The sequence below is a fragment of the Trematomus bernacchii genome, unplaced genomic scaffold (genome assembly GCF_902827165.1).
Source record: "Trematomus bernacchii unplaced genomic scaffold, fTreBer1.1, whole genome shotgun sequence".
NCBI lineage: Eukaryota > Metazoa > Chordata > Actinopteri > Perciformes > Nototheniidae > Trematomus > Trematomus bernacchii.
The window spans coordinates 2,378,599-2,521,552 of record NW_022987689.1 but is presented as its reverse complement, the minus strand read 5'-3'; the positions used below and the strand labels follow the sequence as shown (position 1 = coordinate 2,521,552).

The 142,954-nt window shown below is 40.1% G+C and overlaps 9 protein-coding genes across 11 annotated transcripts; 3 read left to right on the top strand and 6 right to left on the bottom strand.

Moving 5' to 3' along the window:
- Positions 1-68,927: 68,927 nt before the first annotated feature.
- On the bottom strand, positions 68,928-88,548 carry mylk4a (myosin light chain kinase family, member 4a). Of its 2 annotated transcripts, XM_034137167.1 has the most exons (15): positions 88,471-88,548; positions 75,754-75,891; positions 75,194-75,290; positions 74,519-74,879; positions 73,983-74,287; positions 73,201-73,306; positions 72,631-72,724; positions 72,171-72,280; positions 71,771-71,912; positions 71,613-71,683; positions 71,394-71,522; positions 71,158-71,310; positions 70,973-71,051; positions 70,535-70,589; positions 68,928-70,198 (listed from the first exon to the last, which is right to left on the bottom strand). In XM_034137167.1, the coding sequence occupies exons 1-14, from the start codon at positions 88,486-88,488 to the stop codon at positions 70,536-70,538; spliced, it is 1,857 nt and encodes a 618-aa protein (XP_033993058.1). In that variant the 5' UTR covers positions 88,489-88,548; the 3' UTR covers positions 68,928-70,198; position 70,535. The 2 variants fall into 2 exon arrangements, with proteins under 2 accessions (XP_033993058.1, XP_033993057.1); XM_034137166.1 differs by lacking the exons at positions 75,754-75,891; positions 88,471-88,548 and adding an exon at positions 79,682-80,412.
- A 998-nt stretch (positions 88,549-89,546) lies between these two features.
- Positions 89,547-97,058, top strand: wrnip1 (WRN helicase interacting protein 1). Its single transcript, XM_034138272.1, has 7 exons — positions 89,547-90,313; positions 91,505-91,699; positions 92,183-92,415; positions 93,291-93,511; positions 94,626-94,781; positions 95,414-95,493; positions 96,252-97,058. The coding sequence occupies exons 1-7, from the start codon at positions 89,681-89,683 to the stop codon at positions 96,531-96,533; spliced, it is 1,800 nt and encodes a 599-aa protein (XP_033994163.1). The 5' UTR covers positions 89,547-89,680; the 3' UTR covers positions 96,534-97,058.
- Positions 97,059-97,070: 12 nt separating this feature from the next.
- On the bottom strand, positions 97,071-98,881 carry LOC117489037 (chymotrypsin-like elastase family member 3B). Its single transcript, XM_034138271.1, has 7 exons — positions 98,825-98,881; positions 98,562-98,733; positions 98,264-98,389; positions 97,868-98,004; positions 97,465-97,607; positions 97,230-97,382; positions 97,071-97,134 (listed from the first exon to the last, which is right to left on the bottom strand). The coding sequence occupies exons 1-7, from the start codon at positions 98,862-98,864 to the stop codon at positions 97,117-97,119; spliced, it is 789 nt and encodes a 262-aa protein (XP_033994162.1). The 5' UTR covers positions 98,865-98,881; the 3' UTR covers positions 97,071-97,116.
- Positions 98,882-99,903: 1,022 nt separating this feature from the next.
- On the top strand, positions 99,904-108,921 carry dhx30 (DEAH (Asp-Glu-Ala-His) box helicase 30). Its single transcript, XM_034137120.1, has 19 exons — positions 99,904-100,085; positions 100,291-100,427; positions 100,537-100,647; positions 100,748-101,008; positions 101,110-101,259; positions 101,346-101,498; positions 102,648-103,115; positions 103,890-104,273; positions 104,365-104,443; positions 104,546-104,650; positions 104,738-104,913; positions 105,018-105,224; positions 105,331-105,412; positions 105,863-106,056; positions 106,163-106,322; positions 106,412-106,569; positions 107,229-107,332; positions 107,421-107,560; positions 108,213-108,921. The coding sequence occupies exons 1-19, from the start codon at positions 99,929-99,931 to the stop codon at positions 108,470-108,472; spliced, it is 3,486 nt and encodes a 1,161-aa protein (XP_033993011.1). The 5' UTR covers positions 99,904-99,928; the 3' UTR covers positions 108,473-108,921.
- On the bottom strand, positions 108,864-113,364 carry LOC117488297 (alanine aminotransferase 2-like). Its single transcript, XM_034137122.1, has 11 exons — positions 113,185-113,364; positions 112,883-112,972; positions 112,659-112,767; positions 111,852-111,985; positions 111,501-111,744; positions 111,325-111,404; positions 111,096-111,232; positions 110,427-110,601; positions 110,147-110,302; positions 109,924-110,036; positions 108,864-109,034 (listed from the first exon to the last, which is right to left on the bottom strand). The coding sequence occupies exons 1-11, from the start codon at positions 113,248-113,250 to the stop codon at positions 108,944-108,946; spliced, it is 1,395 nt and encodes a 464-aa protein (XP_033993013.1). The 5' UTR covers positions 113,251-113,364; the 3' UTR covers positions 108,864-108,943.
- Positions 113,365-114,654: 1,290 nt separating this feature from the next.
- Positions 114,655-120,601, top strand: LOC117488298 (ranBP-type and C3HC4-type zinc finger-containing protein 1-like). Of its 2 annotated transcripts, none has more exons than XM_034137124.1 (9): positions 114,655-115,113; positions 117,566-117,740; positions 117,959-118,051; positions 118,149-118,290; positions 118,383-118,473; positions 118,554-118,839; positions 119,261-119,355; positions 119,643-119,741; positions 119,839-120,601. In XM_034137124.1, exons 1-9 carry the CDS (start codon positions 114,844-114,846, stop codon positions 119,887-119,889), a joined length of 1,302 nt encoding a protein of 433 aa, XP_033993015.1. In that variant the 5' UTR covers positions 114,655-114,843; the 3' UTR covers positions 119,890-120,601. The 2 variants fall into 2 exon arrangements, with proteins under 2 accessions (XP_033993015.1, XP_033993014.1); XM_034137123.1 differs by having other exon boundaries at positions 119,640-119,741.
- A 213-nt stretch (positions 120,602-120,814) lies between these two features.
- gpaa1 (glycosylphosphatidylinositol anchor attachment 1) lies at positions 120,815-126,638 on the bottom strand. The gene is made up of 13 exons (XM_034137121.1): positions 126,553-126,638; positions 126,090-126,204; positions 125,581-125,760; positions 124,981-125,092; positions 124,726-124,873; positions 124,542-124,643; positions 123,924-124,120; positions 123,621-123,817; positions 123,352-123,505; positions 122,897-122,968; positions 122,611-122,807; positions 121,740-121,910; positions 120,815-121,654 (listed from the first exon to the last, which is right to left on the bottom strand). The coding sequence occupies exons 2-13, from the start codon at positions 126,161-126,163 to the stop codon at positions 121,411-121,413; spliced, it is 1,848 nt and encodes a 615-aa protein (XP_033993012.1). The 5' UTR covers positions 126,164-126,204; positions 126,553-126,638; the 3' UTR covers positions 120,815-121,410.
- A 509-nt stretch (positions 126,639-127,147) lies between these two features.
- exosc4 (exosome component 4) lies at positions 127,148-129,098 on the bottom strand. Its single transcript, XM_034137125.1, has 3 exons — positions 128,842-129,098; positions 127,777-127,983; positions 127,148-127,691 (listed from the first exon to the last, which is right to left on the bottom strand). Exons 1-3 carry the CDS (start codon positions 129,070-129,072, stop codon positions 127,332-127,334), a joined length of 798 nt encoding a protein of 265 aa, XP_033993016.1. The 5' UTR covers positions 129,073-129,098; the 3' UTR covers positions 127,148-127,331.
- Positions 129,099-129,629: 531 nt separating this feature from the next.
- prkacbb (protein kinase, cAMP-dependent, catalytic, beta b) lies at positions 129,630-140,783 on the bottom strand. Its single transcript, XM_034137718.1, has 10 exons — positions 140,410-140,783; positions 136,442-136,503; positions 136,229-136,357; positions 135,918-136,016; positions 135,744-135,826; positions 135,446-135,572; positions 135,256-135,351; positions 135,011-135,133; positions 134,231-134,395; positions 129,630-131,124 (listed from the first exon to the last, which is right to left on the bottom strand). Exons 1-10 carry the CDS (start codon positions 140,453-140,455, stop codon positions 130,999-131,001), a joined length of 1,056 nt encoding a protein of 351 aa, XP_033993609.1. The 5' UTR covers positions 140,456-140,783; the 3' UTR covers positions 129,630-130,998.
- Positions 140,784-142,954: the final 2,171 nt, after the last annotated feature.

Below are 142,954 nucleotides of genomic sequence, written 5' to 3'. Positions count from 1 at the left end.
GTGATGTTTTGTTTTAAAGGCAGGCTTTGCACATCGCTAGAGGCTCATTTTACTGTTAGTAAGCAGTCAAGCAGTCAAGGAAGAGAGAGCAGCGGATGATGAATGTGTTTGAGGAAGAGGGAGAGATTATGAAAGTTGAAAAAGCTCTCTCCATCAGGTGGGTTATGTTCCCTCCCAGGCATGAGCTGTCAGTCAGAGTGACTCCTCTCGCCTTATCTTCCCACACAGGGGGACCGTAAATCCTCTGCTGCTCATTTGACTTAATCATGACAGTCATCTGAACTCAGAAAAACACAGGAAAGCATAACCCTTCCCCCTTCTCACCGCCCACGGGTCTCTTCACAGGATTGCAGGAGTATGTAAAGAAGGATGTTCTTTTTATTATCTAACACATGCATCAAGTATATAGCCCCAACTGACCCACAGTGGTGTGGAATGTGATAGCGGTGTGTGTCTCAGTGTTTTTGTGCATGAGATTATATTGCTGACTTGGTAATACTTGTCGCATCCTCGTGTGTTGAGGAAAATATGCCAAGTGTGGCTGACTTTTTATGAGCCTCGGTCGCCGTGTGCCCTCAACATGCTTCCCTCTGATAAGAACTTTTACGACAGTCAACTTTTATGGCAATAAAAAGCTTCTTGCCAAAAAAGTATATGAGAAAGACTTACCAAAGCAAACTTATATTTACTAATGTGCACAAAATACTCTCATCTTTGCTAAAGCATCACTTCAGAGGAAGGTTTATATTTTTATATTATATTCCAACAATCATTGAGGTGTAAAAGCCATTACATTTAACTTCCCATTGAACCTATTCATCATTATTATTAACACAGGTGTGGAGATGGGTTAAGTGGCTTTCATGTATGTTTGCCAATAAAATGTCGATAGTTATGTGGCACCACGTTTTTTTAAGTGGGATATTGAATGTTCTTTGTAGTGCTTACTTCTTGAAATCCTCCATTTAGTGTCCTCATCATTGGCATTAGTGCATCTCTTCCTTTGAATGGTTACTGGCTCTGAATACAGCAGTCTGCTGTGATTAATGGGCCTTTTTAGCACTATCGTCTAGACGTCAAATCCCAAAATACCTTGGGGCGAAAGGACACAACATTGTTATTACAGGGCTGCCACTACACCCCTCCCCTTCCTTATTTCAGCATTTGTGGTTGCTTTTCTCAATTTAAAAAACAAAGGTGACCTGAGTGGACTCATAAACCGTATTTAATATTGAACAGCCTATCAACTTATCATGAGAAGCTGAAAAAGATGAAAATCATGCATTATCGTTAAACTTAATGATGACAACTCTATAATCGATTAGAACTTCGTGACACAAAAAACAATACATGTCCTCACACCTGACACGAGAATATTCCAATTCAAATTTTCATATTTTATTGCGAAAGGTACGTTTTTTAAAGATAAAATTATGTTTATGTAAACAACCGAAACTTCCGGTTAAACAAGAATTTTCAAGATGTTTTCATGCATAAAAGCCTCTCGAGGGTTTGAATCAGCATGCTAAAGGCTGATTGTAAAGCGAACCAAGGATTCATGGGAAACAGGAAATACCATCACTGGAGAGAGCAGACATGTTACTGCCAACATCTTTCAGTTACTGCTGCAGCTACAATCAAATCTTTCTGTCTGGTTAAGGATGTAGCTATCAGATTAAGAATATGAGAAGGTCACAAATGAAAGGAGAAACTATGACCCAGTGGCCACAACCTGAATTGCTGCATTAGAAATGTGTTCTAGAAGCCAGCAAAGGTCATGTTGTCCCGTATCTTCCCGCCAGCTCTTCACGGTTGCCAGAGGGGAAACAGAGCAACAGAGTTAAAGCTTTTGCCAAGAGTGCAATGAGCCTGGGCTGTTTGTGAGGTCGAGGCTGGGGCTTTTGAGTACTGCAGACTCATATCTCCCTCCCTATCCCATTCCCTCATATTGGCCAGAGACGGCCACTTTCAGTGCACCCATGGGAAATGGGGAATTCAGCCTGCCACCCCCAAAGAACATATTTTTAAGCAAGACTCTTTTCATAGATATTTTATCGCTAATATCGTAAGGAATGTGCTTTTATAAATAGAAAATGACTAAAATGAGAGAGAGTTTTTTTTTTGTTTGCTCATATATCCTTGTTTAGATTGTCGGGGTTTGTGGCATTAATCATAGCAGCAAACTGAGACTTAAATGACCCTTAAGGGGAATTTTAGGGATTCATTTTATAGACATTTAATAAAATGTATCATGACACCCTAGCAGTGTTGGAGCAAATATTGTTAGACTGCTTGGACTCACAAACTTATATTCATTAGTCCAGTCATGAAATTGGCCGTTTGCTAAACCCCTCCCCCTAACCAGATATTGTCCAATTATAGCTAAACTTTTAGGCAGGCATGTTACGCTTTGGATTTATCTGCATATATCAGTGGTGTGTGGGCTATTGGGCAAGAGCAATGCTCCAAATATGTAGAGTTGGTGGGTGGTTTATTTTTTTCAAGGAAAAGAGAGAAAAGGTTGGAAACAGTGTAAGAATTTAATTTTTAAAATATCTGCCAAGATAAGCATTTCTGATCAAGTAACTTACTCGAAATTAACATAGCCCAGCGTAACTTCCCCAATCATGAATGTTTATAAGACAGTTCTGAAAACCATTTGAGTTTATGCTAATGTTAGCAGGCTCTGTACTGCCCTTTATTGGATTTGGAGAAGTTACACCCTAGCAACCCTAGCTAATAAAAACAAGTAAGCGTTATGTTTACCAAATACACTGGTTAATGTAAGGTTTATTTGTTGTACTAAGCATCCAATTAGAATTATTATAAATGTGTTACATTTTTACTCAGAAAACAGTACTATAAGACTGGAGTTAGTTAGCTCTTGCATTAAATAAACAAGGCTCTTTTATCCAGGCTAAATGGACCATAAGACTCTTTTGGCCTTAGACACTTTAGCAACAGTCTTATAAAATAGTATCCTGTATCCTATGTAGCTATCAAGTGCATTTGTCTAAAGGGTTCTCCCCATCAAACAACAACATAAACAATATCTTCTAAATCTTACTCAGCTGATCAATTCTGCTATCACAGATTTTAATTTGCTTCAATTGCCTTAAATGTATTGCTCAACAACATTGTTTAGAAAATGACTGGATTTTGAGTAGCATATCGGCCATTGTGATTGTAAATTGCATACAGCATGAACAGTCAATAAGAGATCATCTTTTTATTTTACTTTTATTTGTAAAATATTATTCAGATGATTAGTTTTTGTTATCATTGTCATGACTTTAGCCACAATAATCTGGATTTTAATTTTCGTCCTCATCATGATTATGATTATCTGCTATCATCACTTTCGCAAACTCATAGTTTCTGGTGTTCACTCAGAACAGGCTACACAAATAGTTGGTCTGTTCCCCTCAAAATGACCAAGATCGGATTTCTGTTTAGGTCAATTTTACATGCTTGAGGAATCGTGTAAATCACATTTAAAAAGCATATACAAGTCATTATACCACTGAAACTCTAATTCAGCAGAGTGCACTGAGAATATTCAGACCTCATTTGTGGTGTAAACATGTCTTTACTTATCCAGATTAACGCCGCAGATCAGATTACCCTTTCTTCCCCGATGTCCCTCAACAGCGCATTTAAGGAAACCAACCCCAGTAACCCAAAGCAACTGGTGGCCCTACAATATTTTCTCTTAATTAGATGTGTTTTAAGTCATTACAATCTATTTCATTCCGTGCTCATGTTACAGCAGTTAAGCGTTTCTTGTGTATGTTGCAGTGAAGTGCGCTCGGCCTACTTGCTGGGATTCTAGTGAAGCTGAAGGCCACAAGCAGCGAGACCCGTCCATCAGTGGCAGTTATTAGGGGAGACCACCGGTGAACCAGGGCCATTTGGTGGGCCTAATAACAACGTCAATGGGAGAGCTGAGGGACAGGAAGCGCTGCCAGACAGGCCGGTGCTGAGAGAGGCACTTTTCAGTGAGGGAGGCCTCCTTGGAAAAAAACAATGACAAGGTCTATTTCAGCCTGAAACACTCCCATAGCTTACTTCCAGATGACAACCTAATGCTATCACCTGATGCTTTCGCTCAGGGATTGAAACCGTCTAAACAATAATGGTTGAAAAAGCTTGGAAAATAATAATCGCAAATCCTTTTATGATGATAAACAGAAGCAATCATGAAACAATTCCGAATATATTGTTATCTTTCCTCCACCCCTGCAATCCTAGTGCTGTGTTAGAACCAAAGCCAGTTTGACAGTAAAGATGTGGGACCCCACGTGTTTTAACTGCCCATCAACATGGGAGGCTTTCACTTTACAGCCTGGGGTTTATTGCGCGACAGCTTAAACGTAGCTCAGGTTTCCCGTAGGACTGTTTCACTGTTCAACTTCTCTTCTCCCCTCTGCTGTCTGGAGGTTAAATGGGAAAAGAGGCATTTTGGCTCAAGGAACCATTATGAGTGAAAAGACAGAAATAACCAAGAGTTTAACTGATAAATGACATAAAAACTACAATAAACTGTGATGAGCCAAATGATTATCAGATACGACAATCAAGAAGCCAAGAGATGGCAACATGGCAACTCTGATGAAAATAAAAAGAAGGCTGGTTTTTTTCAGTTTTTACTGTTTCAAAACCTGACCTACTGCATCATACATACATTAAAACATCCTAAGTTAAATGTAAATACTATGAAGGGATCAATTCCAGGAAAAAGTTGTTTCCATATTCAAAGATATATGATCTGGGTCATTTCGCACCTTGCGCAAAATTGAGGGTCACATGTGTCCAAACTATACAAATACTATATTTTCGCCATATACCAACCTATAAATATCAATACTTTTCCGGCTCATTTAACAGTTTGTTTCCTGTGATACATATGTCTATGTAAAAACATTGAAACCCAGCAAAGTCATTAGAGGCTCTGACATCAGACTTATGTGAGGCCTGGAATAACTCCTTATCTGGTTAAATGGACCAATGGCGGAGACAGATTTACTGTTCAGCATAGAGGCAGCCCTGAAACAGGAGACATTACACCAGTGTTTTTCAATCATTTTGAGCAATGTAATTACACAGAAGGGAACAAGCGGCGAAACGATACTCTAAACTACTGAGGGACTCACAGTTTAGGAATTCCCAAGCTGTCTTTACCGAACAAAGGTGCATTCATCTCTTGTATATGTGACACAGGAGCATACTGTGCATTTAATGATTATAAATATCAAATATTGGTTGTGGAATTTCCATTACAGAAATAAGAATGTGTTTTTATACTTCACGTCACTAAGAAACAGTTCTAGTTTGTAGGTATTGCGCTGGCTACTTGTTATATCTGGGGAGCTCATTGGGCTGATGTCAAGTCTGCAATGAGAGACGCAGGAAAGATGAAATGAAATGATGCTTGGCCAGATGAAGATTCCAACCGGCATTTACAGTATAATGTTGACCACTACGACCATCCACCATAAAAACAGACATTGGTTTTTATTGACCATGTAACCTATGAGACAGAGACGCTTAAACCAAATGGGGATTTTTGCCGAGACTTTCAGTGGATTTTTTTATTTTAGTTTTCAACATTTTTTGTTCCCACTGTTGACTGAAAAAGCATAGGTCTTATGATTTAAGATTCGGAGCAATCTGAGCCAGCAGTAGATGGCTTTACACTCTTTCATATAGCTTACTGACCTGTTTATATCTCAGATTTGAGTCTAAAACTGTTGTTCTTTAAATGTTCTTTAAAAGTTAGGGCTGATAGTGTTCTGTATTTTTGGTTATTGTCATCAAATGGCATAATTTGGAATTCTTTTCCCAAGACTTTCGGATTTCCTCAGCCTTTTTTTGGCACTCAGCACCAAGCATTTGTTCCTACCGAGTACGTAAACCTTTCAAAACTCACATAAATATGTACTATGATTTTCAACAAAGGCTTAATAACTTCCCAAAGCAGCTGGGATCTGTAGAAAACATCATTCAGAATCATTTATTGAGAGTTTTAACAACAGCATGACTGTACATTTTCGATCAACTCGATCAATCAGTGCCTATGTTCATTGGGATAAAGTTATTTGTCACCCTACGCGACATTGTGGCTAATTTAAGTGTTCTGAATAGTTTCTGGGCAACAATGTAGGTCTTTGGCTACCAGAACAATACTCGTTAGGATCCATTAAAAGTTGTTTTACCATTATAATAACAATACAGAACAGGCACCCAAACGAATTATGTAAGACAAATACATTTGAAAGAAAATGAGAAATATATTTGTAAGAACACCAACCATTGACCTCCTAAAGATAACAGTTTTATCATGTGGAAAACTCTGTGATGTAAACCTAATGACTGTATGATCAGTTCTTGTTTCCTGTGCAGCATTACTATCTGGAACAAAAGTGGGTGTTTTTGGCCCTGCTGAATTCTGGGAATTTTAGAGTTGTTGTCTGAGGGTCTCAGCAGTTCTGCACTCCCTCCTGGCAGAACTTCATAGAAGGACTCATGCAGTTCAAACATTTCGGCTTCAAATGATCTAAGAAAAACACATTTCAACTGGGAGGTTAAAAGTGGGTGTGTTCTATAGGTTCACTTGTGAAGGATGGGTGTAAGTGTGTATGTGTGTGCGTGTGTGTTTCTGTGTGGTTCGGTTGGTGTCATGTGTATGTTTATGAGCTGTTCTGTGTAAGACTTTATTTTCTTTAATTTGTAAATGTAATAAGATTGCTTTCTGATCCTGCCGATTTCAGATACTCTTCCAAACGACTGATCTGTTCTGTGATTATTTTCTTGATTAAATGAACCCAAACATTCTCTTTTGCTGCAGACGAAAATTAAAATATTTCAGAAGGAATGAAATCATAGACACGATTAAAAAAAAGAAACATCACAGCCGAAAATCAACTATTCCCGGGAACTATCGTGAGAGAAAGTCCAGAGGCCTCATCATGAAAAGGCAAAGCTACGCATTTTCACTGCCATGATCCTCATCCAACCACATAACACATTTGTGTAAGGTCAGTATCAGCCGTTGGGCTCGTGGCCAAAGAAAATCTGATGGAATTTAAGTTTATCAACAGAAAACGTACAAAGTATCACAAATGGCTTTGTGAGGCGGGTGTAGGGTAGTGAGTAAATCAGAGGCTATATTGCTTTATGCCTGAAGACCACCCTGGCTCTCAAGCTCCTAAAGTCTACCCACAGGCCAGAAAACAACCACGCCGCCCCACCACTGAACTCCCCTATTTCTTACAAGAACAAAAATCTAAAAGTCCACCGAGCCAGAAAAACAAGCAGTCTGATCTGCAGACTCAGGCCGCTAAAACCAACAGAAACTGTTTTCTACAAAAAACAAATGCATAGGAAGACTAAGTGTCCCGTGAGGAATAATTGTGCCAGATTTTATCGATTGAGCAATACTAGATTTAAGGTATTGCTGTTTTTATTGAATCCATTTTAATTATTTTATCATATTTTGTAAGGAAAAAGATGGTCACTATTTTTTATTTTTTTACATCTAAAGCTTTGATGCTTTAAATGATTGTCTTATTTGTTGAACATCACACATACTACTTAACCCCATATCAGCTGTGATAATACATAGCTACCAGTTACAGCTATTACTTTTGTATTGTTGTATACTATACATAATGATTATTTTAAACATGTATTTACCTGTCATGTTACCTTTTTCTTCTATAGTCCTTATTCAGAACGATTGAAAATATACATTACAAAATCAATATTTGAGATATTTGTATTTCAGTGTAATTCTAAGAATTTCACATTTTTCTGGACCATGCGAAAATACTGAGATGTTATGGTTAGTGACTTGAACTGTAGATATCACAAGACATTAGAAAAAAGACCTGTATCATTTACTGATCTTATTCCTAAGCCAACAGTACTGAACTCCAGGTAATCACTCAGTAAAAGCAAACAACAAACAAAAGATGTTAGTGTGTTAAGTTACAAATAAAATTAGCTTAAATGTGTTTTAATAACCAACATACAGAAAAGTATGTGTATAAGATCACTGTTAAAAATATATAAATGTAAGTCATATCTAGAACCTGTTTGTGCAGAACATTGCCTTAATGTACAGTCCATTCACAGTTCCTAGCAACCAGGTGTTGTTAAGAAAATACAGGTGTAGAGACCTGGGAGAGCTCACAAAATTCCTTAGAGGTGTCGTTTACTCATGTTAAATGTCATGAATGTGCCAGCCCCATGCTGACCACCTCCCATGGGTAAAAGTGGTAAACAGGCTCTGTGCGAAAACTGAGAGGATGAAGTAATTTCCTACTCATGTGGGCCATGAAGTCTGGCAACCGTGTGGCACCGTACCTCCCCAGCATTTCTGGAGACAATGATGTCATAGCTGTTACCTCAGCCTTACAGCCTAAGTGCTGTAAAGTACCAATGAGGCCACAGGCAGGTGACTCTTAGCATCACTAGTGGCCCCAGTTGGGCTGTAATAATATCCTGACTTTTCATAAAATACCCTCCCTCCAGACTTGTATTTCTGAGATTGAGACAATTATGTGCTTAAACGTAGAGTTGTGCTGTACTGAGTCACTTAATCTTCATACCGTGACACATTATGTTTGTGACCGCTAATCACAGCTCGTAGTAAATGTTACTGAATGTTAAATATACTAATTCATACGTTTGAAATCAATATTAACATTCGAAAATGTTTTAAAAACCTACATTTGCATGTTCAACACTTGAGATTAAAATATGCTCTTCCTCGTTTTGGTTAATGGCAGATTACAAACTTTTTGGTTTATATGAAGTGCAAAGGATGGGAAGACTGACGAACTTTCAGCGCATTGTGTCTCAGTAGTAGCCAGCTGTAACACTGACACTGAGGGACACATACAGTACTGTACTGTATGTTGGACCTCTTGGGAAAATACACTTTTCGCCTTGAGCATCAGAAAACAATGAAAGTAGAGCTTATTACTCAGTATTACTTAGTGAATATTTGAGGGTTGTTTTATCATTTTATTTTGTGAAGCTTGTTTTTATTTTTGGTCAACAACAAGTCAGAAGAGGCAATAAACACAAGACTGAGACAATTCAAACTAATTTGGAGGAGAAAACAGAGACAATCTGTCAAATGATTGAACTCACTTAGAGTAGTTTCTGTGTGAACATATTTTTCATCCAACTATAATATGGTTAAACCTTTTATCTTGTCAATTAATATGTTGTTGTAGCAATGTTTCCATTGTCATTAACAATTAGCATGAATAATTACAAAACTATGACATTAAGGCCAAAATATCTCCCTCGAATTACCAATGTATTCCATATTCCTTTTAAAGCTATATTTGGTGCCAGAGAATGTAATGTTTGGGTCATCTGAGAGTTTCATTAATTTTGCCAAATTCCATATCTAAGTACTGAGGTTAGAAATAATCAACTCTGCAACGCATGCAAAGACGTGACTCCTCTGCAAACCCCAAAACGAGCTTAGTTATCAGGCCGGTCTGATCGGGGCTAGTCTGCTATTGCCATTATTTACAGTGGCTCCACTTTGCTTGAAGGGTGCAAAGTGCTTCTAATAAACGGTTTAGGGTTTCCAAAAGACTATCAGAGTACTGACAGTTAACGGGCGGAGCTGGGCCCTTCGTGAAGCAATAGCTGTGTGGAAGTGGGGAGGCGAGTGGGTAACAGATGCATATACGTAAAGAGAGAGAGACAGTAGTATAAATAACAGGCAAGCCATGGCATCCACGAGTGAAACAAGAGAACTATTAGGCCATGTCAAAAGAGCACTTGTGTGGACACGAGCCAGGCGATAATATTTCACAGGTAAAAAGGTGTCCACATGATGATAGCACTCACTAGCAGAGAGGATGAGTGGGGGATGAGTGAGAGGTTCCAGGCCCTCGGTGGACGCCCCCTCTCACTCACGGCTGAGAGGACATACCACAGGAGCAGGGAGGCTGTTATTCTCCCGGCTATCCTGGTTCATCAGCAGATTGTTATCATGCATACGGACTAAATCCTAACTCCGGCCAATGGTAGTCTTCCACAAGAATTCCCAAAAATGCATAAATGGTGACCATTATCACACTAGGTCATCTTGAATTAATGAGGTTGCTGTAGGATGAAGTAAGGGAAGGTGGAGTATGATCGTTACTGACGGAAGAGAGGAAACTTTATATCCTGCAGGCTCTTCACTGTACTCTGATGCGTCTCATATCACAGTCGTCATGCACTGCCGTCGTGGTACATTTAGCCAACAAAGAATATGAAACTGAATCGCCTCCATGGTTTTATCTCCTTAAAGCATTGGTTGGCTATGGAATTAGATTAATATTAGATAGCGCTGGTCTCATCTCCATTCATGTGAACTGCACTCCTATATCTTCACAGACCATGTCCAGCATTATTAACAATGTATACCTTCCCATGCCATCACCGTTCATTTAAAAATAACACGCTCACCTTTAATGGACTAATTCTCTGCCCAGCTATATGCTTTTCTCGGGGGGAGGCCATGGAGGGCAATATTAAGTCTGGGCCAAACTTGAACCCCCCCAATTGTGGAGAATATGTTCTTACATTTTTGTAAAAAATAGCTTCATAATGATTGAGTTTACTTGCATTTATCTTCATATGAGTAATGTTATCTTATGAACAACCAAACCAATGGGGCAGGATGTGTGTGAACAATTGTGCCTGATATATTTAGGTTTGCTAAAATCAAATATGGCTCCCAGACTGGCCCCCTAATTAAATTGATTGTGAACTGCCACTGTTGCAAGTAGCTCGTTTTTAGTATGTACCTAATTATTTAAAGATTTTCTTACTGTGTGGCTTGAAAAAGAAAAGTTAGGACTTTGTAGCTTATGAACACCATATAAGACACAAAATCGAATTGCAAGTGTTACTTTAATAGGCCTGTAAGTCAAAAGAAAAAAGCAATACATGTTTTATTCTTTGGAAATGAACACTGTACAGTTTTAGTTTGGTGATTAAGTGTTGTGTTTAGTGCGAGATGGGGAGATAATGTGTGGGCCGGGGGTTCAGTTTAATTGAGTGAGACAGGATGAGATGTGCAGCCATCCTCCCTGCTGCCCTCAGAGAAATGGAGAGGGACAGAGCCGCCTATCTGGCTCTGTATTAATCAGCTGCATCTCGCTGGTCAGTGAACTGTAGTTCATTAGTCTGCTGGGAGAAAGAATGAGTGAGCTGACACGGAGAGAGGGAGACGAGCAGAGGATGCAAAATAATATTTTTCTTAATGTTCCCTCTGATTTCCAGCTGATAGTTTTAATACCAGGGGGAAGTTGAAAAGGTAAAATGCAGACTAATAACTAAAAATGTAAATTCATTTTCCAGTTCATTTTATTGCGACCGCTCTGAAAAGGGACCACAATAGATAACAGCCATCTGCTGCTGTATGAAGGTTACTGCCCATGTCCTTTCAGCCAAAGCAGACATAAAAGTTACTAAACAACTTTAAAATAGAGAAAACTGATAATTACCGGAAAGCACATGATTTAAGACATGATTTAACAACTCTCTTTCATCTGCATGAAAATATCTGAACTATGAAATGTATGAAAAGCAGCAGTATTGTCACCTCAAAGTATCAATACAGTCAAGAAATATCGAACCTTTGTTTGGCTTTTTTTTTATATTTCAGAAAAAAACATATTCCAACATAGTCAATTTATTTATGAAGCACTTTTTGTTTTTTAAAACAACAAAATTAGATGAGATCAGATCAGAAAACACAAAAATGATTGACATTAGTCAGTAAATACGAGGGTTAGAATAAAATAAAAATGGATGGAAGGATACAAATGTTATATGGACTGAAATAATTTAACATTTTAACAAATGTTTGTGCAAAACAGAACATTTAAGAAAATGAAAGAGATAAACTGTATCCATTAATCCTAAAAGCTTGATTTCAGAAAAAGTTTAAAAATATAACCCAGAAGAAAAAAACTAAATCCACTCTTGAGCCAACTCTTTCACCTAGTTCATCCGTCCATCCTGCACCCCTCCGTGCTCGCAGGAATGTGTAGATATGAGCGATAAAGGAGGCGGCGAGCTGAGCGAGGAGAGGAGGGAGAGCTTAAGCTGCTCCTTGTAATAAACAGAGCCATAAAACTGTGTCAGGAAAATGTTGCTCCCTCGTTCTTCTTCTCTCCTCTCCCTTTATTCTTTATGGGTCTGTAACCGCATTTGTTACTCGTTTGATGGGCTGGGGGAGCCGTCCGGGCCCTGGAGTACAAGATATTATTCTTCACTCGCCCCCTCGCCCCCCCCAGCCCTCCCAAAATAACAGCCTCCAGCCTACTGTTTAAAGTCTCTCACCAGAGGGCTGAAAGATGTCTCCATAGCTCTCCTCTGAGGACATCAAAGTGGACTATTCCTCCAGCCCTGTGGCACCATAATGGTTTGGTGGAGTCAGAGTGAGAGCCCTCGCTGCTCAAGACGTTGTAACACGGATGATTAGTGACAGTGTAATACTTTGAACATTCTGTGTACAAAGGGAGAACCCAGCTGAGCGAGAGGCTTTAAACTTTTTTTTGGGGGGGGAGGAGAAGACTGGTTGAGTACGGGGGATCCTCAGCCACCAGAGAGCTTTAAGGATTCAGATGTAAAAAGATATCACATTCATTTTCCCCCTTTTTATACGCCTCGCGGGAATAAAGGACAACAAATACTGTAGTGTGGGAGGCAGCGCGCATGCCTGTCATTCTTTCCCTTATTAGAAAAGGGAAGTATGGGACATGTTTTTCAAAGACACATTTGGACAGGGAAGCGGGGAATTTTGATCCGCATTCTTTTTTTACGCACATTTAAATCTTGATTAGACTGTTATTACATTTTCTACTAATACTAATACTAACAATAAGAGGCATGGGGGCTAATAGGTAGCAAAACAGTATTAAGGTGCAACTACAAATATGGATGTTTAAATAATAAAAGACAAACAGGTCAAATTAATTAAATTAGGTTGTAAAAAAAGTCAGTAAATGATGTGTTCTTGGTTAATAAAGAAACATTGATGACACCGTTTTTTAACAGTAAAAAAAGGTAAAGTTAAGTTACATGTTCTTAACTTTTTGTAGAAATAAGAAGTATTCAGAAGAAGATATAATATAACTTGTGTAAAACAAAGGCAGTTTATTGCTCATGGTGTATCTGTAATAAAGTAAGGGTATGGACTTTTCTACAAAAAAATACTTTGTTAAGAGTTAGGGTAAAAAGTACAGAGTTCCTTCAGTGTTCATGTAACCCCACCTCTGTGGGACTGTTGATCATTATAGGGGTTTCTAAATATGTAATAAATTGGATATAAAGGGAGATATAAAAGCAAACTGAGAATAACAGTATGAAGGAGAGTCTCTGATTGCTCAATCCGCCCACGTGTCAGTCCAACTGGTGCCTGCCCTGTGACTTTGTGCAGAGTCTTGTCAAAATCTTTAAATTCCCAGGTTGTGACTAAAGCAGAATGCTCTCTCAATGATTACTCGCTGAGAGCCTTATATAGCGAAAACAACACACACTGCTTCTGCTTTTTACGAAGCCACTGCAGGACTGGTTGTAGTGTACAGTGCTGGACAACATTCCTTGTGATTGTAAAGACAAACTACTGTAGTTCAGTGGTGTTGGAATAGTTTTATTTCATTCTACTGGAGAAGTTTAAAGTTAGTGGCTGGATTATAAATCATTTGAATATATTTTATGTGTTGATTGAGCACCATTTATTCCATCAGTTTGGATGTTTAAGTGATTGTTAGCCTTTTTTCCCTGTGTACTGTCTGAACATGTTTCACAAAATGTCTTATTTCAACACTTTTATCACCTTCAGTGCGGTATCAGGGGATCGCAGCTAACTGACAGGATAAATCGAACGGTACTTAGAGAAGCCGAAGCATTCCTCACAAATACGTCAGCCGTACTTGTGGCAGTGAAAATTATTATTCTGGACAAAGAGTTTGAAGAGGTCACTCAGGCTCCCCCAAAACAAACTTCATTAGTTCCTTTTCTCTCCTCATACCCAGGTGCTGAAATCTCCCTCAAGTTCGATCTATTTATGCAATCATGTAATAACATGTGTATTAAAGCTACTGTTGCCCATATTTTATTACTAACAATAGATCAAATTACTATTTGTATTTGACAGGTGTCCTTATAGGATGAACCCAGATGTATCATCACCAAACTCCAAAGGTTTCTTCAGCTCTACGGATTGTTTTAATGACACCTTTTAACGTTTTGGTTCTCTCTCACTGCTGTCTTGAGCATTGTTTTTAGCTGCAATAAGGAACGAGTAAAAGCACTACAACCCCCCAGTACATGTTCTGCTTAGCAATAGACAGACATACAAAGTTAGTGACAATAGCTGGTGAACATAGTGGAATATTTAGACACCAAAAAGCCAGACATTTCACTCAGGAGTTAAAAGAGTCAAAAACAGGGCTTAAAGAAAAGGGTATAATGTAGTTGTATTTGTCAAGTGAACAGCAATGTGACTCCATATTCATTCTGAGGAATTTTGCTCTGTATCTGCTGAATGTGTTGATAGGCAACTGTGTGTTAACAACTTGGTTAACAACTTGGTGAGATGCCCAAAAGTTGCAACAACAAAAAAGTGTTTTATTATAAAAATCTGTAAAAACTGCACAATTCTCTTCGCTTGCGACAATACTTACAACTATTAAGTATTAGTAATCGTTTTAAGATTATGCATTATATTCTTACAGAAGTCACTGTGACCAATTCAAGAGAATAATGAGGACAGCAATACTAGCAACCATCCATGTTTTGTTGGACATGATGATCTTCACTGCTTTGCCATAATAAGTACAAAAACATGCCCAGCGTGTCTGTGGTGTAGACCGATACGGTCACTGCAAGGCTTAAAATACCGGCTATGTAATCCACTTATCTAAAGTGGGCTACCCCGCCTCACCTGCCTGGCTCTTAAGAAGAACAGGAAAGGGTGAGGGAAGGAAGCGTTCACCTGGCCTCCGGCAGCCATGACAGAATGAACCACTGCACTCTGCTCCACGGCACATGAAGGGCACACGTTATCACATGTTGGATCACTTCACAGGTGGAGGTGTTTTGGTCGTTGCTTTATGGTTGCAAAGTCTAAAGCCGGATGTTGTGATATCGTCTATTACGTGACAGCAGACAGTTGTAATGTGTGTTTAAAACATCTGCGCCAACTCGAGCAAATTCCCCCTTTTCAAACCCCGGACACTTTTCATTTAGTCTAAAAATATTCTAAATATTCCTCTCAGAAATAAACAAGTTTAAAATAAGACAAGAAATGAGCCTTTTATGGCTCAGAATAGACTTGTCTCTTTCTGCGTGGCTTTCATGTTAGAGGAAGTGCAAAACAATCATATTGTTACATTGTTACATTTCCTTCTCTCGCTGTGAAAGCCTCACATTGATCTTTATGAGGTCACAGACAGTCCTCTGGGCTCCCTGTAGATTCTGTTAACACCGTATTTTAAAAATAACTATACCTTGTGTGCTATATGGGTCTTTATACAGTACTGTAAATGAGATATACAATTAGAAACAACCCCTCTATTCTTCTCAAATTAAATTCAAAGACTAATTGAGAATGATAGACTGCTACAGGATAAATGCAATCAAATAATTTCAATGCATATTTGATAAATAGACTCAAATCCCTTACAGTATGAAAAGGCGGCATTCAAAATTCATTTTTAGCAGATGTTTTTTTTATAGATATTTCCCATTAAAATGGGTTTTATTGACACAGTTTAAAGAATAACCACAAACATACCATTGGTATTTCTTTACTGCAACTTATATCAGCAAATATGCCATTCTTTAATACTGATATAAGTCAGTTTCAGCCAGCCGGTGTAAAACGTTTAAAGGAACAACTTTTTAAAGATACACAATTAAATATCTCCAAATCAACAGAATACAGAAAAACAGACAATGTACACAAAGGGAAAGTTGATAACCCCAACAAAATGCTGTCATTCTTCTGTCAGCAATGCACTGTAGTTGTGAAGTCCAGTCACTAAAGACACACATGGGAAACCACATATAAACCTGTTTTCCCTTTTTATTGACTTGTTAAAATCACTGGCTGCTAAACGGCTGTCCTGCAGGACGGTGTAAAACCATATCTAAAAAGCAGAGTGGAGTAAATCCAATGAGACGGAGACAAAAGATGAGAGTGAGACACAGGGAGAGATTCATAATTCAAAGATGTCAGGTATTTAAACTTGGCAGTTTAAGCTGTGTGATGTGCTGAGCTCAGATGAAAAAGAAAATCCTTGATTATCTCTTAACAGTCGCTGGCTCACTCTCACTGTCAGGACCAATCATCCAGGGAGGGAAACACATCGCTCTTCTAGCGCAGCTGGGATTAATGAACTGACAAACTCTGTTAGAGGCACATGATGGGGCACCTGTGAAAGCCTACCACAGATAATGTAACAAGAGGAATACAAGGAGGTTTATTAGTCGGCTATTCCCATCAGCACAACTAGCACTTGAACTCTTTTGACACATAATACGTCACAGAGATGCTGGAGAAACTGATTACAGGTTAACAGTATAAAGGGTTACGTCTGGATCATGAGTTGTGGCATTCGCCTGTTACCATGGTCCTGCCTGACGTCCATGTTATTATTATCTTTGACACCCTCTTCGATCCATCTATTCTTAATATATGTTCACATTTTCAAGTTGGATGCCAAAGCTTATCAAGGATTGTCTTTGTGTTCATAAGTCTGTCCATCCTTAGAGAGAGGGATGCCTCCTCTGTTACTCTCCACTAGGTTTCTTCCATTTTCGCATTAATTGTGCAAGGGTCTAAGGACAGAGGGTATGGTATATTTTCACACTGTAAAGCCCCATGAGACTGTTGTTTAATTGTGTGATATATAAATAAATAATTTGATTGAGAATAATTACTCAGGTCAGTCTCAACAAGTAAAGCATGAAGCTGTATCTGACATGTTCTGGAAAGTTGCTACATAAAATGGCTCTTTCTGTTCCTTAGCCCTGTTTGTAGTGTCCTATCCACCTCCTCCCACCCTCACACTGTCGTAGGGTCCAGCTGCTGCTGCCAATCGCCCATTTGGTGGTAATCAGGTAGAGGCCAGAAGGCCCACATCCTCTCCCTGATTAACACTTCTCAAATTCTAACACAGCTCTTGACTCCTCCTTTTCTTGAATATTCGACCACAGTCTCCAGATTTGCTCACCTTCAGAGAGATGAATAGCCCTGTTGTTGACATGGAAAACGGCTCAGTCTTTGCTACCCTGTAGTCTTTCTCTCTCTCCTTTTTCTCCTTTGAAGAGAGAAAATAATGTGCCCTCCAAGTCTAGCCCACAACTCTATTACAACTGATGGGTTTCAATGCCATACATGTTTATTTTACCAAGCCAAGGGTGGAAGTGTTCTCCTTTTTTGTAATCAGCTGAGTTTCTGAAAGGTTCCTGGCCTCGGGTTTTCTACCTGTAGTGGAATCTGGACCATTCATACGCTCCATTACCAGGGGAGTCAAGGCACAACACGCAGATTAATTCATGACCGCCTGTTACAGGACATTTGGCGTAGACATTTTTGTCTGGCCTGAAATGTCTGAAGAGAAGGGGAAAAAAAGCTCCCTTGAAGCAACATTGTCCAATTACATTTTCCCCTCTGATCGCAGGGTAAATGAGGCAGAAAATACAAAGTTTCATTTTTATATTTTAAGACACCTAGTGGAGTTTTTCTTCACTTGTATTTCTTTATGTAGCCATTTTGATGAGTGAGTCCCTATTTTGTTTGTGTCATGTGATCAACAAAAATGCTCCTGGTTTGATCGCTATTCTGTTGATTGACGGTTGGTGGCTGTGACAAGTTTACAGAACACAGCAATGTGCTAGCTTATGTAAAGAGAGAAGTAAACAATGCAAGTTTGAAAATATCCCAAAAATGTGGCTTTGCAAATATTTTGAGGAAGGAAATGCATTCAGCATGTTTTCCATTCCTCCAGGATACACACAATGATTTAGGTCAGAACACACAATGCTGCTTCGTTTTAAGACGGCACTCATGTACTGTATGTGCAATTCAATCCAGTGGTAATGAAGAACATTTGGAAAACATAGATACTGTATATATGGCAGAAAACTGTTTTTATTCTTGGCAGCGCTGGAAAGGCAGTTGAATATTATTACTGTTATTAGTACTCAATCATTTAAAAATACTTTAAAATGTTAATGTAATTTGTTTCAAAGTCCCACTTAGTCACACAATTGTTACCCCGTATTCCAAAATATCATGTATTCAGCCTTTCTTTTATATTTGCCTCTGAAAAAATACTTGTATACTTTGTTACACTGTAAATTGTGGGCTGTCTTCTAAAGTTAATGTCTGAATACTGTTCAAAAAACAACATGTACATCATGATCAAAGGCGCTCTAATCTTAAATGGCGATTTTCCTACACATTGTTTGAGTCAGACGTGATTCAGTTATTAGGCACGAGGACCTCTCTGTGGATCTGTGTGTGTGTGTGAGAGTGTGTTTTGTGTGATTTTGTTATTAGGATGCAGCCTGCTACAGAACCTGAAGTGGGCTTTGTGGTTAAATAATCAAAGACTGCAGGGGTCTCTTCCCTCCTCGGCTCAGGCTGTGAAGTTTACAACCTTTCCGTCCTCCTTTTATTTATCAGTTATTTTCTTTTGATACATTGAACATGCCTGACCACATTTCCCTCCGGTGACATGCTTCTTTTCATTCAATCCCAAACATGGTCTTTTGTGGCAAGGCACCCCACTGCCAAAACTACTTAGAAGTTTCTTTGAAGTCGTTTCCCCTCTGTCTTTGCTTTATTAACCTTAGATCTACTCTGACACCAAAGACAATGAGTTTTTTCATTCTGATTTTGTGTGGCACACGTGTATGTGACAGAAACTAAATGGATACCCTTTTCTGAAATCCCATCCTCAGTATTTGATTACAAGGGGATTGTTTGGCTGTAGTTCTATTTCTAGATTGGCATGGCATGGAAAGGAAGTGACCTAAATTCATCTCGGGCTGATTGGCAGATGCATCTGCTTCACCACCATTAATCACAGACACAGTGAAGGCCAGAGATCCTCTACTGTATCTAACACTGATAACTGTATACTGGGGGCAATTCTATTGTAAAATAGTGTTTTCTCTTAATGTAAGTGCATTTATTGTTGCGATAATGAAATATGATTATATTATTATTCAATATACAGTATGACGAAAAGGTTTCTGTGGATGCATACAATAAAAATCATTTTTGAGGGAAAAATACATTAGTTTGTTACATAGTTTTGAATGTTACCTGGGTATCTGCTATCCTTTTCTTAAAGACAGCACCACCCATTGGAGGCCAGGGTAGCTGCCCTTATGAAACTGCATTGTTACTTCCAATACAGGTGACCAAGTAGGTGTTACTAACTCCAAAATTGTGAAAAACCAGTACAAATAACAAGGTTCTTACGGTCATTAAAAACCTGGAAAAGTCATGGAAATACAAAATGCTAATTCCAGGCCCTGGAAAAGTTATGGAAAACAATATTTTTCCCAACGTTTTGGAAAAGTCATGGAAATGTAACTAAAGTTGCATCAAATATAATTTATATTTTATCTAATCGCCAAAATAGTAATACTATAATGATAATAAATACTGTATCGTATAGTAATGAAACATAAAATGGCATTTAACTGTCGAGGTATTTTGCTGGTGAGAGATTGTAGTTGCTTTAGCGTGTAGAAGCTAGTAAGCCTACTATTTGATTTGTTTTAGATAGGCACAACATGTTTCAGACCTTATTTCCCTGTTCCATGTTAAAATAAACCATATTCAGTGGTACCGCTGAGAAAGAGTAATTTCTTTGGTCATGGAAAATTAGGTAAAGGTCATGGAAAAGTCATTGAAAATCATTGGTGAAAAAGTGTATGAACCCTGAAATAAGCTCCCCTGAGAAGATTTACAAACCTGAGACCTCTCTGTGTCTCTATTGCTCTCTCTCCAACACCCCCCTTTGCCAATTTTAGCTCTTGAATCTCCACTCTGTTGGAGCAAAACACTGCCTGACATTCAGAAATACACACATGACCGCATCCACATATAAACAAATGCATGCAGACTCCCCAAGCCCTCCTCGAAAGAAAAATGTAGGAGTGTAAAAGTGACAAACTGGGTGTGAAAGATGAGCTTTGCCATTATTTGCGTAGCGAGGGTAGAGGATGAAATCTGCCAAGATCTTGAATAGCTGCTAAAGTTTCCTGTTCCTCTTCATCATATTTGTCCTCAACATTCTTGCCGAAGCCTGGGATTATAAAGAAAATCAACATAACTGCTCGGAGTTAGAGGAAGGTCAGAGATCTAGTCTCGCTGAATTTGTATTACATTTCATATTCTGATCATGCATTAACACCAGTGCAAAGAGTGTTAATTGTGTATTATCTTGTTAGAGAAGTCAAGGAGGAAAGACACTTGGTAGTGAGCCTAGATGCAATGAAGAGAACCAGACTTATTCAAATAAATATGTTGTTTAGACAAACATACTGGTCTCAAATTAACAAATGTATATGATTGGTGTATTAATGTATTAAACGGCCCCTGAGGGATAAATGTAAGTAATTAGAAGTGAAATAAAAACTAGGAGTCCTTCTTTGTGTGAAGTGAGCCACAGAAAAAGAGAAAAAGGAGAGACTGATTTTTTACACTTTCTGCACAATTTCCTCTCTATTTCCTCCCCGAAGACCCTTGTCTGCAGAATGTGCAGAGTGTGCTTTCCATGGACAGGAGGCTATGGAACATGCCAGAACAAAAAAAAAATATTCAAAAAGAGAGAGCGAGACTTCTGCACTGCAATATAGAAAGATGGAGTTATTACCCAGAAAACCTCACCACCTTGTTTTTTTCACTTTTTATCCCGGAGTTCCCGGAACACTGAGCTACTATTACGACCAGAATACTTGGACCGCACACCGGTTACCCGCTCTGACGTTAAGGAGAGAAGAAAAAACAAATGATCCTCATGGCAAAGTGCATCGGCCTTTATTTCTGTCCTACATCACGCCTAATTGGTGTTCATGTGAGACAGCCAATGGCCGACTGGGGCTGAGGCTCAACTGTGGGTAGAAATATTAGACGAGTGGGATAAAGTTCCCAGCCTGCCCCTCTCTTAACCGTCCCAGACATTCGTCTTGGTTTCAGCTAATGACAGTGAGAAAGCTGTTATGAGATAAGCAATTAGACCATGCACTGCGAAAAAATATACATACATTTAAGCAAATACTGAGTCCTAAAATGAAGCACAATCAGTCCTATTTGATTATATAAATATGAGAATATGGTCACATATTTTTTAAGTAAAATGTCAACACCTAAAACTTCACAAATGTCCTACAGCTGTATGCAATTTAATGAAATATTACTTAAAATATGTACCCTTTCTTGTCCTGCCCATTTAGTGCCACAAACATCCTTACTGCCTACGCTCCACTTTTTGACACATTTGGTGCTAAAACTTTGTTAATTTAATATTTGACTTTATCCCAACACAAAACGTTGTGATTTCTAATTCCTGGTAGAAGATGTTTGCCCTTGTTACAATCAGTGGAATAATGTTTACATTCACCTCAATAGCAACATCTAATAAGTCATGGTCTTTCTATCAGTAAGGGCAACAAACCATCCCAACAAGGACACACGTGTTCACTGATTGATGACTTAATGTGAGACCTTTAAAGCCATGGTTAATGACAGCCCTCAGCCCCATGTGTCGCAGGACAGGTGGTGAAAACGGCTGCAGTTGGTGGCCATTTGTCCTGAACAAATTAAAGCTGAAGTCCAAGGGCCACTTGAAGCACCTTCTAATACGCACTGGGAGAACCTGTGAAGCAATGCTTTGCACAATGGGTGTTATAGAGCAGAGGAAGTTGGAGTCAAAGAAGGAAGTATGCTCTCTTAAAAACCAGGAAATGAGACTCCAGGATGCCAACTGCTCACCATCAAGGATCAGGTCACACAGCGAGATATTTACTCACTCTGCGCTGTCTATTTAACCTTCTGTGGTGACAACACGCCTCATTTCAACACATGTTTGGCGTAGTTATAAACCCCAGGAAGGCCGCATTTAGTCATAGAGGAAAAAAATATTCAAACGGTAATTAATACTCTATAAATAGACTCGAGAAGTGAAGACGTCTGTTCCAATCACAGAGGGTTTTCGGTTACGAAAGCTGTGTTTGTATTTTTATTGTTTCTGTGACAACATGACATGGCCTATTTTTGTCCTCTCTTGTCATGAGTCATGAACCGCTGCTGACACTGGCTGTCAATAAAAGATAACTTAATTTGCTCTCGTAAATCACACCTCACTGCGCATTGTAAGGCGGCTTAGAACCATAATAGCCAACTCCCATATAGTACAAACACACTACATGTAATGACAGTAATCACCTCTGGGTCTTTTAACAGTGGGAGGATGCAGGAGCAAGGCCAAGGGCTGGGAAAAGGGAGAGGAAGGAGAGGGGAGATGGGGAGATAGACGGAGTCATTAAGATAGCTTGGGTGTCAATGTAATTCATCAAGCCTGATAAGGCCTTGGCCCGCTGCCAAAGAGCAAGGTGTGGCACATTCCCTCACCAATCACTGTCAGTGTTAGCGTCCCTCGCAGCCGGTTTGTTGTTCTAACTCTTGCTTTTGATATCAATAATGATAAAATGGAAATAAGAAGGGACAGCTGGAAAAAAGGATCATTCACCTTTTAATATAATGTTTGTACAAAGTTCATTACAGTAGTTCTCTTCGTTATATATGTATTTTTCACACAGTACTCAACTAACCCTCGGGAGTCAAGGTGGAATTTAGTTAACTTTTTAACAGTTTTAAACTGTCCTTTTTTCTTCCCCACAAAATGAGCCTTAAGCCAGACTTAGCATTTTGTCAATTCAGCAAAATAGAAAACTGCCAGGAACCCACAAATACAAAATGTACAAATCTTTACTCATGATAATTTTTTTATAATATGCTATTTATTTGATATGCTTTTAATAATAATAATAATAATAATAAATGGAATTTATAAAGCGCCTTTCACGGGACCCAAGGTCGCTGACTAGGTGCAGCTGGAGAAGCTTTTGTTTTTATAATATGCTGATTTCTTGAAAACTCAAACATGCACCCATAAATGTATGTGAAAACATAGGGGAGTGTAAAGCGATATCATATTGTGACGGACAATTCTTTGCTTTCCACTCCTTCCGTCTCTTAGGTAATGTTACACAACCAATGAACTGTGCCTCTGCACGTTAACTCTCATGACTGGTATTTTTTTTAAACCAGTCATTGCACCTGAAGCAAAAAACTTAAAGTGGACCTATCATGCTATATTTGAATAATATAGTATAGGACCATACCTATATAAGGCATATTTATACTTTTTTTTCCTTCAAAATACCAAACAGATCATGCATTTTAGCCATGCCTCATTTTGCTCAATTTGACATTTTTTAGCTCTGTTTTTGCAAGGGCTGATTCTGTGAGAACAGCACCATCTACAGGCCTGACATATGTACTACAGCGTCTCCAGCGTTTTCGAACGGCCGTGGCTGTCTCCTCCTGATTGGTGGAGTTGGCCCAATAGCCGTAGTGCCACTGTCCTGACGTCAGGACAGTGTTAAAATCTGGATCAGTTTTTATCAGATCCGTTGTAGCCCCTTTTTTAGAGATTTGGGTATGGAGGAAAATAGAGAGGGTTGTGTTTTCTGACACTTGGTGAGTTCCCTGGAACACCGGGGACACATATTCATGTATAAAAGACGTACAAAAGTGCATTTTGCATGATAGGTCCCCTTTAAGTTGCACAATCTGTCAAGTACACGCATACCTAATTCAAACCCCACTTAATCTAATGCACTGGAACTTCAAGGATTTAGCTAAATTAAGGGAAGGACTCAATGTGTTTGTACTCTTTAAATTACCCAGAAAATGATGTGTGACCCATCGCTGTGTGCCCTGTCTCTCCAGGCGATGATGAATGGATCCATCAGCTGTGTTGTCTCTCGATTATGCGACTTTATCTAAACACAACCTCCAATCTACCAACTTGTCTCAGTAGGAAACCACAGCTGATTGATCTCTTCTACAGTATTTCCCTCTCTCACCATTCATCCATTTCCTCCTACTTTTCTCGCTTCAGCTTGTTCCACCTCCTCCCCGTCAAGCATCACGTGACCAAGGTGCACTGCTCCCCCGAGTCGCCTGGCCTAGCAACAGGCTCTGTACAGTGAAAAGCCCCACAAATGGCCATTCATATCAATCACTAAACACCATCAAACAGGCCTTCTGTTTCCTACGGCATTGAGGCAAACACAGCCAGTCCTGTTCTGAAATGAAAAGTTGCTTGTGACCGAAATTCAAGGGGTGTTGAAACTCAAAGGCGAGGACTTTATCAAGAAGTTAAAAACTAAAAAGTGTTTCAATTTTCAACACCTTCTCGATAAAGATGGTTAAAAATATTTCGTATGATTTTTGATGAGTTGATGAAAGAGAGCATTATGCTGATGTCCAGGGGTGTGCTGAAGAGGGGAAATACATGGAGGAGAAAGCTAAAGGCCTCCTGCTGCATTAAGGAGGTGTGAAGGGCCGTCCAGGTTCCAGTGTTCAGCATCTGTCCACCGAGCAACAAGAGAGGCTGTGTAGGGCCAGCTTAACTCGCCACACAAAGGATGTCCTGTATTTAATGCACTCAGAAACACACACACACACACACAGTGAAACACATGAACCCTGAAGCTATTCTTTTTGTCACAAGGCACACGTTTCTGAGCCCCAGCTTACAAATACTTGTTTGCTGACAGCCTGCTGGTTTTCCTGAGAAGAGTGAAGAGCTTTAACCCACATCTCTTTCCCTCAGGCTGATAAAGTGCTCTGATAAGCTGTGAGGTGCTGGCGAAAAGTGGCTGGCCCTCAGCCCCCAGGGCTACAATATGAAAGAGTGGCTTGTCTGGAGCAAAGCAGAACAGAAGAGATGATGAGGCCAGAGAAAAAAGCAATGGAGAAAAAAAAAGTCCAGAAGAAAGGCATTGGATTAATGATGAAGTGGTCTGTGTGTGTGTGTGTGTGTGTGTGTGTGTGTGTGTGTGTGTGTGTGTGTGTGTGTGTGTGTGTGTGTGTGTGTGTGTGTGTGTGTGTGTGTGTGTGTGTGTGTGTGTGTGTGTGTGTGTGTGTGTGTGTGTGTGGCGCGTGCGTGTGAGAACTTACTTTCGCCACCAGCTGCGGGAGGGGGGCAGGGTGAGTAGAGAGCCCTGCCATGTGTTTATGTTGACTAATGAGCTAATTACCCGACCCCTAATCTACTTCAACTTGTGTCATTTCACAGGAATGCTGCAGCAGTCAAACGCTTGCAGATTATGGGTCATTTCCTGACAGTTAAAGGCAAACTACTACAGCAGTAATTCCTCCACACAGCAGGCGTTAAACCACAAGTGATGCAGCTTCTCCATTTGCCTCATGAATTTTTTGACTACTGGATTAAAATGTATCGTTAAAAAGGGAACAAGTCGACTTCAACATCTTGTCAGAGGATTTGACATTTGAGTATATACCCCTTATTGTCACCGTTCTATACTTTAGTTTGCGTTGTACAATTTAAATATATTGTAACGTTTTTGAATATTTTATAAAGACTGCCTTCAAATCTTTGTAAGGTAGATGTTTTGATGTCGTAGATTATTCTTTTTGTATTGATCATTTCATGTTTTAGCTGCCACCTGTACCAAACAGAGACCAAACTATTAATTTATTGCTGTGTCACAAGTGAATTGGGCAGCACCATAAATAGCTTAAATGGGAAACTGCAAATCATTTACACATCAAAGTATGTTTACTGGTTTTGAAGAGCACTACTGCATATGTGACAACAGTAGTATGAAGCCTTTTGTGGCTCAAGAAGGAGATTTACAAAATCTGATAAAATGCTTCAAGTGATGCCCTTTGAGTAAACGCCCATTGGGGCTGAATACTTCAAGTTTTGATTGAAATATGTGGGATTAGATGGGAAGCATTGATCTTGCCAGACCTCTGTAATCAGCTCCTCATCTTGCTCTGCATTAGCTGCTACTAGCATAAGACACTGAGTTGCATTATGGGTTATGTCCAGACCAAAGAAGAAGAATTTGTGCAATTGCCCCGGTGCTGCTGAAAATGACTATCCTGTTATCGTTTACGAGTTGAACAGTCTTAAAGTAATGTGATGCTAAATGTGTGCATTACTCCTTAAACCCAAACAGATATCATCAGAGGACAGTATAGCAAATGGCTACTATGTAAAATGCTTCTTTATTGCTTCACTGAATAACTGCCCCTGTCAGGATGCTCAAAGTGAAATATGAGGTCTGACATAACATAAACATTGCAGTGCAGCTTGATTGTACATAAAGTGATGTACAGTAAGTTTGGGAATTGCTTTCAAATGGGTTGAGTGAATAATACGCCTCAGCACTTCATCTCATAATGTATTGCTAGTTTTTATCTACAAAGTATTAAGAGAAAAACATAAATAGCTACAACTGTACACTGGAACTGTCAGAAAACTGGAGTAATTCATTGCACAAATGTACTTCTTCTTCAAAGTACATTCATTTCAATTAAAAGAATGGAGATGAAAGAAAAAGATTTGAGGAAAAACAGGCACAAGTTTAAGTACTTTAGAAGTTTGTATCAATCAAATTGTTAAGTCAGACAGCATGGGAGGTCTCCATCCCCTCCACCCACAGCAAGAGGTGTGAGTGGGGATTTTAGTGAACTCTCCCCTGCCCCCGAGCACCCCCCGCCCCCCTCTTGTTCATCATCCTCCTCCCCTGGGGTGAGTGCTGCGCCGCTCCCCCTCAACAAGCTCCCATCCATCACTCCTAAGATTTCACTTTAATAGGTGGTCCTCTTCCTCCTTTCAAACACCCTTATGGGAAACTTTGGCAAAGAAGAACACAACAGCAAAGGGTGAAGAGTTGGACTGCATATTTGTTTTAAGTTTTTGATGCCAAATATGTAGTATTTGAGACCTGAGTTTCAGAACTGATACTAAAACAATGGCTTCTTAAAGCACTAGTTCGGCTGCTTTTACTTTGTATTGCTCAAAGTTCATTACCTATGTACACGTTTATCCATTAGACATGTCTTTTGATTTTAATAAAAAGATATATATATATATTCCTTATATGTGTAACAGCACTTTAATGCAATACTATACTGCAATTTGTTGTCGTTGTACTACTTTTCTTAGTATTGTTTCTGTAAAAGAACTTACCGTAGCCTTTAGTAAACTATTTAAGTAATAATACATGTTTATATAAGTAACATGATAACAACAACAACAACAAATTGCACCTTATACCACAAAGAACATATAGTAAATCGCCAAAATAAGCAGAACGTGTCATATATGTTTCTGTGATTATGTCTGATCACAAAGTTTTTGATACCACAAATTATAACTCTTTGCTGGACCTATATTTTGTTTGGTAGAGAAGGCGTGTGTTTTTCTTCTGTTTCTTGCATAAACAAATACACACAGAATATTTCATTTCACAGTATACCTGCAGAAATGAAATCCACAATGGTTCGTTATGCTATTGTTCCCCACATCCATGGCTCCGATTGCTGAGCACGTAACACCAGCATGCTGGAGGAGTCCGGGCCCAGCAGTGCAGAAGCTCCTCCATTCAAACAGGAGGCAGGTTGGTTGATATTTAAATGGCCTTTGTTTGTTTTTCTTCTGGTCCCGTGTGTGCATGTGAGCCCAGTATAAAGGACCGTGTTCGTTTGAAGGGGATAGCACCAGGAAAGTGAGGGGGAAGGAAACTTAGCTTTGGTGTTTTATATATCAACGGAATGACTTCCCTCAAAGAAAGACGTGCTCCATTCTGCCGGTCGGGCTGGAACAAGCTGCTCGTTTCCTGTCCTGAAAACTTGCAGTGTGTTGAACAATGCTCCGGGACAGAAAAGAGGAGATGTCCCGTCTTGAAGATTTGGCGCGGGGCTTTTGTTTGACCCAAAGTTCAGTCTGAATCATATGTTTACAGTATTTGTGACATTTGAATGAACCGACACAATTGTGCCATTTGAATTCATATAAATGCTGAAACAATAAATAGCGGCTTTTGAAGCTGTCATCTGGGACAAAGATGAAAGTATTTCCTTTAAGGCTGTAAAGTCTCTTTAAAACTCCCTTTTCAGCCATAAACAGTAGCCGCGTAATACATCTGCCAGTGAGGATAAAGACATTTTGCTAATTATTGAATCCTAGATGAATTAATCTTCCTCTAAATGTTCACATTTCTACACTCTGCCATGTCCACACTACAGACAAAGGCTTCTCTCTCCCTCTCTCCGCTGGGAGCTCGCCATGCAGTTTCTCACTCACGCTGCCCCCCTCATCAAATTACAGCCCTGCTCCCTCCTGTCATGTTGGCAAACAAAGGTCTTAAAGCGCACTCCCAGTGTAATTGCCTCTAATCTCAGACATAATGTGTCCTTTCATGTCAACTGGTCGGAGAGAAAAGAAAGCTGTTGTTCTCTCTGCCTTTTTTTCACCCCTTGTGCTCTCCCACTTTCACTCTGAGAAAAACTGTTTAACTAGCCTAGTCGCTCCGCTTTGTTTTCCATTTTGAGGAAGAAGGAAACTTTTATTGTGACAGTGCAAACATTTGGACAATGTAGAAGTTGGCTCTGAAACTAGTCTAAGACATGCATTTCATTACTACACCTCTGCAGATGAGCAAATGCTTGGTGCGGTGGTTAAAATAAACATCATGAAATTCAGGGAAATGTCTATGGCAGAGCAGTTCTTGGTGAGCTCCTCCACCTTTGGCCTGGATTCTCTCGGCGGTGAGCATCAGGCAGTCTGCAGCTGGAAGTGTTTCTGTGGTTTGGCCAGGTGTCTCCCTGCCCTGCCTGGGACAAGGCCTCAGCGGGGCCTGGGACTGGAGTCTGGGAGCAGGCTGGAGGCGCTGAGCGAGCTGGCTGCCCCTTCGTGATCTAAAATGTCCCGCAGACCCACCTGACTGGTGGTCAGCTGTAATTGATACAACACGATAGCAGCGCTAGAGGGGGAAAAGAGAAAATTAAGATGTGTGTGAGCGTGTGGGGAAGAGAAAAATAGAGCTGTGGATACAGAAAAAGGGAAGGAGAGAGGGGATAATGGAAATGTTGGACAAATTCTTCAACTGAAGAGGCCTTTGGTTAATAATGGAACGCAGATTTTAATATGGTTTCCAGGGGTTTTGGCAAGCAAAAATGAACATATCAAGTAAAAAACACAGTATCTGATATCTGGGCTAGCTGGGCTACACTTTAGAGCGAGCGGGGAGAGAGTGCAAGGTAAGAGGAGATGCAGTGTTTCCAAAATCATTCAGCTGGCCTTTTTTAAGGGACCCAGCTGTGTGCCCTGGAGGTCCTGAGCTCTGTGGCTGCACAGTGAGGCCGGGCCGCAGCTTCAGAGCCTGGTTAGCCATGACCTGATGTTCCAGGAGCCTCTGTGAATTGATGGGCCCCAGGAGAGTTGTCATAAGGGCCCAAGAACAATCACCCATTCATCCCTGCAGCCACAGCAACAGGGTAAACACACATTTTGTAAAAGCTGATACGAAATATAGACACTATAGGATTTTAGTTTTAGTTTTAAAGTTACCTGTCGTGCTATTTTTAAACCTAGATTGTTTTTGAGTATGTTGCTGAGTATCGAAGTCTTCAGCCGTCTGCTATCTCTTAAATATATTGGAACGAGATGGCACTTGAATTGAGGTGCTCAAAGCGGTATATTACACATTAAAAAGATTCAACAGAACCAGAACCAGGTTACTTAAGATAATCCACAGACCCAGTTGTGAGCAATTTGTTAGAAACCATATGTTTGTGTATTGCCGCACAGAAGAAAGCATGCATCTCCTCATGAACGGGAGTCCCATACTCACTCTTTTGTGTGTATTTCCATAGAAATAAAAAATAGAAATATGGATTTTAGTATTTGGAATCAGCTGCCCCTTCAAATTTCAGGAATTGAAATACAGTAAGAAAGAAAGACGTGGTTACATTATGTGAAACATACTCCACCACCCACATTGACATCCTCAGGCGGGAAAACTCTATTTTCAAAAGCGAAACTTTAAAAAAATAACCTCAAAAAAGTGTAAATTCCCCCTGTGAATATGGCCAGTATATTTTTGGACCATGTGGCTGAACTGGCTGAAGCCCATCACGCCTCATCTGCCAGGACTACACACTGGTGTTACATAAGACAGCTGAGCCAGTCCAGACATCAGACTGGTCCTTATGTGGACAGAACTATGTGTGCTGACTTGTGTCCCCTCACCCAAACCCATTTACCATGACTATATCAACCAAGTTTTCTCCATAGTTTCAGTCCCTTTCACTCTCAAAGATTAGAGGCCTGGAGGTCAGCTGCACATCAGTTACATTTTTCTGTGCTTCACCGGCCAGTTATTTATAGAGCGAGAACAAATATACAATGGAAGGAGGGTAGCGGTTTTGGGTTGGAGGCAGGTTAAGCCTAGGAACATCTGCCCTTTCAAAGGCCTCTCTTCCTTGGTATGCTCAGAATCCACTCCAGGGGTGTCGGCGCTTCACTGGTAGTCAGAGGGATGGCATTTTAGTCAAAACAGAGCTGAAGAGGGGGGAGCGAAGGACCTCATCCAAGCACAATCTCAGATATCACCGAGTACATATTCCCAAAGTCACCTGACTCCAGTCCTGACACATGAGATTGGTCTCACCTTCAGAGCAGGGAAGACACAAAGGAAACAGAGCAACATTTCAAGAGGTGTGACAGTTCAAACCAGGAAAGGAACCTGAATAATGACTAGAGCAGCAAATATTAGTTTCTAACACAATTGATATTCAGATCTTTGATATTGTATTTTATCTTATTTTTTGTTTATTCTGTACATATGACATTTATTGCATGCCTGTCCTGAAAAAGGGATCCCTCCTCTAGAGCGCCTTTTGAGATTTCTTCACTTTCTTAAGAGTTTTTTGTCGAGATTTCCATTATATTTTTACCTCAGGATTTATAGGGCGGAGGGGGTTGTTCACAAAAAAAAAGAAGAAAATAGCCAGCTAAGCCAGTCCAGACATTGGGCTATAGAAGAAGAAAAAAACATACTTTACTTGATTACTTTTATTGTCTGTTGTTGACATTTAAATATTGGTATGTAGTAACATGTACAATAACAAATATTCAGACAACTGGTAAAAAATATATCTAATTACAGGATTTGAATTTGGCAGTCTACATTTATTTTATTTTTCCTTTAGACTGTCACATGAAATCTTCTCATGGCAGGACGGCCTTAAAAGAGTGTGTGCATGTGTGTGTGTGTGTTTGTGTGACGCAGACAGAAACTCTGTTTAGTCTATCTGCGTCAGAGATGCATCATTACACACTTGTACACACACACTTGTACACTTTCACAAACACACACACACACACACACACACACACAGACACACAGACACACAGACACACAGACACACACATACACATGTAAATGTAAACACATCACCTTTGTTCACCTTTTATTTTCTGCTGAGAAAGTGACACTTTTAAATTGCAACAATGAACAATTCTTGAAAATGAAACACTCTTCCTATGTCATAATAAAAAATATAATATCAATCATGATTTTGTATGAATATCATTAAATAATTTTTACTTCTCAAAATGTTTACTTTTTCTAGTTTTCAGATGCAGACAATGTGAAGTGAACTGATATTTAGTCACATAAATCTAAATCATCAATGAATACAGTTATTATGATATTGTTTGGTATGTGTTGTGTAGTTATTCTTGCTACTTTATTGTGTGAATCAAAAGACAATAAGCAAAACTGTACACAATAACTAATTTAATTATTTATTTATTTTCCTGTGGACCTAGTGTGTTTTACTTACTCAGTCATGCATTGAAGAACAAGTAAGGACACTTTAAGGATGAACAGCAAACTAAATAAACTCAGTGAAGGCAGGAATATCACATACTTGCACTGGCTGAGAGATGTCTGGTAGATCTGAAACCTTTCTTGGTTTCTGTGTATAAACACATTCCTTATTGTTTGCCTCAATGGCCTGTTTCTAGTGATATCAAATGTCGTTTTTCATGTTTAATGTGACAGGCTGTTGTTTATACATATTCCCCAAAAATATAACAAATAATTTCTTAGCCTTTTCAATCCTTTAGTCTTATCCATTACAAGGCTACTTGCACAGGCCACATCACTCTTCAACCAGCGACATTTTATTTACAGTTTTAATTCATCCAAAATGTTCAGGCACAACAGACAGAGCAGCAGACAAAATAATGAACTAGAAGCTTTTAAATGGAAAACCAAATAGATACTTATTTATTAGCAACAAGAATAGGGTTTCAACTACTTCGTTTTATTTCTGTGACTGATTGTTGACTATGCGCAACTTCACGTTGGAGATCACGTATACGATTATGTTTCGAAAAAAATCAATATATATATTTTAATTTCATCAAATGCTTGACTATTTTTCTATTTTTTGCATACAATGTCGCCTTAACCACGACTATGTTACGTCACTGTATGCACGGTGTTATGAGTTGTTCCCGTACAGTATCAGAGAGAGTTGTGAGGTTCTCTAATGGACGCGCAGCTCCTGAATCCGCTCACCTTCATCCTTCTGTTTCTAGCGACAGCTGCAAGGTGAGATATCGAATAAAATCCCAAAAGGATAATATCCACGTTCAACATTGTAAGAACGAAAAAAATATAAAAATGCGGAACTTAAAAACAATAAACAAAACGATATTTTCTTCAAAGAACACATTTACTGGATTAGGCCAGGGAGTTGCATTACAATATTTTAAGTATTCAATAAATAAACAAAAATTACGAAAAGTATGACACATTTAATAAAAACCACAGAAGGTTTTCTAGGTTAAACCGCTTTGTAGTATTATTTATTATTGTCTACAGAGGAGGAAATTGGTTTTAATTGTTCTTGTACAGTAAACCAACCCCCGGTTTCCTCATGGTTATAATATTTTCGTTATTTCCCATCACAGGCTGACTACACATACAGTGCATCCTGTAACTCTTCAGGCAGAAATTATAAAAGGTTTCTGGAGGGTCAGAAATGCAGTGCATGCTGGGAATTATACACTGACCTTGAATTAGTAATTGGATTTTTTGAAAAGATTCACTTTATTGCACAGTATTCAGACAATATGTATTCATAGTATAAACAACAATATATATTTGCTTATGTTAATCTCGATTATAAGCAACACCTGTATATATATATTTTAAAAACAATAGGATAAACAGCTTATAATTTAACCAGACACAATGTTAAATATTAGGTTTAACTAGGCAGATATTTACAATGCATCATGAATCAGCATATCATGAACAGTTCAACAGAGCTGTCAAACTCCTGTGCAGGAAAGGAATCCCTCTATAATTACATTTTAAGAGCAGAGGAAGCTGAAGGCCTGAACCCCGTCATTTAGTCGGCATTAAATAAACACAAGGCCCATCAGCTTCAGATATGCCCTCACACAGTTGCACTGTAAATAATGACTTTCATGGCCGTGAGCAAAAGAATCCGGGGTCATGATCAGGGTATGTGAAAAACGGTCATGTTACTGAAAGGTGATATATTGAATGTAGGTTAATCATTAAACCACCCAAGAAAAAAAGCAGGTTTTCACAAAATGTATCATCAATCCATATTCAACCCTTCTAAAAATATATTTTAACTGACACATTATTCAGCATGGGGAAAGATCAGGAAGCAACATGTTGTTACTCGCATAACCATCGGCATAACACAGTTTGAGCAGACTGTGAATAGCAACCGCTTTAATACAACAAATACTTCACAAATACTCCAATGGTGTAACAACATTGTTACTGAAACAAAATAATGGTAGTAATTAGAGGAGAGTAATGTGATGTTCACTGAGAGGTTTGAATGATTTCCATTGAACTGAAATGTGATATCTAACACATGTCATGGAATTTCTATTCTTCATCTTCCCTGGCTCTCCTTTGATACTGATCCAAAACCTTCTGCATAGTAAACCTCTAAGAGCCTATGAAGATATGCTTTACCCAGGGATTACACTGATTCAATGACAAACAATTATCGGGAGTGAAGTTAAGATTAAAAGCTAAAGTGTGTTGTACAACATATAAAAGAACTGTGCCAGACTGTGATTCCTATCTCTATTTTAGTGCACATAATTCATTAAAATAAATCAAATAAAAGTGGATAATATATATTTGTTATGTATTATTGTTGGACAATTATGAATCAACATTTTATCATATTTTATATATTCCTTATTTAATTTCTTGTTATTAAATTAAGGTTGAAATCATGCATCTGCAATTTCTACTTTAAATCCATGTGAAAAGTGGTGATTTATAAAAATGTATTTAACTGAAGCACATATTTATATTGATCTGTTTAAAACAGTAAAAATCTTTTTTTATGTTTATAATTTTTCCAAACCTTATTCTGAGTTACAGCTCAGTCACACAGACATTAGACGCCCCAGTTGAGCTCTGTCCCTCTCCAGTTATAGCTTAGTGATTTAGGATGACCTTTATAACCTTAAGGTCAACATCAACATTGTTTTAAGGTGGGCGAGAAGTGTTGTTGACTCAATAAAGCATTTTAAAATTGGTAATAAAAAAGGTAAAAACATAAAGAAATACATTTATTAACTTGCACTACCAACAAATATTGTTTTGTCTACAAAAATGCCACTGGCAATTTAGGAAAATAATCAAAATGTTAAAGGAATGTCACAACTTTGTATAGAATTGTTTTAATTACTAATACACAACCGCACCAATAACAACAACAATATTGTTTTCATTTTCCACCCACTAATGTGCCTCGAGAGAGAGAGCCCACGCTTATGGTCTCGACTGTGCAACGTACCAAATATTTAGAGTAATAGCTGGCTAATGTGCTATCTCTACCACTACGAGCTGTCAATCTCTGCCCCGGAGCTAATTAAAAAGGCTCCAGCGCTTTATTTGTTTGCACACACTCTGAGGGCAGACTGGAAAAGTCAGGCGTGGGGGCATGACAAGCACGCCATGCCCCCTTAAATCACTCCCCTGTGCCAAAACGCTGACACCACACAAGAATCCTGACAAAACATTTCAGTGTGTCCCCATTGTGGGCAAGACGAGAGTAATGAGAGGAAAAATTGTGATGGAGATGATTTATAGGAAATGTACAAGAATGCTGTGTTTCTGTATCTTTCCCCTCAGCTCCAACGTGTTCTAGCTAGAGTGTCACAACCCATACTTGTATTCCCTCTCCACAGAAAATACAGCACTTTGCACAGTACAATAACATAAAACATGCTTTAATATCTTACCGTATTGTCCCAGGCCTGCATCCCCTCGCCATGTCCTTCTCTAACTTTTCATTTCCCCTTTACGTGTCACTACTCTCTGTCCCAGAAGTGGTTTTGCAACCCACTGAAATCTGGATGTCCTGAGAAGTGACACAAAAATGGAGCTGGCATTGAATAAAAGACACATACATTTTAATTGTGCTGCAGTGGACCCTGGGGCATCTGCTGCTGTGGCCTCATGGCTCTCTGCTGCCACCTGTCTGTCTTAGGAGGAGCACAGTAGGATGCTCGAAAGATGGTCCTGCAGAATGTGCTGAGTAATGCTGGGGGATCATATACCTTAATGTACCTCCTGTATATTTGTTTTTTTGGTTTCAAATTAATTCAATGTTAGATTGACCATGTGAAAAGCAGTCTAAACATGTAAATATTCATCTTCCCATAAAATACCAGCATGACTGTTATAATGTTGAGTGACTAGCCTTACTTCGGATAAATAATTTGATGAAATCTCTAGGGCAGCAGTAAAATCGTCTTGATCAAATCTCTGCAAACCAGTGTTTGGAGAGCGAAGCCCTGTTTTGCATGACTTTACGGCCCAACAGGAAGCCGTTGAAACAGTAACATAAATAGCAATCAGGCCACGAGTAAACCAATCAGCGGCTTTGTTTCAAAAATATGCACCAATCAATTAGCAAATGGATTTCCTTCCAAACACGTTACGGACAATCTACAGTTTGTTTTGCTTAATTGATTTGCAGTCTCAACTTACAACATTTTTACTGACTTACATTACTGAGGGTTTAATCATTTGATAGATCATCTGTCTTTTCGGTTTGATGAGAATTTTTATGATGCTATGATTTTATGTTTTAGCAGTTATCACCCATTTAGCTCATTTTGATTTGACATTTTATCTTTTGGCATTATGGTTTGGACACTGTCATTTTGGCAGCAACTTTCCTCACAAGCTTTTGAAGAAATCCTTTCGGCCTCATACGTTCTCCAGTCCAGCTCACACAGCTGTCTCCCAGGCTAAAAACAGAGAGCTCCATCACCTGCATCCAGCTGCAAACCACAAACAGATTGAAGTATTCCCCTGGAGGGAGATTTTGTGCAGTCAGGCCATCATCCGCACGGAAGATGAAGAGGCCAAATATGAAGTACTGGCCTCACTGCCCCTCAACAAAGGACCGTTTGCAGCTCTAAGCTTTTTGCCAGTGAGGTCTGATACAGTAGGAGCTAGGAATGTTGTCTGAGCATGTGACAACATTTCCCAGACCACTAAACATTGAAAACAGACCAACAGGCAGCATGTTGCATTGATTTAGTCATTTGACAAATAGCTTTGGAATGAGTATCCCCGTCCAGTCGTCTCTAAACGGTTGCCATATAAGTAGTGGATAAAAGCAAACATGGTTTCTTATTTTAAGAACAGGAAATGAGACAATGACAGGAGACAAACTTATCACATATTGAGATGATTGTGGTGGCCGTGGTGAGAAATGTTCTCTGGATGGTGTCTTTATTGTCTCTCAATGCTGAAGTCCTGATGTGGTCATCCCATTCACAAGATTTACATTACATCTGGTACCCTGCTGCAGCTCATATCCAAGTGTTTAGAGTACAGGATCATATTAGTCAGTGTATATCTACCAAGGAATTTTCTAACAACCTACATAAAGTTAAAAATATTTCCCTTTTTGTTTTTCTAACTGTGATTATTTTTGTCACATTTCCTTGTCTGGGAAACCATTCCTTTGTTGGGTATGTGTTTCCTTATTACCACAGTTATTTTGAATCTGGAAAGTTAGCTGTATGGTTAGAGAGGGCCAGTGTTTCTGAAGAATCCAACACCTAAAGAATTCTTGAGCTCTGAATCCCAGTAGTTGGGAATACTGTGAAGCAAAGTATTTGACCTTGTTGGAAGCGGGCGATGGAGCAGGAATTTCGGTTTGTGAATCTCTGTGGTGCTTTTTAGCTTTATCTTTCCCAAACAACTGGCCTGATTTGGAGATAAATTGCAGTTATTGTGTTAGATTTTATGGGATACATTTTGACTTAAGTACTATATACATCCCTTATTTTATTATGAAATATGTCATCTGGACAAAACTGTATATTACACCTCGCACACTTGCTCTAAAGTATGTGTGAACACAAGCTTAGGTCTTACATTATGAGCCCAGGCAATCAGCACTGAACAACCATCGAGGCTCGCAAAGTTTGGCTTGTCAAAACAAAACACAGTGATTGCCCTGCGTTTGATTTTCCTAAACCCTGCAAACTCCAATGTGGAACTTCTGTCAGCGAGTGCAGCACAGTTGAGAAAACAGGTTTACTTGCTATGACAACACCTGGAAGCAGCACGTGCGAGAAGAAGAGAAAAATGATCCTGGTTAACTGCTGCAGATAATGGCACTGCTATATTTATATTTGTCTTTGGCAAGGAACAACTAAGCCATACCACTACTAACCACAGCCAGCTTTTTTTGTCTAAACAGTGCCAGCGTTACTCTTAACTCAGTGTTGGAGTGAAGTGTAACAGAAGAGTTTCCAAATAAATGTAGGGTCGATGGTGTCAAGTGAGTTACAGTCCTCTGAGTTACTGGAAGTTAGAGTCGCAGCATGGCAATGAGTCAGTGCAATAATGTAGTTGACAGAGAATGACCAGTAGAGTGAAGACAATAGAGAGTGTTTCATTATGCAAGTGACATTGTTATTAGTCCTGGGGTAACACATTAAAGACACATGTGCTGATTGCACTTCAGCACCTACAGACCACCGTCTTTCTGCCGGAGGTCGCTGTTTATGTTGTGACCTGTGACCTGACAGACATTAACTTTAGTTTGATTTGTAAGGTTTGCCTGATATACTGACGTTTTGTTGGTGAAGCATCCAGCTCAACTAAAGCTCAAAGGCCAAGACGCAGTTAGTGATTGTGTTGGTTGAAAAAACACACAGTCTTGCCTTGGCTATATGATTTTATTTGTGCTGCAAAATAACCCCTTAAAAATAAAGTATGTGTATATAAGAGACCATTAACGGGTTAAAGAGCCCAACAAAGTATTGTTTAGCATATACAAGTACTCCAATTCTTTCTAAAAGCACATCTGATCCTTCTCTCTCACTAAAACCAACAGAATCTACCAATAACCAATATCTGTGGTTTCAAAATGTTAACTGCTCGACACAATATGTCTCCTGCTTTGTTGCAAATCTGTTCAGTGGTACATTTGTGTAGAGTGGAAGTTACTAAATCACACTTATGTAAGCTGCACACATTTTTGTTACGATTTGCGTTGTCACAAAATGCCGCTCAAACGTTCATATGTTTAACCAGATTTAAGGTGATATTTCCCTCATTCATGAAAATAAGCTTTCAGTGTCATTTCTGTTTATAGCGATCTGCACAGTGAAGATAAGTGAAGTAGCGGGAAGAAAACACCTTCAACACCCAAAGACAAAGATCTCTTCTGTTTTGTGGGTGTGTTCTGATCAGTACAGACATTTGATTTGTGTCTCTATATTACAACCTGAATTCCAGGCTAGTTCCATGGAAAATATTTGAAGCATCACACGTTTCACAGATTTCTCCAGAGGATGACCCTCATGATGTATTCATCACTCCCATCCAGTTCTACTGATAATGCCTGTCTCTACCCTCCCAGGCCCCAGGTCAAATTCAGGTGGAGCTTCTGTTTGACGCCACAGGGCCACGATCCCAACCTGACAGACCTCACTTTTTTTTCCTTTTTTTTATTACTCTGTGACCCTAAGGCCACAGACAGTATGCCGGGCTGTGTACCGGCACTCATTCTACTTTCATAGAGGCTTTTCCAGTCCATCACTGTACGCTTTTTGCCAAAAATGATGACAACCATCAAAAGAGACGTAGAGCCCGGGGTGAGAAAGGGCAAAGAGATGTACAAACAAAGGCTGAAAGAGAGATAAGGAGTCAGACAAAGAGACAGTGGAGTTAAAAAAACGTGTTATCGCTTTGGCCTGGTCGTCACAGACTCAGGTCAGAGGGGTGTGAGACATGAGTTGGCAGAGCTAAGAGCAGGGACTCGTTGGAATATGTGTGAGGCCATAGGAAGTGCTGTTTTGAGAAGATAACAGTGTGTGTGGTGTGTAATGTGTGTGTGTATGTGTGTGCAATGGAAGGGAGAGGAGGCAGTGTGGGGGGGGGGGGGGCTAAGAGAGTAACAGTGTCCTCAGCCCTGCCCTGCTTTCCTCTATTCACTGCCCGCATCCTGTCTGTGTGCTGCTCCCTAATGGCTTTTAATGAGCCACCGGTGAATCCCTCTCCTTCCTGCCTTCACACAACATGCCAGGAGAGAGAGCGAGTGAAAGGAAGAGAGAGAGAGAGAGAGAGAGAGAGAGAGAGTTTTAAATATCAACATCACTGCCTCGAGTGGTGGTGGTCACTTCATCTCTTTTACAGGTCCACAAGGAATAACAACCATCAGATACAGTAAGCCTGAATTAAGAAGTCTCAATGTGCGCTTCAACTGTTTTTCATGATATTCTCCTCTTATACATGGCAGTTAATCCTGCTATGTTTAGGATAAAGCATTCCTGAAAAGAGGACATTTGTAGGAAATTCAAAAGCATCTTTTCCAACTGGTCACCTAGTACATAATAGGTTAAGAACAAATTAGTTGGTTGGTTGCTCAGTAATTCACAAGTATGTACAACTCATTAAGAAATTGGTAAATATGTAGATTCACAGAATTTTAACGGGTAATTATAGAATCTGGAAGTCTAGTAATATGTAATTTGCCATTATACTGTCTTACTCATTCAGGGATAACTTATTATCAATTCCTGATTTGTTCCTGACTAATTTCTTGATAAATCATTAACAATTTGTCCTCTGTATTGCTGATGAATGTTCGAAGTGCTTGACTGGAGAAAAATCAACATAGAAATGATCAAGACAGACGAACATTCCCCATGTGAACATGTATAATTGCTCACTCATGTAGAACCGGTAGGTATGAAACACTACTTAGCACTCCCTTAAATGTCACCCTCTCATTTGCTTCACGGCTCAACGTTGTGTCGCCTTGTCGCGATAGATGACAGGTGGGAGGGTCTCTCTGATGATCCCTCTGACGCTCAGTAATCAAGTTAAGAATGCCGGATCAGAGGCTCCTTTTGAAAAGGGCTGAGTTCAGCTCTCTATTCTGCCTGATGCATAGCTCCACAGAGCGAGAAAAGGCCTGACGCTGATTGCAAGAATGTGAGTGCATGACAGACAGAGATGGAGGTTAGACAGTTGTAGTGCTTGTGTGGGGCCTTGACAGTGCTAACAGCACATAAGCATGTTAAAGTGGCACTGGTGCTATTCAAAATCGAAACTATCAATAACTTCTGTCACAATAGGTGTCAGGTTTTAGACAGAAGTAAACACAAGTGAAAGAGTTAGAATCACCTCTCGCTGATGACTCGTCAGTGTTCTGTATTTTGAAAAACAATGTAGATTTAGTTAGTTACTACTTATGTCATCTTGCTAATCGGACATAGTTGGTATTTCAAATTAGAGCAGATTAACACTGTTTAATCTATTCCTTATATTTTAGCCCTTTTGTTTAGTTTTTTGTAAAAAAGAAAGGCCAACATTAAACTCTTTAAATATTAGAGCCTCATGCTAACTGAAATCAAAAGCTTGACGTGCCTACTGTCCATAGTTACGATTGCTGAACTACATGTACCATTGAAACATCTGTATGCTATCTGTTACCTCCTGGTCCTTTCTGAACCTATCGAATCCATTTTGTACGCAGCTCTAGTCCACTCTGAAACAAACAATACTAGAAGGAGTTGAGAGAGATACATTTTTATGTTTTTATCTGTTTTTTCTTGACTATAAACATTCGTCTTGTGTTTCTGTTTCACAATCGTTGTTTTGGATATGGCGCTTAGCCGAGCTTTTAGGGAGTCTAGAGTTGCAAAATGTGCAGCAGTAATTTATCCTTAACTGCACCGGAAATTCCTCATGTGTTAAGGGTTAACAATCGGGTAGTGACAGCACAAGTCCTCCCAAAAGTCCAACCCTCGTCCTCACCATGGGAGGTAGAAAAGCAAAGTATGGCCAAACAGGGTGATGTATGGCGCAATGTTTACTGCCCTGGTCGAGTGCACTCACAAACCTGGAAATGCTGGGTGGGCCAAGCCCCCCGCTGAGTTCATAACGATTACAGGAACATCTACAATTCCTGAAAGCAAAGGAAAAAGCAATGCACTGCAGATGACCTGAGCTTTGCAATGCGAGAAAGAGCTTTAAGTCATGTCAGTTCAAGTCAGTGACAACAAAAATATAGCGCACTGCTTCCGTCAGTATGGTCAAATCCATCCTCACAGCTTCTGCTTCCAGGGGTTTTAACCGCAGTTGAGTAATAGAAGGAACAGTTGTCTTTTCATTCCTTAAAAATCACCCATCATTTTTTGAGGAAAAGCTTGAAAAAAGAAATAAAGCGGCCTCCCAGCCAAGTCAGTGCTTCAGTGGTGACAGCACCCAACAGATGGTGGTTACGTTAGGATTAGCCATAATAGTCATGATGGCAATGATGATGACAATAATAGCTCCAGCAGCAGAAGACAACTACAGTTGCAGGTGGAGGATACAAGGAGGAAATGTGTATATGTGTATGTGTGCCCTTGCAAACACCTGAGATTCTTGGCAACCCTGAGAGGAAGGGTCCCGGTCATCGGACATCCCTGTAGCAGGGCCCACTCCCTGCAGCAGACCCCCTAATCAGTGGGAACAAAGGGGGGAGGGCGTTCAACAGCTCCAAATAGCATGAGGAGTAGGAGGAGTGGAAGGATGTCGGGAATCTGATGCAATGTCTCATAGTGCACGTAATAATTAGAGTCAATTGAAGAAACAGTACACCTTGTTAATATCTGTCTTATGAAAACAAGTGCTTTATATAAAGGAAGCTAAGAGAACAGGAACACATAGACAAGTGAGACAGCAGAAAATAGCGGAAGGATTCAAAGTTGATTCAAACCTTTGCTGTGTTTATCGAGCTGTGATAATGTAAATCTGGTGGATAACTGTGTGTGTATATGCGCGTGCGTGTGTTTGTATGTGACTTCCTCAGCTGTTCATTATGAAGTGACAGCCTGACAAACTGTGGCTGTGGTGGTTGCTTCGACTTCCTGACCCCACAAGCCACAGTGTTTTCCCTGATTGACTTTTCATCCTAGAAGCCACACAAGATGGGAAAGTCGTTTTAGTTTCTGGGGAGGGTTGCATCACTATGACACAAAGTGGTTTATCCAAATAAACTGTAAATATACTGTATCTACATATGCATGCACACAGATGCATATTCGCAGCCTGGGTGTCTATTTTCATGCACTGTTTAAAGAAGAATACCTTCACATGTTTAAAGATTCCTTGTACATTTCTTTAAGCAGCCCTGTCCTGTCCCCTGTGGCTCTTTTGCATGATAAGTCCCTGTCCATATGTTAAAAGGCGCATCAAAAGCATGGGATGATAAAATGGACAATAAGCGGGGGCCACCAGGTCCCCCTCCTCTTGGGGCCACAGATTAGGCCTCCTGCACTTCCTTTGGAAAACAGGCACCGGACCCAGAGGAAGCTCCTGTCAGCTGTGCTCTCTCACCTCCCTGGCCTCTCTCGCTCTCACTCCCGCTCCCCACCACTCTCTATCTCACTCTTTCTCTCTCTCTGTCACTCCTATTCTCTCTGTCTAGCAGATGAAACACAGGCCTTTCCATCCACAACTTGCCACCGTACTCCACCCGGATACCGCAGGCCAAGCTTCATCAGGCTACTGCAGAATGTCACACTGACACTCGTTTTCTTTCTCTGTTGTGTTGCAATATGCTATTGCCTATAGCCTTCACCAGTACATTATTGTTGTCAGAGAGGAACACAAACCTGTGTGATGTTAAGTGATGCTCCTGCTGAGAATATAATGCGTTCTGCAGCCAGAGTCACGCGTTGTGCACACGGGAACGTTTGCGTTTATGCACAGTATGCGCTTTCAAAAAAGTCTTCCGTTCACATGCATTCGTTTCATTTAACGTGTCTGTTCAAACGAGACCGCTGGAAACGCTGTAGTACATATGCCAGGACTGTAAGTGGCGCTGTAACTTCCGCCAAAATACACCAAAAGCAGCGAAGAAGACCCCGAAGCAGCCCCGCAGCAATGTTGCCATGGCTACCCTTCTGTTTATGCCCCGCGGTGGATTTAGCAACATGTAGTAGTTCATGTAATTCTCCATGTCCACTTGTTGCTGATGGTTGTGGTAGAGGAGCTGTAGATGTTGTACTTAACATCTGTAGCATGGTCAGTAGCAGTAGCACTAGCAGTAGCTACTGGCCATGCTACAGCAGTGAGCAGGAGAGGTGGGGCTATCGTTATTTTGTGTGTGGCGATTGCTGGTATTCAGCGGGATATAGTAATTTCCTCAGCATGTACATATATGGATAAATGCAACGGGGAAGTTAACTGAAAGAAACCGAATCTGTGGATATTGCATCGACCGACCAAGAAGCACGTCTCCGTGGAGAGGACGCGCTCAGAAAGAGAGATATTCTCTACAAACACCGGGTGAGCAATGAACAATAATGGCCTGGATTAGGCAGTAAAGAGAATTTTGGTGTATCGCAGAGCGGACTGTTTAATTTTGTTTGTGTTGTTTGGCTGGAAAATTGTCAATATAATGGATCAATGCATGAAATCTGACTCTGTTTATTTTGTTTAAGGAGTATATTGGGCGTTAACAATTCTGGTTTGCCTTTTATAATATTATTTCATTCAAGAACCCCTTGTGCGTTTAATTAACAAAGCTATTTTTGATAGTTGATCGTTACAGATGGCTACTGGCCATGCTACAGCAGTGAGCAGCAGAGGTCGGGAGAGGTGGGGCTATCATTATTTTTTCAGGAAATATTCGTATAGAGGCGATTACACAGACTCGTTTGACCCCCCAGAGAGTTTCGTTTGCAAATCTATCCACCTTGGGACCCGTTATCGTTTGTGGGGTCCGTTTCTATCGGCCTCGTGTAAATAATAGGGCTATACGCACGCGAAACTATGCAGATACAAGCCGTTTTGTCCTCGTGTAAACGGCGCAGTGGAAGGTGGAGTGAGGGTCTAGTTGCGGGGTCAGGTGGTCAATAGTGATTGAGTATGAACACTCCCTTTGACTGTCGAGCCAAATCACTGTTGGAGTCATCAGACAGATAGTCCTGTGTTGCCTCCACCCTTCTACTGTCTGGAAGATGACCCAGACAATTATGTCAGGACTAAATGGTACTTTGGCCTTTAACATCACAGGTCTATGTTGGGCTTCATCATAGCATAATTGTTGCAATCAGAATTTGTGTGTTTCTTTTCTACATCATACCCTTAGTTAATTCAACACACTGTGGGGTTTTTGCAAAACAGTCTTGTTGAAAAATATTTGTTATAATTTAAGTTTTACGGCAATGTTTATTCAAAGATAAGTTCCTCTTTATAAGTAAAAACCATCCCTTGCCACTCAAAAATGTGTCCTCTTCAGAAGTTAATTTGGCTGCTTGACCTGTCGCAATAATAAGCAGCATATCAGTGACGAAGTAAAATAAATGCACTGAGTTCAAAATATTCCCATGTTAAAGTTAATGGTGTAGAAGTATACAGTAATGGATGATAGAAATAACTCAATGGAAGTGCCCCAAAACTTCACTTAAGTATAGTGTTTGAGTAATTGTACTTAGTTACTCTCCACCACTGCCTTTAGTGAGAGTACAATGTTATTGTAACTGATTGAAGCGTTGGGCCGAGATACAAAAATAAAACCTAGATTGTAGTATTTAACATGCTATTGAACAGACTTTCACTGACTGTAGTTGAGTCTGTATCCTGTCTGGCACACACAATGCCAGAAATCCTGCTGGAGTCACAAACCCTAATTATTGACATGTTTAGTGTCACATGTGTGGTTATTATTCCATCCAGGGGTTGAGTTCTGGTCTTTGTAGACATGACAGGCATCTCAGAAGACTGCAGCTCTGTAGGTTCTATTTCCAGAAGAACCGCCACCAGCAATTTGGATCTCCTGCTGGCCCAGCAGTGCGCCTGGTGTGGGCGCCCATGGAAAGCCTAAGTAGGTAACTCTGTCAGGCTTCCCTGCAGGCCCAGTGGCCACTGAAGGCTGGCACATAGTGCCCTCTGCACCACAAACACTGCCACAGGTAATGTTTTCCTGAAGTCATGCCAGGGTTTTAAGAATTTCCACGCACTGAGGAAAAAGACCCAGGCCGAACTCCTGAAACACAAGCAGTCTTTTCAGCCAAATACGGCACTAATGTAGTCTGCCTTCACAGACAGCGAGCAGACTAAAGCTCTCCTGTCCTGGAACCAAAGAGGCGAGAGGATTAGGGCTTGCCACAACATTTAACGACACTGAACCTTGTTTGATTCAATCAAGTGTGGTGAGAAGCAGGCACGGATGACTCTGAACTAAACCTCCTGTTGTTGATCCTGTCATGCGATTTGTGCTTGTCTACATATGTACAGGCTTCTGTGAGTGTGTGTGCGTGTGTGTGTGCTGAGTGAGAGACTAGTTCTGGCGCTTTGCCAGTCCATCAGCGAGCAGAGAGGACAGATTGATCTTAAGGCAAATGTCATCATGTTTTCCCCTGACAAATTTGACAAATTCACAGGAAAGACCCATCATTTGTAATCAACATGCACCTCTGTTGAGATTAAAGGTGAGACACTGGGCCTTTCAAAGAAGCACTTACTTCATGTCTGCATTCTGACCAGCTCTATACCAACATACACATTAGTCATGTGTACATTTGTACTGCTTAGTGTGTCAAAGCTATAAATGCTAGATCACCATTTATTAAAACAAAACTGTTTCTCACTCTTTCCTTCAAATGCATATTCCCATCCAAATAATGTTAATGAATAATCAATGAATAATCACATTTAATAAAATGGCCCTAAAGCATCACAAAAGCTGACAGAATTTGAATGTTCTGAGTAAAAGCTCAGCTCTGAGTCCTGACTGAGATGTGGCTATCATTCCTTCCATTCAAATGAGCCAAAAGCCAGACCTCAGCCAGACACCAGTACACCCTATCCCTCTAGAGACAGGTTCTGTGATTCGACAGGGTCTGGGCCTCAATCTGGTCGGGCCGGAGCGGAGCGAGCCGCAGAGGAACGACATGTGATAAATGGTTCTTATCTCGAGGTTGTGGCGTTGGGAAGCTGACTCTGTTTCCCTCCGATTACATTAGCAGGCAGGAAAATGGGACGCGAGGGGAATGGCTGGAATTCCACAGAACGAGGGGCAGACGCTGGTTTTCACTTGTTTGCCGACTGATAAAGAGACCGAGAGGAGGTGTGAGGGTCTGGGTACATGTGAGGTATGAGTATTATTTGCCATGACTGCAGAGTTTTTATCTGACACTATTGTGGCGAGGGGGAAATTCAATTAGTTCTACTATAGTTTATCTGAGATTACAGCTTTTTTGTTCTTTTATCCTGCTAATGGAAGGTGGACACATATTTGCTGCTCTATCTGCCCCTGACAACTGCATAATACCAGGATGTTTTATTACTAGATACCAAAGTGCCACCTGCCCTTGACTGGATTGTTTCATAGACCTCCGCCGCAGTTTGGTCTAAAACAGGTGTCAGCAGGTCTCAATTCATAAAGATTTATAAAGACTCCCTTGTTCAAAATTATTTAAATAAATATTTACCAAATTGTCTATTAAGTACTGCATGTTACATTCATTTTAATAAAAAAATGTATGGTTTACGAAGATTTGTCTTTTGCGTAAGTGCTTTGTTTTTTAATATGTACACTGAAAATGATGTGTTCTCTGGATAGTGTGGTGAGAACCTAAAAGTCCCTGTCATGTACCTTGAAAGTTTTGATCACCAAACATCATAACCTTCTGGAAGTAATGATTTACTCAAACAGAACAGGCAGCCTGCACTATAATGTCCACCGGGATGGACTCATTGAGTTTTATCTATGTGAGAAATCATTAAGATTGTAAGGTTTGAATGTTAATTAAGTTTGATAAAATGATCTGAACAACCAATTTATGTTTACAATGCTGTAGAACAATTGGCTGAATCTGGCCATTATAACTATACCATGGATATATCAATATACATAATAAATATTGTCTCTGTTAGTGGCTATACTGCTTTGTACATATTGTTTAATACTTCCTGGATACATGACGGGATTTCAGCAGAAAGAGAGTGGCTTTTTTCAATGCGATTTTGTTTTTTGTCTCTGAAAATAAATAATATTGTTTCAAGATTCTGATAGATAAAACACATATAGATATGTATGTTATTGAGGGGGAAAAAGGAAGAGAGAAGGATTGTGATAAGAAATATGCAGCAGCCCAGACAAACATGGCGTGGCCCTTCCTCACTGACATCCTGAGGAGGAAGCTGTGGTACTCTGGCCCCTCTGCTCCAGTCCCTTAGAGACAAGCTCCTCCAACGGGTCATCCAAGTGAGCCAGGATCAACGCGTGCTCACACTTTCTCTTCCTCTTCTCTCTCTTACTCACTCTCTTACTCACTCTCCTACTCATTTTTCTACTGAGCTCAAAGTGTACGTGCTGCATGCCTATTTGTCCGTCTAGATATCTCGCTGTCCATAACAGTATGCTGAGTCCTTGCTTTCTTTTTTTGCTCCCACCATTGTCTTTTTTCTACAATATCTCTCTTTTTCCATCATTTCAATCAACTTCCCCTCATTCCCTTCCTTTCGACTCACCGCATCACTTATTTTCCACACCTGCTTGTCATTGTAATGAATGTACATCATCTAGCAAATAACTGCAGATATCAACCAGACATGTAGGAGAGGGGGAGAACCATACCATAAGCTCCATAAATCACCATTTGGACAATCAAGGTAATTACTGCTCAAATGGCTGCTAACAACGTTTTAATTGAATAAGGTGGCTGATGCATTTTAGCATCGAGCATGCTGAGCTCTGGAAAGGATATTTTGGAGAGTGTGTTTTTAAGCGAGGCAGGCCTGCTGGCACCAGAGACATGGTGGTAAACGGCTCAGTTTAGCATTACAGTGGTGGCTCCCGATGGGCCTGTCTTCCACTGGTGCAGCAACCTGAGAAATTGCAGGCACTCTGAGAAAAGGCTGGAAAATAAAGAGTGAGACCAGAAGAGAACCAGGTTGTGCCAGTAAAATATGTACGCTGCAAACACCCACGAGCCATTTACATACAAACTTGCAAAAGCATTTTTGTGGCAAAATACAAATGGGCCTGTACAATTGAAGTCCTAAATATTTATAGATTTCTTTCAATTACCTTTTTAGTTTTCAAAGAAATGTGCACTCAGCTTTACAATTCTGAAGAGTTGATGGACATGTTTTGAACAAGGCGTCAGTGTAAAAAACCAGTCCAAAAAAACAAAGAGCAAAAAATTGTTCAACGTGTTTGGTAGATATCACTGGCCTTTGTTGTTGTTCTTATTTCATTTTGTTCTCACATCTATTCATCCTCTGGCATGGTTATCTGCCCTCTGCATGCCTGTCCAGCACAGCAGGGGTCCCCCGGGAGAACAAACCCACACCGGCGGGTACGGAGCAGTCCCACAATCCCCTCTCCTCCCCCTCCCTCTTCCACTCAGTCTGCCTCCTCCTGTCCCACCGTGTCCCCGCCCGTATGACCTGGCTGCTGATAAGACCAGAGGCCCCGCGGTGCCCAGCGCCTGGTGCCAGCACTTCCCTCTCAGTCGCTCGTGTTGTGTCACAGATGGGATAGTTGATCAAAAACAGCAGCCCAGCGCAAAAAAAAAAAAAGAGTACATGAGATGGTTGTATGACCCTTTTAACCCTGTGTGGAGCTCTTTTCCCACCATTACAGACAGCAGGTTAGTGAGAGGGATGGCAATGTTTGTGTGTTGTTCAGCTATTACTGTATGTTTGTGAACATTATAATGTTTACCATCATATCCTCATATAGTTTCAGGATTTTAATGAGATTACCGTTACTTGTTGGTATTGTATTTTGGATTTGCACTTTGAAGTTATCCAGCTTATATTTCTGCCATTGTGCACATTTCTATTGATAATATTTTATATCAATTTTTAGTTAGGCCTACATTTGCACTCATTCCTGCTTCGTATTGTAACTGCTGAACAATTGTTTTTCTTTGGAAAAAAAATTCTGGGTTATCTTTTTTCTTTATCCTTATCGTAAATTATCTTAAACCTGCAATAATTGGTTACTTTTTTTGGACACTCGTGGGGGCATCTGAGATGTTTTAAGCAAACAATTGCTTAAAGGGGACCTATCATGCAAAATGCACTTTTTGATGTCTTTTATACATAAATATGTGTCCCCGGTTTGTCGGGGAACTCACGAAGCGTCAGAAAATAAAACCCTTTCTCTTTTCCTCCGTACCCAAATCTTTTAAAAACGGGGGTACAACTTTTTGCAGATGATGTGGTTCTAATGGCTTCATCGGTCTGCGACCTTCAGCTCTCACTGGATCGGTTCGCAAACCGAGTGTGAAGCGGCTGGGATGAGGATCAGCACCTCCAAATCTGAGGCCATGGTTCTCAGCAGGAAACCGATGGACTGTCCACTCCAAGTAGGGAATGAGTCCTTAAGGCCCGGACACACCAAGCCGATTTTGGCCGTCGATGGGCGTCAGGCCGACGATGAGCGTCGACACGCCCTACTCAGATTGGTGTGTCCCGCACCGTTGTGTCTTTTCAGCCGTGCCGACACCTTTTCGGCAGTCGGCCAAAGGCTGTCGGCAAAAGAAATCACTCTGATTGGCTGTTCAGCTAGCGAATCAGTGCATGAGAAGCGAAACGGAAGTGAGGGTACCAAACAAACTATTAAGAAGGCAAATCTGAGATTGCATTTAACTCCAGCTCTCGACACAGGTTCGGGAAAGCCCCATGAGCTTCTCGTTGTAGAGTGAAAATGGAACGCACACGCTATTTGTTGTTTGTTTATATCACGCAGTCTGTTCTTCTTCTCTCGGTTATCACGCAGTCTGTCTTCCGGTTGTTGCCTCTTTTGAATGACGAATACACACTACCGCCGCCTGCTGGTAAGGAGAGTTATTGCCACTCACGCATGCGCAGTTCGTACGTGCTTCTTGGCCGTTGGCTGAAGTCTTTGCGGTGTGTTCCAGTGCGACACATGGCCAAGACGCAGAGACGCGAGGCGACACAACAGTCGGGGGTCCGTCTGTGTGAGTTATTTGGTGTCAGCTTGGTGTGTCCGGGCCTTTACCCCAAGTGAAGGAGTTCAAGTATCTCGGGGTCTTGTTCTCGAGTGAGGGAACAATGGAGCGTGAGATGGGCCGGAGAATCGGAGCAGCGGGAGCGGTACTGCAGTCGATTTACCGCACTGTTGTGACGAAAAGAGAGCTGAGCCAGAAGGCAAAGCTCTCTGTCTACCGGGCCATTTTCGTTCCTACCCTCACCTATGGTCATGAAGAATGGGTCATGACCGAAAGAACGAGATTGCGGATACAAGCGGCCGAGATGGGTTTTCTCCGCAGGGTGGCAGGCGTCTCCCTTAGGGATAAGGTGAGAAGTTCAGTCATCCGGGAGGGACTCGGAGTTGAACCGCTCCTCCTTCGCGTCGAAAGGAGCCAGTTGAGGTGGTTCGGGCACCTAGTAAGGATGCCACCTGGGCGCCTCCCTATAGGGTGTTCCAGGCACGTCCAGCTGGGAAGAGAGCGAGGAGTAGACCTAGGACCAGGTGGAGGGATTATATCTCTTCGCTGGCCTGGGAGCGCCTTGGAATCCCCCAGTCAGAGCTGGTTGATGTGGCCAGGGAAAGGAAAGTGTGGGGCTCTCTGCTGGAACTGCTACCCCCGCGACCCGACCACGGATAAGCTGGAGAAGATGGATGGATGGATGGATGGTACAACGAGCGGATACAGATTTGCTGCCGATATTACGTAATTTCGGATGGTGGACCCACAGAAAGTTGCTATCAGAAACAATGCCTGACGTGTTTTGGACGTAATCTCGTCTTTGTTTACATTAGCAAGCCTCGCTAACACTCAGAGCTAACTGCTGTACTGGAGAGCACATGTGTTTAAAAAGCAGGAAATAAAAAAAGGAACTCACCTTGTGATAAACCCGCAAGTGAAAAAGCATTTGAGCTCCATACTGAAATAATCCTTGATGTGGTTTAGAACAGGATGGCGTTTTATCACAGCAGAATTTTACTTTGCCTCCGGTAGAATTCTGATCAGGCTCTAACAGGGCTGCAAAAGAGGGGTATGAGCAGTATGAGGCATGGCTACAATGGGTGATCTGTTTGGTATTTTAAGCAAAAAACTTCACAGACATGTTTTGTATAGGTATGGCCCTACAATATATGTTTCCAATATAGCATAATAGGTCCACTTTAAATAAAAAGCCAAAAGTTATGTAGTAACATTATTATTTATTTGGATCATATTGCTGGCCACCTGGTCCAATATTCACTTTTTCAGCTCTGTTTTAGTTCTTTACCGAATCTTGATAATAGTATTTGGCCAAGGGATAGCGTTGCAATTTTTTAAAAATAATTAATTGTAGCCAAATGAATATGAGCTTGTTAGTAGTGGCATTGTGACCAATGTTAGCATTTTGGCGTCAGCATTTTGGCTCACAAATCCTCACAATGACGCTTGCGTGGCTGTACACTCTCAGTTTTGTATTTTCTTAACTTTTTTCATCTTGTTTTTTGATGAAGACACTTGAATCTCAAAGACCACTGCAGTCCAGATTAATTCCAGTTGAGTAAAATGTATTTTGCCTCACTTTAACACATAAACAAGAATGAACACATCCTCAAACACACTCCCACAGATACATGTTTACCTACAACCATTTCCTCATTCCCTCACTCAATCACTCAATAATTCACCCGAAAGCACACTTATTAAGAGAAAGAGAGTGTGTGTGTGTGTGTGTGTGTGTGTGTGTGTGTGTGTGTGTGTGTGTGTGTGTGTGTGTGTGTGTGTGTGTGTGTGTGTGTGTGTGTGTGTGTGTGTGTGTGTGTGTGTGTGTGTGTGTGTGTGTGTGTGTGTGTGTGTGTGTGTGTGTGTGTGTGTGTGTGTGTGTGTGTATGTGTGTGTGTTGCTGGCATGGCTGAGTGTAGTTTCTATTTGTCTGGACACGTATAACAAGGCTCATCAATCTTCTTCAGGGACTGTTCAGAGTTTGGATTAAAAACACCTGGGCCTCCGCAGGCTCACTCATGAGGTGGAAACACGCTCCTGCCCTGTCAGAACAACGAAGAGCGGTCAGTCTAACACAACCTCAGACAGATAGAGATGGAGACCTGGGCAGGGTGCAGAACCAGGCTGGCGCTGCGGTGCTCTGGGAGCTGTCTGTAATATTACCCCTTCCTTTAGAGCACCACTGGAAAGAAAAAGACAGCTTAGCATATGAACCTCTTCATTCAAACCCATAATAAATCTGTTGGAAAAGATTAGAGTTAGAAGGAAGCAATAATTGTGTAAGTCAAAAAAATGCACTTATTGAGGTTAAAGCTGTGACTTTCATACAATGTACCTCCTACTGGTCGACGATTGAAGCAAAACATTGAAAAGTCCCAGCAGTGAGAAGGATGTCGGCTTCCTTTGTGGTCTATTTGCTTTCCTGAGCTGTTCCTGGCTCTCACAAAGATTAAGTCAACTACAGAAACAAGAAAGGTGAGAGCTGAGGTAGACTAAAAAGTGTGCCCATGTTGAAAGGTTGGTTTAATCCCCAGAGGAAAGAAGAACAGGCAACCTGTTTCATAAATACATTCCTGAGCAACGCTGAAGCAGTGCAGATAATGAAACTTGCCTGAAGGGAAAGATGGAATAGTGTATGTATCTGTCTGCATTGTGAGCCTGTGCACATGTCATCATCTGTGAGTGTGTGTGTGTGCGTGTGTGTGTGAGAGAGAGAGAGGTGCTTTGACCCCGGTCAAGTCACTTGACTTCTCGGCACCTCTGCCTACCCCAGCTGTATCAACACGTCCCGCTATACCCAGGCAGGCAGTGGGCCGGCGGTGTGTCAGGAGCCTGGCTTTAGCCCACCACACGGAGACTGACTGGGTGTTTGTGTGAGTATGGGTGGAGGGGATAGAGGGTGGTGGAAAAGAGACCTGCACCCCTCACCACAACTCAGCTCTATGGAATTCAAATGATTCCTCTCCACCCCCACTGGCAACCATGCCCTGAGTAAACAAGCAGCTGGGGTCAGGGGCAAAGCAATCAGCACCACCGGGTAGCTCTTAATGGATTGCTGTGTTTGCTGACAGGTGGCTTGGTGGTGCCTCCGAATCAATATGGAATGAGTAGAATCCCCTTTTACGGCAAAAAACAATGATGATGTTACATTGTTCTTCAAACAACTTACATTTAAGCTTTCAACTTTTTTTAATGTTGGAATTTCTAAATACATTTTCACTATGCATTTGAGAACTCCAATAAAACTGTGAATTACAGCAAAGGGGTGATTCGGGACACAGTATTAGACATAAACACCTCATGATTCTCCTGTTACCCACCTGAGGTCTCAGCAGTTTATAGTCTTCGTATCATGCTTCACTCACTATGGTCGGTAGCCGGAAGAGGATGTGGATATGGGTGGAGGAAGAGAGTGGAAGAATGTTTGTCTAGACATATAATATGAACACCAGAAATACGTTGTTTAATAGTGTATGTCTGCAGGTGAGAGTGAGAAGAGACACACTTTTACATAGTTTGAGGATATAACTTTATTTTTAAAAGAACCTAAGCCGTTTAACAATCTTGACTACCTCACTTGACCTTAGTTAAAAGCAAACTTCTATTCCATTTTTCAAGAACTGATTTGCTGAAAAAGACTTTGCTTTCATTCTTAAGGGTGACACAAATGTCACACCACAGGCAGCACTGCATGAGCAGCTGTTGAAGATAAGATGAATGTTGGATTTCTATCCTCCGGGTGCCTTTTCAAAAGGATATAGGGATGTTGGATGCCCTCAGCAGTGACATAAAAAGAAAAAAGTCTGCTCCTTTGCTAATCCTCTCTCAACCTCTAATATCATTACTGCAGGAAATTCATCTTGGGGGAGGAGGAATGAATGGGCCTCTTTGTTTTATTATTATTATTTCTGGCACGAAGAACCACACACACGTCTGTGCAGCGCTGACCGAAGGTCTTTACCCAGATGGCAATGGTGCTACAACTTATTGTACAACAAACACATCTTTCAGGCTTTCCAGCCAGCACCGGCCTAATATGGGCTGGGACAGGAGCCAAACAATGCATTACCTCTCACCGCCTAACCTCCACTGCTTCCATCTCACATAGTTAGCCGTCGGGAGCATCCCAATCCCCAGGCTGATTTACTGTCTGAGGGATGCTATGGGTTTCCTGCTCCAGAGTACACAGAAGCCACAGTAGGGAACAGCATGCAGGCAAATATCCTTTATGGAGAAAGGGGAACATTCAAACTTGTTATTACTTATCAAATATTGTATGGCTGCCATTGAATGACAAATGACTATTTAGAGTTGAAAGTGTTCGTGGGGCCTTGAGTGCTTGGGTGTGCGGTTCTGTACAGTCTGTGTTCTGACAGCTGGCAGAGGAAAAAATTTACCTGGCAGAAACCTGCCTTCCACAAAAAAAGCAGTCAATAACAGGAACTCAATCAAACTGCCCTGGTTTCCGGTAAGCTATGCACTCTGGACTGCCTGGTCTGACAGAGGCTGGCTCGCTGAAAGACTGGTTGGCGGCAGGTTGGCCCCCACCACAGCACGGACAACTCTCAGTTGGCTCCGTTGTACCACACTCATTTGTACCTCGTCTGGAAGGGGTTTCGTCTTTTATTCAGCTGGGTTTAAAAATGTGCCTGCACACTGCAATAGTATGCCAAAGAAAGTACTGAGCCCCAGCCTCAAGTCAGGTTAATGCAACATAAGGATTTGAGTTATCCTGTGCTTGCTTTTCAAGACACATGAAGTTATTTAAAATAGAACATGTTTGGAAACAGACACTTGCTATAAGTGTAATTCAAATTTAAATAAATGATAAACAGCAGTTATTTAATGATATTCCACTAAAATGTATCTGTGAATAGTATGTTCTGTAGTACGTCTTCTACGGTCAAACGGTCATGCCGACCTGCTCTGTCCTGGCTGAACTCCTAGAAATCACATTCTTTTTCCAAAGATTGGTTAAGTCAATTATGTTTCGATCGGAAAAGCAAATTTCGGCCCAGATACATTCACATGTCAGGTCACTTGCTTTCTTTAATCTTTAATATTTCCATGAACGTAATCAAGGGCTGTGAATGCGCGGACATAACCACATAAGTCACATCGAGCAGACACAGTGCAGCGTAAACATTCATTTTAGAGTTAACAGTCATTTTATGATTGTTAGTCCGATTATACACTCTTCTATGCTATTCTGTGAAATGTTGTCAAAATCAAAGTGCTTTTGTTTTGCTATCGATAGCTATCCCTAGGTAGTGGAAATGGCGGACCAGGTTAAATGTGGAAATTGTATCCAACCATAGAAAAAGAGCTGTATTGACGGAGGAGGCAAAGAAGGCTAAGAGGGAAAGGGATTACAAACAATGAGGTAAGACAAAGTGTCCTGTGTTGTTACTTGTTGCCAGCCTCTGAGGAAAACTGAAGCAAAGCATTTTGGGGCACAGGTTGGATGTCTGCATAAAGCTCTGCAAACTGATACCGATAGTTACAAGTACGATGGTGTTCAGCATGCTTGAGGTGGGTGTAGCGACACGTGGCCCCTGATGTCACAGCCAGTAAACCTCCAGAGGGACACGCAGTGCAGCGCTGAGCTCTACTTGGATTCCACAGCTCCTGTCATCACCTCCACCTTGTTTAGTCTAAGTTTCACTGTCTATCAGCTCACCGTTAGACAAAAATGTTCCTCCTTTTTCCCTGCAGACAAAGGTGAAAGTCAGTGGTCTACAAATCGAATCCAGAACTGAGAAATTAGAGATGTTTATAGAACTATTTAACGTAATGTTTTCAGAAATGTACACTGAAAAAGATGCTTTCCTTTCAGTTGCACCATTTTTTAAAGACAAATAAACCAAAAAAGGGACTCCAGGTGCCATATACACAACATTATGTTCTCCATTCAGCATTAAATACTTTCAATTCTACATGCCATTCAGGTCTGCAGAGGCCAATAAAAGTACAAATCTAAAGTTTTTTGATTATTATCAAATGGCACAATTCCACATTCATTCTTGTTTTCTTGTTTGCTTTTGTCAGATGGTGCTCACATGTTGTCAAGAAGACAGTTGTTTGATGACACATGATGAATTAAGGCCTACAGGTGGTCATTTCTCTACTGTTTCAACCGATCTTAGCTTCTGTTTCAGCTGTGACTCATTTAATCTGCCAATTCACCACCCAGAATTCAATGCATCCGTAGTTGACAAATAAGCTTCATACATTTGATCAGTAATGACAGAGGGTGATACAAGATACAAGAACATTTAATAACTTGGGTCTTCCTATCAGCACTAACAAGTTGTTGGCCTATAGCATTTTTACTACAGGGGTAAGCAGAAAAAGTGAACTGAAACCAGTTCCAAAGAAGTGGTTTATATTATTGTTTAGACCTACTGTAGTAATTAATGGGGCTATGACCTGTGCAGTGGGATAAAATGTTATTATTACACCTAAATGATGGCCAAAATTACAAACGTATTACAAAAAACTCTTGTCCAGCTTTAAACCCATGACAAATAAGAAATCCTCCTACTGTGTGACTGAAATCTTTCTATACACATTTGTATATGTAACACATTTGGACAGCATCACAATCGCATGGTTAAAAAAAAAAGTGAATCCACATTTTATTTTGATTTGTTTGACTTTTTTTGTGGTCAATTGATACATTTACATTTCATTTGTGTGGAATAGTGTTACACAGAAATGCCATAGAAACAACAGTGTTTAAAAGTAACAATTGGGCAACTACTATAATAAGTATTACTAATGCATTTAAACAAACAGTTTTGGGATTTATTTAACACATGTAACTAAACTTGATTCAACAAACAATTGTATCCTATAAACTGCATGTGTTTTACCACAGACATGTAATATTTGGCTGCATATGTATCAACTACCTTTATCAAGTTTTCCGTATAATTTAATAGTATGTTTTCTTCCCTTTGTATGTGACAAAAAATGAATGATGCAGCTTTTAATGGTATTGAATTTCAAATAGACTTGGTCTTCAGGTAACTGAATAGCTGCTCTAGAGTGTGCAGTTTGGGCTTCAGGCTTAGTGATGACCCCTCTGGAATCTCTTTTCCCTTTTATTAAACTCCCAAAGTTATTAACACCTACTTATCAGATGTCATATAGGCGCCACCCTCTGGTGGGACACCTGAACTACACCTAGCCACAACTTCATATCACACAAATATTTTCAGTCTTTCCTGAACTTTTCTCAGTTGATTCCTACTTCTCTCTCCCTGCATAATGAAAGAATGGTGGTCTAAATGTATCATACAAACTGATGCAGCTCCACCAGCGGCCCCCCACATCAACTCCCACACACAAGCACAGACCACCATCCTCTCGCTCCACATTTTCTCACACTCTTTCTTGCCCTACCATGTTTAGAGCCATGGCTTGGGACTAATTGAATAAGCAGCAACCCTGTGGACAGCCTCTCTGAGGGATTAGGATATGATCTCAAAAGAGCGCTCCTCTGAGGGCAAACACAGCCAATTTAGAGCCATTTCATGCTCTGCACTCCAGCACACGAGAGGCCGGCATGAAGGACACACACACACACACACACACACACATACACACACACACACACACACACACACACACACACACACACAACAAAACAAAGCAATTCATGGGCTCTCAAATCAAGCATGCCTTAAATTCTGGTCTTTCTCTTATGAAACACAGCTGTTATTTTATTTTATATTTTGGTCTCCCCAAATACTGCAGAGACGATTAATTATCAAAAACTACCCCAGGCATGCAAGACAGCTGAATTCCACATGTTCATATAACAGCAATTCAATGTTAATTAGTTATTACAAACAAGATCTCATTTTAGTTTTTTTTTATAACGACTGGTAAAAAGTGTGCTATTTGGTCTAAAATGAATCACATAGAGTCTTTTGATCCAGTATCTTTGTAAAAATACTACAATCTATAAGTATGGCAGAATGCTTGTCAAGCGTCCTTGCTTATTCTATCAGGCGTTGTGATTTACTTATCGAAATATACAAAAATATAATTTAAAAAATAATAGTTTTTATCTTAATTGCTAGAAACTCCACCCCTCATTATTTAAATATTGCAATGATGCTTAAATGCTGTTATTCATTCCTTACTTTATGAACTAAGCAATTACAGTGAGAAAAGTTATCCATCAGTCTTTTTTTTTTTTTTACTTGCCTGCTTTGGCTTTTCATTCCCTCTCTTAAATATAAAATTCATAAAAATTCACCTCATTTCAAACACCATTTTTAGGGGCTCTATGGTTCATAGGAAGCAACTCAAACAGTGTGTGTTTTATTACATGCCTCAGTAATCCAGGAAAGGGGAAGCACATGTCTCGGTGAAATACGATCGAATTCAGATTATCTGTGGATATTTTGCCCGGTTTTAACCTCTCACATAAAATGAATCATATAAAAGTCTGTCCTAATTCAGTATACGTTATTTGGAGAGTCTTCTGCTTCTGAGAGCAGCCAGGGCAGTAGTTTATGTCTGCCTCTCTTTTTCCAGCTGCCTATTAGGATTGTGGCTTCCCCTGTGGCGGTGTATGTCTCCCCCCTGGCAGAAAGAGATGTATGCCATTAGTTCACCAGACCTGCCGTTGCTGTCAAAATACGAGAGGGGAGTAGATCTATTAGATACCTATATTTCCTGGTAGGACAGAATCCATCTGTGCCTTCCCCCTTGGCACATTAAATAGGGAGACAAAACCCAGATGACTGGTTCTGAATCTATGAAAACATGGACTAAGTACACTGCTTTGGATGTGGATTCTAAAAGAAAATAATGAAAAAGCCACTGGCGGAAAAAAAAATTCTGGACATTTCAATTGAGAAGACACAGTTTGCTGTCATGGTTAGCTACTATGCCAACTGCAGATTTGTGTTTTATTTTTTCACTTTTCCTGTTGATTTGATTAGTTATATATATTTATCAGAGGAGTTTTAAGAGATAATTAAACTTTCACTTCCTTCTGTCCCACAAACAAAGTCAATCTTTTTGTAGTGACAGTGCCAGTCCCAAATCCTCCGTGCGACCTCACCTCATTTATCTTCATCATGAGAGTCAGAAACAGTTGGAAGCCATTTTTGGTATTTAGTACTGGGTTTCAGTTCACAATGAAGTGAGCCTGATTCCTTAAGTAGCAGAGGGAATGGTGCAAGAAAGATTTGTAATAAAAGCCCGCTCAGGTAAATCACTTTTCAACCTGTCATCACCCGCAAGGGTAATATTATTGGAAACAGGCGGTGTGTATAACATGTGGATATTGGCTACTCGTTTCATGGTCCCATATGACTTGGGCACCGGTAAATTCCACACTTCTTTATGAATTATTTTTTAACCTCGATTTGGCTGACATTTTGATGTCTTTTTTTCCACTGCCAATTAATTGATAGTTCAGTCTTGACTCTTTTGTGTATAAACGTTGACTTGGTATTTTACGTTATCCATGGACAGTGTTGGAATAAGCATTCAGTTACACCGCATAAAATAAATAATAATCCTTTACGACTAAAAGCTGTATCGAAAATGTTACTTGAGGACACGTTTTAGTAAAATGTGAAAAAAGGTTTAAATGGAGATTATTCAGTTCCATTCATCCATGAAATGCACCCAGTTTAGGCCAATAAAGCACAGATGCAATGCAGAGTTACATTAAAAACATCCACAAACGGAAATGGAAACAAGCTCAATTGCAAGTGTATTGCTGTAGTTGTACAAAGCAATGTGGATATGACGATCAAAATTGCAAAAAGATACACATTAACAATCAGTAAACAATGGTTAGAGGTACATTACAAAAAAAAGCCAGATTAGAGAGAATCACTTTAGAGTTAATGTTTATAAGAAAATTACAATAACACTGGGCCATAACATGAATTCTGTTGTTTAGTTGTCTACACATTGTGTGGATGCTATTGACACAAATGGTGTCAAAAGTGTTTTAAAATTACATTATGTCTTGAATTTTGTAAGATCCTTATATTTAAAACCTTTATCTGTAAAGACACAAGTAAATTACAAATGAATACTTAAGAACAGTCCTTGAGTAAATTTACTCTCCACCACAGTTCAAACAGAACATTTTGGTGATTGAACAAATAAAAGATTAACTATCATTTGTAACTGACATAAAATTAAAATAAAACAAATAAAAAATTATTTTCTCAAATAAAATTACCACATCTAATTAATGTGCTTCTGGTGAAAGAGTCATGCTCTCAGGAAAGTTAATTCAGCAGTTATTTGACTACCCGCTCTGTCTGGACCCTTATCCAGCGAGCGGAGTCTCAGGGCGGTCTGCTGTTTGTGTGAGCTCTGAATCTGCAGGCTTTACAGGCTTTCCTCTTCCTCAGGCAGGGCGGAGAGGCTGCTGACTCCACATTCTCATCCCTCTATCCCTCTTCCTCCATCCCTCCATCCCTCCATCCCCCAGTGTCCTGTTTACTCTCTGCAGGCCTGCGGCCGTGCCACCTCAGAGACACTCCAGACCACCAAGGTCCTGGCGGACGCTTGGGATTGACCAAGGGACGGCCCTCACCATGGGAACAACTGGGGGAGACGGTGGGGGAGTGGTGCTGACAGTGGCTTAGTGGTGGGGATCTTTTTATGCTGTGGACCGGGCAGGAGGGTGAAGGTATGATTACATGTGGCCAGGCCTTGACATTTAAAATATATAGGGATGCTGTTGTATTGTGTGGCCATGTGACCTCTCATAGGGCTCCTCCATGAAAAAACAAAACTATGAAGCCATTCTGAAAAAGAAATGACTTGGAGAAAACTTAAGATATATAGCACCTCTCAGTTACACAGACATTGAATAAGAACAGTTTCTTCTTGCAGATTCTACTGTTACATTTTGTCTCAGCACTGGTTGGCAGGAGGTCTTCATACCATCCTACTTAAATGTCCTCTATAGCCATGAATGTAATGGGAGATGTTATTTTTGACACCGAGAAAACGGGAGGGAGGTCATGATGGCCTAATAATGTTCTGAGATTATTTCCAGAGCGTTGGCCGCCCTCTGCTGGTTAAACCTGCACTGATCTCCTTTCTCCAGTCAGCAATAATGTGATGTGTTTAGCACAGAAGTACAGCCTACCACAAAAGCAACCACAGCAGGCTCCATCATGACATCTATGTGTGCATGGGTGGTCCCCTTTACATTGTTGAACTCAGTGACAGCAAGCTCTCTCTGAATGCAAGGAAGCACTGCGCCAATTTTGGGCAGTAAAAGGAGTTCTGCTCAGGCCAGTCTGTCAGCGACCCATCAAAGCAAACAGCATGGCCAAGAAGTGCATGCAGCCATTGAAGGGTTTTCTCGAAACACTCGCTGGCAGGATATTGTATTCTGTGTAAGAATGCTGCCATTGTGAAATTATGAAAGGAATATTCGTTTTTGTTTTGGATAAGAGGTGTTCAATGCTGCTTTTTAGGGGCACATATCGAGAGTGGCATTTAGTGAGACTGCTGGAGAAAGGGAGGCTGGGAGGGGAAGAAAAGGCGGGATACAGGTGTTTATGCATAAGCCTCAACGTGGAGCCACTCTGCACTAATTTTCTGCTGAGTTTTTGGAAAGTGGGTCAACGTTCCGAGTAAATCAGCGGTGTTTTCCCCCATGCTGATGTGAGCTCTGTGGGCCTAAAGGTAGACAGGAGGGGAGTCTGCTGAGGACAGCGAAAATGAAGAATGGGTGAGGTTTATAAAGACCCACCATCAGGCAAATCATATTTGTATAGTTTAATTAAGGGACTAGTACCCAACTAAGAGTTTACCAAAGAGGGATTCATGTATTAATCCCTGCACTTAAATGGGTTGCTTGAGTATATTCTGCTCAAATCCCTCATTCCCATGCACTGAGTTATCCTGACTTCCCAACTGAGGCGTCAAACAACCTTTTAGTTTAGACAGGGAAACAAGACAAAAGCAAGTTTCTAAAAAAAATCCATGCACTTTTCAGTAGAAAAACAAAACAAAAATGGGAGACAGCTTTCAAGTCTCTACACAAGTCAAGCTCTAAACAAAAGCTGGAACACAGAGGGAAAGCGGGTATTGTAAGCGCCGACTCCAAAGTGCTTGAGTCGGGTCTTGATTTTGACAGCTACAGGATATGTGTGGGCCATTGTTAGTCACTCTGAGTGCTACCTCAGTGGTACAATTTCCTCCTTTTCCACCACAATCCATGCCTATTACACACACACATACCCATACACACACACATGCACACACGCACACACACACACATACACGCACACACACACACTCATTTATATACATACTATAACTTGAAAATTATATTTCTTTGACTCAAAATATAGTCATGACTTTCTCTTTTTTACCTTTTTTTAATGTGAGATTCAATCTGATGTATTGTGTGCTACATTTACATGTATTGCATTAATTAAAATTCAACTGAATTGCCAAAAATGCATGTGAAGAGAATGCAGATGTTTTATAATAGTCCATATTAAATGTGTTTAAAGAATGTCTAAAAGTCAGTTCATTACTTATTACTTTTTAGGTTTAACTTTATAACTAAGAAATTAAAAAGAGCTGTGATTGATAATACCATGTTTTGAAATGTGTGTAAGTAATATTTTAAACCTTAGAAAGGTAAGGATTAAATTGAATATATTTCGTTATAACATTAGTGATGAATATTTATGAAGCTTCCTAATATGTTTATTAATAGATGAAAAACGATTGCCTCTTTTACTTAATACTTCTATAAACCGGTCCCAAGGCAAGTATTAAAATATTTACTTTTCCAAAGAGAAGAAAGCTAAATCTTTGTTTTTATAAACCTTTTTCTTGTTTTTCTCAAATTCCCTGTTCTTAATTTGTGAAATATGCTGCTTTAATACTGACTATAATAATGACTTGCTAAAGCTCGATCAACATGAGATCTGGTTTTTAATAAGTGTAAAACTTTATTATTAGATAACATATTAGGGAATTGGACCTTTCTTCATAATCATCATAATCATCAATAGCTTTGTATATATAACTGCTCAAATATAACTTGATATTTCCAACTGCAATACATCCTCAGCCTCTGCCAGTAAGAGCATGTTCATCATCCAAAACGCCCGTGAATAGACACAGACACAGTAAATCTTTTTCGCCTGCGCTGCCTGCCACACAACACATAAAATGTCTCCCTCAAAAAATGGGCTCTTTGTGTGGTCAAATGAATACGGCCTGAAGAATGAACCGCAGCACTGTGACTCTTTTCCTGTTTGCCCTGTCTAAAAGCAGACTGGACTGAAATGAAGGCATTCCCCCAAAAAATCCAAACCAAGAAAAAAAAACAGCAATGCATTTTTTGTTTAAATATGGTAAGATACCAGTGATTCCCCCTCAAGGTTTATTAAACCCCACAGGATCAAAATCCGCAAGGAAAATAAAGTAACCGGACAATAATACCAAAGAGGTTATTTGGCTGCTGGTTGTATCATGTTTCCTAAAATATGCTGTGTTGCAAAACTCATTTTTCTTACCATGCTGTACTTCAGTAAGATACAAACTGTCATGACAGAAATTATTATATCTCTGTATCACCTCATTCTGACCCTGGTCTCTCGGTTTCACACTTTTGTCATCCATCACGTACTGCTCTCATGTGTCGAGCTCTATCATGGGAAACATTTCACACTACAATAGCAGCAGCCGTACGGGTTGCCATTTGGATGCCTTGTTCTGTGTTTTTGTTGGCCATTAGAGCTGTTTTTGGGAGTTAGATAGAGAACGAGCTAAGGGGTCTTTTCCCCTCATTACAGTCCCTGCTGCAGGAAGAATAGGGTTAGCTCATCGATCACCATGCACTAGGGGGGCGGACAGACGCTGTGGGTGGGAAAGAGAACATAACAGAGAGATATGGATTTGTATGAAGCTAATGTCTAGTATTTGCTTGTGTGTGAGTGAGTGGTGTAGATTAGGGGGATCAAATGAAACATGACAGTATTCACAAGCATTTTGGATGACAACATACCCCTGTCAGGGCAGGATAAGAAGATGTCTGCACTGGTTAGGGTCAAGGAGGAGTTCATTTGTATGGCGTGCAAGGTCTAAAGTTATTAAACATGCACACAAGCAGCGTGTTCATACACCCAAGCCTGCACACAAGCTTGTATTAACACACTAACCTCAGACACAGAAAACATGCTCCTTTAGTGTGTTTGAACAAGTCGCTTGGCTCCATTTAGTTCCTTCAGAAAAGTCTCCTCAGCAAGAGCTAAAGCATAAAAGAGCAAAGCACACACACAGAGGCCTGATGGATTATGGCTCTCTCGGCCACAGAGCCTCTCAGCAGGGCTGGCAGACTGAACAGAGACCCCTCGCAGGCTGAGGGGTGAGCCAGAGGGACGAGTAAATACAAGGCTGATGGAAAAGGCCCCATTGTGGGACCGCCTGACCGGCAGTAGGGCCCAACCTGGAGGTGATGTGGAGCCAAGCAGATGACCCGACAGCGGGGAGCCTCCAAGATCATTAAAGGCTTCAGCGTGGCCATTTGATCAGTGTTGAAACCACCGACTGAAAACACCTGACACAGCAAGCTGCTGGGTTTCCCCCTCGTCTTGAAATCTATCTGTGTGGGTGGGAGAGGGCTGTTTTCATTTCTAAAGTCATGTTGTACTTACTGAAACATGGTTCGCAGGATAAAAGTATGAAGTACGTCTACATCTAACTCTCAAAACTAATGTGACATTTGACACGTTATGAAACTTCATTAAATACAGAGAATCACTCATAAGAGTTGTTGGGGCCTCGGGGGCAGCAGAAACATGCTATAAAAACATCGTTGACATATTATCACCTTTTATGTTTCTCTGAGATTTGTATCAACATTAATTTACCGTCATTTTTATGATAAATGTATATTGTTTTAGCCGCTAAATGCTCCACTATTATGTGTTCACCAACTCGTAGCTAACGTTATCTCTCCTGAGCAGTAAACAGAGAGCGAACATTAACTAGCTAATATTAGCCAGCATTAGCTACTGATCATATCAAACCAACTAATGCTAAGATGTTTACAAAACGCCTGGTGTATAGAATTGAGCATTAGTGCCTTATATTTCGTATGAATTGCAGTTTTTATATATTGAAAATATCTTCCTAATATTGAATTATCCCATAAATGGAGAATTGGACATTGTGTTATTATCGGTGGCAAACCTCAGCGGTGTTAAAAACAGATCACTCACCCAGCATGTTCCCACTACTGGACTTGACGACACGTGTACTGCCATTAACTGAACATAAACGTGGTCTGTTTGCCCCCCCTCACAAATCAGAACCACCTGCCCATAGGCCCTGAGAACTGGTCCTCTCTCCAGACCTCCTTGGAGAGAGAGAGAGCGGCTCTTGTTTGGACAAACGTCAGGGCCACCTCCGGGGCTCTTACTTGAAACGAAGAGTGGAGAAGGGAATCCTACCCTTCACATCGCCTCCTACAACCCCAGGCCCCGTCCCCTCCCTTTTGAGCAGGGCCCAATATTTTTTAATTACGTACAGGAAACTCCTGTTACAAAGGACACTTTCTTAGTCAATCTGCAGGGAGGCTGTGAGGAGTTCTGGGGTCACCCTCCTCTTCTCTCTCTCTCTCTCTCTCTCTCTCTCTCTCTCTCTCTCTCTCTCTCTCTCTCTCTCTCTCTCTCTCTCTCTCTCTCTCTCTCTCTCTCTCTCTCTCTGTCTCTCTCTCTCTCTCTGTCTGTCCTTTCTTACTAAGTGTGTGTGGGCTGTAGGTGTATCGACTAACACACTGGAGAGCATGCCACCCAGAGATTCAGGTCACTGCTGACAGCCCGCCTTCCCACCACCAAGATGGCACCTGGTCTGTGAATGCAACTCCTTAACACAAACACCAACAAAAATAAAGTCCTCTCCACCTCACTGCAAACAAACCAGCTTTAATAGTACTTTTCCTTTCTTAACATTCACTAACTGTAATATAATACTTGTCAATATTGATTATATTTTATATATCAAGACAAAGAAGTCGACATGTCAGTAAGCTTTCTTTCACGCTCAGCTTCTTAGCTCCGGTGGTCTCTAACTGACAGGAACTCAGGCACTATTTGTTATCTTTAGGCCCAATAAGTCCATCTGGTTTTGGTTTGGCTCCTCGAGATCGCCCCTGGAGATGTGGATGGAGGGGACTTAGGGGTGAGACGGGGTGGTGGAGGAGCAGTTTGAGGAGGCTTTTTCTCCTCTTTAATTGAATTTCTCACCATTCCAACCTGGGCCTCGGACCAGGGATAGAGCGAGAGCTTGCGTTCGGCTTCAAACCCTCAGGCTCCTGAGAAGCTTTGCAATAAAATTAAGCAAAAGGGGAAAAAATACTTGGGAGAAATGAGTATCACCTGTTTTGCCAAACGGCCTGCATGTTCGGAGTAATGGTTATTTACTTACTCAGACGCACTCTGCCTGTGAATGTAATGGAGGAATGTATGAACTTTCTCTGAACCATTCCTGACCTGAAACATTTTGTGTCCAATGAAATGGTGTGTGAAAATAAACAAATAGCAGACTAAACAGAGTGGTCACTCCTTGATAGGAATTCATGATGGAAAGCATTCAAAACTCATGTTTAGGGTGTTAATGTAATAAAAGTGCTTTTTATACATACTGTACAACAATAGGAAAAATGTTTTCCAAAATAAAGCTTATGTCCACAGCAAAGTTCCACAAAGTGTTGATGGTTTCACACGTACACTAGCAGGACAACATTTATCTATAGCTAGCTGGATGTTTGTTTCTCCTTATAGCATATTTTTTATCCGTCATTTTATATTGAGAGTTAATGTTAAAATTATGTACACAATTAATATCAATTTTTAAATTGTTCCTATTTCTTCTGTTAATTACATTTAGTTCAATGGTTAAGGAAAAATGTTGTTGTGGTTACCTGACAAATGTTTCTGTGTTGTATTTTTGGTGTTGGCTTTGATGATCTGTGTCTGTAAATATTCCTAGGCGTTTTTTTCTTATTTAGCTCTTTTTGTCCACAAAATGTGATTGTGCTCCAGTCAATTTCAGGTTTTCATACAGTTGGACGACAGACTGTCTCTACCATCCATCTGTCTTGTCACTGTCTAGTGCACGCTTTATAAATCCAAACTGAATAAAAATGAAAATAACTCAAAACTGTGAATTATTTTGTCGGCCCTTACAATTTTATGGCCGTGACAGTCTTAAACTACTGGATGTAAAAGTGGTCAACTACTGGGTTTCAATGCTTTCTGGTGGTACAGTTTGCTTTTCTGGTATTTCTGTACAATTAAATACATGTTTCCCATGGTATTCCCCCATAAAGTCTGCACTTATCCTTGACTAACCCTGTGGGTTTTGTAAAATAAGACCTTTCTCTCTTTTAAAGGATAGAGCAGGCTGAAAGTTAAGGTATACTTTGTGGAAATGTAGCTTGAAATGTATACATGCTCCTTGAAAACTCACGTTTCCTAACTGTCATCCTTCATTTTTGGTGTCTCAACCCTTCCAATGACCTTTGGGAAAAAAATAAAAACTGCTGATAACCATTTTGTTTTACCCCAATACGTCTCAGTGAAAGCCCCGTTCCCCGACATCATCATTATCCCACACACTCAGTTTATTGTTTCAGGTGAGCAAACGGCATTGCACACTCTGGCTCCTTCAGATGCTCTTTATTAGGCTCCTGGAATCAGCTGCACTTTCATCTTCAGTAGGAGTGTGTTTGTGTGTTTAAGGTTTAAATAGACCTGGGATGAGATTTAAAAAGTTCTCACCAAAAATAGTTAACTTTAGATATGAATACTGTTTCTAAAAGAGAGTGTTCCCAGAGTTTAAAGATGTTAAAACTACATTTACCCAAGAAGGAACAAGAAATCCTGCTGGAAAATTGATTTTTAGACTGGTTTGTTTTAGAGAAAGTAACATCACCTAAAATGTAATCTTATTCTAATCTACCATAAAAATGTACTACTTTCATTCATAACATTATAACTTTAATCATGTTAAATCAAACCTAGAAATGACATGATGTTAACATGATTTTCCGTAAGCAACTGGATTTGAATGAACTCTTGATTTTCATTTTGCCGCCTGAATATGAAAAAAATAATCTATTCCGTAAACTCAGTCGTACTGAATGCTATTGTACTGAACTACGAGCAACAAGAAAAAAAGAATACATAATCTTAGTCAAGACTCAATTTCAGTTTATTGGATGTGTACACACTGAAATTGTTAACACTGCGTGAGGACAACTTATTTTACTAGCACTCTGTGTTCAACAACAATTAAAGTCACATTCATAATGAAGTTAAATTAAAACCACATAAATATAGGTCTAACAACATTGTATCATTGTAGGCAATGTTAGGTAGGTAGTGTATTACTTTCAGTTAGGGAACCTTCACAGAAGGCATTTTAGTTATATCTTTGTTTTATGTGAAAAAGCATCTACAGTAGCATGAATATGCAGCTAGAGTGAAAAAAAGTTTATAAAATATATTTCTATGTGTATCTAGTTTAAGTTTCAATGGATAAATATACATAGAAAACATGCACAAATAATTAAATAATACAGTAGGGTGATAAGACATAAACTGTGTTGGTTTGATGTAAAGTAAAACTGTTCTTTATTACACCCAGACAAAGTAGGATATGAGTACATCTGACCACACAAGCTTTTTCAATGGAACTATGTAGCTTCATGTATAATATGTTTAAATAAATAACTTTATAAAGTGCACATACTACAGCTCATGACACCGATCGTACGAATCCCATTCTGTCCATACGTACAATACACATCCACCAATTTAATGGAGACCATCCCCTAAGATATTAGAACATTTGAATTTAAATCTACCGAGGAGCAATTATTTACAGCATGAAACATATATTGGATATTATTTGTGACTGAGAGGGGAGAAATGCAACTTATATTATTAGATTCAGCTAATACAACACATGATGTATCCTTGATACAAAAGCAGCGAACAATAACAGCACAGTGTATTTGGTTAGAGAACAATGAGAGTGCCTCACTGGGTGGATATTTCAAATGTAAAGTACATAGAGCACATTCAACTTTAAAGGCACAGATGCCACACACAATCAAGCTCTTATATGATATTACATGAAGAAAGTAGGTTAAGATTATGACATTGTTTTTGAAACGCTATATATACGATAAACCAAAACAGTTGAGGTGCCATTTGATGGTTTTTTTGTCAATCATAAATTGCACATTCTTTTTTATAAAGGGACAGTCTAATGCAGGGTGATCCAGTTATAAATCCTAAATTCACAAATTGATTTTTCTGTGTATGCTTTTTTGAATATTGATTACATTAGCACAACATCATTGGATCACATGTAGGGTAGCCTGAAAAGTAAAGGTAATTTACGTGGACAGGAGGGTTGGTCCAAGTGGCCGCAGCTCAAGCCATCACATCACTGTCGCCCTAAAAAAGAAGCAAACTGTAAACGGGGTGACTCTCAGATGGTCACAGTTATATATTCAGTAACTGGAAGGTATGCAGACTCTTGTTTCTGCCGCGCTACCGTGCACAACTTGAGACATGCTTCCCCCTTGTGGATGATATGAAAGCATTCCTGTGACCGGCAAATGTTTCAAATTATGATCTCTGAAGATTCAAGTTCCAAAAACTTTACATAATCCAAAACCTTTATAATATATAAAATAATCATTCAATCATGGGCTCACAAACAACCTAAAAACCAATGTAAGACTTACATGAAATGTAACTGATAAACAATAACGAAGAAAAAATACCAACCTCAGCTGTCATTCTGGGGCACACACGATGATCTCCGAGATCTGCACATAGTTTTCTGTGAAATAATTGAATAACAAAAAAATTAAAATAATATATTAGAACAAATGTAAAGCACAGCGGCATATGATAAGGAACAGGATTTGATATCTTTAATGTTTTTAATAAACATTAACCATTAAGATTAATTTTGAATCTAATTAAATTCAAAACATTTTAACTGATGATTCTCTATGACAACAAAAAAGTTGAACATTTGATGAATGTTCAACTATAAGCTTAAAAAAAGTGTGCAAACTTTCTCGATAAAAGTTGAACTCTTGTACTCTTTTGTAAACTTTTTATTGTTTCAATGTTTATTTGGGGAATACAGCTCTTTTAAGATCAGCAACCTTGTGTTGTTTGTTAATGATAAAAGTAGGCGAGGATAGTGAGTGTTACCTTTGTATGAAGGCGATGATGAAGGGCGGGGTCAGATAGCCAAGGATGTTTCAAGGCCTCAGATGCCCCTATCCTCCAACTGAAAACAAACACATGAGAAGTATACAGTATATTCTGTGAAAAATGACCATACACACACACACACACACTTGGAACAGCAGTTAAACAGAATTAAATATGTTTACCTTTTATTCACAATGAGGAGTTTAGAGATGAAGTCTTTGGCTTCTTCAGTTGTATCAACAAACTCTTGTTCGTCAAAGTTCCACTTGCAGGCCAAGATGTTGTTCAGAGTCTCGTTGTCATCGTCGCCAAGGAAGGGACAGAGACCGCTCAGACTACAAGAAAGAGACAGTCATTAGCATTAGTTTAAAAATGTGTGTGTTCCCGTGCGTGCGCGTGTGTGTGTGTGTGTTCTCACAGCATGTAGGTAATGACCCCGAGGCTCCACATGTCTGTGTTGAACGACACAAAGTCGTAGTTGATGACTTCAGGAGCGAGAAACTCCGGGGTGCCAAAATTAACTCGCAGTTTTTCACGTGGTTTGTATCTAGGTGAAGAAAATTACATTTTTATTGTGTATGATTACAGCGGTCAAAGAAACTGTCAATCAAAATACAAGGCGAGGGTTTGTACTCACATCCTAGCAAGGCCAAAGTCGATGATTTTGACCTTATTTGTGATTCTGCTCACACACAGAATGTTCTCGGGCTGTAATTTAAAGTAGTTGATTAGACTAACTTCAAAAATGGATTAAGTCTGCTTTAAAAAAATACTTCAATGACTAAAATGTATTACCTTTAAGTCCAAGTGTAGGATGTACATTTTGTGCATGTGCTGCAGTCCTTCACAGATCTGCCTGATGAACAGTACGGCGTCCAGCTCCATCAAAGTGTAGTTTTCGTCAATTATCCTGTCGAACAGCTCCCCTCCACCAACACTAAGGGTAAAGACAAATGCATAAAACACCATAAAACACCAATCAACAACACTAGAGCAATTCAAAAAGTTTTATTTTAGCAGATGTACCGATCATGAATCAAGAAAACATTTATAAAACAAATGTAATCAAAAATCAATTTGACACACAGTATTTAAAGAAGTTTAAAGTCTATTGAAGAAAAGTTATTGGTATTTTCTGGTTTTAAAAAAAGAAATAATAAACATTTGTGCTGAGAATATAAAAGAAGGAGCATACTATTCAAGTACAAGGATGATGTCATTCCTTGACTCATAAGCTGCATAGAGCTGGATCAGGCTGGCATGGTCCAGATTATTCATGACCTGGATCTCATTCTTCACCACCTCCTACCAAAAACACAGGCGCAGACAGACAGACAGACAGACAGACAGACAGACAAACAGATAAGGATGCAGACATACACACAAACGAGCGTGCACACACACACATGGTCATGATGAGATGTGTCAGCTGTTATCTGCTATGAGACAATGCATCTTCTCTTCTAGGTCAAATATTTCTCACCTAGGTGAGAAGTATTCCCTATGCTTCTGTTCCAAGCGGCCTTGTAGTGCAGTAGTATGTACTGAAAGTTGCAACTAAGCCTGTTGCTTTTTATATCATGTTGTGTGGCTCTTGCTGTAGTATTAAAATAATGCTAATTTATTATGATTGCACTGAACATTCGGTGCTTTACCTTTTCCTTGAGGCTCCTGGCTTTGATGACCTTTGCTGCCAAAGTGAGACCAGAGGAGTTTTCAACACATTTGTGCACCTGGCCAAAACGACCCCTTTAAGACAGGGAGGGAGAAAATAACGTTTTAGAGTTGCATGGTAACAGTCAGATCCTAGCAGCCTAGTAACAGTTGTGAAACAGCACTGAGACCGTGTGTTTTATGTTTCCATGACAAATCAAAAACTGATCTTCTGTCAAACGGAGAGGTTTTAGTTCAGGGAAGAGCTTAATCTGTTATTTCATTAAATCTGAGCTGGCCAGTGTCTCCTCTTTGAAGACGTGGATTAACACTTAGTGATTAGATACCAGCTGGCACCAGGGATACTGTTTCACATACCACCCAGTCCTGAAGTAAAAATAACTGCCGTGACTCTGGAGTTATGAACCAGGGGAGAAGAGAGGGGGAGAGTTACGCAATTAGGCTTTGTGGGAAACTCTTTCACACTGCCTTTGATCTGTGGTAGATCAAATGGTCCTCAATAGCTTTCATTTTTTGCATGACATGGAGATTTGAAAAGTATGGTTGCTCACCCGCCCAGGACCTCCTGCCAGTTGATGGTGTAGAAGTTGATGATCTGGTTGGGCTTGGCAGAAACAATGCGGTGATTAAAAGGGGCCGATGGAGGAAGACTGGTGTCTAAAGTAGGATGGGGGATCAGAGAAAATATATAATCTGTTTTAATAAGTTACGAGGAACGTGAGAACATCGGAGCTTCGTTGTTAATTAACTACAGTGAGGCTTTCGAAAGGGTGCGTGGCTGCTTTAATCAAGTTAGCACATTGTGCATTACCGCGCTATGATAAATCAACTAGAGGCACAGTTGTAGTCTAAATATTGCAGAGGAGTAACTACGCTTTAGCACAACACAGACTCCTTCAAGGGTTTTATTCTGATACCTACTACTGTACTGTACCAATTTAGCATAGACCCTTCTTATATTAGGAAGGAGTCAAGCATTCAATGTATGATATATAACCAGAGCAAAGAACAATACTAGACTTCTGAGGCTGATATTGATATTGCAATTTAGCCAATTATAATATTTTCTAACTGTATTTAATTTTTCTAAACACTTGTGAAAAAACAACATACTTAGTAGGACATTTTATAATTAAAATAAGCAATCCAGCTCTAGTACTGTATGAGGTGATTTACGACACAACTATAGACTTCTATACATGACCTTTATTATGTAAACTACTTTGCCCTGCCATACAGAATATTTAAACTGTGCTTAAACTGAGTAGATTAAGTTTAGTTCCTCAAACTTTAAACTTCCCACCATGATTAGTGCCGGGGAACCCAGACTTACCAATGAAGTACCGCTCTACCTCTTCATCTTCATCTTCATCATCTTCCTTTTCTTCATCCATTTCCTCTCTCGCTCTCTCCACCCTTTGTTTTAGGTTTAACTGGAAATCCATGCCATCTGTGCTGAAGACAGCCCAGCCCTCAGACTCGAGGCTCTGATCTTCCTCTTCATCCTCCAGCTTCCCCTCGGTGTGTTCCTCCACTATGAAGTGTTCCTTGGTCAGACACAACATGGTACCTGTGCTGACTTCTGATATCTGGTCCTGCTCAGCCTCTGGAGATGTGGAGGCATCTTTGTGGTCATCACTGCCGGGAAAAAGTATGTTTTTTTCTGTTGTTTTTTTTCCTATGCGTTTTATTCAATACAGATTTTTGTACATACAGTTATTGACCTATCCAATTCTCAAATCAAATGTTGAAATGAAATGATTAGATGATTATCTAAAAAGTTGCAGCCTTTTTATTTGTAGATTATTTATGGATTAATTGATTAAGTGATAAATCTTTGCATCTCTTATGGGGTCGAATATGAACTACCTTGTGTTCTCTTTTTCATCCCCATTTGCCTCAGGCAGCTCTTGTTCATCAGATGCTTCCTCTTCCTTCTTTTCTTCTGGGAGCTTGTCTTCCTCTTTCACCACATCCTGCACATCCAGCTGTGGTTCTTCCTCCTCACTAACCGCCTTGTGTTTCTCACCCATATCTGTTTGGGAATCTTCACGCAGGAGGTCAACCAGGTTGCACGCAGGCGAGTCAGGTTGTTGACTTTTAGGGGACACTCCGGCCTCCAGATCCAGATATCCAGTGGTTGTCTTGTGACCTGACTTCTGTGCATTCTCCCTGTTGAGTTTCTGCACCTCTTCGAAGAGCAGCACCTGCTTCTTAAGGGAGATATTTTCTACAAGAAGAAAGCCAAACAGGATCTGGATTTAATCTCTGCAAACCACAGTTAAATACTTCGAAAGGTTATGGAACATCATGAGGCTGCCCAATATTTCCCCTTGACCTTCTGAGCTTGGTTTCTGTGTCACGATGTAAATGCCACTCGGCCACAGCTGTACATGTAATAGAATATCACTCTCACACAATACTTAGATGAAACTCTAATGCAAGCGCGAAGTGAAAGTTCATATTTTTTATTACATTTTGCTGCTGCTGTGTCTCACTAAATAAATTCTGCAAAATAAATAAAAAAGTATTTGATCCAAGCACCTGTTGTGTCTGGAGGCTTCATCTTCTTCTGAGCCTTCAGGCCCTTAGGGCTCAAAGACGGTTTATCTGTCCCATCTTTAGCTTTGTGGTCCTTGAACTGTGGAATACAAATACAATAGTTAGGGGAAAATCTGGACAATCAGCCATTTTGATATTTAAGTGTAGTATTTTTAAAGAAAATAACTCAGTTAAAATGTTATACTAAAGGATATTTATTCATGTTTTGTTTTTTTTTAGATGGTTTTACTGATTCGGCAGAACTTAGCTTTATTACTCCTTATACCTTAACATTTAAATAAAATTAACTAGATCACACTAGTATTATTTACTGTCCCAAAGCTAACATTAAAAGGTAGCAATTTGTAATACATTTGTAATGCAAATGTAATGCATTGCTCCCTTCTTGTCAATTGATCAAAACACTAATATTAATATTATGGAGGCAGCCTTTTGAGCAAACATGAAACAAAAGGAGACCAACATGCAAAAGCACATATTAACATATTATAAATAAAAAAAGATGGATTGCTGTATAAAGTGCATAAGCACAATAAACCTACTAAGTTTCCATATTTGCGAGAGGCGAGGTAACGCTTTGGTCCATGGAGCTTTATCTTGTGAGAAGTCTGTAGAGAACTGGGCTCACATGCAGGAATTATCTCTTGTTTCCCTTTATTGGCTTTATTAGAGGTAGGTTTCTAGTGAAAAGACAAGATGACAAGGCTTAGTAGGGTTATATGAATGCACATGGAATGGAAGAAACATTAAATGTTAGGAATGACTGTCAATATGAGGGACATGAGGTTGATATGATGACTTTTTGGTCACAATAAATGCACACAACATGAATCAAAAATAGCATTTATAACTCAATGAAATGACAGTGACAGGTTGATTTGATGAAGTTAGGACCACATGAAAAACACACAACACAAGAAATGAATCAAACAACAAATTAATGTCAAATGACGATACATTAAATAATGACAAAAGGCAAAATATAAGCAACATTACCTATGTATTTTATATCATGTCTCCATGCGCAGACTCTCTTGTATAATGGCATGCCTTTGATTATTCATAGCAAATGGATAGACGGCAGCAGGGCAGTGAATTTATAGCTTATCACTTGTCGCTCTCAGCGACGGAATGCATTGCTGACCCTGAGCGGAAAATATTACAAGCGACCATGGGCTGTTGTTCAAATTTCTCAGCTGAGGAAACTCACTAAACACTCTCCGATCAGGTTAGCATGGAAAAAGCTGCGAACCCAGGGGTGTCTCACATTTGTTCTCTGAATGCTGTTGCAAGGTAAACATCATAGGGTATATTTCCAGTGCAGTGACAGCAGTGTTTTCTGGAATGTAAAACTCTGATAGGGAGACTGTAGGAAGGAGGCCATAGTAACAGCAGTTACTCGTAAGATATCTCACACCTATGGAGGTGGATGATGATGGAGCAACCATCTGACAAGGGCTCTGACGATCACAGAAATTCCCTGAAATGTGAGTCACATAAAAGCCATCAGATTGGCATCTGGTCATTAATCCTCAGAATATAATATGCCATTACATTTTGACAGAGACTTTGCATTGCCTTGATTTTTATGAGTAATATGTTGACGCTAGGATGAGTAATGTATAACAAAAAGAATCTCTGTCCTATTTAAAAAAAATACTATTTACATCCCGATAGCAATCAATTCATCAATGCTCTGTAAAAAAGAAAAGAAAAAAAACTTGGTATATGTTGTAATTTGTTCGTAATTCGGGCCACATTAAAGATACGCCAACCGACATTGCCTTTCTAACAACCTGGCAGAACCAGCAGACACTAATGGCGCATTTCCACTACACGGCCTCGCTCGGCCTCGCTCGGTATGGCTAGGCCTCGTTAGGACTGATCACTTTATGGCGCATTTCCATTACAGTTTAGGAACTGGGGTAGTATCTATAGTAACGCAGTGTAGGCGGAGCCGTGACGTCATCTTCAATGAGAACCCCAGAAAAACAACACAGCCGTTAGCTGTTAGCACTCAGAGCTCACAGCTCCTCATATATGTTCAGAAACTAGACAAAAGTTAAACAAGTACAAACCACAGACTGCCTGTGTCATGGCGAGTACAGTCGCTGGTTTATTTATGTCTGTATAGGCCGTTGTTGTGAGTGTGGACGGTCGGAGCATATATTGCGTTAGCTTTGCCAATCTCCATTTAGAAAACACGCATTTTAAAAGGTTTTTCGCCTGCCGTCTGTCTGCAGACTTGTCAAAGCATTAATTCATGGTTTTTACTAACCGGTATCAGTATGTTGTTACTTCGGCATCATTTTGAAACATGTATTACAATTAAATCACGGTCAAATATGTTCATCTTGTTGTAGTTGTAGCCCCCTTGCCAGCGATTCTCTCTCTAGTTTAGCATACTCAGCCCGACTCAGCCTGGTTGTTCCTGGCCCTAGAACCACGATTTTATGGGGCCAGAAAAACTGTGAATTAGGACCCGCTAGCCGGTACTAGGCCAAGTGGAAACGCAACCAAAGACGGGCCGCTGACGTCACAGCTCTCTTAAACGGGGCTCCGCGCTGCAGTGGAAACGCGCCATTAGTCAGGGCGCTCCTTGTGCATTACCAGAGTCTTCCACAAGCTGCTAGCTAACTAGCTATGTTTGATGTTTACGTTCATTATCTTATGGTTAAGTTCATACCGATTATGAGAGAGTGGGTTTGGAGGGAGGCCTGAAAGGACAGGCTGTTATTGTTTCCATCTAGGGAACTTTCTGGCTAGATTTAGCGACTTTTAGCCAGTACTGCTAGCTACTTTAATTGGGAAAGAGTTGTCATCAAAGGGTTGAGTTTTCGGTTGAATAATTGTTTATTTAATTACATTTTTGGATAAGATTTACACTCTAGCTGGTTCCACCAATATGACCTAACAAAGCTGTAATTACTACAAATATGAATTCAAAAACCTGACTGCATCATGAACTATTTCATAAATATTTTAAGTATGTGCTAACTTGACGTCACAGCCACTCAGGTGAGTTTGCTCTTTGCTTGCAGGTCATAGAGGAAAGAGATATGACTCTAATGTATGAACCTACGCAAGTGATAGGAATGTTTTGATAAGTTGCTTTAGGGTGTCTGTAAGTGCAGCTCATGCTGTTGATGCCAAGAAGCACTTAGTGAACTTTATATAGGGTCATGATTGACCAACATGTAAAATAAAGATTAAATCTGAAGTTTGGGGATGACTTCAGTGTCACAGTAATTGAAACGGTTGTATAATTCTTCTAATACACAAATAAAGCCAAAAACTTTAAGTTAGGCACCTAAATTCTAACATACCAGTTCAAAGCACAGTGAAGCAACAGACACCAAGCTGATAATATATTTAGATTAGTACATGTTTACTCTTTTACTTTTCTGAACCTAACGACAAATCCTGCAACACTGCATGCAGTGGTAAATACAGACATTTAATGAAAGCTCTAAATCAAAGGTGCTGGACTCCCAATTAAATCTTATGATGAGCTTTATTGCAGCTCAGGAAGTTAGGTAATGTTCCAAGAGTCCCATGGCATTGAATTTTGGCAATACCCACTGTTAACCTACTCGAAACTGGTGGTGTAAAAAAGTTGTGGAAAACACATAATGTCCTTACTGGCTATCAGCCTTGATTTGGACACAATCAAGACCAACAGTGTTCGATACAAAAACATGTGCCTTGTTTAAGTAAGTCAATAAGAGAAGTGAAAAACGGAGAAAAACGGACTCATCACAATTTGTTGACACCTGACTCCTAGTGAGTCGAAGGGGTTAAAGCCCTTTTAGACCACAAACACTGCAGCCCTGATCCAAAAACAGCATTTCCAATCCTGGCCTCACCTCTCGTGCCCTGCCAGGGGGTCCCAGAGTGAGTCTCACGCCAAGGAGGCCATGTTGTACCGAGCATGGGTAGAGATCCAACAAGTATAAATGTGAGTTAAATTGGGGCTTCAAAGAAACTACGAGGGACATATTTATTACCCAGGAGCTTAAATAACACTATCAAATTGGCGTTCTTAATGACTTTAACTTCAATCAGCAGTTGGCAAGTGTCAACATGTAAATTCTTAGACACTACCTTTTGAAACCAGCCCCATTATATGGGGTATAACACACAAACCAAATCACATTCATAGAATAGGCAGGCTGCTATGATCATTTTCACATGTTCTGCCAAGAACAACCAAAACATCTTTGTGAGATCTAAGAAATCAATAAGTCAGCAAGAAAAATAAATAGCATCCCTTGGAACAAACCGAGACTAGATCTACTGGATGACGATATCTAGCAATCCAAACCAAAACATTTATATTTAAAATTGACAAATTATTCATATAAAAAATTCTGTAATTTTTTCTTCAAAACATAACTTTTTCAAAACCACCATAATGCAGCATTTGTTCACATTTTCTAAAAGCTACACGCAAAATATCCTTAGTCTCACCTGGTCAAGCTTCTTGTTTATTGTGTCAGATGATTTCCTTTTATTGGCTTGCTTGGCTTTGTCTTTGGATTTGGAGCCCTTCCGAGTTGCAGGGCCTTTGAACATCAGCTTCATAACCCTAGAACTCTTCACCGTCTCCCCAATAAAGCTGATCACTTGCTGCATGTTGAGGACCAGCTTTTCCATTCCTTCAAGCTTGTTAGCCTGCAGCTCGGACCGCTGGTTCACCACCGACATTATGGTGCTCATCTCCTGGCATATCTCCCTAACTTCTCGACCCATGACCTGCGTCTGATTCATCATCTTTGGTGGGATATGGATCTCCTCCTGGTCAACTTTCAGATTCTCCATATCCTTTTCAATGCCGTCTATGTCCTGAGACATCCCATCTAGCCGGTTGAGGACCTTTTCTTGAATGTTGATGAGCTTGTCCATTTTGCTGCTAAGTGACTCAATCCGGTTCTGGATGAGGTCAAAGCTGCCGTTGCCATCACCTACTGTGTTCATTACCAAGGAACTCATGGCTTGCGGTGATTTAGAAATCACGTTAGGACACCAACTTGAGACAAAAATAGGACCAATATAGTCCTTGAAACAGACGAAAATACTTTTTCAAAAATCCTAGCCAGCTCTGCCCTTCAGTGCTCCCCGTTGGTGTGCACACTTGATAAATAAATAAAAATGGAACAGAAGTGATTCAAGGTTTTTTAAATCACCAATCACCAACACCATTTCTCTCACACTTTGTCCCTGGTGCCTGCTTCCCTCCACACAAGAAGTGGTATTAAGAATGGAGTGAGCCGGTGTCCCTAAATGTAAATGGACAGCCTACGTCAGCAGGGGTCAAGTGTTTGGGGTGGGGGCTTGGCAAAGCTTGGTCTATGAGACATTTGAGAGCCTTTAAGCGTTAAGCCCACCACCGTCACTCCCCTGCTAGGTGTCAAAATGCTCACTGACACAGAACTTTTTCACTGTTTAAGACACATGCTCATACTTTTTTAAAAAAATTTTCAATTGGCAATGGCATTAACATTACCTCATAGTTACTGATGGTCTGTCACTCTTGAGTGAACTTCACAGGTGTAAAACAAAGGAGAAGAGGATCATAGGTATGAGTGGGGGGAGTTCAGAGTAAAAGAAGATATTTTATTGTTTATTTTTCTAATATTTAAATAAAGTTCATGGCATTGAAAAGTCTGTAATGGTGCTGGTTAGTTGGTACAGCTGTAAGTGTGTCTGCAACATGCTGCAATGCAAATAACCTCCTTATCTCATGAATGCCTGTAACTTGCACTCAGTGTTCGGGGAAACGTGAAGAAGCATGTGGCTTCTGGCTAAGGGGAACTACAGTAAGATGTTTAAACCCCTTCGACTGAAAGAAGAGATGGGTGAACCAAATGATTTATACGAAGCCTACTCACTGACAAAACATCCACCAATAACCTCCCTTAAGAGAGGAAGGGATCCATTTTAACTTAGCTCTTGTAATATGACCGTAAACCATGTTCCCTATAAATCAAAATATGTATGATTCATTTGAACAACAACATGTGTTCATGTCAAAACACAGGGTATATACAGAAATGAAACACTTGAGCAAACACTGAACAACATGCTAGTCACAATTATTAAAAAGTATGGTTGGTTACTCAAACTATTTCCTGACAATTTTGTCAAACTTATTGGACTTATCTCCGTAAATGTATAGCTGATAAAGTTTAGATGGAATCCAGCCACCATGACATACTTTGACCACAGGGGTGCAGACAGCAAACTGAGCCACACTGACCCCAGCCAAACTCCCCACCCCCCCCCCCCCCCCCCCACTCACTAAAAAGAGAGGGGGGTTATGAACTTGGCAGATAAAATAGAGACCAGTGAGGTAAGGTGCAGAAAAAGAGGTTTGCCTGGCAGTTTGAGTGTATTGACAAGTCACCGCACCAGCTAGCAAATGACTCTCTTACATTTAAGATGGCTACAGCGGAAAAAACAAATGGCAGAAACAGATGGGAGTAAAATCATGCATCAATCACTCAGAGAGAGACAGAGACGCTCACACCTGTCCTTGCATGCCAACAGATGACAGACAACGTAGGTAATTTGCAGCATGTTGGGTCAGCTTCTCATGCTAGGGTGTGCATGGATCAGACGTGAAGAATGTCAAATAGATTTTACTGTACAAGAAAAAGGTACATGTATTCTGCCACGCAGCATTGTAATTATGCTGCACGTTACAGGTTAGCACGCATGACTACAATATCTTTCATTGCTTAGAGGTAGCGGGTACTTAAAGGTTATTAAACCCTGCAGGGGATATAAACAGACTCCTTGGCCTCTGAGACCTATTACATAAAGTAAATATCGTATTTATATCACTTACACTTTACAGTGAAACCAAGGCCAAAGAAAGTAACAGCATCGTGAGTGCTGCTTAAAGTTCTCTCTCACACTTTTTGCCAAGCACAAGTATTTGTACACACTGACTGAGCACACAGGTGAGAAATCACTGCCCTGTCAACTGCTGCATGATTAAAATGTTGTTTAGTTAATGTGACAAAATTCTTGGGATGTTTGGAGCCATTGCTGAATGCATGAATGTTCAAAAAGCATTTATAATAAGTAAAAAACAACTTCATGTTTGTGTGTTTCCAGTTTGACCTTGCAGTTTAATCATCTACTGACTAACAGACGTCAAGAGTGGAAAACATGTTAAGGTAAAATGATATGCAGCAGAGGGCTTAGCTCCTTTAAATAGTAAAACTCTAACATGCATCCTGTGTTATGAAACCTGTATCCATCCATTACAGTGTCATATATCTTCTAGACTAGAGCTAGCTGATTATTTTGGTTGTCTATTAATCTTTGTATTATTTACTTGTTAAATAGTTTAGTCTATATACAGTAATGTTACAAAAATCGAATCAATTTCCAAGAGCCCAGGCTGACAACTTAATGAATCTTATTGTTGTCTGAATAACCCCAAAATAAAAATAAAACATTATATATATAATATACTGTATATATATATATATAAAATTACATTACAGAATAAAGCCCCAGTCCGTTATTTAAAAAGCTTTTTGCAGCTGTAATACATTGTTGATTGTTATAGGTCACAATAATATGATTATATTTTTCAAAATAAATGAAGGCAGACATTTTATCGACCAAATAAAGTAGTTAGGGCAGATTATATTGATTCTATATAAACTCCTGTTAGTCAAAAGGAGAAAAATCCACGTATAAATGTAGAACTAGTCAGTACTTGTGAGGGGTTATTCTGTCAGGTTTAATAATGTGACCTGCATGGCCCCCTCTAATAGGCTATTTGTTTGGCAGCGGGACAAGTTGAACAGTTAAAAATGGAGCACCACCTCTTAAAGAGAACACAATGTACTAAAACATGGGGGGCTGTGCTCTGTGGCTAATGTCCAGTCACCTCACAAGTCTCCACTCACACAACACAGTGTGCCAGCTCGGCTATACTTTCTCTCGGAAACTTGTTGGCTTAAATGTGTGTGGCAGCCGTGAAACTCAAGTCCATGTGCTAATGTCTAAAACGTCTACTCTGTTCCTTCCCTCTCATGTTTTCTTTTGGCATGTAAACACATTCTGCTGCTGCACTTTGACATACTTTTTTTGGATTTGTTATACAAGTTATATGCGTAAATCCCCACAGGCATACATGTCTGTTTGTCTTGTGAAATGTGATAGATCTATAGAGAATGATAGAGACATTTTATCGAATCCAAGCTCAAGTATCCGAATAATTAGAGATGTCATGGTATATGCACTGATGCCTTTTATTGGACACGCTCAGAAAAACTAAATTATGTGAAACTGTATGTGCCTGGTCCAATTACTCACTAACTCAGCTTTTATTATGAACAGCAGGTGGCATTGTTCATCCATGTAAAGCATGAACAGTGAGCTTGCAGGGCTCAAACATCATATTTAAGATGAAACTCCACCCGATATCCAACATTTTCAGTTTGCACAACACCGAACTCCTTAGATTTAAAAATAGTGGGGGAAAAGTCTATAGAAACCACTCCTGAAACATGATACACGTGTCTGCTCATGAGTTTAAGGATTGTGACAGTGATAGTGTTTTTATGCATACTAGCATACATCTGAATAGTAGAAAAGATTAATATGAGGTAGACGTGGTACTAACTTTTGAGGAATTATAGATGCAAATCACGATTTTCTTTATTATTTCCGAAAACAGTAAAAATGTCAAAAGCCAAAGATATCATTTTTAAATTTCAGTTTTTTCTGACCAAGGCGGAAAACGCATAGGTACTCAGTCTCTAACCTCAAAGAAGTGTGAATATTCGCCATTGTTCACATAGTATTCCTAATCAAAGTCAAAGTCTGCTTTATTGTCAAGAATTCTACATGTTGTACATCCAGAAATCTTGAAATATCGTTTCCCGCAGTCCTACAGTGTGACATATATACATCAAACAAAAAACAAAAAGGGCCTAGATAAACATGGTATACATTAAACACAACAAAGGGCCTAGATAACCGGGGTATACAGTTTAAAATGTTAATAATATAATTGAAGTGTTCAAAGTACAGTTTCAGTGCAGTAGCAGCGGAGATGGGCAGAAATGTGAGTTAGGGGGTTAGAGTCCAGGACCATTTGGGGCAGGGGAGAAAGGTCGGAGGCAGGGTGGAGAGTTCAGGGGAGAGATGTCAGAGAGGGGGAGAGAGGGAGGGAGGGGAGAGAGTTCAGCATCCTGACCGCCTGGTGGAGGAAGCTGTTTCCTTAATGTTATCCTTATTAATTAATCAACCAATTTTTTCAGGTGTAGTCATTTTAAGTAGGGATGACACACTCATGTTACTAAGCACTGCTCAGTGTAATATCAGAAAGAGCTCCTGTCTTACATTTATTTATATTTAATTTTAGTCAAGTGCAGTGACTTTACTTGAGGAAGATAATCACAGAAGCACTATTATTATTATCATAGTAGAAATGTAAGAAGAGCTTTACATTGAGGATGTCATAAAGGTTATTGACAGAATGCAAAGAAAGCTTAGTCACATACTGATGGGTGCACAACTTTAAATGTCAGTGTGGATCTCCTAAATGCCAAAAGAGGAATGGAAACAAGAGAGGGTGAGAAGGCTCCATCTTTTCTCTGACATGTACTATCACGACATTAAGACGCAGTATACATGTGTTTGTGCATTTAGAAGCGTGATGTATATTCATACTTAGGCAGAAGTCTCTCAGCATTAAAAGGCATTATATAATATAAAACAGGGAAAGTGAGACTGAGCCATATCTAATGGTTTTGAGAGAAACAAATAACAGGATTATGAAATGAAAACAGATAAGCTAATATCAGACATCCTAGTGAGCACCAGATATGAAAGGGTAAGAACATGCACAAATATTATTCAGCAGAAAAGCTCTCATGCAATGACACATTTGTACTACTAATAAAGAAATGCTACATCATAGAAGGAGTGTGACAATCACTAGATGGCAGCAAAAGCAGGATTTCAGGCCTGTGTTTCCTCACTGAATCACAGCAGTGTTGAAGTTAAGATCCACCGCTAGGGCTCACTCTACCTTCAAAGCAGATTCTCCAAACGCTGCACTCATAAACTCATAAACACCATCAACTCCTTATCTCATGTTTTATCCCTCCTGCTGCTGTATGTCACATAGCATAACACGCATGCATCATATTTAATAGTTTCACCTTTCACTCAGATACTGAGCACCACATTACTGCTGGAAAGATTACCCACCATATGTTGAGCTAACTAATTAAATTAAATGTGACATTTAGCTGGAGGATAACGAGGAAAAGTGAGTGCAAAAGTAAGCAATTAGTTGACACAAATCAAATGTACTTTAAAGTCAACACAAGCATGGCATGATATTCACATGGCATGATATAAGTAGACAAGGAATAAATAATATACATAAAATGTCATGCTAAAAATGTCAATACAACACAACCTGTCAATAGACCTAATTAGTCACATAAATGTACTAATATTCAGAGCTATTCAAATAAACAGCATACCGTATCTCAATGACATTTACTGTACAAAGCATGCATCTGCAGTGCTTGTCTGTCTGACATTATATCAATTATAGGACCATTATAAAAGATATCAGTCCCAAAGTGTCTGAGATTTTACTCTGCATGAAATGTGATGCTGCAACACAGCAGACCCATGCCTCTGCTGTCTGCTTATGTTTAATAGAACTTGTGAGATGGAAATTGCCCACAGAATTCAAAGTCTTGTCAAGCATCAGTGATACATAATTGACTTAATGCCAACCTTGCATCATTGCCTCTACTAAAAAATAACAACAAAAATTAATAAAAAAGTGAAAAGAAGGACACGTTTGCCTCTGGTGTCAATTTTTTAAAACGTGATGTTTAGGCCTAACAATTCACGATTAAATTGTGCTGTGAATATTTGCCTTTAACATATATAATTCAGTACTTATTATTGTCAGTCACATTAAATAACTGTTACTCAATGATTTTACAATGATCTTGATGCTTGTTATCAAACTGTTTTTGAAATGACTTTTTCTCCAGCCTAGGACATTCATACGAAGACAGTGAGATTATCAAGTCAGGGAGGTAATTAAATGATGATGGTGCAGCTGCTGCCATCCCCTCTGAAGACAGTCCAAAATCTATCAGGATCTAAAAGATTAGAAACTGGCCAAGGCATTCTCTTTAAAGGCCATCAGGAAGCAATTAAACAACAATAAATTATTAGATTTCTACAATGTAAAAATTGCTTTTTTTTTTTACATTGTAAGCATCTGGCCAAATTCTTTTTTTCCTCCAACTTTTTAAGCATCATAAAACACTATAAAGCTTGCATCCTCCAGGAAACATAGAAAAGTTGTGACCCAACTGAGCTTTTGTTCTGCCTTCACTCAGTCGGTATATAAGAGGGTTTTCAAAGAAAACGGATACAATACAAATTTACTTTCCTCGGAATCGTCAACCACAACACTGACAATATGAATTATTGGTCCATAAACCATACAATATGAAAGTAAAAATTACAAATATTGGTTGCCCTACTAAATCTACAACTACCATTGCTGCAAGAGTTAATGTTCTAGTTATGTTCCTTTAAGAAAGCAAAACTGTATCAGCATTCCTCAGCTAGTTTTAAAGCTTTATTGAGCAAGTGAAAGAGCCCTATACCTGAATGGCAGGTGGAGCGGATGCTCTGTGTCTCCTCCTGTAGCAGAGTAAACCGCACAGCCTGCTCCAGACGTAGGAGGCCAGCAGACACATGCTGTTGACTAGCCAAATGTCCCAGCTTGTGACAAAGCTCTCCATGGCTTTAACTTCACTCTTCATCCTTCTTCTATAACCTTGCTTTTCCTATCTTTAACTACAAAGGACCTCTTGGAGCTTAGGGAGAAGAGTCTCAAGTGGAGAGTAAAGAAGAGATGACAGCTCCTTCTCTTCGTATGGACCGCCCAGACATTAATGCTACGCTAAACCCAACAGCCTCTGTTAATTCAGTCAACACCCCTTTCCCATCAGCACTTAGAGCCAGAGGACGGGCAGTTTGTCCCTGTGACAAAAGAGTGACAGGTGCCAGCAAAGAGACAAGCTCACCCAGACACCCTCACCCTCTCACTTCATAATTCTTCCATCTTCACTACAAAACAGGCCATTTATTTTCCTCTCAGATCCAAACAAACTATAAAACACAGTCTACCCAAAGCTAAATTAATCTTCAACACGGTACTGACATTAAAACGTGTGAGAATTGTGATACGGGATATAGTGTCCCTGTCAACACACACACTTGACTGTGGTGTAAATAAATAGCCTGTGCTATTGGATTGCATTCCAAATGTCACATAGAGATCACATGGGGCTGCACTCACAGTCTCTATTGGGGGAAATGTACATGAAATATGTCAACAATATTAAATGCTACTTCAAATTGAAAATTAAGGCATATCTTTTTTAATAAATTAGGTATCTATGAGGACTTGTAAACTCAATAATATAATCTGTATTGTGCAACAACACACTAAAATGCATGATTTAGATGACAGTGGCCAATAACAGCTATGTAAGGTATTCCTGGAAATACTCCCCGGCCTCATCTAACTTCACCTCCAGCTCTGCCAAATACAATAATGAGGTCATTTCTGGATGATTGCTGTGCCCTCGCTGCTCAAATTATTCCCTTGGCTGCCATGGAGAAAATAAATGGTCTTTGATTACTCACAATGTCTCAGTTTGCTTTATAGTAGACTACTTAAATTACAACTGCAGCATGTGGTTAGTTGAATCCTAGGCTACATGTTTTACACTATTTTTGGCACTCTTTGGTTATCACATTATTTGGCCAATTACCTTGGGTACCAGTGAAATATTCAAAGCTATCAAATGCCATTTATCACTGTACTTTGCTGAGTAGGCTTTTAACTTCGAGTGTCATATTTAGCCACTTTGATAAATGTGTTGTTGGTTGTTTTTGACTGTTTCAGGAAAACCTTATTTGAACATGATTTATTAATAATAATTGTAATAATTGTATTACTATTAAGAGAGCAGCAAGATTTTTGTTTCTGCCCTCAAATTAAGTAGATTACAAAATTGTTCCCACAGTAGTGTTACTGTATAAATGTTTGTAATATTATCGCCCTCTGCTGGTATTACTGCATACTCAAAAGGCTGATTTGAAAGAACTAAATATATCACAATTTCTGGACATATCCTAAGTATCTTTCATTTGGAAATGATGAGGTGCATGGATACCTTTGGTTCAAGTTTCATCTCCCAGAAGCGATGGATGGTTTTTCACCTTCTCTAAATAGGGGAAGAAGGCCAGCTCGGTCATGTTTCGGCTGTTGGCACACTGATGAACTGACTACAGCTTGGCCATACTCCTTGAGGGGGACACTTGGCAGCCAGCCCTCTCCTTCTGAGCTCTCTATCCGTCTTCGTGACCTGGTTGACCTCTCTCGCGTTTTGCTGTTGGCTGTCTTTTATCTGAGCAGAGGAGGCAAGAAATAAAGTAAAAGGCATGAGCAGCATAGGTTTTTCTTTTCAATTTTAAACGTTTTCTTTTTACTTACCTTCAATTACTAAAATACGTAGACTTAATAGAGTGCTTGCATTTAAAAGCAAAGTTAACAGAGTTTTGACCATATCCAATATGTAATGTAATTTTATGTTATTTAATTTTATGTATTGTAATGTGATTTAATAAAGTAAATTTCAAGTGGCCATTGAAACAATGCAGAGATGGTGGGGGCTGATTTGTATGCCTCAAAACTGACACAATTGAAATTACATTTGTACACAAAGCCCTCTTCAGGATGAGCATCGTGATATGTTTATGAGAATCCATATTCGGGACCTTATCATTTCTATCACAAAACCCATTATCAAATTGTATCAATTTAAAGTGAACACACACCAGCTGGTACACAGTAAGCGTGGAGCTTTGAGACACAGTGGAGAGTTGTTCACTTTTCCCAAATGGTACCTGATTTGGCCATTTTAATCGATTAATTACCTTATCTTATGCAGGAAGTCGAAGGTGCGTTCATGTGCTATAGCCTGTAGGAAAATACAAGTATACATCGAAAAAAGAAAGTTAGAGTCACATCTAATGTGCAGTTTTGCAAGATGACCATTCCAACGCTTAAATTAAAACAAACCAATTCCAATTTCACAATGTCCATATTTGTACTCAGCAAAGCGTGTGTCTGGAATATAAACTAGACAGAAATCTCCTGATGTCCGACCGTCCCATCAGAACGTGAATGCACACAGACGTAAATAAGGAAATTAAAATAAGATTAGTCGACTAACATTAACATTGCCTCCGACTAAACGTCAGAATCAGATAGTATAAACGGGAATGCATGTTTGTATTTAACGTTAAGGCAAAAACAACTTTGCTACGTTAAGATTGGTGTTTGGTCACGTGATTGGGGTCAAAAGTTTCGCGGGAAACAACATGGCGAGCGAGATGTCATCTCCTACCTTGGACGCTGTGCAATGTCCCGTCTGTTTGAAAGACTTTACGCCTGGCACCATTAACCGACATCTCGACGTATGTCTGCTGAAAAGCGTTGCTGACAGCAGTCCGTCGACAACAGAAGAAAGCGAGCCTCCTTTGAAGAAATATCGCATTAGTGCCACTGCCGAGGCTGAGCCACCCAGCACCACCGCGTCCAGCCCTTCCCCCGTGGCTGGTGCGGCTTCATCTGTGTTTTCTTTGTTTCAGACCAACAAGAGTAAACTTTTAGCCCCAGGTGAACACAACGGGTTTTTATCAAGTAAACAATCTCCTGTCAACAAGGGGGTTAAACGTAATTTGCTCGGCGAGGCAGAACCAGGACCAGCAGCAGGTACAGAGGATATGAAGTCCCCTGGATTACACGGTCATGCTTTGAAGACATCCACTGATGTATCACCACGGACACTGCTGACGAGTAACAAGCCTCTGGCAGAGATACTGAGACCAAACACACTGGAGGAATACTTTGGTCAGAGTAAAGTTGTGGGACAGCAAACACTCCTCCGCTCACTGCTGGACTCCCAGGACATCCCATCCCTGATCCTCTGGGGACCCCCGGGGTGTGGAAAGGTGGGCCTCGTCACCTGACCTACATACATGTATTTCCATTCTGTTATGCATGACTTCTAACAAAATAAGATACAATTAACAATCTATACACAACGGTTTTTAATTTCAACAGTTTAAATGCAAAACACAACAAAAAAAGGAAATTCTAAGAGCACTTCAGGTTTAACACTTCTTAATCATTTTTATAAGCTCAGCTCTATACTAGACTAAAACCTATCTATAAACCGTCAAAGATGATGCTTATAGCTGTATTTCTTTTTTTATATCAAGGATAGGTCATAATGATCATCATATCAGATTTCATCTCTATGTAAATATGGCACAGTTAGCAAAGTAGCTGAGCTTCATCTGTAGGCTCATGGACATGTCGTTATGAACTGAAGGCCTAATATATATTATCAAAACTATACTTCAACAAACACTACAGTGCATCAAGATATTATGTGTTACAATATGATACAATACATCAATTATATGTCCGAAAATGTGTGCCTATTACAGTTCTCCATACACAATAGGTCAATTGTAAATGATTATGGTCCATCCAGCAGCAACATTTGAAATGTAAATATAATTATATATGAAAGAGGGAAACCGGTGAATGTTTGACATTATGTCTTGATAAATAATCTCAATGATTACTTGACAAAATGTTACTTGATAACTTGAATATTAAGGATTTCAGATTTTTATGAGATCAATATTATCTCAAATTAGCATTAGATCGCATGCTACAGCCAGTGCCAATAATAGTAGAGAGAGATCCTTTACAGCATGTTGAAAAAGTGATTCCGTCTCTGGCTGCTAGGTTGGTACAGACAGTACTTGCAAGTGTTACTTGTCAAACCTAAATAGTATACAGCATGTAATGAGTGAGGTATGCCCAGCTATATTTCTACACAGCAGCTTCCCATTCTTAGACGTCGTCAACATGCTTCAGTAACACTTTACAGTCACAGCTCTCTGGTTTCAAAATTGGAAGGTTATTTTTGGAGGTTGTTATTAGCATATACAGTAAAGACAAAATATTTTCGAGGCCCTAAAATAAAGGTGCATTGTTGTAGGTCCTGGAATATGTGCTCTAAAGATGCTGTACAGGTGCTTATCATTTATGCCATTTATATTGATTAAAAAAAGGGCACATCATGTGTTCAAATCAAATGACTTTGTATGTAATGTGTTGTGTTTCAGACCACTCTGGCTCACATCATTGCCAGCAGCAGTAAAAAGAAGGGAACAGCTCGTTTTGTCTCTCTGTCCGCCACCAGCACGTCCACCAATGAAGTGCGAGAGGTGATCAAGCAGGCGCAGAATGAGCTCCGGCTGTGCAAGAGGAGGACCATACTGTTCATCGATGAGATTCACCGCTTTAACAAATCACAACAGGTGGAGTATTAAACCAAATGTTATCTGATCCATGTTACAATTAGAAGTAGCCACTTTAAAATCCACCCTGTGTTGGTATTTGCTCTTCAGTTTCTGTATGAAATAGGTAAAAAATTATGTAAATCATGAATAGCATTTATTTCATGTATAACATTGTCATTTATTAACAGGATTTTAAAATAGGTTTGGTTTAGTTCGGAGAGTTTTCAGTTAAATTGCCACTGTTGACTGTATTTATTTAACCTTTGACAGGTAATCTCATTGAGACACAGGCTGTTTATCAAAAAAGCCCTAATAGAAAGCAATCTTCAGATTTGATGTAGTTGTATGCTTCATGACTTTACTTTCTCTATGTCAGCTACCAAGGAGGCTCAGCTAATAGTAGTTTAACAAATACCTACTGTTGATATCTTGTTGTTTTAGAAATAGTCATTGTTGTCCCTTTTTTTTCCTCCCATGGTTAATTTGTGTGTGTATCTGTAGGACACCTTCCTTCCTCATGTGGAGTGCGGGACGTTGACTCTGATCGGGGCCACCACAGAGAACCCGTCCTTCCAGGTAAACGCTGCGCTGCTGAGCCGGTGCAGGGTGCTGGTTCTGGAGAAACTCTCTGTGGAGGCAATGGGCTCCATTCTGGACCGGGCTGTGGCCACACTGGGGATTAAAGTCCTGGGACAAGATCAGACAATTCCCAAAGAGCAACACCAATCAGATGAGTAAGTGCGCCCTTGGTAACCAAACACTTAGTGAGTGACACACATCATGATGGGATGTCAGCAGACAACTCAAAATATTTGATGGTTGAGCCTGTTGTTGTCTTCTGTTCCTGGCTCACTGGATTCATTTAGATAAACAACGGGAGTGGCTCACTTTTATCTTGGCTAAATTGCCATTGTAGCTCATAATAAACAGCTTATAATACAATTACAAAATTCAACCTATAGATAATTTTTAAGGCTGCCGTTTGAGTTTTTGCTTTTAAATTGTAATGCAATATATGAACAGCTTTTATTTGAATCACCCAATTTATCAATTAGGTAGAGTAAATGGGGAGAAATAGAGAAACTGTCATCTACGTTTTTTTATAATTCAAAGGTTGTTATATATCTTGATAATGTTATTATTTTACACCTCGGATTTCTGGATAGACTAATACTGTATCTTTCAGGTGTTATTTACCTACACATTAATAGTGTGTTATAAACGTATTATTGCGCAGTTATGAGACCTTTCTAGTGCTAGCATCAAGGGAGGCACTAGGGATATTGATGATACTTTTTGTGTATACTTGAGCACGGCTGAGCATAGTTTGAATTTTGTGGCGCCCTCTACAGGGCACAAGATGAAAATACGTTTTTGGGAAGGACGTTGTAAATGTCCGCCATTCTTTGTGGTTTCTAGTTACAAACAGATCTATACATATGCATTGAGTCAATTTAAATTAGTAAGTCTCTTAACCTTTTTTTTATTATTGATGTTATCAATATTTAATTAGGAAATGTCATTTCTTATTTATTTCTTCCTTACAAGAATATATTTTAAAGTATTCCAACTGGTGCCCTATATCTGATATATATGATTGTTTTCCCAGGCCAAAGATCTTCATTGAACAGAAGGCTCTGGACACAGTCGCCTACCTCTGTGATGGAGACGCGAGAGCAGGACTCAACAGTCTGCAGCTGGCTGTTCAGGCTCAGCTGAGCTCGGCCCGGCCTGACCCCTCAGGGCAGGGCGGCTCTCAGGAAATACTGGTGAAGGAGGACCACATCAAGGAGGGTCTTCAGAGGTCCCATATTCTCTATGATAGAGCTGGTAGGCTTGTATGTTCTTAATTGCTCTGAGAAATGCCATGTGCAAACTATGGGCACAATAGATTCACCAAATAAATAGTAAAATAGTAATAGTAGAAATAGCTTTTTTGGCCACGGTGGTTATTTAAAAAAGGGTTGTTATTTTTTAAACAATTAAGGACATTTTTGAAATGTTCAAGGTATAGTCATTTTAAAAAAAAATTTAGATTACATCAAAATAAAAATTGTACAACATCTGTGATTTGGAAAATGTCCTTCTGATTAGAGGACATTCGTCTAATTTTGAAACCCTGACACTGCGCATTTAAAGAGGATTCATTATGTAATAGGCAGCTGGGACAAAGCGTTTTTTAGGATTATACAAGGGGGCAGGGTTGTCACATAGTCAACAAAAGCACTTAGGCACATTAACACCATTAACACATTGCTACATATTTCAAAAATCCACATATTTAAATCCTCCCATCAGTTTCAGTTTACCACCTGCCATCAATATCTTTACTTTACATAACATCTAAATAATCTGAGGTTTTAAGCTTAACAGCCCTATCATATTGCTTTCCAAAATGCGTCCTGTCACGGGGCTTTCATATCAAATCACTGAATGATAAGGGATGAGAAGAAAGCTCAACCATGCATATCACTTGGGGGTGTCTACAGCTGTGCTTACGGTTGCTTAGTGCCACATTTGACAAAGTGCACCCATTTAAGTAACACCCAGCGTTCACACAAAGTGATATATAAAATGTCTCCAATTATAGTAGACTGTATTTTCAGCCTCTCCAATCATTTACACACTCCCACACTGGTCCCACCCACCCACTCTATGATCCTCTGACCATCCACTCCGTCCTGTTGCATAACCCTTCAGCTGTCCCAAAAGCTCGAGATTTACTGTCCCGTGCTTCAAAGGGTGATGAAAATGTCCGTCAGCATGACTAGTGACCTTCAAGGAGAAAGTATTCTTCCTGTTTTTTTGTCTTTAAATAGTTTGATCAGTCTTTAATCTGTTGTTCCTTTTGGTGTTTCTTCTCTTCAGACCTTTGGGAAGTTTTGTAAATGTTTGATGTGACTTCACATATCTTGATGCATTTATTTTTGTGTGTTACACAAAGGTGAGGAGCATTACAACTGCATCTCAGCGTTACATAAGTCTATGAGAGGCTCCGATGAAAATGCAGCTCTGTACTGGCTGGGCCGCATGCTGGAGGGCGGAGAGGATCCTCTCTACGTGGCCCGGAGACTGGTCCGCTTTGCCAGCGAGGACGTGGGTAAGACCTAATGGAAATAATCCTTTTTATCATCTCTGAATTTAGTGATTTTTGATAATTTACCCCGTCCAGAAAATTAAACAAGCAGCTGCCAACTTTTCAAAATGAGACCCAAAACACTGGTTTGTTAATCAGGTTCTAGCTTTGCAGGACTGTATCTTGCACACAATTAGACATTAGATCGTAGCTACAGACTGTTCCCAAAATCCCAGCCTCTTTAGTCCTTTGCTTCTTTTAAATCTTTTTTTTTGTTTTTATTCTCTCTTTTGTTTTATCAACTACTTTAGATTGTGTCTTGTTCTTTTTTGTTTTTTATGATGCGTAATCTATTTTTTAAAGTTATATCTTTTGCTTTTATTGTACTAATTTAAACCTTTTCTGATTAACAGTAAGATCACAATATTGTTTTGAACATTCAAATGCATAACAAGTAACATTTACTTGTAAAAGCTTAGTTATTAATGTACATAACTCTTGACTCCTCACAAAAATGTACCAAACCTTTTGGTGACCTTTTGATCATAAAATAGGAGGAGTAGTGCAACAAAGACAACATTTGCTATTTTATTACAGTGAAGGAAAAAACATCTGAACTAAGTGCTTACAGAGAAATGGTCCCATATCTTCCTCAGGTATGGCAGACTCCGCCGCTCTTCCTCAGGCCGTGTCAGCCTTTCAAGCTTGTCACTTTATCGGGATGCCTGAATGTGAGGTAGGCTTTCCTGACCAATCAGTGATGGTTCTGAGACCCCATTTACACGGGAACGAAACGGGTTGTATCCGCATAGTTTCTCTTGCGTATAGCCCTTTCATTTACACGAGGCCGTAACAAAACGATAGAAACGGACCCCGCAAACGATAACGGGTCCCAAGGTGGATAGATCTGCAAACGGAACGCTCTGGGGGGTCAAACGGCTCCGTGTAATCGCCTCTATACGATCATTTCCCGATAGATGAAGCCATAGCCCCGCCTCTCCCCACCTCTGCTGCTCACTGCTGTAGCATGGTCAGTAGCTACTGCTACTGACCATGCTACAGATGTTAGTACAAAATCTACAGCTCGACCATGCTACAGATGTTAGTGCAAAACCTACAGCTCCTCTACCACAACCATCAGCAACAAGTGGACATGGAGAATTACATGAACTACAACATGTTGCTAAATCCACCGCGGGGTATAAACAGAAGGGCAACCATGGCAACCATGCTCCGGGTTCTTCTTCGCTGCTTTTGGTGTATTTTGTGGCAGCAGCAGCGCCACTTACAGGCCTGGCATATGTACTACAGCGTTTCCAGCGGGTCGAGCGGTCTCGTGTGAACAGACACGTTAAATGAATCGAATGCGTGTGAACGGAAGACTTTTTTTGAAAACGCATACGGTGCGTAAACGCAAACGTTCCCGTGTAAAGGCAGCCTGAGTCATATCAATCAGATTTTCAGTCAGTCTTTACCTCTGTTACTGCTCAACAGGTGATCATGGCTCAGTGTGTAATCTATCTGGCACGAGCACCCAAGTCTGTTGATGTCTACAAGGCCTATGCTAATGTGAAAGCTTGTCTGAGGAACCACAAAGGGCCCCTGCCTTCTGTCCCCCTGCATCTTCGCAACGCCCCAACCCGACTGATGAAACAACTGGGCTACGCTAAAGGCTACAAATACAACCCATCCTTCAGCGGCCCCGTGGAGCAGAAGTACTTACCTGACGAGCTGCAGGGAATCAACTTCTTCACCTGGACGCCTTCAGACCTGTGAGGCTCTGCTGCTACAGTGTGATGTTAAACTAAAGTCTGCTGAATGAAAACAATCCCATCAAATAATCACTTGTCGGGATATCATTTTAATGTAGTTGCTAATTCAAGATAAGGTAAGGACGCTTAAAGTATTTCATTAGTTGATTATTTGCAAAGTTAAAGAAGAATAAACCATCAATCATTCAGTTAACCATCATGTTGTATTTACATTTCTGTCAAATTTAACTTAATTCTGTTATGTTATGTTCTTTATCAAAGAAACCCTAACCATTTACTTTGAATTAATTTACTTATTGGATTAAAGTCCTTTTTAGTATGTTCAAATAAATAGAAAAAACATACACAATCTTTGTTTTCCCATAATCAAATGTATGCTTTGGTCAATATGTGTTTGTTTATCTCCATCCTGTCCATGTGGCGTTGTCAAACATTGTTTAATCTGATGTTAATGTATGTTTCTTTATGTCATGAATATATTTGTTCATAATCTGTATATATTTTGATAAAATAAAAGAGAAATATAATATTAAAATATCAAATGATAGTTTATTGCCCGTTCAGTTCTTCAGTCATTGAGCATTTCTTCAGTTTTGGGCCATGGTCTAAAGGGAGAAACACAAGATTAGGTTAGTAAATTACACAAATTGAATATTTTTATTACATGGTCGCTTAATGCCATTTATTTGGTCTTCCTCACCTCACTGATCCAGGGGATGAAAGAGGCCACACGGGTGAAAATGGTGGGCTTCTGAGGGGTATTACAGCCCCGTCCATCCACAAAACTCGTCACTCCTTGCACATACCACTTACCATCTCTGCCCTTGCAGTTCAGAGGGCCTCCAGAGTCACCCTGGGAGGTAATGGCAGATATTAGAGCAAATAAAAAGCTAACTGTGTTGCACTCAAAGCATGAATTAGTGGTTCTTCCTCACATGGCATGCTGACTTGCTCTCTCCTCCTGCACAGACCATGGTTGTCTTTGCTGAGCTGCCCCACCAGTCACTTTGACTACAGATTTCATGATCCACAACAGGAAGTAGGGCCTGCTGTAGTGTAGTAGCAGAAGGACCACCAGCTAAAGAGAAAATAACATAATAGCATTTGAATAACATTAATACATTTCACTCCTCTAAAGGACATTTTTCCACATACAAATATCTCAAATGAATGAGAAGGTGTCACTTCAGAAAGGAGATCCTGCAAACTGCTTTTGATCAGCATCACAGTATATGAATATATTACAGAGTGAGGGATCTCCTTTTATTACGTTTTATTTACACATGGTGCACTACATCCCACATGATCTTGATAAGCAGAATTGGCGACAGGTCTTACAGTAGAGACGACCCCAGCCTGTGACGTAGCAGGGTTGGTTGTGGGCGAGAGTAGCACCATGCTGTGGCAGGCAAGCCGGCTGGACCTTGTCATTGATAACAGCACTTTTCTCCAGCTTAAGCAGGGCAATGTCATTCCTACAAAACATGATTAAAAAGGCAAAATTAAACCTATCAGCAGTACATTTATTTTAACGTCTCAAAGTATATTTAAATGTGTAGAGAGCTTTTTTTCTACAGGTGAAGTTTTTTTCATTTATAAAACTTCTATTTACTCAGCTGCTGCTCAATAGGAACTCACACGGTACTGTACTGATAGGCACCTTTTTTCAAGGACATGTTTTGTGTAATAATCCACCACAGATCTGGAAAATAATATATTGGGATCATTACCTACCCACAAGACACGCAGTTCTTGTTCCATTTGGGATGGATGAACATTTTTTCCACCATAATGGACTGTTCAGGTCCTTCCTCTGTCTTCATGTCATGCTCAGCCAGAACAACCCTGTACGTGTGGAATCTGGATTGGAAAATAATAAACTTAATATATTGTGTATTAGTGTAAAAAAAGAAATGTGAATTAAATCACAGACAAAAGGGGTCACATTTTCATTCCTTGAGTTCTGTTGGAACCTTGGAACCTGTAAATGCATCATCAGAAACAATTTAAGTTGAAATGAAGTTCTCCTCACGTAATGCAATGTGCAGCAGTCAAAACCCAGTTAGGAGCAATGAGTGTTGCTCCACAAGTAGGGAAAAAAGACTCCAAGGAAACCTGCCATGGCCAGCTGTATGGACGGGCTTCTTCCCCATTCACCACACGGCTGGTGTCCGGCTGGTAGCTGGGCACACCACACCCAGATACTTTAACAAAAGGAAAGACGGAAGAAAAGGGATTACTTCACATTCACATTATATATCTATTCCAGTGAAGGATTTAGTTTAATGGGCTCACCTGTTGTTACAACCAGGAGGAGGACAAGTGCTCGTTCCATCCTTTATTTGTCCAACTGGGTTATCATGCAGAGCTATTTATGTGAACCAGCCCAGATGCTGCCCTTGCAGTTTTTCCCTGATATTTTCCAGATGTCACAACAGCTGTGAGCCAACCAAGAATCACATAGTCGCTGAAAATCCCACTGTTTAATATAAAGATTGATAAATCCAAATGATGCAATGCAATGCAATACAACTAGGTCCAAATCATAGGGGACCCACAGCTGTTCCAAAAATGTCACCTCTGGATCTCAGGGTTACATTAAGGAAAGGGGGAATTATTAATAATATATTTATAAATCATAACTATATAATGCAGGGTAAAACAGGACTCAACTGACCATGTTGACACATATTTCAAATGATTGTGTAAACTAAGTCATTTTCGAAAGGCTACCCCTAAAAAATCGACTTCAACTGGCTACTTAACAGCCTTTGATGTAGATGATATTAAGGAGTTTAGGTTTTTACCCTTGACAACTTGATTAATATGTAAATAAAATGTATGTGTAATACTCCTAGTTAGTCCAACCATTACTGTAACAGGAGTCTTTAAGTAACAATAATAATTTAACTAATGTTATAGCACACTTTACTCTACATTGCTAAACGTGTTATATGTTATAAATACTGCTGCTACTTAATAACTACCTGTGTGTGTTTTTGTAATAATTTGTATTTCAAATACTATCATTGTGCATGCCTTTTTATATAATAGTGTTATATTTTCTTCGCATGTAACAACGTAAATGTCCCCGTTGTGGGACAAATAAAGGAATTCTGATTATGTTTCTACTCGGGGAAAAAACAGTGAGAACTGTGGAGTTCAAAATAATTATAGAACATAATTATCATATTGCATTGCACCATGAATGAAACAGAAATACACACTCTTACTGATAGTTCAAGTAGCATGGAGAGAACTTTACAATAGTTTGAGAACCTCCAATAAACCAAGAAGTAGGTAACCCTCCTCGTCAGTGGGGGTCGCTGTGGATCTCGCCATCTCCGGTATTTTCTTCGCTGCTCTACCGGCTCTACCGCAGATGACAACGTTTCAAAGATGGCGGTACTCATGCGGCTTAGAGCTCTCTGTAATGTTACAAAATGTTTTCAAACAGGAGGTAAAACGCCGTCCAACTTGGGCAGAGAGCTGCGGTGGTATAGCACAACAGCCCGAGGGTTTAAGGACGACGAGTCATCCTCTGCAGAGAGTAAAGGTGAGGGAAGAGTTAGCAGTTAGCATCATTGGATAACCGGTGACTGCAGCAGCAGTGTTTAACCTCAAGGACATCCATTATGTCAACAGAAACATTAATGCTTGTGTTCGTGGTCTTTCCTTAATGTTTACCTGAGTTAAGAATGGAAAAAAGCTTTCTTTGACCTTGCTGTGTGTGTGACCTTCGTTTTTTTTTAACTCTTTAGGTGACGTGAGTCCGAGCCTCTTGAAGGAGTTTCCAGATCCTAAAACTCTCCTGAACAACACCATCAGCCGGTCACTGGGAGTCAACGACCTGACCGAGCTCATCCAGTATAGCTGCACGGAGAGTGCAGGGGTCAAGGTCAGATCACAAGTCCTAATGGGATGGAGGGGGGCTTCTGAACACATCATGTCCATTAAGGGCTAATGACTCTGAAATTAATCTTTATATTGTAACTGTGTTTCTGCAGAAAGCCACCGTTACACTGCTGTGGCCCTGCAGGATTGAAGAGGAAGGTTTTGCATCCAAGCAAGCCGATGCAGAACGATTTGCTGCAGCGGCTGCTTGTTTCAAACTCAGAGTAAGCTGCATTGACCTCAGACTGTATCAAGTAGACATCATTTTGTCTTCCAATCTGTAGTAACATTTCATCACTTACTTTATTTTGTGTGTGTGTGCAGGAAATGGGTGTCATTGGTCCAAATAACCAGCTCCCTCTGAGGAGATCGGGCAAGGGAGGTTTACAATCACAACTACATAATGAGGAGGACAAATCATGGACAAATCATGTATTTGTGCCTACAACTAAAGCGGTGGAACAACATCAATGGCCTCCCAAAGAAGAGCCTTCCGACATCTCTAAAGCTCTTTCCATCTTTCCACAACCTAAAGCTCTCCTCGTCAAAGTCATCCAGTTGGCCACGTCATCCAACAGACTCAAGGTTTGTACCATTTTATCAACTGCCATGACTGCACAATTATAACTAAGCAAAGACAACATCATCATGTGTTATTAACTGCCTGGGGTTCTCAATTTTTACAGGAGAATATGCAGTTCATAACAACAGGAGGGAAGCTTAAAAAGTGTGTCCTGACGCTGCGCTGGCCAGAGGAGATGAAGTTCTCCGCCACAGCGAACGGCCGAGTGAAAGCAGAGAGGATGGCTGCAGCGCTCGCCTGCATGAAACTGAAGGTAAAGATCATTTTGTAAAATCTACTGTACTTTTAACGTCAATGTTTAGAGCTGTGCTAAACCCTGCATCATGTCACCTGGTCCAGGAGCTGCAGCTACTGGACAAAAACAACAACACTCTGACTCACGCCAAGTACAATCAAGAGAAGGTGAAGGAGGCTGGAGAGCGGGAGAGACGCCCCCACCCCATCGAAGTCCCCCAATACCTGGAGGAGCACATGAGAGGGTACTTTGCAGAGGTCAGTCTTCACCTCATGTGATAAAAAACTTAGAGATTTTCTTATCATCATCTTTTGGTCTTTGTAGAAATGTAACGATTACATTTATCAAGTGGGATGCATTGGTGGGTATCTGTTGCTTCAGGTATCAGGTGAGAAACATTTTAAGTAACAGATCCATGAGCTAAAAGCAGGGGGGGGAATTACTTTGGTTTGAGAAGTGGGGGGGACACAATTAGTTAAATGCATCAATCTGGTGCACTTTGAGCACAAGATGAAGAGATTTATGGGTACATCTCTCAACACTCATGAAACAGAACTGTATATATTTCAATAATCCAAACATCTTTAGAATATGATCACAACCAATAACAAATCATTTAAACTTGTTTATTTTATAAACTCCTCTCTCTTATCTTATGTTACCTTGTTAGCATTCTTTCTTTTTATTTATGCATATTTTACTAATCACTCTCCTTTTAAACTGTATACAGTGTTTCCCCTACCATTGTCTTGGTAGTAATATATATATATATTTTTTTTTTTTCTTTCTTTTAATATATATATATATATATATATATATATATATATATATATAGCACCAAATTGCAACTAATCTATATCTACTGTCACTTTTCACATTGAACATGTGCTCTTTTATTAAATAAACTAAACACTTTCATTTTAAGTTGTGAGTTTAGTGCTTTTGAACCTAAGAAACACTGATGCATGCTATAATGCAGATTTGTTTGAGTTTTTTACACTTTGTTGTTCTCCTTTCCTCCGCTCTTGTCTCTGATTGTGAGTGTGTGCATTTGTATGTGTGTGTGGGGAGCGGAGCCCCGCCCTTCGGAAACAGAGCGGAGGACAGAATGTGAATGTGCAAAGCAGTGCAGTGGACACTGAAACATGCACATACATTGGATAAATAACATAAGCGTTTAGTTTATTTAATAAAAGAGCACATTTTCAATGTGAAAAGAGACCGTAGATAGATTATTTCAGTTTCGATTTGGCACGCGCCAAGTCGAAACTGAAATATATATATATATATATATATATATATATATATTCGGGGGGGGCACGGGGTTCCATTGGGGTGGCGCAGCGCCCCCCCATGACAATGGTAGGGGAAACACTGAGGTGTACTAATGGCTAATGTTTTCACAGTACCCAGTGGAAACAGATGTGCAGAAGATTTGGGAGGAGGAAGAGACAGGAGGAGAGCAGACGCTGAGCCATGAGGAAGAGGAAGGGGAGGAGTACTTGACGGACGCCATCACAGGCAAGCCGTACAGACCTCTGTCTGAAGATAAGGTCAGGCAGCTCAACTCCCGCCTGCAGAGAGACTGGAAGAAGATGAACCCTGGGCTGAGTGTGAAGCTCCCGGTCGATGCCCACCGTGAGAAGGTGATCTCAGCGGTGCAGTCATCCAGGGTCGTTGTGATTGATGGAGAAACAGGATGTGGGAAAACAACACGGATCCCCCGCTACCTGCTGGAGGAATGTGTTAGGGCTGGCGAGGGGGCAAACTGCAACATCATCGTGACCCAGCCTCGCAGAATCAGCGCTGTGTCCGTGGCCCATCGTGTTGCTCAGGAGATGGGTCCAGCTCTACAAAGCACTGTGGGATACCAGGTAGATACACGTTTATAGAGTACTGTATTTGGAACATGTTTACAATTTGTCAATGGCCATTTTGAATGCAAAATTAAAATGTAGCCTCTGTAGGCCTTCTTTTCTGTACTGGGAAAGCAGTCTGACAAATATCTAAACTATTTCATAAAATGAATGGTACATTTTCTACTATGAATTGACTTGTTGTCTTTAACTATGACCTTTTCCGCTTGAATTAATGATTGTTTTTGAAAATAGGCCAAAATATAAAAATAGCAATACTGTTTACCATTTGGTCAAAACTAGCAAGGCTGATTTTCTTTCAATTATGGGCACTTACAAATATGTAAATTGTATTTATTCCAATTCAGAACAAATTGTTTGTGACACAAAATAGATCTATACATTTATAGATGTCATCTAAGGTAATCATACTGAAAGTGTTTCAAATCTTCACGTCCAGTATTCTCTGAGTAATGGAGATGTTTTTTTTTTATTATTTGCATTGGTATTGTGATGAATAGGCAAGCACACATATACGTATTTATTTAAATTGTTCTGAAGCTAATTATTTGATCAAAATGAAATGAATACACCAAGAAGATAGTTTTTGTCACTACTTGCAGTGAATATGACTTCCGTAGACTCCTGGCTTTTAAGACGGGCAATATACATTTGATTAAGTTACTGTAGAGCTTGTTCCTTCCTTTTTGTTGTCTCATATTTGTAATGGTTATTCACTTAGTGGATAGTGTTTTCCGGTAGAAAAACTAAGTATTTACTTTCTGTGCGTAGGTGAGACTTGAGAGCCGGCCACCAGAGCAGAGCGGAGGAGCTTTACTCTTCCTCACAGTGGGCGTCCTGCTGAGGAAGCTGCAGTCCAACTCGTCTCTGAAGGGAATCAGCCACGTGGTGGTGGACGAGGTCCACGAGAGGGACATCAACACGGACCTGCTGCTGGCTCTGCTGCGCTCCACCTTAGAGGACAACCCTGACCTGCGGGTGGTGCTTATGAGCGCTACTGGGGACAAGCAGAGGCTGTCCGAGTACTTTGGGGGCTGCCCGATAGTTAAAGTCCCCGGATTCATGCACCCAGTGAAGGACAGATACCTGGAGGATGTGATAAAAGAGATGGGACTCCAACCGCCAGTCCAAATGAGAGGGGACAAAGACAAGCAGGTGAGACTGGAGTCTTATGTGTTCCTACTTCAGTATGCTCAGAGTTTATTGTCCCTTGTGTCTCATGATGTTATATTTCATCTTGTTTAAGGGAGAAAAAGACAATGTCGCACCAAATGTAGATTTCATAGCTGATGTCATCGAGCACATTGACAAACATGGAGACCCAGGTAACTATCTGACAAACTGTCAGATTTTGCTTTTTAAAATTATGCTTTTAAGGAGATGGATCTTCATTATTTTTGTGAAAAAAATCTTCCCTCATGCTTCAGGTGCAGTGTTGTGTTTCCTCCCCGGATGGCAGGACATCAAGGCCGTTCAAGAGAAACTGGAGCAGAAGCACCACTTTTCCTCCGGCTCACAGATGATCTTGCCATGTAAGTATGAGACAAGTTTACAAAGAGCGGCCTTTGTCCTCCAAGTATAAAGAAGATTTATAATTGTATTTTCCCTTTTTCTTTTAGTGCACTCTAGTTTAGCAGTATCGGACCAGCAGGTGGTGTTCCGGCGCCCCCCAGAGGGTCAGAGGAAGATCGTCCTCGCCACTAACATCGCTGAGACCTCCATCACCATCGATGACATCGTCCATGTGGTGGATACAGGAACTCACAAAGAACAGAACTACGACCCAAAGACTAAGGTTAGCATCACAGTTTCAGTTTTACTATGCACACTTTCAGATCTACAAAGACAAACCTTGTGATTTGTTGTCCTTTCTGAGTATGATTCCTTTTGGTTTTCCAGGTCTCCTGTCTGGACACAGTTTGGATTTCTCATTCTAACGTGACTCAGAGGAAGGGGAGAGCAGGGCGATGTCAACCAGGACAGGCTTACCATCTGTTCCCTCGACAACAGCTGGAAACCATGATGCCCTTCCCCGTCCCGGAGATCCTGCGCACCTCACTGGAGAATTTAGTTGTTCAAGCTAAAATCCACAGTCCTAACTGCAAGGTATTTAAAGGGAACAAAAGGCTTTGGTGTATTTTTATTTTAATCGTCATTTTCTTGTGTTTTTCTGCCGTCTAAATAATGTAATTCTGTGTATGTTTGTGTGCAGGCTGCAGATTTCTTATCCCAAGTATTGGACAGTCCAGAGCAGTCAGCTGTGAGAGGTGCTGTCCGTAATCTACAAGACATTGGTGAGTGATATTCTGGATTGTGTGGTCAGATATGAGCAACGTTTCTTGTGTGTTAAACTGGTTTGTATGAAACCTGTTTATCATATCATGAATCACATTAAATGAAATCATGCAAAAACACTTCAGTGCCTGTGCACATACTTATCTGGATGGCAACAACCCAAAAACTGTTAAATAACACTACCCTTGTTTAGAGGTCAGAAACATGGCAACCATCCATTCATATTGACAGGCTGATTAGAATTTACTGTTGCGACTGAGTATCTCTGTCCACAGCTTGAGACCTACTTTTTCACTACAGGTATATTCAAACAGACAGCCTGAGGGGGGAATAAAATGTGTTTTTTGAAGATGACAGCATATAAACCTGTTCTAGTAGAAACCTACAACACAAGTAAGAACCTTGAACTGAGCTTAATATCTCTTCTGTCAATCTTTTTTCTTTTGTAGGAGTTCTGGACAAGAATGAAACCCTGACTCCTTTAGGGGAGCGTGTGTCCTGCATGTCATGTGACCCTCGTCTGGGCAAAGTGCTGGTCCTGAGTGCCATGTTCAGATGTGTCCTGCCAATGCTGTCTGTAGCCGCCTGCCTGACCAGAGACCCTTTTTACAACAGCATGCAGAACAGAGGTTTTATTTGCCAGGTAAAACCCACATCATCCACAAGGTTTTACGATATTATATAGGAATTTGTAAAACAACACCATGTAAAGTCAGGTAGTAATTAGTTAACATTCGTGTTGTGTCCAGGCGAAAGAGAATCTGAGCAACTCCAGCTTCTGCGACTATCTGGTGTTAATCAGAGCTGTGTTGGGCTGGAGGACAGTGAAGCATAAGGGGAACAGAGAGGACCTGAAACAATATCTGCAAGGATACACTCTGTCCAGGTTCAGTCTTCAATTCATCAATGGTTCGTACAAGCACACACACATTGTTCACATTTTAATTGACCGTTTCTTTTACATCAAATCATTCTGTTGTTGTGATGTCACTCTGCAGGTCTCATGATGCAGTTCGGTGAGAACCTGCATGAAGCCCAGCTGGTGACTCGTGCACAGGACTGCCAGCACAGCACTTCGCTCTACAACCAGCACAGCCACCAGGACGAGCTGCTTAAAGCTGTGCTGCTGGCTGGACTCTATCCCAACCTCATTCAGGTACATGGCAACAAAGGAGTATATTATACTTATTATTTGCCTGCTCTTCTCCATCAAAGGTTAAAGCCAGAATTGTGAGATTAAGATCTTACTGTAGAGGAAGAGGTAATATTCTGTTCTAGTGGTGACGTTTCTAAAGTGCCAATATCATTATCTTAATGAAGTAAGATCCAGTTTTTGAGGTTGATGTCTCTCAAAAGCTCACTTATGTCGTGTTAAATTATCATATAATGATTTGAAACATATAGTCTTAAACTCTGATTGCCTTTTACTCTGTTAAATTGTATTTTTAGTCTTGTATGTGTTGAACAGAGACATATGTTAAGGATTTACATTTCCGTTAGGGCAAAAGGAAGTGTAAAAGGTGGATTTGCAAATGGTTAAGGACAAGGGGGTTTTATGGTTTAATGATGGGATGTAGGACCAGTTGGCTGTTTCCTTTCATGAATATATAGTGTGACTGTAAGCTGTGTTCGGGGTGCAGAACTTCTTTTTCCTCTGAGGATGAAGTTGCTCTGTTTCTGCATTTTAAATCGATTTCACTTGTATAATGACTTTCTTTATTACTTTATTAAATGTAACAAAAGACAAACTTTGTCCATGAATAATTTTCTCTTAAGAATGTCCTCCACAAATTACAACTCCTACCTTTTTCTCAGGTGAAGAAAGGTGTTGTGGACAAAGGAGGCCGCTTTCGCCCCAACAATATCGTCTACCGCACACAAAGTGGGCCGGTTCATCTTCACCGCTCCTCAGTGAACAGGTTTGAACAAACTCCCAAATTCAACTACACCAAGTTTTTACTCTTGTATTGCATATGTAAAAATGTTGGCTGCTTTTTTTTGTTGCAGAGGGAAACAAAAGCTCCCTAGTCGCTGGTTGACCTTCTTCAACGCTATCCAGTCAAACGGGACTGTTTTCATCAGAGACTCTTCTACAGTCCACCCCCTCGCCTTGCTGCTGCTCACAGACTGCGATATCACAGAAACAGGTAGGACGTGTACTGCCCTCCAGAAATAGGATTTTAAAAACAAAGGCACTGTGCTTTTAGGTGGTTGGGGAAATGATTTTAGGGCAAAGAACCCTGATAATCATAATGAATAGGGATTTAATGTCATCACATTATTTAATCTCATATTGTGTTAGCCGAGAAAAACAAATCCAAATGAATGCTAATGTTGCTCTGTAACTGCTAAATGTGGAAATGGCCAACTGTTTCTTATCAAGTTTGTAGCATCAACTATAAAGGTGATAATATGTCAGTGTGTGTTTACAACTTGTTGCCGCTTCTTCCAGTGGTAGACAAAACATTTGTTAGTCGAGGTTTAACTTGTAAATAGTGACGTCCTTTTTAACTGATACATTTCTTTCAAGATCTTGATAGCCCTTGTTTTCTAATATCTGTTAATATATAAATATATATATATATATGTCTTCCATTCCATAGACATATTTGCCATGTTTTTAACACATCATTTTTTTATTTTGGATTGTGCATTAAAAAGCTCTGGCTCAATACAATAACTACAAACTGTTATGTAGATATGCTCATCAGAAGCAATAACATATTATCACCTTCTTAGATTCACAGGCAGTCATTTCTCCTCTTCATAAATAACCCTGTCCTTTCCCTCCTGTCCCAGTGAACGGAGACAGAGTGGAGGTGTCATTTCCTGGACGCTCTCTGGTGCGCTGTGAGTTGCCGGTTGACACCTGGGAGCTGCTGTGGCAGCTACGCACCTCCATTCAGAGCATGATGTACCGCAACCTCAGCAACCCCAGTAACGCAATCATCAACTCTTCTCAAGACGGAAAGCTCATCTCCTTACTGGTACAGCTGCTCAACAACACAGACTCAAACCCTTCTGCTCAGACCCACCACAGTGACAGTGAGGTGGATTAATGGCATCCAGGGCTTTCATTGGAGTGTGGAGAATCTGCTGGCTGGTATAGAGGAAGCAAAGAGGATGGCGGTCTCATGGGAATGTTTTTTATTAAAAGAAAGTCAATATTTGTATATATGAGCAGAGCCCCCACAGTTATCTGCAGTGTGCTGCTGTTATTGTTTAGGTAAATGATGAACTTCCATGTGATGTGAAGAAATCCATTGGTTTGGATTTTGGACTGCATGTGTTCGGTAATTTATGGATATTTGTTTTTTCTGGAAAACAGAAGTTGAATTTGACCTAGACCAAAGGTCATTAAAACGGACTGCATGCAATAATGAATGTCATATTTATTGCAAAAAATGCTCACATGCCAACATGAGGTAAATTATCAGACCATTTTTATTGTTTCAGCTTCATTATGTAACTGATCATAGATAACAAAATAAACAATAATAATTCCTGACTTTTTTTCTGAGTGCCTTCATTTAAGAAAAGTCTTTCATAAACTGTGTGTGAAAGCTGCTCAGGCGGCTCAGTATTTCTTCCATGGTGTCCTCAGGGGTCATAATGCAGAATCTGCACAGAGAAAGAGTTGAAGGAAAAAAGTCCACTTATGCTGAATAAACATGTCTGAATTATACTTTCAATGATGGTCATGTCTGTAATGCAGAACAAGCACCTTCATAGGACCTGATAATGTGTTTATAATACCATGCCAAAGTGACATTGTATGAACAAATTCCAACACAACATATTCTAAGTACTTTAGCCATTCACATTATGAAGACCGGATCTATCATAACAGATTATAAATGATACGTTTCTGAAATGTCTTAGAAACATCACTTACATGCTATAACAGGACTTAAAGTAAAGTGACTGTTAAGGGTTATAAGCAGTTGTATGATACTAAAACATAATTACGAGGACTTTTGAGTAGTGTATGCTTGCTTCAAGTAAATTGTAATTAAAACCGCACAACATCAGACCAACAGTGTCCAATGGTACGAGAGTGGGGAAATAGAAGCCCATCTCCCTGGTCTGCTGTGATTGTGCAACAAAGAGTGAAGCAGGACATTGCTGTAGAAAGGTGAGCTGAGCTACTGGGTTAATGTTAGAATGGGTTGCAAATAGGTACCTAGCTTTCGCAACAATCATTTTTTATAACAATAAATTGCTTCATGCCCTTTAATAGATGACCAATTACATGAACGCCGTGATCCCTTTGGCATTGAAGTATAACGCGTTATAAATGTTGAAACCTTACTAAAATGTGTCCACCACCTTTAATACTCTAAAAACCTAATGAGTTGTCATGCATTATTATAAAGATGTTAATGTTACAAAGCATAAACACATTGTAATGTCTTATGGATGTGCGTTAATGTATTACAGACTGCTTCATTTTTGGTAATTTTTTACTTGAAACATACTCTTTTGCTTAGTAGGCAGTTAAATATTTTACCTGATGTGGAGGGTGCCCTCCTTTGGTCCGTTCTCCATGCCAGGTTGGACTAACACACCAGCCTCCTCCAGGAGTCTCATACAGTAGAACAAATCTGTTTCCATTTCCATTTCCTAAAATAAACAAAAACATAACCAAATTATTAATATGTGACACTTGTATCTATTCTTCGTGGTATTGCTGTGATTTTGCAGTGTGTACTTGGTTCTATGAGATATATAACCTTGGCTTTCTGAATGGCTTTAGGTGGAAGATGCAGTCTGGGGAATGCGAAGGCACCTCCTTCCACCGGCTGGCAGGAGAAACCCGGCAGGCTGTTCAATACCTCAAAGACTCTCTTTATATTATGAACCATCATAGTCTTGATGTGTTGTATCTCCTGCAGAAGTTAAAGGCAATAACATAACAATCATTGAGGTTTCCTATTTTAAAACTGCTTGAGAAAACCAGGATATTAGGCATCCTGCAAAATAGAAATCTGAATTAGTTATCTCTGAACTCACCTCACTATACAGTGGGTACGATGGATCTCCTGGTTGTGGAGGGCTCGTCATCAAATCCAGGGCAATCTGGCTCAACACAGGAGCACAGGAGTCTGTGGAGAACAGCTTGTCGATGCATTTCATAACATCAGGGTCCAGATTTACCAGCTCCACATATCCACCACGCAGACCACACCTGGGGGGAGAGAGAAAAATGAAGAGTCCCTGATCTGCATATGTTTGCCTGAGCCTGATCTTCATATGTTTGCCCAGCTGTTATAGAAACTCATTCAATTGTATTGTCTGAGCACTTTTAGAACTTATTATCTTGTCAATCTTGTAGTGACATTATCTTTCTTTCCTTCAGAAATACTTGACCCCTTTGTATTCATTCATTGTCAATGAATAATTAATTAATTATGGCAAGCCTCACTAGAGAATAAAGAATCCAAAACCAGATTAACGTTTTGCCAACTGTGAGCCTAAAATGTAGGCTACCTTAAACAACAGCACAACAAAACATCAGTTGACTCTTTGTCAGAAAACTAGCTAAAATAAATTAGCTTCACTGACTTTAATCTATGTGTAATTTATCCTGTTGTATGTCCAAGTTTGCGCTCTTAAATAATCATTTTAATTGTATTCTATTGTTCGGGAAGTAGAGCGCAGACAGTACGACTGAGAACGTACTCTCCCATGAAGCCTTTGGATGCTGAGTGGAAGGATGCTAGCTCCACCGTGTCTGAGAGAGGAGGACCCATGTCAGACAGAACTCTCTTGTAAGAGAGAAACTCACTCTTTTCCCCATGAACACATTCCTGATAGACCTGTGGAGGAGATCACAGAACATTCAAGCGTTTATTTACACATTTATGTCACTCTTGATGAATTCTCTGGTTAGATGACAATGCTTTAAGACCTCATCAGCCAGAAGGAAGAGCCTCTTCTCTGAAGCAAACCGGATCACCTCTTGCATTGTCTTTCTGCTTTGAACATAACCTACAGGAAACATGGCATGGAAACAATCATGTGATACAATATTCTATGATACAAATATATACTTAGATGATGCCAATTCTGTTGGGTTTTGACTACCTGCGGGATTTCCAGGGTTGATGACATACAGAGCGACAGGGTTGCAGACTCCCTTTGCAGAGTCCAGCGCTCGATGCAGCTCCTCCACCTGCAGCTCCCAGCCCTGCTCCTCGCTGAGGCAGTACGGGACAGTAACTCCTCCCAACCCTTCTATTGTAAAATTGGTGAGGGGGTAGCACGGCCCTGGAGTCAGCACACCTGTTCTGGGGGAAGCCTGGCTGTTCACCAAGACCTTGAGAATGTTCTAATAAACACACGAAAATATTAATTTAACTCAAAGATGATGATAATCCGCAGGAGGAACAGACACAGTACATAGTAGGACAGTATTTCAGTAATAGTGATTATTACCCTGAGAGCCCACTGAGAGCCGGGGCTGATGTAGATGTTTTTAGGGTCTGATGGAGCCCCGCCATCTCGTTTGGTTATGAATTCAGAGATTCTGTGGACTATTTCTGGTATGCCAGCTGCAGCAGTATAAGAACCTGAAGGAATAACCAGGAAAGCTTAGGAAACGCAATAATGCTATAAGTTAAAATAGTTGTATTTTCATTTGATTTATTTTAGAACATTGTTTTATGCTACATCATTATATTAATTTGTATTTGTATAATAACAATTACACAGTTTTATTAATATAGGGCTTAAAACATGCATCAAGGCTGCAGCACATGTATGTGTATACAAAAACAATATACTTCAGTATATTTTTTATCATATTGTATATCTTATTACCTACTCGTATATTATGCATTTTGAATTTTTTATTTATATTCTTACTATATATATACTTGCCACTAATGTAATTTATTATTATTTTTACATTTGTATCTTATTATGTCTCTTAAACATTTTTAACTCATGTGATGCTTGACACTGCTGCTGGAACAAAATCAAATCCCAATTTTCTATCTATATCTATATATCTGCATAGTACACACATCTCTGTCCTAGTTGCAAAATGAGGTATCCGGATTTCTGTTTGCTTTATGTAATGTATTCGTTCCATAAACTTAAAATAACTAAGCTTGAATGCAAAAGAAAAAGTAATGGTAAAAACATTATTTGAATGGGTTAAATGGTCCAGAAATCTTGAAGACAGATATCCAATAACTCCATAACATTTCATTTTAATAATACCACATGCACATATCTTACCTACACTCCCTCCGGCACATTCTCCAAGCAACCTCTGAACCCTCTGTCTGACGTCCACTGGAAGCGTGTTGCTGTTCACAAGATCAGGGTAAAGACATGCTGCAAGAACCTGCAAATGAGAAGACACACAGTAGATAATACATGCATTTGTATCCAGAAGATGTATGAACCTGCATATGAATTTTAATACAGTCTAAAGATGGACTTTGAAGGTTACAGATTACCTGTCGGACAAAGGACAGAGGCTTCACACCTGCAGTGTGCGGGTCTCCCCAGTACAGATCTATCACTTGCTTGTATGGCTTTCTCAATTTCTGCAGACAGTAAATTTAAAGCAAAACAACAGGATGGAAAAGTGGCTGACAGAAACCATTTTGCAAATATGGCTATAAGGTTCAAGGTTCAAGGTTCTTTATTGTCAAACTGACATAGCTACAGAGTAATTATGTTGTTGAAAATCTTATGTCACAGGCTTCTCCAACAATGCAACATAATATAACCCCCATAATATAACCCCTTTCTTTACTTGTCTGAGCTCTTCCTTGATCTGGTTTGCTCGTCTGGCGAGGACTGTAGAATCTAACTTCTTCATGTTCTTCAGATTCGGACTGATCTCCTGCAGGTTTTAGTGCTTGGGCAATGATATCAGAGAAGGAGCAATACAGGTCTACACAGATGTAGTCCTAAAGGCCACCCTCTATTTCTATCTAAAAACTATGTGTTGCTTGAATAGGGAAGAAATAAATAATTCCCTATTATACATGATCTCTAGTTAAATACATTGAGGATATTTGGTATTTATTCACAGTCAGTGCAGGTTAGAGACAAGCTTCTGTGTAATCATTTTCCTCTGTCTTAAATATTAACTTCCACGCACGGATTTGACACCTACAAATACTCTCAGGCTTTTTTTAAATTATGCTGAACAACTGCAATACATGCTCAAAGGTTTTTATCAGTAACTTTTGTAGTATGAATGTCAGATTTATTTGAGAAGATTACTGAGTAAGTAATGTTTAACTTCACTAGGTAAACGATTGGCACTGGTTAAAAGATGGGTATCATAGTAATAGATTAATATTAGGACATTCATTTAATATTTTAATAACAAATTAAGAATACATTCATTCAGTTTTCTACCAAATGTTTATATATTGTTTTAAATAAATATTTTTACATCTGAATAAGCTAGAGGTGGGAGAAGTACTCAGGTCTTTTACTTGAGTAAAAAGTAGAAGTATTACTTTTACTGTGTAGAAAACTTCTGTTAAAAGTAAAAATCCTGCATTCAAAATGTGACTCAAGTAAAAGTACAAATGTATAAGAATCTAAATATACTTATAGTACCACAAGTGAAAATGTGCCAATTTCAGAATGATATATTATATGTTTTGATTATAATTATTGATGCATTAATGTGTTTATCAAAGCTGGTAAAGGTGCAGCTAGTTTTAATTACTTTGTATACTGCATGGTAGATTTACTCCAGGTTTAACTAAACTCTTATTCAAGCGTTGAAAATATTTCACATTATTAATACAAATCTGCAAAGTAACTAAAGGTATTAAATAAATGTAGTGGAGTAAAAGTACACTATTTACCTCTGAGTTGTAGTGGAGTAGAAGTACAAAGTAGCAAACAATTGAAATACTCAAGAAAAGCGCAAGTATCTCAAAATTGTATTTAAGTACAGTACTTGAGTTAATGTACTTTGTTACTTTACACAACTAGAATAAGCATACAATTAATTAGTTTGTTTTATTAAATGTAGTGGAGTAAACCATTTTTACACCACTTTCTTTCGCTTTATCTGCTGTTAAAACCATTATTAAATTGATATAAATATATATAATATATATTATATTTTCTACCACTTTTAGCTTTTGTATGAATTTCATTAATTCAAGAGGTTCATTATGATCGGTTGTTCCATAGACACGTTTCTCCACGGACATAAATAAAAGACGTACCTTTCTACTTCCTGTTTTGTTTTTCTTTCTACCCCTCTGCTCGGGTCGGGTAGAAATGGAATTCGCGGGGCGAGAAGTCAACCACAGTTTCCCCGTGAAGAAACGCGCTGTCTCCAGACACCGGTGGACCTTGTAAACCGCACAGAAGCAGCGGGCCGCAGTAGCACCTGCCGCGGGGCTTCAACACCCTCACTCCGCCTTGAAGTGTCCGCGACATGGCTCTCAGCTCGGGCGGCTGGGCTCCTCCAGCCCCGGTGCCTGCCTCGTCTCAGCAGGCTGCATGCGGCGGCGGCGGGACAGCGTTTACTCCCTGCTGCAGCACTGTGTTAATGTCAGTCCGGGTGTCGGTGTGTCATTCCGGGATCCGGCCCCTGTGCCTCCCCGGTACCGGCAGCGAGGCTCTGCGGCTGCAGCTCAGCATGGACCCGAGCCGGGCCGGAGAGTTCCGACTGGCGCTGAGGGACACCAGCGGAAACCGCAGTGTGGTAAGAGATGCTCTAATACACCTGTGTGTTTGGAGGGTGTGTTCCCCTACCATGCTTTATATGTACCACCTAAGTGAATCCTTTAAAATTGTAAACCATTAAAGGCCTGTACACGCCATTTTACGCAGCACTACCATACAGCTCCACAGCTCCAGATTTTGGGATAAAACAACATATCAGATTGTATTGTAGGCTTGTGTATATAAAGCGTTTACACCACCCATGAATGCCCTCCATGTTTTGTAATGATATACTGTATAACTTAGAAACAGTACGAAGTCACCTGTTAATGACATGTTCAGTTTCACTTTCACTTTCAATTTTCCCAGAACCAAAAATTGTTTTTATTTGAATGATAACATCATCAGGGGAAAATCTTACAGTGCAGTAAGATTGTCCTTGTCAGGTGGGAATTTCCAAGCAGAATACAGCCTTTAGTTTGTCATCTGCAGAAAGACATATGATACCATCAGACTTGTCACACGGTGTGATCATAAAGTCTATATTCATCCCTTCAAATTATGGAATTGACAATTCAAGCATTGGCTGAGCAGAGGGAATTATTGGCGTCAGATACTCTCATTATTCTCCTCATCAGATAAAAAATAAAGAGACTATTAAAACTGAGTTACTAAGGTTAGACCAGGACAATTGTGGATTTTGTATACTGGCAATTAATCTGTGCATAGTTTTTGTTCAATTTAAGGATTCACAGCTCTACTCTGGCATGAAATGGCAAACTCACAGACACCATGTGCGTTTACTAGTAATGCTAAAATGTTCAGTAAATTACACAGGTAAAGGTCTGAAAATAGCAATGCTTTGCTTTGTATTTCTGATTCTCCCAACTGCTTTGTTTTGTGGTATGTACTCTCGTTGTTGCCTTGGAAAGCTACCAGTGTCTTCTTCAATCTTCAGTTGTTTGTTTTAAGTGGTGTCAACAGGAGCAGTTCCCAATAAGCCTTGGGTCCTACAATTCCTATAATACAACTAAACACAATTATCATTAGACCGTCTCTCTCTGGTCAATGCTCTCATCTCTCACACCTAAACTTTATTTAGGATGCCACCGTAAGAAAGCCACGGTGGTTGACTTTCTTTCAAAATGTTTGTCAATCCAAGTTTATACTTTACAACTTTACAAATCTCCAGAGTTACAACACAGATTATGCAACTGTTTTGAGTAGCCTACTCCTACTTGTGACAAGGTTGAATATTCTCATCTGTAAAATTGGCGGAGGACACCTCTTTAAACCAAACTTATATTTATTTCAAAAAATATATTGTCAGATTTTCTTCCCTGCCTTTTTTCTTGTGGGTTTTATATTGTTGAGCATTTCCTCTGGTTATGATATGATGGGGACAAATCTGTATTCTTCTTATCTTTGTTTACAATTAGCTTATCTTTTAACACTATATTAGATCTTTTTTTCATAGGAGGCACATTTACTCTCAGTTGTACTGCTTGAATGACAAGTCAATTACTTCATTCCAGAAAAAGTATAAGCAATTATATTATATTATTTTTCATAATCTGCTTTTGTTTTTCTAATTTTAAGGCAAACATTTGCTGGTTAAAGCTTCTCAAGTGGGATGATTTGCTTCTATTTCATCATATCTGGGCTAGATGTAGTATGTTTAAAGTTTTGGACTGTTGGTCGAATAAATCAAGCAACTTATCTTATATAGACATTTTAGAGATAAAACCATTGGTTGAGTACAGAGAACATCTCTGTAAAAGCATCCCCCTTCTCTTTACATCTAACACAGTGGATGGTTACATCAGCACCAACTGTAGTTAAGTGTTATGACCTTGACCTCGATTTGCCTGTCTCACCAAACTTTGCTCTCCATTCTGTACTTTTTACAAGTTATCTGTGAGCTGTTATCCTAAAAAAGATCTGACAGGCTCAGTTTTGGCTTTTCATCTTGGTGAATTCTCGAGCCAGACAGATTTCCCTCTGGCAATTGAGATGCTTCTTGATTTGCATACTTTTGCTTTGATGCCAGCTTCCTTTAACTTTTCAGTCTGAGCTGGCAGACTGTTCTTACAGAATCATATCAGAGCATAAATACACTCTCTGGCAGGAGGAAAATCCCTCTCTGCTTTTTTTCTTCTACCTACAATGATGCTCCAGTGAACGTTAGAGGGCAGATTGTCTCATCTCATCTCATTTGCTTTTTGCCGTAGTTCAGGCAGGCTTTTCTTATATTTATATTTTGCAAAGGGTAATGCAGTTTGCACCCACATTTTGTAAATGTATTTAAGTTCATCACAAATTGATTGGCGGATGAAAAATTAAGAAAAGTTGTCATCATCAGCAATTCATCCATGAAAAGAAAACAAGATCAATTATTCAAGTGAAGTACCAAACATTTGCTGCTATAAAAAAGTGAAGGTTTAAGAGTAAAAAGCCATTTGAGATTAACTTGTATTTACCCCCCGCCCCAGTTTATCGCAGACTTTGATCTCCGCTCGGTGCAGTACGAGGTGAAATGCGCCCGCAGCCATGAGATGCGTCTGGTCGCTCCGCCCCACGACTGCATCCGCTTCAACTTCCGCTGCGACCGCGAGGCCGAGGAGTGGGCCACGGTGGTGATGTCATCACTAAGAGAGTCACATAGAGGTTTGGAGACTTATTTTCTTTATTCCTCAAATATGTAACAACAACAACAACAACAATGTAACCATTTCTGTATTTAAGATCCTTCTTTAAGGGTATTCATAACTGTCTCTTACATTTTTTTATTCAGGAGTTGCTTGTTGCTTTCGTTTGATAATTGTTTGTGTTGACAAATGCATTAAGCACTTTTGTAACACAGTTTCAATTCTCTCCCCTGACAGTTGCGAATATTAAAACATGTGAATCCGATGGCAGACACACTGACAGCGCAGCAGCACCGGAGCCGTGGAGCTCCGCTTCGCTGCCGCTCGCTGGTGGGTTCCTCTGTTTACCTGTGTGCGTTTTCTCATTCTCTGTTCAGAACATGCTCTAAAAATGTCACTTTTGATTGCTACCTCTTCCTTTTTTTAGAGGAGCTCTGCTTGGAGCTCGCCCGGGCGATTGAAGCAGGCGATACTCAGGCCGCCTCGCAGCACGCTTCCACTCTGGCTCGGCAAAAAGCTGTGCTGAGGATTCAGATGTCTGAAAAGAACTACGCAGAGGGAGAAATAAGGTAAGAAAAGAAAAGTGTTGACCTGAGGGGAGACATTGCTTCCAGGATATGTGTTTTTTAGACTTATAGTGCTGTATCTGTATCTGTTTCAGTGTATCCGTGGTAGTGGAGGACGTGTCGTCTTCCTGTTGTGTCACAGTGAAAGTTTTTCCTTACATGACTGTGGCTACACTCAAGCAACAGGTAAGAAAATGGCCAATTACCCAATCAAATAGGTGTTGAAGGTTTTCCTTTCACTTACTGCCAACACCCTGGTTCTTCAGGTGTTTCTGGAGTACGGTTTCCACCCTCGGGTGCAGCGCTGGGTGATCGGTCAGTGCCTGTGCACCGAGCCCAGGTCTCTGGCCTCCTACGGGGTGCAGAAGGACGGGGACACGGCGTACCTCTACCTGATCTCCGCCCGGCAGGCCCGCATCACCCGCCAGCTGTTCCAGCAGGACCTGGAGAGCGCCCTCCTCGCCCCCCCTCTCCCCCCAGGAAACGGCCCCACCTCCCAAGACTGGAGGGGTTACAGTACTCTGCCCTCAAGGCTTCCCCACAACAACCAGGGTAACTTCAACATGTCATAGTTACAACAGTCATTTATTTATTTCCATTTTCTTGATATATTTGGAATTTAAATTATTATGAGCTTTAAGGGCCTGCATTTCAGGTTTAAGGGTGTTTAGGGGTTATGACATCCATATTAGGTGAACAGTGTATGACTCATAGACTAACGAATGCTGCAGGACACTGAGGATGAACATAAAGCTTCAGTCCAGTAATCATGGTCGTCAGGTTGTTGAAGTATCGTTTGAAACTTCCCTTTCTACATGGGTGATCAGATGGGGATGTAAACAGTCATTGCACTTATGGTGATTGTTTTTGAAAAAGTGTCACTTTTTAAAATGTTCTAGGCTAATTGTAAACTTTAGAAAGTACAGCTCTATGAACTCTAGTGTTTGTTTTGTTTCGTTGTTGTGGGGCACAGGTGGAGGAAGCGACAGACCTGGTGATATCACTAATCTATTGGACATAGATAACCTGCAGCTGAATGATCACACCAACAGAGCCACTAAAACACAGGTATGTAAGCAGTCTGTGAAGCACTAAACACAATAAGAGTAAATATACAAATTATTTTATTTGAGTGGGAATAGTACTTTTCGTCCTATGTACTTAGACACAATGTGGGCTTTTTATATAATATCTATATTTTAGTGCCATGCTGAATAAAAAAACTGCTAAGTGTGTCCATACACATATACATGCATTACAAAATGTTATCTATGAGATAAATGCAAAGGTTACAATTTGATAACAAGCCTAATTATTCCTTCTTGAATCTGTTGTATCTCCCCTCCTCTCAGCAGACAGAGTGGGCTTGTCCCTCATGCACTTTCATCAACAAGCCGACCCGTCCGGGCTGCGAAATCTGTGCCACAGCCAGACCTGACGCACACATCCAGCAGGTACTGCATCATAACTAATGAAACACCTCTGTGTTCTACTTCCTGTTACATATTAACTGACGGTTGCCGCTTTTATGTTTACCATTCTCTCACAAAGGAGAAGGGAAGAAGAGAGGATCGAGGAGAGCCTGGTTTAAGCAGCAGCTGACTGCCCATCGCCAGCTTGCCATGTATCACTGACTTACACACACATACACACACAGAGTGAGGATGCTCAACAACAAAATACTTCCATAAAGACTAGTGCACTGAGTCCTCTGAAGCACTGTAGCATGACAGAGCTGCACTGGTGGAGGCTCGGACTATAAACTGTGGACTGGGGCGTGAGCTTGGACCTGTTATCTTCACATAACATGACATACATCTGAATTTGGCAAGAACTCTTTGTTATTTATTATACAGGGTGAGTGTGATACAATCAACACAAACGGCCTGATATTTATTTTAGGTGAGAGAATTGGACAGAAGTTTGTTGCATTTGATCTCGGCTGAAGTTGAGGGAATGTTAAAACTTTCGCCAACTGTGAAGCGAGAGAAAAGCGTTGTGCCGTTTGTTCAAGTGTTATCTGCCAAATGATGTTGGTGGTTTTAAAGCAAAATAAGAAGCCATGGCTGATGAGAGAAGGTGTTTTGCGTTTACAGGGTTGGTTGTCAAGTGCTTTTATTTTTTTATAACATTGTAATGAGTGTATTATTTTTAACAAGATGCATTGAGTAATTGATGTACATTTTATCCGTTGATCTAATTTTACTCAATTCCCTGTGAGCTGTGACAGCAATGGAATGATCTGTTTTCAGTACATTATACTGTAAAAACGTGCATTACCTGAATAAACATAGTGCAAATTAAACTAATTCCATTTGATTTTTGATAATTCTTCTGAGATGATTGATGAAGTATGTATGAACCAGGTTAAAATGAAAAAAGAATGTTAGTTTGGATGTTTTGAGCGGTGTTTGGGGTACTTCTTCATAGTCAGTGTATTTGGATCGTACAACAACTCACGTGAATGATCGCAATTGGAAAACATAAAAGGCTTTCCGGCGTTACACAGGACATATTCATAACCGTATTATGCTTAAAACAAAGTCAGTCTTTATTTTGGCATTTATAAATAGCAGAAAAACATGTTTCACTTAAAGTTATCAAAACAAATATAAAAATACAAGATGTAGTGTATACAGACATCTTAAAGGATGCAGATGTCCAACAAATTGTTTCTTCCATTCCAACAGCTGTTTCCTGTTACTGTTTTCTTTCATGCATTACAATCCTGCCTGATAAAGAGCTTAAGAAAAGAAAATGGACTCATTATGTATCCCAAACAAAGACATCCCAAAAAGTGTTTAACAGAAAACCATGACATGTTACTTGTGAAAAGACCATCCCTTCTTCCAATCAATTATGTAAGATGTTTAGTACAAAACAGTCCGTTCTGCTTAGTTTATAAATAATTTTCTCCACTGTTTGAAGAGTGAAACACAGACAAAATGTCCAGACAAAGGCAGTCACTGTATTCTACCAAAGCCACATCCTCTTCTTTTCCAATCTCTCCAGTGGGTTAAACTGTCATTCACATTTCCACCGGTGAAGACAAACCTGAGAACACCTCAGAGGGTTTTATATCATCACAATAAAAGCTCTCAGTAGTCCTGTGTGACTTAGCATTTACTTCCAGAAGAGGATGTTCCAGAAAATCAGCCAGCAGGGATAGACCAGCAAGGCTATGAGCGGGTAAACCAGAGAGCCGTACAGGCAGTGGTCCAGGATGCCCTGAGAGATGACTGACAGGTACAGCATCCAGCCGTCCAGGAAGCTGATGGGCATTTCCTGCAGCTCCTGGAAGAAGAACACAGAGAAGAGGAGGGTGCAGGCCGGGCTGAGGACGATCATGATGAAGGCTGATAGGAACCTAAAAGGGAGAAAAGCAAGGTTTTACTTCCACCTGGCGAACATATGGCAGTACAATGAGCAACCAGTGTGTGCAGGTGTATTACTTTGGGACGTGGGGTGTGACGAAGGCGGCCACGGGCACCAGGGTGATAGCCAGGATGAAGCCCAGGGAGAAGTTGATGAGGGCGGTGCAGCCCAGCAGCACGGCCAGGTACAGCACGGCCACCAGCTTCAGCACCTTCCAGCCCTGCTCCGTGCCCCCCCCCGACAGGAGCCTACGACAGACAGCAGGACGAACAAAGGTTGTACAAGTTTCCCACAAAACTGTCTCTGTTCTTGGTCTTAGCTAACTTCTGTACATGTCAGTTTCTTTTAGCCAGATGTCAGCAGAACGTTTGGTTAAAGTAAGGGTTTGTATGTATTTGAGCTTGTGACAGGAAATATTTTAAAGCTTTTAGTTGAAAAAAGACTAGTTGGTAACTTTGTAAAACTAATTTGTATTTGAAATATAATAAATGAAATAAAATGTGCCCACAAATTATATCATAAGGTCACTCGGGCCAAATGTCATACTTGCTTAAGTAAATATCTGTTTTTAATCTGTTCTTTTTCCAGATTCTTCAAAAATGATATAACCTCAATGTTAATTGAATTGAACAAGAGACCATCTTGTGATAAAATCACACTAACCATGACACCAAATTGGACCAGGGGCTTAAATTGATATTTAATTTCGGCATGAATTTGAATCTCAACGTAATGAGCTACGTACCTGTAAAGCTACAACAGACATATAAACACCTGGCAATGTACTCAAAACAGTTTGGTTAAATAATGGCTTAAGTGCACTACACCCTGCTAGTGGATCACTTAACATGTTTTGCTGTTTTTTAGACATTCGTCATTACCGTAAGTATTACAAAAAGAAAAACAAGTCTATATCTGAATCAGAGTGTTGCAGGTGTAAGCATCTACCTGTTAGTGTTATGAGGCAGAGCCAGGCCTGCCGTGTACACAGCTATAGCCGTCAGGACCACAGCCTCGGTCTCAGACACTGGGAAGTGCTCCACAGCCATCTCCTGGAAGCGGATGGGCAGCGTGTACAGAGCCACTCCGGTCAGATGGCTGATCACCAGAGGAGTCAGCACCGATAGCACTCCTGGACTGGACATCTGGGAGGAAGCAGATCAGATTTTTTAAGAAACTGATTTAATAGACTCGAGATAAGTATTTTAGTTTCAGACCTGTATCTGTGTCTAACCTGCTCAGGGTCAACGACTCCGTCTTCTGTTCTCGGCGGTGGAGCTGTAAGTTGAACCCACAAATCTAAAGCCTGTATCATAGTCAAGGGCAAATCCGACATCAAGCACATACATTATATTACTGTTAAATGTAATACTGTACAGGGTTCCCCAGACATAGACTTTACTTGGGCGGGGCCACCCAGGTATATTAACGTCCGTCAAAGTAGGCCTATATTTCGCGACCCATTTAAGTTTAATCTTTTTTTATCCGTCCGCGAGTACGACGCCATCTGCGATCGATTAATTACCCCTTCTGTACCTGTTCGCTCTGCTATCGCGTGAAGGGTCTGCTTTATGCGCTCCGCAGTAACTCTGCTGCGAGGCTCCGGCAAACAGTTCATGAGCGTGCTCCACTAGCACCCCAACCCCATGCAATCAGGGCAAATCAATTAAAATAATTGTGAAAGGATACACGAAGCAGCAGGATGATGGCGAGGAGGCCGAAGGCCGGCATGTAGTAACCAATGGAGACGAAGTGAGAGAGGGACGGCATGAGGTAGAAGAAGTAGGACTGGTGTAGGCGCTCCAGTAAGTTATTCAGTTTACGATACATTCCTTCCATGAGCCTATAAATTAGGACGAGAAACAATAAAAACAGAAATGAGGTGTCAGTCAGCCTATAAAGGTGAGTTCTATACAAAAAAAGCACGTCAAAGCCTAAATACAAATGTTTATTCTGACCTGCCAATTGTGGTGATGTCAGTCTTGTACTGACGGAAACTGTTGATGCCCTTGATGGTGGCAGCCTCAATGTGGTACCGCAGGAAAAGACCGTGATCCCCCCAGGATCGCCCGCTGGCCTGCTTCAGCACCATGAGCATCATGGTCTGAACCGCATGGCTGTACCCCGACACACTGTCCCAGTCATTCCTCTGCAGCTATAGAAACATCCACAGGAAACAGCTAAATAAACCCTCGGTCCTAACCACTCTGCTCACCAAAAAGAGAACATTGTTGCAGGTTTAAATCTCATCACAAGCTTACCTTGCCCTGGGTGGTGCAAAGGACTCCAATCTTCTGACAGAAGGCGTAGAAGAGGTTGGCTAAATCCAGGTTGGGGAGCTGCCCATTGAGGCCTTCCAGTACCAGGTCCAAACTGGTGATGACATCACTGCTGAGCTCTAGAGACAGAGCGGCCTGGATCGAACCACCGCGGCCTTGAAGGGGAGACCAGTCCATTCCTAGAGGCACCGTTACAGAAGAAAAGTCCACTGAGGAGGCAGTCTTGTATGGGGGTGATAAAAATACTTACAAGGATATTTGTTCATTGTTAGCAGAAGAGAGACAGTTTATAAACTTTACAGTAGCAATCTTACCATATCTTGTATTTAACTTACCTTTAAGGTCCTAACCATTAAGAAACTAGAGTGCACTTTTTGTTAATCCAGCCTAATAGTCCTTTTTCTTTATTGTTTTGGTTGTGTTTTTATTTCAGTAAAAGTCGTATTCTTTGTAAGGCTGTGCTTGCCTTATTATGCTATAATATAATTTGTACATAAAATGCTCTCAAAATGACAATAATCGTTTGTGTATTTCTGAAACATCCCGAATAAAAGTAGTCATTGTGCCAGGCACAGTTTGTGTCTGGTTGCTGGTGGTTACCTGTAGTGTTGGTGTGATGGTAGCCCTCCAGCCAGGCCTGCATACCAATCAGATCATGCTCATTCACCAGGAAGATGATGTCCTTGGCCCAGAACACCTGACCTATTGAGGAACACAGCAGCCATTAAAACAAAAAAATGATTGCCAGTCAAATGGTGGAGAGGGCCGTGAGTTCTGTACTTACTCCTGAAGTACTGTGCCAGGCCAAGCAGCAGCCCCACTGCCTGGTTGTTGTTATCACCGGGGGTGCAGGGGGCACTCAGCACCAGGGCTTCAGTACGGGAAGCTCTCGGGGCCCGAAGGATCCCGTAAACATTTGTGCCTTTTACCATCTGAGAAGAGGAGTGAGGTGAAGAGGAAACAAGTATTATGCTTAGATATAAATGAGAAAAAACATTCGAGAAAAAATGTATCCTTCACACTTCAATCAAAAACGTACATATCTCTCTTTGTTTTCATCGGGAAAGGGCAGCGTGCGTGAGAACCTCTGAGTGAACACCTCCAGCCCGCGAGACTGCATGGTCTTCACCAGCCAGTCCACTGGCATCCCACTGCAGAGACACAAGTTGCAAAATTAGACTGGTGGATTAAAACAAATATTATTTCACACTTTTAAAATGCTATCAAACTGTGAAAGGACTCATCGATGTTCATATTACTAGTGTGTGAATAATGTAACGGCATAGATTAAGGCCTGATTGATTCGGAATAAATATCTAAATGGATTACAAATAATACAAGATCAACCATCAGATCTGTTAAATACATTTTGACCAGGATCTTTTCAGCACCACATAACCTAAGTCAGAATCATATTTTGAGACTTATTTCGCTTTAACACTTCCTGCAATTTGGAAATATCATTGTACATTTTGTCATTTTGATCAACTTCTAACTATAAAGCCCTAGCTCAGACATATTTCCTAGAAAATAACCCAGTAGTCTATTCTATGCAGACCTTCCATACTCTTGAAAATCAGCGTCCAAATCAGTGTTATGAAATGTTTCATGTTGTATTTACGTTATTTGTGTTTCTTACCCTGCTTTCTTCTTATGTGCTGCAAACTCTCTGCCTGTGGCCAGCGCCTTCTCCCCCGCTGGAAAGCGCTCCTCCACCATGGTAGACCCCATGGCGTTCTCTGACATGTATGTCCGCAGAGTGAATGGCTCAAATGCTAAGCCCATGAACCAGGCCACAGCCGCCATGTAGCAGACCACACTGGAGTGGATAGAAATAAAGACAGAAATCATAAGTGAGAGAGTATCATCTCATATTCAAGGAGGCCATATAGAGACACATTCAAAATGTTAAGATGCAGACTAAAAAATACTAAATGATACAGTGGTAGACAAAACTGCTTAATTGAAAATGCACACATTAAAAGCAATACATTAATTTAAATGAGAAAATAAAAATGTTCTGAATTAGTGGAAAGAGGTAATAGATCTCAGAATGAGAGAAATCATGTTTCCATCAAAGGAGCTTGTGCACAGTTGCATTTTGTAATAAAGTACACTTGCATTGTCACATTCAAACTAAAGACTCACCAGATTGGGGCATTGAGGCGGGTTAGCAGGCTGATCAAAGCCCTTCTCCTGTTGGGGTCCGACAGCAGTCCCATGTTGTTGTCCGTTGCAACGAAATTCCTTGATACACTGGAGGCTGAGGGCAACACACGCACTGTTACACTAAATATCAGCTACACATTGGCAACTGATGAGCGATCCATTTTGATCGAGGCAGAAAACAAACAACAAATGATATATTAAGTTTGATGACGACCCAAAATTCAGATGAAAGATATTTCCATTCAGCTTGAGTTCATAAATCGCTTCCTGCCACCCATTGTCATCCACTGTCAGCTGTGGTTAGCTTGCTGCTAGCTAGCTGAATGGCTTCGCCAGAGTGTAAAAATGTATTAAAATGTTTTCCTCTGCGAAAGTGATCATTATGAATAGTAACGTGGTTCATATGTAAATATCTATCATCATTATATGCATGAAGACAAACCTCTTTCCAGTTTAAAGCCGGTCACATCCACCTGCAGAGGTGGGACTTCTGAAACCGCTGCTAAATGTTTTCAATTTCCTTGTTCCTGCGGAAACATTACTGCGGCGGACCAGCTTCCGGTGTGAAAAAGGGAATAATATAAAACCAGAGCCACAAACGGCTCTGAATAAAACTATTCCCACTGAATAAATCTAAAATGTTTGTTTTTTTAAATACAAAATAAATAAATGTTCTAACAATTTTACATTAAATTGACCCAGAGATATAAATACATTTCTCGAAAAAAGTAAATTAATTAAAAAATGTCTTAAACCATTGGTGTAACTATTAAAGGCCAGATTTGTGCTTTTATAAATAATAGAAACTTAAGGACTTATTTTATTTGTTTGAGTCCAAAAAACAAATAATTCAAAATCTTTTGTATCTGAGGTTATTCTTCCATGGTTATCATTATGTTTAATTTAGGGTCGAGGATTGTACCTTTAAAATCTTACATTAAACTTGAAGAATGTTCATGCTTGTTGTCTGGACTTTGAATGAAGGACAAGACTTAAGTGCAACTGCTCACATATGATCAAACAACACACCAATAATGCAAGGTTTATATATTTATTAATAGCTTCAGCACACATAGACTGTACAAAAGTATAATTGTCATGGATACATAAAAAAAACATTCAGTCCACATTTTCTTCCCATCATGCCTCTCCATTCAGTTCAAGAACACTTTCCAGCCTGAAACCAAATCCACAGTCTAGATATTCATTCCTCTTCGCCCATCACTCTGCAGAAGGCACAGAAGCTTCTTGGAGATGTTGCCGCACCACCTGATCCAGCACCTTGCTCACACCTTTACAAGCTGTCATGGCAGCTTCGATCAGAGCCTCTAAGTGATCCTGATGTAGTCTGGCGTCCATCTGCAGCAGAGCGATCTGTCCCCCCCGGGGCAGCAGTGCTAAGGCCAGAGAGCTCACTCCTCCACCTTCCTCTGCATAGCAAAGGTCAGCGAGGGGCGTCTCATCCACGAACCCGACAGTGCAGGCACACACATAGTCCCTCATGGGGATGCCTGCGTCAATCACCGCCAGAGTTGCAGCATTCACACACACGCTGTAGTTCCCGCCGTCTGACTGCAGAATCTGTTTGGAAAGAAAGATTCTGGTTTCAGCACAAATAATAAATGTCTGTAGTTTCTTAATCCCTTATTTCTTGCTCATCATTTACCTTGACATAGATATCTATTTGGGAGCGTGGGTAGAGCTGGGTCATCACAGCGGCTTCAAACGTCTGCTTGAGGTGGAGGCTCATCTCAGTGGACTTGCGGTCCCCGTGGGGTCTCCTCTTCCGCTCCGCCGTGCTGAAGGTGGCCATGCTGTACTGACAGTTGATAACAGCTCGATCATGACGAATCCGGCTGCGTGCGCCTCGTACCTAAGGGTCGACAAATACATCAACACTTCTGGCCTTCTCCATTCAACGTTCAATGATTATACACAGCACTTTATCAGGTACACCTGTAAAATGTAATGCAATCCAATATAAAAGTTAAGCCATACATTTTTCATAAACAAAAAATAATAATTTTAAGTTAACACCATCATAGAGCTATTAAGTTAACTATATGTTTATTATTGATTTGAGGTTGACATATGCAGTGATATTAAACTAAACTACTTAATGTGATTTTATATAATACTTGCATGGGGGAAACACATTTCAAAGTTTGTACACTTCAAATAAGAAACATTTGAAAATACATCCCTTTGCAGGACGTTTTACAGATACTAGTCGTTATAAGATTCGAAGACCAATAATTTGGTAGAGTTGTTGGACTGGACTTCTTTCAATAGAATGTAACCATAGTAGCCTATGTACCTGAAAAGATGCCCAGGGATTGTATTGTTATCAAAACATCTCTTTAAGCTTATATGAGTTGTGTGATATTGATTTTAACCGTTTTGTCCAGCCTAGACAATTCAAATGTGGGTGGGGGAAACAGAATTTAGGCAGTCGTATATTTTGAACTGTGTGATAACTTATGATAGGCATCAGCGGAAGTGTATATCTTCAAAACACGATGAACTGTCCAACACAACAACAGCCTGTATTGTTTTGCATGACATTTTCTCTTGACACATGCAAATAAAAACATTTTTTTGTCTAACACATGAAACTTTATTGTACCAATAACCGTAATCAATTTTGCCAGATTAAACCCGTCCTGCATTACCGCTATTATACATGCTTGCTGTTACAGTTGGCTAACCCTCTCCATCCACAGCTACTCACTTCATGCGGCCCGTACACCACAGCCAGAGCCTTGGTGTTTCCCTGCTCTAAATACGCCGAGCCGTCCGCCTGAGCGAACACACCCATGCGGGCCTGAAACTTCCGCAGCTCGGTGGCTTTTCTTCCATCTAAACGGTATCCCTGGTCCGACAGCAGCTCCAGACCCGCCATCTTTCTGAAAAGTTGGAAACGCAACGCCCCACGTGTCTGACGCTGTACTACATTACCCATAGACCAACGCAATGGAAGGACTACGGCAAAACAAAAGGTCCAAATTCACGAGATTCTTTTTTGCCACAACTGTCAATCATCATATTAAAAATATACAGTAGGCCTATATATACATTGCAATCATTTTTAAACAATACAAATTAATTGTTTGCATAGTGTGGTTTAATTGAGCATCAATACCGCATTAATTATATATTGTACTAATAGTTTTAGTTATATAAATAAATGACTAAATAGCCAGACGGGGTTATATCCTCGCAAAATTGTCGGCATTTATTGTTTTACAAATAGTGTAAAAAATCTATTTTTTGTAAGTGCATATACTTTAACGACTTATTTTCCCTTTTAATGAGTTGGTACCAAATTGTTAATATATGCATTTCCAGGCATGCAGGTTTGCTCTAATTAGCTGACTCTTAAATGCTTATTGTTCTGGGGTCCTACCATGTCTGGACTATGTGGATGAGTTGGGACATGGCTATACAATTTCTATGCAAGTGTTCAAATGAATCGAATGTCAGTCTGACAATGCATGGAGAGTATCACAACGTAAACACTTTTAAAAATAAAATTTATTAGCATCTCTAATGTGTATAAATAAAAACATATATGAAACAATGTATATACGTATGATGTAATGAGATTAACAATAACAGGGTTACATGTGATACAAAGGAGCAGTCTTTATTTTAGCCAGTGTATTGTGAGGAAAACTGTACCTTTAAATCAAGCCTTCAAATATGCATACCTATAAGTTGCAAATCTACATTCTTTGATAAGAATGAAACAGAAATCTGTCAGGGGTTGTAACAGGGAGAATATGGTGAATATGCAGTTTTGCGTTCCTGTTTTTTAAGATTTTAAAACATCTTTGATTTAATACATTACAAATTCTGTACTTTTAAGGTTTCACTGACAATGTCGAGGCACAGAGCCTCAACACTATTCACACCGACGTTCTCAACTTAACATTACACTCAATAAAAATCCTCAAAAGGATTCCACTTCACTCTTTTCCGTTTACTGAAGTCACATTGTTCCACAGACTCGTAACAAAGGTCTTTATACGCAGACCTGAAATCTAGGGACAATATGACTATAATGTTAGACACAGCGACAAAAGAAAAGTTAGATACCAAATGACAAACTTTACATGTGACTAACAGATCCAAAAGGATCAAACAAACAACTGGATTTGCATTTGACCAATGTAACAAGGTTTGTCATTTTCTGCGATGGCTTGCTGTGCCTGGGTCAGAATACCAAGAGGACAGTGAATGGATACTTTCGTGGGAGCCTCAGGACTTGGCTCTCTAGGCAAAAAGCAAAGAAAGGAAAGGACCTTTCTTCTTGTGTCACCCAAAGTTGTCTATTTGGTCATGCTTTTAACACTCAACGTGTTCAAATGTCTTAAAAAAACTGACAGATATGCACATAGGACGAATGCTACCTCTGAAAGCTGGCCAGAATTTTTTTTTATAATAGCTAATGTGATTTGTAACAGACCATAAAGCACACACCGCTGACAACTGGAGGGAATAGCTTACAACCCAACTGTCACCATGTCAGTTACAATGTGTGGACTATTATTGGCCATTGTCTCAGTTTTTCCTCATAAATTGAAAAATATCACATTTTAAAAGGGGAGAACAACATCTTAGACTAACTGCTTCAAAGTAAAAAAAACAAAACGGTGGATAGGTACAAAAAAAAAGAAAAGAAAAAGTGGTGTGTCTGCTTTAATACGCAGGTGTACGTGACAGTGAGAGGTTATCGGCACCCAAGGATCATGGCGACCTCATTCAGCCTTATGGAATGAAGGGACTATGTAGTAGATCTGAAAAACGATGGTCTCTGCTCCATCCCAAGTCTTTAGAAGAGTGCAAAGATCCCCTTATTTCCCTGATATATCCATGGTAACGCATCCTAAAACTCTGCAAACTCCTTCCCGCATTTTTCCGTTACAGAAACGCGGATTTCTTCCTCCTCGTAGTCGTCGAAGTTGCTGGTGTCCCCTGGGCCTCTGCACTTTGGTATGAACGGAGCTTCCACCTGCGAGAACAAGAGTAATACATATTTTAATAGCCAGAAGAAAGGAGATAATTGATTTCTCCGAGGAAGGACAGATTGTCTTCCAGAGAAATCGTCAAAAAATGTTAAGTAACCTACCTTAAAACAATGAACCTTCTAGTATAAAACTGGCATGAATGAATGATGTTAACACTGAATTAAAGTTTAAAAGGCTCCGTGTTCTTTAAACAAAGCTTTTTGAGACCTTTAGGGTATAAAACTCTCTTCCTTTACACAGACAAATTAGGGAGAACTGGTCCAATAATTTTTATGAAACTCTCCAAAGCCACCATACTAGACCCACTTTCAGCCAGTTTTATTTATTTTTGTGAATTAAAGAAGGCTTCTTCCTGGTTCACAAAGAAGTGCAACGCCATAGATTTTTTCAAAAGAGAAAGTATGAATGTGTGCGCCACCTACATTTCTAAATAATCATGTCTTCCCCTCTTGACAGCAGGATACTTTCCCACCTTCAAGTGTTGCAAGTTCAAATGTTATAAACACTTTTGCCTTTGGATATGGTCAGACCACACTTTGTACAAAGTGGTCCATCTCAAGAATACCTCAGCATTAGCATGGAATAGCTCAAATCAAAGATTTGGTTTTGCATATTTCAGTAAACCTTGCCTTGATTGAAAACTATTACGTGATGTGTTTTTTCCTATGGTTTTTTCACAATGATTAACCATCAAAAGTAGATTTTTAGATTTACCACCGTTTTCACGTTTTCTGTTTTTCAGATTTGTCTTTTAAGGCCCCTACACACCAAGCCGATTTCGGCCGTCGATAGATGTCTGGCCGTCGATGAGCGTCCTGTCGCCATACTCAGATTGGTGTGTCCCGCACATGGATGTATAATAAGAACCCACACCGTCGTGTCTTTTCGGCCGTGCCGACACCTTCCGCCCCCGATTCAACATGTCGAATCGGGGAGCTGTCTGAAAAATAAATCACTCTGATTGGCTGTTCAGCTTAGCGAATCAGTGCATGAGAAGCGAAACGGAAGTGAAGAAGGCACACAGACGGCTATTATTTTTCATTTTAATCTCACCTGGACACAAGAATTTATTTTACATCATGGCGATCTGGAATGAAGAAACCGAAGACCAACTCAGTTGCCACGTAATTTGCTGCCACACTTCCTGCATGAGGTGGACAATAGCTTCTTCAAGTATTTAACGGACAGGACCCTGGACGATGTGGCTATTATTTTTTTATTGTAGGCTTATTACTTACTATTTTCATCTTATTGTATTTTAGTCGATTGTTTACATTGTACAGTTCTACATTTGATAATAAACCACTTTTTACCGCTACTGCAAAATACAAAACTTTATTTCGTACCTTCATACTACAGCCATTAGATAAAATTAGCTATACTACAATAAAAGCCAGAAGATACAGATGTACATGATGATACATAATTTGCCTGTCAGTGTTATGATGTTGTATATGAATATAATCTTGGATTATACATACTGATGCATGGAATGTGGTAGCAGCAGTACTTTAAGGTTGCCAGCCACAATGCTTAAATTGTTTCTTTCTGCTTCAGAGAGCTGAAGTTTGTATATATCACGCAGTCTGTCTTCCGGTTGCCTCTTTTGAATGACGAATACACACTACTCTCGCCTGCTGGTAAGGAGAGTTATTGCCACTCACGCATGCGCAATTCGTACGTGCTACTTGGCCGTCGGCTGAAGTCTTTGCGGTGTGTTCCAGTGCGACTGTTGGCCAAGACGCAGAAGACGTGAGGCGACACAACAGTCGTGTTCCGTCGGGACGTGTTCTTTGGTGTCAGCTTGGTGAGTAGGGGCCTTTACACATTTCAACATGTTTCTAAATCAACACCATTTTTTTTAAATAAACCATTTCATCAGCCTTTTCTCATTACAGTTTTTGACGGAGTGAAGTTCATACTCTCTGAGACCAAGGCTTGACATGCCACAAACAGAAGTCTTCAGTGTACTGTTTCTGCAAAGCAGTCAGTCCACCTCCCTCGACTCTGTGTTTACTAAACACGTAGTGTTTGGCTGTCTGAGAATAGTCAATGAAGGTGGAAAGATACAGGAAGACATGGCTTTAGCTGGGATTCAAAACATAGATGGGTGTGTTCGTGTGCAGGCCAAGCCACCCGAGGTCCTTTTCAAAGTTCAGGCCAATGAAAGGTTTATGAAGCTCAAGTAACTCAAAATGTGTCATCACTAACCCCTTAATGTAACTTAATGGAGAGATGAATTAAAATGACAATTTATTTATAAATGTGCAGATAACTAAATAACATCAAATGAATCTGATCACTTATCGGTACAGCTGTGGCTATTTTTGCTCTTCTCATCTTTCTTTCATTTAAAAAAATACATGTATTATTGAGGAAAGATTTAGTCCATGTCTACCATAAAAGTAAATTCAATCAATTTGATAACTATATAGACTTAGTAATTATCAACAGTAACAAATAAACATTGTGAAAACTAAAAAGATTACATTGAAAATCAAAACACCTTTTGCAAAAAAATAAATGACAGTCTGAGGTTGATACAGCAATCTTAAGGATGCCAAATGTACTTCACCAAATAGTGGCCGTAAACATACATTATAGTGTCCCAGATTTTTCTGTCAGTTGAAGCAGCTATTTTTCACCACCAGTAACTGTAAAGCATGTGGTAAACACTAAATAAAGGAAGAGCATCAATAGTTTAAGCAAAAAAGTAGTATGATTGTATAAAGATTAAAGGTTAAACACAATCAGCAGATCAATGGAGTTCTAGCCTGAGCTTAATATGTACTTTGATTAATCGAAGAGCTCCATTATCATTGTCACCCTGCAAAATGCCATGTAGCTCACAGCCAGCAGAGGAGCTGAGTCACTTCTAAGTGAAAAAACAACAGCACTGGATTGATGAACTGTCCTCTGATAACTTCCCAGAAACAAAATAGTATAAAACAATACAGTCGAAGCATCGTGGCTGGGAATCTTTCAACTACCAAATAAAAAAAATCACTATCAACAAATCAATATCTAATTAACTTTTTTAAAAGAGGTAACAGTGTTTGGTGTGACCACAAAATGCTCTTGGTATCTTGCCTTTCTCTCGTAGATTGCGATCCAGTCTGTTGTGGCGAACCATTTGTGGCCTTTGATGTCGTTCACTCCGTTCTTCAGGTTGCCGTAACGTTTGGTCAGATCCACCTGCAGCAGGTTTCTCAAAAGGTCCTTCAGGTCGGAGCTGAAGTGGGACGGGAATCGTACCTAGAGAGAAGAGGACAAACCTTTCTTAGAAAAACGTTTTAACAGTTAAAAAGGGAGATGGGCTAATTTATCATCTATTGGTTGAAACTAGACGGTTGTCAGCTTATCCGCCATGACTGGTCATCATCTTTCAGTCTTGCCAGTCAAATGAACAGACAAAATGGTTAACCTTGCACAAACGGTAACGTCAAAGCCTTACTCATACAACATGACGCCCCAGTGGAATTTTTTCAGACATAAAGCTTGCAATTACTCCGCAAGTCCAAAATAAGCCAAAAAACAAGGTTTTCACAGAAGGTCCTGATATTGGTGCAGTTTATAAGAAAATGTCAATTATGTAATAGCTAATGTTTTATTATTAAACCTAGAATCAATTAAAATATAATATAAAATGTTCCATTAAAAAAGAAATTACAAAATGTTTGTGTATGCTGTCAATATATGGTTTGCAAAGTTAGAAATCCAAAACGACAGGTCTGACAATTGCACTTTACATCTCTAGATGAATATCTGGGTTTTGTACATGCACACCTATATCTGTCTTTTTCCCAAACCATAAAAAAGCACAATTAAAAGGGTTTCATGTAAACGTATCCAAAAATGAAAAAACCTTACCTTTCCAGACACGATCTTCTCATAGATCTGAATGGGCTGATCTGCAAAGAATGGAGGGTATCCAGCTGCCATTTCGTAGATGAGGACTCCGAGGGCCCACCAGTCCACGGCTTTGTTATAGCCCTAACAAGAAAAGAGACAGATATTGCTGTTACTTCATTGTTAAGACGTCCTTTACATTTGTGCTACCAAGTGCCTACACTGTTGGATCTGTGCATTTAAGATAACTGTAAAAGTGTCCATACTTTGCTGAGGATGATTTCTGGTGCCAGGTACTCCGGTGTCCCACACAACGTCCAGGTCCTGCCTTTTACCCGCTTGGCAAATCCAAAGTCTGTCACCTTTAAGGAGCATATATACAATGCATGGGTCAAGTGTCGCCTTATAAGACAGAGCAGCATTATGTTTTGATTTGTTGTCGTTGTTGTAGCTCACCTGAATGTATCCGTGGTGGTCAATGAGAAGGTTCTCAGGTTTCAGATCTCTGTATATGAGATCTAGTGAATGGAGGTACTCGAATGTCAGCACTATCTGGGCGGCGTAAAATCGAGCATGTGGTTCACTGTAGAGGAGGAGGAGGAGGAGGAGAAGGGTGGTGACTTCTCTGTAGCAATCTCACGAACAAATCAATGTATGTTATGACACACGGCAGAAAATAAAAGATTATCTCAAGATTAAATTCAATATTTGGACACTGTGTATTTGTATGGATTTAGTTGATGACAAAACTAACCTGAACCTTCCAATTCGTCTTAGGTGTGAGAACATCTCTCCTCCTGGAACGTACTCCATCACCATGTACAAGTTGGAGTTGTCCTATAAGAAAAATCAAAAATAAACTTGCTCCAAAACTGAATAATGGAATTTCAGTTACGATAATAAATGAATTAAAAAAAGCACACTGTACCTTAAACGCGTAATCGAGTCTGACGAGAAAGGGGAAGCTCACAGCCTGTAATATCCTCTTCTCGTTTAGTGTGTGTTCTATTTGCTTGAGTTTCACCACCTGACCGATAACAAGAGATAAGATGACCTTGTCGGGGAAATCTGAAAGCAGCTTTTAGTTTTCTATTTATTTATTTTACTTGTGTCCCCTACAAATCAACACAAACACATTTTAATGTTATTTTAGGCAGATAAGGGGGTTAGTGTATTAAGTGTAAAGACTTTTATCTAGTGGAAAATGTTCCATGAGGCCTAACTCTGGCTCCCACTGACCTTTTGCTTGTCCAGTATTTTCATGGCAAAGTATTGCTCTGTGCCTTTGTGTTTCACCAGCATGACTCTTCCAAATGAGCCAGTACCCAGGGTCTTTAATCTCTCAAAGTCATCTAGGCACGTTGTGCTCTGTGGAAATAAAACAGTTTGTTAGCCTCTATGGACGTAGTAGCTACGGAAAATTGTGTTTAAATCATTTGTCCTTATTCCCACCTGTGCTGGGCATTCCCATTTCCGTAAGAAATCTTCTTTGGCTTTGGCTAGAAACTCTTTTACTACAAAACGAAAGAGCACAGACAGATACAGTTAGCATACACTCGTCTAGTGAAAAAGCTGGATTATTTACATTAAAAAACACATTTGAGTTCAAGATTAAACTGGCAAAAATACCAAATGCTATCATACTAAAAAGGGGATAGTTAAAATATGTCGGAAATTACATTTAAACTGTAAATCAATGGATAAAAACATGGGCAACGTCAACTCTCATCTGGATATACATTGGATGTGACTACCAACACTTTGCTCTGAAGAGATATGACAAGACACAAAACACAAGACAACAAAATTCAAGACTAGTGATGCATGCCAAGACACTCAGGATATTCTGTTATTTAGTAGCCTTATTCTCAAAAGGAAGGGGGGAAAACAACACTTATAATTACAGGGTAAGGTTCTTTGGGCATCTTGTGCATAGATACATATTACAGTATGGGGGAAGGCTATTAAACACAGCAGAAGAAATGGTAATCAAAGACAAACCAATGTATGGAAAATCCAGATTGAGAGAATGAGGATAACAAAAACACGGACTTATTATCAAAGCACACAATAAAGGCAAGCACAACTAGCAAGTATTATGAATAAAAACGAATGTCGTTCTGCCATACTGGTCATCTTTGGGAGGAATGAGCATACCAAAAGTCTCTATTGATCACCAAGATTTTGCAGGAACAACCACCCAGATGGATGGGATGATACGGAAGAGAAGACAGAGAGAAATATAGAGTTCATGTACATAACAACAAGTATAACAGATCAACAAACATGAAGATATGTAGTGAATAAAAGAGACAGGAATGAAAACAGAGTTGACAATCACCCGAGGAATTTAAACATAGACTGACAGTCTACTGCGGTATTTGAGGAACAGGTGTAACAAAATGGCATGAAGCCGAGATTCAGTCGTGCATATTAGGTCAGATGGACAAGATAATGCTGCATGCTAGAGAACAAACTATTGCAAATCTATATTACACAACAAAGATTTAAAAGAATGTATGAAGCCTATAATGAGAGTTTTTTTCCTGCGTTTTAATCTGAGAATGTCTCTCCTGATAATAGTTTTGAAGCTATGAGGAATTCTTGGAGAAAGATAGAGTTGAATCAACAATATAGTTCATATAAAAACGATCTGCAACTATTCTGATAATTGATTGCATTTTAAATAAAAAAGGGAGACAAACATTTCATAGTTTTAGCTTCTCGATTGTCAGGATCTGCTGCGTGTGTGTCTTATGTAGGAATGAAACTATTATCCATACTATCAAAATAAAAAATAAAAAATGTATAATTTTTTATTTTATATATAGCACCAAATTGCAACTAATCTATATCTACTGTCACTTTTCACATTGAACATGTACTCTTTTATTAAATCAACTAAACGCTTTCATTTTAAGTTGTGAGTTTAGTGTTTTTGACCCTAAGAAACACTGATGCATCAATCAATAACAATAATCCACAGCTCCTCTCTCTGCTCCAGAGGATTTAAAACATATATATCCCAATGCAGCACCCCCCCCAAAGCAGTAAACCTAGGGGAAACACTGAATACTATTATACTACTGTACTATTATACAATTACAACACTACTATATCAATACACCAACCTCTACTATATATATACTATCTACAAAGGCGATGATGTCCGACCAACCGTCCTCAAACCTCAAGATATTCTTATCTTTGGCATTGGCATTCTTGCTTGAAATAGTTAATACATTAAGGTAATTTACATTTTAAAAATACTACACAGACTAATCACTTTAGCAACAAACCTTTAACATGGTAGGCAGCTCTGGTTTATACTGACTGATTAAAGAAAATAACGTGCAGATTGCTTGAAATTGAAAAAAGTTAGTTGCAAGGCAACAAAACAACATTAATTATGACTTAATATCCCCTATCCACTCACAGAAACTTTAAACAGTTAAATAATATGAGGGTATTTTTGTCCCAACAAATGTCTCTCCAACATTTGGTACCTAGGGAGACAAACAAAATGGTCCGAAGCCAGCACAGTTGGCCATCTTGAAAGCAATGCCAAAATCCGGACAAGCATAACATGGTTCAGTTATGTCGGCCTGTTCTGTTACACAACAGAGTGAAACACAATACACGGGCACAGTGAAATAAAATAGGTGTCATGATGGCAGCTGTTTAATTTCCCTGTGCAAGCGTGACTGCCTTGGTGCTACTGGCAGCTATATACAGTAAACACAGGTACTCCAGTGTATATATACAACTCCGTAGGCCCCCAGGTCGTCCTGTCAGAGCGACTACGCACCACACAAATCTGCAGCTCAGGGCACAGTGTCAGCTTAAACGGGTTTAACAGTTAGCCCCAGCGCAGGATCTAGGGATCATAGTTACACTCAAAAGATATGCGTGGCACAAAGGGAAGTATTGCTGATCTGATCATCTCTGTCTGTCTGCGTGTCTCTGGCTGGCACTGCTCACTGTGCCTGCCTGCATGTTCTTTCTCAACAGGTCAATAAATCTCAGGGAAGGTATTTCACTGCATCATAAAGTGAGGCTACTCCAAACAAACGAATCGTGTAACTGAACAGACAGTACTCTGTGTGTTTTTAAGATAATACAAATAAATGAAGGTAGTTTCAGTGACGGATTTCGTGCAATCAATTCTGTAAAACAACAACACCCACAGCTTTTATGTTTACAGCCAGGTATAGGGGAAACATTAGTGATTTATCACTCAGGAGGATGCTCAATGATGACCAGCTGCACACATCAAAGTATACCAGCACAAAGTAACACTGTCCTAGCCCCAGTTACGTCAAACCTTTCAAAGCTTGTAATACCCCTTATCCTCTGACGAAGGTCTCATGACAAGCCGCTCCAGTCAATGACGAGCTCAATGAGAGAAGTCAGCCTTGATGGACCTCTACCACGGCAAGATTAGAAAAAGGGGCTCTAAATAAACACAAGTGTCACAATACAAGTGTTTCTGTCTGAGCGGGTGTGCATATGCTGGGAAGACACTAGTAGGTCCCAGTTTTATGAATGGAAAGAGCACATTTGTCATTTCTTCACCATATTTGGTCAGGGTGCTGTGCAGTAAGAAAGCTTTGTTTATGTAGCCAAGAATAAGATGTGGCAGAGAAGACAGAGGCAGAAACAATCCCACACTGCCTTTAAGTTAAATGTATTGGTTATTTAAAACAATAAGTACAGTAAGACTCTTATACTGATTTTTATTAAGTAAAAGGGGGGATGATGAGATGATGCTAATTTGGAGACGTTTAGTCTAAGGGTTTAGATAGTAATCGACAAAACACGCCACGGCTAACTGTGTGTGTGCAGGCCTGAACAGCTACGACCATCAAGAGGCAATGAAATGACAGGGGCCTTCTGAGGGCTAATCCCCCTCCCCACAGCTAAAGTTAGCAGGCTAGCTGGTCATCAAACTGGGTCTTTCTTGTGCTCCAATTGCCATGCAAACAACCCTTTTAACGCGTGAAATCATCAATAAGGGGATTTATCGATACCTATTGATTTCACGGCGCTGTAACAGGCTTTAATGGGATGTTAACACTGTCAACGCTCCCCCTGCTCCCCACCCCCTTGCAGCCAAGAAAACCACAACATCCACGGGGTCTTTATGCTAACAGCTAACTTAGCTAGGCCATTTGTTTTACTCATGTAACGTGCAAAAATCACACCAAAAAAATTCCAAGCTTTGACAAATATCGACACGTAAAAAGGGCGAGTGTTTTGCAGCGCTCTTTGGATAACAGTGCGGGGGATGACGGACGCACGGCCCTCCCCTGCTTTCAACAATACTGTACCACAGTTTCAGTGTAATAACAGGCTAGCTACCGTTATTGAGGAGGGTTCATAAATGTAACATAAAACACAGTTAAAGCCCAAAAACTCACCGCTCTCCAGCTCGTTGCCCTTCTTGGCGGTGGCAGCGTTCCCCATGGTGTGGAAGACACGGCGGTCGCTCCGACTGAGAGGAGATGGCGGTGGCTAGCTAACACTTCTTCCTACAGCTGATATCCCCCTTTTAAAAAATAGGGGAAAAACCCAAACCGATGCAAATGTTAAGTCGGTTCAAACGTCAGGAAATACAGTCGAGTATCCCTTCCAGCGACCCCCCTCTGTCTCTCCCTCTCCTTCTTCCCTGGGACAGATTTCCGCTGTTGCAGGTTCAGGAGTGTGGTTGACATGAAGCTAGCGGTCACTTGTGTCTCAGCTGCTCCCCCCCTCACCCGCAACACTCAGCTGCATTCACGGTGCGCTGAGAGATGTCTGTGTCAAGATACCAAAACTTGTCTTGCTTCCGCAGTTTTGGAGCATCATGATTGCATTTACAGATATGAATGACATTCAGGTACACGTTTGCGTGACTTAACTAGAGGGTTATTATAACTCAGGCAGGCAGAAATGCATGTTATTTTTTGTATTTGTATTTTGTTGGCTTATCCAGCTGTTAATGGATTCAAAGGGGCCTTCAGGAGTGTTCGTAGGGATATAATAAGCTGTGACTAGTAGCCTATGCAGTGGTGGAAGAAGTCCATATTTATAGTAAAAATAGCAGTGGTGTAATGTAACTAATTTGCTACACTAAGTACATTTAGTACTTAAGTACAATGTTGAGGTATACTTTACCTGAGTAATTCCATTGTATTTTACTGTGTACTTATATTCGACTACAATAGGTAAATTGTGAACTTCTACTCCACTATATTTATGTGAAACCTTTAGTTACTTTTCAAATGTTTATTAATGATTGGAATTATATTCAACACTTAAATAAGACTTACCTGGAGACTGGAGTAACATTCACAAGCAACCCTGCAGCATACATAGATATTAAAGGTCACCTATTATATTGTTTTTCATCAATATATTACAGGTCTCAAATGCATACAAACATGTCTCTGAAGTGTTTGGCTCAAAATACCAAACAGATCATGCATTGTAGCATCCCATAAACCCCTCAGTTTCAGCCCTGTTTCAAAAGAGCTGATTCTCTGTCTGTTACTTTAGATGAAAATAAGGTGCCACTCCCAACGCCCCTCAAATGGGGGTACGCGGACCCCTAGGGGTACGTTGGAGTACTGCAGGGGGTACGCGAGATTTATTTTATGATAATGAAAAAAACAAAATAAGTATTGCATTTAAACAAACTACTAATAGTAGATTAACTACTTTATTCAAAAGTTTACAGTAATTCTGGATAATAAAATGGGAAAAATAAACGGGGTGCTCTCTTTTCCTCTCCCTCTCCTGACAGCCCGTCAGTCTCGTGCAGCTCGCTGAACCTGTAATAAGTGACCCGACAGTAAAGAATAAATATATTTATAACTAGTTTAGCTAGTTCCAGAGTAGATAAACTAACTAAGTGTGTTAGGTCTAACTCTTAGTGTATTTTGCTCCGCTAAACGGTCCGTCACAGCGGATGGAGCTGTGATCCGGAAGAGCTGCGTATTCTCCGTCAGCAGCAGCTGATCTGATCTCTGATCTCTCTCTCGCGTCCGGTTATACTTCACTCACGTTTATGTCGAAATCTATCAGATCTAGCTAGTTCTAGTGAATTATATGACTGCCTGCTTATCAAAGGACCTAAACAATAAGCGTTGCTTGGCAACGGCGTGTGGCCGCAAAGTATAAATCCCATGCTCATAAAATGCTCATATATTTTTTTTCTCTTCATTCCCCACGCCCCAACATAAATAAATAAATATACCAATTTTAGGAAAAGTAACGAAGTTTGAGCAGTGTGGGTTTTATATTAACAGTTACACATATTTCAAAACGCGAAGTGTAATAACTGCAGTTGCCTCCCTGTCAGAATGACAAAGATCCTCAGTGAAGCACAAGCCCATGTTTCTCACTAAATTGTAAGTACAACTTATTAAAAAGATAAGTTCAATGCAACTAATGTCGTCTTAGTGTTATTGCATGATGTTAAAATTGGTTTGCCATGAATTTAGTGATGGATTGTAAACATTTGAAATGTAGCATTTAAGTGTTTCTCAGTTACAATGTTGTTGTTTAAATAAATCAGACACTGATGGTGCAGCGCTGTACTGTACCTCTTTATATAGGCATTTTTTCCCTAACAAATAGTTGTTTCGCTGATCAGGGGGTACTTGGCTGAATTTTTTTTTCAAAGGGGGTACATTATTGAAAAAAGTTTAAGAACCACTGCTCTAGGAGGAGATTCAGGCCCCGGCTCCACGAGGACAAATACGGCAAAACGCATCGGAGTAACGCAAATGCAACCGCAAAAAACCTTCCGTCCCCACGCAATATACACCGGATTGTGTCAAGCTCCACGAGACGGCTCCGTTTACATCCAAACGCTGGAAAAGCTGCAGTACATATGCCGAGCCTGTACGTGGCGCTGTAACTTCCTCCACAAAAGCAGCAACTTCCTCCACAAAAGCAGCGAAGAAGAATGGTTGTCATGGC

What these genes read in the sequence shown, in the direction of transcription:
- LOC117488297 (XM_034137122.1), bottom strand. Translation starts at nt 113,250, where the DNA reads ATGAAGAAGTTAGATTCTACAGTCCTCGCCAGACGAGCAAACCAGATC. An exon ending in GCTCTCAGTGGGCTCTCAGG is followed by an intron (nt 111,745 to 111,851) that starts GTAATAATCACT and finishes TGTGTTTATTAG; the next exon opens with AACATTCTCAAGGTCTTGGT. An exon ending in GAGGGCACCCTCCACATCAG is followed by an intron (nt 109,035 to 109,923) that starts GTAAAATATTTA and finishes TTCTCTGTGCAG; the next exon opens with ATTCTGCATTATGACCCCTG.
- exosc4 (XM_034137125.1), bottom strand. Translation starts at nt 129,072, where the DNA reads ATGGGTAATGTAGTACAGCGTCAGACACGTGGGGCGTTGCGTTTCCAA. An exon ending in TGGTGTACGGGCCGCATGAA is followed by an intron (nt 127,984 to 128,841) that starts GTGAGTAGCTGT and finishes GTCGACCCTTAG; the next exon opens with GTACGAGGCGCACGCAGCCG. An exon ending in AAATAGATATCTATGTCAAG is followed by an intron (nt 127,692 to 127,776) that starts GTAAATGATGAG and finishes CTTTCCAAACAG; the next exon opens with ATTCTGCAGTCAGACGGCGG.
- LOC117489037 (XM_034138271.1), bottom strand. Translation starts at nt 98,864, where the DNA reads ATGGAACGAGCACTTGTCCTCCTCCTGGTTGTAACAACAG. An exon ending in ACTGCTGCACATTGCATTAC is followed by an intron (nt 98,390 to 98,561) that starts GTGAGGAGAACT and finishes TTTCCAATCCAG; the next exon opens with ATTCCACACGTACAGGGTTG. An exon ending in AGGCTGGGGTCGTCTCTACT is followed by an intron (nt 97,608 to 97,867) that starts GTAAGACCTGTC and finishes TTTTCTCTTTAG; the next exon opens with CTGGTGGTCCTTCTGCTACT.
- wrnip1 (XM_034138272.1), top strand. Translation starts at nt 89,681, where the DNA reads ATGGCGAGCGAGATGTCATCTCCTACCTTGGACGCTGTGCAATGTCCC. An exon ending in GAGCAACACCAATCAGATGA is followed by an intron (nt 92,416 to 93,290) that starts GTAAGTGCGCCC and finishes TTGTTTTCCCAG; the next exon opens with GCCAAAGATCTTCATTGAAC. An exon ending in TATTCTCTATGATAGAGCTG is followed by an intron (nt 93,512 to 94,625) that starts GTAGGCTTGTAT and finishes TGTTACACAAAG; the next exon opens with GTGAGGAGCATTACAACTGC.
- mylk4a (XM_034137166.1), bottom strand. Translation starts at nt 80,203, where the DNA reads ATGAGTTCCTTGGTAATGAACACAGTAGGTGATGGCAACGGCAGCTTT. An exon ending in GATGAAAAAGAGAACACAAG is followed by an intron (nt 74,288 to 74,518) that starts GTAGTTCATATT and finishes TTTTCCCGGCAG; the next exon opens with TGATGACCACAAAGATGCCT. An exon ending in TCCTACACTTGGACTTAAAG is followed by an intron (nt 71,684 to 71,770) that starts GTAATACATTTT and finishes TTTAAATTACAG; the next exon opens with CCCGAGAACATTCTGTGTGT.
- LOC117488298 (XM_034137123.1), top strand. Translation starts at nt 114,844, where the DNA reads ATGGCTCTCAGCTCGGGCGGCTGGGCTCCTCCAGCCCCGGTGCCTGCC. An exon ending in ACTAAGAGAGTCACATAGAG is followed by an intron (nt 117,741 to 117,958) that starts GTTTGGAGACTT and finishes CTCCCCTGACAG; the next exon opens with TTGCGAATATTAAAACATGT. An exon ending in TGGCTACACTCAAGCAACAG is followed by an intron (nt 118,474 to 118,553) that starts GTAAGAAAATGG and finishes CTGGTTCTTCAG; the next exon opens with GTGTTTCTGGAGTACGGTTT.
- dhx30 (XM_034137120.1), top strand. Translation starts at nt 99,929, where the DNA reads ATGGCGGTACTCATGCGGCTTAGAGCTCTCTGTAATGTTACAAAATGT. An exon ending in AAAGCACTGTGGGATACCAG is followed by an intron (nt 103,116 to 103,889) that starts GTAGATACACGT and finishes TTCTGTGCGTAG; the next exon opens with GTGAGACTTGAGAGCCGGCC. An exon ending in CAGTCTTCAATTCATCAATG is followed by an intron (nt 106,323 to 106,411) that starts GTTCGTACAAGC and finishes GTCACTCTGCAG; the next exon opens with GTCTCATGATGCAGTTCGGT.
- gpaa1 (XM_034137121.1), bottom strand. Translation starts at nt 126,163, where the DNA reads ATGGGACTGCTGTCGGACCCCAACAGGAGAAGGGCTTTGATCAGCCTG. An exon ending in CGCCTCAATGCCCCAATCTG is followed by an intron (nt 125,761 to 126,089) that starts GTGAGTCTTTAG and finishes TATCCACTCCAG; the next exon opens with TGTGGTCTGCTACATGGCGG. An exon ending in GACATCACCACAATTGGCAG is followed by an intron (nt 123,506 to 123,620) that starts GTCAGAATAAAC and finishes CCTAATTTATAG; the next exon opens with GCTCATGGAAGGAATGTATC.
- prkacbb (XM_034137718.1), bottom strand. Translation starts at nt 140,455, where the DNA reads ATGGGGAACGCTGCCACCGCCAAGAAGGGCAACGAGCTGGAGAGCG. An exon ending in GGGCAACGAGCTGGAGAGCG is followed by an intron (nt 136,504 to 140,409) that starts GTGAGTTTTTGG and finishes TTCGTTTTGTAG; the next exon opens with TAAAAGAGTTTCTAGCCAAA. An exon ending in AAATACTGGACAAGCAAAAG is followed by an intron (nt 136,017 to 136,228) that starts GTCAGTGGGAGC and finishes GTTATCGGTCAG; the next exon opens with GTGGTGAAACTCAAGCAAAT.